The 123,038-nt window shown below is 41.9% G+C and overlaps 1 protein-coding gene across 1 annotated transcript; it reads left to right on the top strand.

Moving 5' to 3' along the window:
• Positions 1-62,232: 62,232 nt before the first annotated feature.
• On the top strand, positions 62,233-106,964 carry LOC136572953 (alcohol dehydrogenase 1-like; the record flags this gene model as incomplete). Its single annotated transcript, XM_066573998.1, has 9 exons — positions 62,233-62,241; positions 68,841-68,942; positions 85,801-85,942; positions 86,986-87,073; positions 89,535-89,754; positions 93,098-93,358; positions 104,216-104,351; positions 104,433-104,571; positions 106,876-106,964. Coding segments are annotated over 9 exons (1,122 nt in total), but the record flags the coding sequence as incomplete, so codon positions are not given.
• Between the last annotated feature and the right edge of the window lie 16,074 nt (positions 106,965-123,038).

Genomic DNA, 123,038 nt, shown 5'->3' with positions numbered 1-123,038 from the left:
TCACTTCCCAATGTCATAGAAACTTAAAATTTGGCACGAGCATTGATTATGTCATAAATAGGAAAAGTTAATGGGTCCCAACTCGATTATTCAATTCTAAACGCCAAAGAATTAGCGTCCAAATTTTACGTACGGAATCTAATTTTCTCACTTCCCAATGTCATAGAAACTTGAAATTTGGCACGAGCATTGATTATGTCATAAATAGCAAATGTTCAAGGGTCCCAACTCGAGTATTCAATTCTAAGCGACAAAGAATTAGCGTCCAAATTTTACGTACGGAATCTAATTTTCTCACTTCCCAAGGTCATAGAAACTTGAAATTTGGCACGAGCATTGATTATGTCATAAATAGGAAATCCTAATGGGTCCCAACTCGATTATTCAATTCTAAGCACCAAAGAATTAGCGTCCAAATTTTACGTACGGAATCTAATTTTCTCACTTCCCAAGGTCATAGAAACTTGAAATTTGGCACGAGCATTGATTATGTCATAAATAGGAAAAGCTAATGGGTCCCAACTCGATTATTCAATTCTAAGCGCCAAAGAATTAGCGTCCACATTTTACGTACGGAATCTAATTTTCTCACTTTCTGAAGTCATAGAAACTTGAAATTTGGAACGAGCATTGATTATGTCATAAATAGGAAAAGCTAATGCGTCCCAACTCGAGTATTCAATTCTAAGCGCCAAAGAATTAGCGTCCAAATTTTACATATGGAATCTAATTTTCTCACTTCGCAATGTAATTTGGCACGAGCATTGATTATATCATAAATAGGAAAAGCTAATGCGTCCCAACTCGATTATTCAATTCTAAGCACCAAAGAATTAGCGTCCAAATTTTACGTACGGAATCTAATTTTCTCACTTCCCAAGGTCATAGAAACTTGAAATTTGGCACGACCATTGATTATGTCATAAATAGGAAAAGCTAATGGGTCCCAACTCGATTATTCAATTCTAAGCGCCAAAGAATTAGTGTCCAAATTTTACGTACGGAATCTAATTTTCTCACATATTCACTGGGTATATCCCTTAAAATATAACTTTTATTAATCAATAAATATAAAATGATTGGGCCTCACAAAAAACAGACAAACTGGAACTAACAAACACAGAGCAAGAATTTTAAACCCTGGAAAAGGACCAGAGAAAATACATGCAATTGACACCTCTATTACAATGCAGAAGTATCCTGCAACGTGAGACACTCTAATGCACTCTTTTTCAGTCACCATTGGGGATGGATGTCACCCAATAAAGATTAGAGGACCATATGAGGATGCGTCTGTTTTTTGTGAGGCCCAATCATTTTATATTTATTGATTAATAAAAGTTATATTTTAAGGGATATACCCAGTGAATATTTTGAGAAAGCCTTTCTTCTATATCCCTCTGCCTCTTTGAATTATAATTTTCTCACATAGAAACTTGAAATTTGGCACGGGCATTCAATATGTCATAAATAGGAAAAGCTAATGGGTCCCAACTCGATTATTCAATTCTAAACGCCAAAGAATTAGCGTCCAAATTTTACGTACGGAATCTAATTTTCTCACTTCCCAATGTTATAGAAACTTGAAATTTGGCACGAGCATTGATTATGTCATAAATAGGAAATGTTAAAGGGTCCCAACTCGAGAATTCAATTCTAAGCGACAAAGAATTAGCGTCCAAATTTTACGTACGGAATCTAATTTTCTCACTTCCCAAGGTCATAGAAACTTGAAATTTGGCACGAGCATTGACTATGTCATAAATAGGAAAAGCTAATGGGTCCCAACTCAATTATTCAATTCTAAGCGCCAAAGAATTAGCGTCCAAATTTTACGTACGGAATCTGATTTTCTCGCTTCCCAATGTCATAGAAACTTGAAATTTGGCACGAGCATTGATTATGTCATAAATAGGAAAAGTTAATAGGTCCCAAATCAATTATTCAATTCTAAGTGCCAAAGAATTAGCGTCCAAATTTTACGCACGGAATCTAATTTTCTCACTTTCTGAAGTCATAGAAACTTGAAATTTGGAACGAGCATTGATTATGTCATAAATAGGAAAAGCTAATGGGTCCCAACTCGAGTATTCAATTCTAAGCGCCAAAGAATTAGCGTCCAAATTTTACGTACGGAATCTAATTTTCTCACTTCCCAATATAATTTGGCACGAGCATTGATTATATCATAAATAGAAAAAGGTAATGAGTCCCAACCAATTTATTCAATTCTAAACGCCAAAGAATTAGCGTCCAAATTTTACGTACGGAATCTAATTCTCTCACTTCCCAATGTCATAGAAACTTAAAATTTGGCACGAGCATTGATTATGTCACAAATAGGAAAAGTTAATGGGTCCCAACTCGATTATTCAATTCTAAACGCCAAAGAATTAGCGTCCAAATTTTACGTACGGAATCTAATTTTCTCACTTCCCAATGTCATAGAAACTTGAAATTTGGCACGAGCATTGATTATGTCATAAATAGGAAATGTTCAAGGGTCCCAACTCGAGTATTCAATTCTAAGCGACAAAGAATTAGCGTCCAAATTTTACGTACGGAATCTAATTTTCTCACTTCCCAAGGTCATAGAAACTTGAAATTTGGCACGAGCATTGATTATGTCATAAATAGGAAAAGCTAATGGGTCCCAACTCGATTATTCAATTCTAAGCACCAAAGAATTAGCGTCCAAATTTTACGTACGGAATCTAATTTTCTCACTTCCCAAGGTCATAGAAACTTGAAATTTGGCACGAGCATTGATTATGTCATAAATAGGAAAAGCTAATGGGTCCCAACTCGATTATTCAATTCTAAGCGCCAAAGAATTAGCGTCCAAATTTTACGTACGGAATCTAATTTTCTCACTTTCTGAAGTCATAGAAACTTGAAATTTGGAACGAGCATTGATTATGTCATAAATAGGAAAAGCTCATGCGTCCCAACTCGAGTATTCAATTCTAAGCACCAAAGAATTAGCGTCCAAATTTTACATATGCAATCTAATTTTCTCACTTCGCAATGTAATTTGGCACGAGCATTGATTATATCATAAATAGGAAAAGCTAATGCGTCCCAACTCGATTATTCAATTCTAAGCACCAAAGAATTAGCGTCCAAATTTTACGTACGGAATCTAATTTTCTCACTTCCCAAGGTCATAGAAACTTGAAATTTGGCACGAGCATTGATTATGTCATAAATAGGAAAAGCTAATGGGTCCCAACTCGATTATTCAATTCTAAGCGCCAAAGAATTAGCGTCCAAATTTTACGTACGGAATCTAATTTTCTCACTTCCCAAGGTCATAGAAACTTGAAATTTGGCACGAGCATTGATTATGTCATAAATCGGAAAAGTTAATGGGTCCCAACTCGAGTATTCAATTCTAAACGCCAAAGAATTAGCGTCCAAATTTTACGTACGGAATCTAATTCTCTCACTTCCCAATGTCATAGAAACTTAAAATTTGGCACGAGCATTGATTATGTCATAAATAGGAAAAGTTAATGGGTCCCAACTCGATTATTCAATTCTAAACGCCAAAGAATTAGCGTCCAAATTTTACGTACGGAATCTAATTTTCTCACTTCCCAATGTCATAGAAACTTGAAATTTGGCACGAGCATTGATTATGTCAGAATTGGCAAATGTTCAAGGGTCCCAACTCGAGTATTCAATTCTAAGCGACAAAGAATTAGCGTCCAAATTTTACATACGGAATCTAATTTTCTCACTTCCCAAGGTCATAGAAACTTGAAATTTGGCACGAGCATTGATTATGTCATAAATAGGAAAAGCTAATGGGTCCCAACTCGATTATTCAATTCTAAGCACCAAAGAATTAGCGTCCAAATTTTAGGTACGGAATCTAATTTTCTCACTTCCCAAGGTCATAGAAACTTGAAATTTGGCACGAGCATTGATTATGTCATAAATAGGAAAAGCTAATGGGTCCCAACTCGATTATTCAATTCTAAGCGCCAAAGAATTAGCGTCCAAATTTTACGTACGGAATCTAATTTTCTCACTTCCCAATGTAATTTGGCACGAGCATTGATTATATCATAAATAGGAAAAGGTAATGAGTCCTAACCAATTTATTCAATTCTAAACGCCAAAGAATTAGCGTCCAAATTTTACGTACGGAATCTAATTCTCTCACTTCCCAATGTCATAGAAACTTAAAATTTGGCACGAGCATTGATTATGTCACAAATAGGAAAAGTTAATGGGTCCCAACTCGATTATTCAATTCTAAACGCCAAAGAATTAGCGTCCAAATTTTACGTACGGAATCTAATTTTCTCACTTTCTGAAGTCATAGAAACTTGAAATTTGGAACGAGCATTGATTATGTCATAAATAGGAAAAGCTCATGCGTCCCAACTCGAGTATTCAATTCTAAGCACCAAAGAATTAGCGTCCAAATTTTACATATGCAATCTAATTTTCTCACTTCGCAATGTAATTTGGCACGAGCATTGATTATATCATAAATAGGAAAAGCTAATGCGTCCCAACTCGATTATTCAATTCTAAGCACCAAAGAATTAGCGTCCAAATTTTACGTACGGAATCTAATTCTCTCACTTCCCAATGTCATAGAAACTTAAAATTTGGCACGAGCATTGATTATGTCATAAATAGGAAAAGTTAATGGGTCCCAACTCAATTATTCAATTCTAAACGCCAAAGAATTAGCGTCCAAATTTTACGTACGGAATCTAATTTTCTCACTTCCCAATGTGATAGAAACTTGAAATTTAGCACGAGCATTGATTATGTCATAAATAGGAAATGTTCAAGGGTCCCAACTCGAGTATTCAATTCTAAGCGACAAAGAATTAGCGTCCAAATTTTACGTACAGAATCTAATTTTCTCACTTCCCAAGGTCATAGAAACTTGAAATTTGGCACGAGCATTGATTATGTCATAAATAGGAAAAGCTAATGGGTCCCAACTCGATTATTCAATTCTAAGCACCAAAGAATTAGCGTCCAAATTTTACGTACGGAATCTAATTTTCTCACTTCCCAAGGTCATAGAAACTTGAAATTTGGCACGAGGATTGATTATGTCATAAATAGGAAAAGCTAATGGGTCCCAACTCGATTATTCAATTCTAAGCGCCAAAGAATTAGCGTCCAAATTTTACGTACGGAATCTAATTTTCTCACATAGAAACTTGAAATTTGGCACGGGCATTCAATATGTCATAAATAGGAAAAGCTAATGGGTCCCAACTCGATTATTCAATTCTCTGCGCAAAAGAATTAGCGTCCAAATTTTACGTACGGAATCTAATTTTCTCACTTCCCAAGGTCATAGAAACTTGAAATTTGGAACGAGCATTGATTATGTCATAAATAGGAAAAGCTAATGGGTCCCAACTCGATTATTCAATTCTAAGCGCCAAAGAATTAGCGTCCAAATTTTACGTACGGAATCTAATTCTCTCACTTCCCAATGTCATAGAAACTTAAAATTTGGCACGAGCATTGATTATGTCACAAATAGGAAAAGTTAATGGGTCCCAACTCGATTATTCAATTCTAAACGCCAAAGAATTAGCGTCCAAATTTTACGTACGGAATCTAATTTTCTCACTTCCCAATGTCATAGAAACTTGAAATTTGGCACGAGCATTGATTATGTCATAAATAGGAAATGTTCAAGGGTCCCAACTCGAGTATTCAATTCTAAGCGACAAAGAATTAGCGTCCAAATTTTACGTACGGAATCTAATTTTCTCACTTCCCAAGGTCATAGAAACTTGAAATTTGGCACGAGCATTGATTATGTCATAAATAGGAAAAGCTAATGGGTCCCAACTCGATTATTCAATTCTAAGCACCAAAGAATTAGCGTCCAAATTTTACGTACGGAATCTAATTTTCTCACTTCCCAAGGTCATAGAAACTTGAAATTTGGCACGAGCATTGATTATGTCATAAATAGGAAAAGCTAATGGGTCCCAACTCGATTATTCAATTCTAAGCGCCAAAGAATTAGCGTCCAAATTTTACGTACGGAATCTAATTTTCTCACTTCCCAATGTAATTTGGCACGAGCATTGATTATATCATAAATAGAAAAAGGTAATGAGTCCCAACCAATTTATTCAATTCTAAACGCCAAAGAATTAGCGTCCAAATTTTACGTACGGAATCTAATTCTCTCACTTCCCAATGTCATAGAAACTTAAAATTTGGCACGAGCATTGATTATGTCATAAATAGGAAAAGTTAATGGGTCCCAACTCAATTATTCAATTCTAAACGCCAAAGAATTAGCGTCCAAATTTTACGTACGGAATCTAATTTTCTCACTTCCCAATGTGATAGAAACTTGAAATTTAGCACGAGCATTGATTATGTCATAAATAGGAAATGTTCAAGGGTCCCAACTCGAGTATTCAATTCTAAGCGACAAAGAATTAGCGTCCAAATTTTACGTACAGAATCTAATTTTCTCACTTCCCAAGGTCATAGAAACTTGAAATTTGGCACGAGCATTGATTATGTCATAAATAGGAAAAGCTAATGGGTCCCAACTCGATTATTCAATTCTAAGCACCAAAGAATTAGCGTCCAAATTTTACGTACGGAATCTAATTTTCTCACTTCCCAAGGTCATAGAAACTTGAAATTTGGCACGAGGATTGATTATGTCATAAATAGGAAAAGCTAATGGGTCCCAACTCGATTATTCAATTCTAAGCGCCAAAGAATTAGCGTCCAAATTTTACGTACGGAATCTAATTTTCTCACATAGAAACTTGAAATTTGGCACGGGCATTCAATATGTCATAAATAGGAAAAGCTAATGGGTCCCAACTCGATTATTCAATTCTCTGCGCAAAAGAATTAGCGTCCAAATTTTACGTACGGAATCTAATTTTCTCACTTCCCAAGGTCATAGAAACTTGAAATTTGGAACGAGCATTGATTATGTCATAAATAGGAAAAGCTAATGGGTCCCAACTCGATTATTCAATTCTAAGCGCCAAAGAATTAGCGTCCAAATTTTACGTACGGAATCTAATTCTCTCACTTCCCAATGTCATAGAAACTTAAAATTTGGCACGAGCATTGATTATGTCACAAATAGGAAAAGTTAATGGGTCCCAACTCGATTATTCAATTCTAAACGCCAAAGAATTAGCGTCCAAATTTTACGTACGGAATCTAATTTTCTCACTTCCCAATGTCATAGAAACTTGAAATTTGGCACGAGCATTGATTATGTCATAAATAGGAAATGTTCAAGGGTCCCAACTCGAGTATTCAATTCTAAGCGACAAAGAATTAGCGTCCAAATTTTACGTACGGAATCTAATTTTCTCACTTCCCAAGGTCATAGAAACTTGAAATTTGGCACGAGCATTGATTATGTCATAAATAGGAAAAGCTAATGGGTCCCAACTCGATTATTCAATTCTAAGCACCAAAGAATTAGCGTCCAAATTTTACGTACGGAATCTAATTTTCTCACTTCCCAAGGTCATAGAAACTTGAAATTTGGCACGAGCATTGATTATGTCATAAATAGGAAAAGCTAATGGGTCCCAACTCGATTATTCAATTCTAAGCGCCAAAGAATTAGCGTCCAAATTTTACGTACGGAATCTAATTTTCTCACTTTCTGAAGTCATAGAAACTTGAAATTTGGAACGAGCATTGATTATGTCATAAATAGGAAAAGCTCATGCGTCCCAACTCGAGTATTTAATTCTAAGCGCCAAAGAATTAGCGTCCAAATTTTACATACGGAATCTAATTTTCTCACTTCCCAATGTAATTTGGCACGAGCATTGATTATATCATAAATAGGAAAAGGTAATGGGTCCCAACCAATTTATTCAATTCTAAACGCCAAAGAATTAGCGTCCAAATTTTACATACGGAATCTAATTCTCTCACTTCCCAATGTCATAAAAACTTAAAATTTGGCACGAGCATTGATTATGTCATAAATAGGAAAAGTTAATGGGTCCCAACTCGATTATTCAATTCTAAATGCCAAAGAATTAGCGTCCAAGTTTTACGTACGAAATCTAATTTTCTCACTTCCCAATGTCATAGAAACTTGAAATTTGGCACGAGCATTGATTATGTCATAAATAGGAAATGTTCAAGGGTCCCAACTCGATTATTCAATTCTAAGCACCAAAGAATTAGCGTCCAAATTTTACGTACGAAATCTAATTTTCTCACTTCCCAAGGTCATAGAAACTTGAAATTTGGCACGAGCATTGATTATGTCATAAATAGGAAAAGCTAATGGGTCCCAACTCGATTATTCAATTCTAAGCGCCAAAGAATTAGCGTCCAAATTTTACGTACGGAATCTAATTTTCTCACATAGAAACTTGAAATTTGGCACGGGCATTCAATATGTCATAAATAGGAAAAGCTAATGGGTCCCAACTCGATTATTCAATTCTCTGCGCAAAAGAATTAGCGTCCAAATTTTACGTACGGAATGTAATTTTCTCGCTTCCTAATGTCATAGAAACTTGAAATTTCGCACGAGCATTGAGTATGTCAAAAATAGGAAAAGCTAATAGGTCCCAACTCGATTATTCAATTCTATGCACAAAATAATTAGCATCCAAATTTTACGTACGGAATGTAATTTTCTCACTTAAAAACTTGAAATTTGGCACGGGCATTGAATATGTCATAAATAGGAAACACTAATGGGTCCCAACTCGATTATTCAATTCTATGCGCCAAAGAATTAGCGTCCAAATTTTACGTACGGAATGTACTTTTCTCACATAGAAACTTGAAATTTGGCACGGGCATTCAATATGTCATAAATAGGAAAAGCTAATGGGTCCCAACTCGATTATTCAATTCTATGCGCAAAAGAATTAGCGTCCAAATTTTACGTACGGAATCTAATTTTCTCACTTCCCAATGTCATAGAAACTTAAAATTTGGCACGAGCATTGATTATGTCATAAATAGGAAAAGTTAATGGGTCCCAACTCGATTATTCAATTCTAAACGCCAAAGAATTAGCGTCCAAATTTTACGTACAGAATCTAATTTTCTCACTTCCCAAGGTCATAGAAACTTCAAATTTGGCACGAGCATTGATTATGTCATAAATAGGAAAAGCTAATGGGTCCCAACTCGATTATTCAATTCTAAGCGCCAAAGAATTAGCGTCCAAATTTTACGTACGGAATCTAATTTTCTCACTTTCTGAAGTCATAGAAACTTGAAATTTGGAACGAGCATTGATTATGTCATAAATAGGAAAAGCTAATGCGTCCCAACTCGAGTATTCAATTCTAAGCGCCAAAGAATTAGCGTCCAAATTTTACGTACGGAAACTAATTTTCTCACTTCCCAATGTAATTTGGCACGAGCATTGATTATATCATAAATTGGAAAAGGTAATGAGTCCCAACCAATTTATTCAATTCTAAACGCCAAAGAATTAGCGTCCAAATTTTACTTACGGAATCTAATTCTCTCACTTCCCAATGTCATAGAAACTTGAAATTTGGCACGAGCATTGATTATGTCATAAATAGGAAAAGTTAATGGGTCCCAACTCAATTATTCAATTCTAAGCGCCAAAGAATTAGCGTCCAAATTTTACGTACGGAATCTGATTTTCTCGCTTCCCAATGTCATAGAAACTTGAAATTTGGCACGAGCATTGATTATGTCATAAATAGGAAAAGTTAATAGGTCCCAAATCAATTATTCAATTCTAAGTGCCAAAGTATTAGCGTCCAAATTTTACGTACGGAATCTAATTTTCTCACTTCCCAAGGTCATAGAAACTTAAAATTTGGCACGAGCATTGATTATGTCATAAATAGGAAAAGTTAATGGGTCCCAACTCGATTATTCAATTCTAAACGCCAAAGAATTAGCGTCCAAATTTTACGTACGGAATCAAATTTTCTCACTTCCCAATGTCATAGAAACTTGAAATTTGGCACGAGCATTGATTATGTCATAAATAGGAAATGTTCAAGGGTCCCAACTCGAGTATTCAATTCTAAGCGACAAAGAATTAGCGTCCAAATTTTACGTACGGAATCTAATTTTCTCACTTCCCAAGGTCATAGAAACTTGAAATTTGGCACGAGCATTGATTATGTCATAAATAGGAAAAGCTAATGGGTCCCAACTCGATTATTCAATTCTAAGCACCAAAGAATTAGCGTCCAAATTTTACGTACGGAATCTAATTTTCTCACTTCCCAATGTAATTTGGCACGAGCATTGATTATATCATAAATAGGAAAAGGTAATAAGTCCCAACCAATTTATTCAATTCTAAACGCCAAAGAATTAGCGTCCAAATTTTACGTACGGAATCTAATTCTCTCACTTCCCAATGTCATAGAAACTTAAAATTTGGCACGAGCATTGATTATGTCATAAATAGGAAAAGCTAATGGGTCCCAACTCGATTATTCAATTCTAAGCACCAAAGAATTAGCGTCCAAATTTTACGTACGGAATCTAATTTTCTCACTTCCCAAGGTCATAGAAACTTCAAATTTGGCACGAGCATTGATTATGTCATAAATAGGAAAAGCTAATGGGTCCCCACTCGATTTTTCATTTCTAAGCGCCAAAGAATTAGCGTCCAAATTTTACGTACGGAATCTAATTTTCTCACTTTCTGAAGTCATAGAAACTTGAAATTTGGAACGAGCATTGATTATGTCATAAATAGGAAAAGCTAATGCATCCCAACTCGATTATTCAATTCTAAGCGCCAAAGAATTAGCGTCCAAATTTTACATACGGAATCTAATTTTCTCACTTCCCAATGTAATTTGGCACGAGCATTGATTATATCATAAATAGGAAAAGGTAATGGGTCCCAACTAGAGATGAGCGAACGCGTTCGTCCGAGCTTGATATTCGTGCGAATATTAGGGTGTTCGGGATGTTCGTTATTCGTGACGAACACCATGCGGTGTTCTGGTTACTTTCACTTCCTTCCCTGAGACGTTAGCGCGCTTTTCTGGCCAATTGAAAGACAGGGAAGGCATTACAACTTCCCCCTGCAACGTTTAAGCCCTATACCACCCCCCTGCTGTGAGTGGCTGGCGAGATCAGGTGTTCGCCTAATATAAAAGTCGGCCCCTCCCGCGGCTCGCCTCAGATGCGGTGTGAGTTAGATGAGGGACAGTGCTGTTTATACCGGAGCTGCTGTAGGGAAAGAATTGGTAGTTAGTGTAGGCTTCAAGACCCCCCAAAGGTCCTTATTAGGGCCACTGATAGCTGTGTGTTGGCTGCTGTTAGCAGTGGGATTTTTTTTTTTTTCTCAAAATCGCCTCTGCAGACCGTTGCACCTGGCATTAGGGACAGAAGTGCTGCATAGGCAGGGAGAGTGTTAGGAGTGAGTGTAGCCTTCAAGAACCTCAACGGTCCTTTCTAGGGCCATATTTATCCGTGTGCAGTACTGTCCAGGCTGCTGTTGGCTGTGCTGCATTTTTTTTGGGCTTCTCAAAATCGCCTCTGCAGAGCATTGCACCCTCCATTGATACTGCAGGGAAAGAATTGTATAGGCAGGGCCACAACACAGTTATTATTCATAGAATATACGCAGTGCTGCCTGTTGGTGGGAAAAAACTGAAAACAAATCTATTTGTCCAGCCTGTGTCCGTCCTTACGCCTGTGTAGACGTGTGAGCTGCGTGAAAAACATTGCTAAATCATACGCAGCCAGCTACGCTTTACTGCTGGGTTCGCCATTTGCTTTCCTTAATTGGGAAAAAAAAATACCTGCTCTCCAAGAGTTATAATAACTCTGCTACCCTCACGTTCTGTGACACATAAGCAGGGACACAGCGCAGTTATTAAACTTCGCAGGTTCATTGAATATACGCAGTGCTGCCTGTTGGTGGGAAAAAACTGAAAACAAATCTATTTGTCCAGCCTGTGTCCGTCCTTACGCCTGTGTAGACGTGTGAGCTGCGTGAAAAACATTGCTAAATCATACGCAGCCAGCTACGCTTTACTGCTGGGTTCGCCATTTGCTTTCCTTAATTGGGAAAAAAAAATACCTGCTCTCCAAGAGTTATAATAACTCTGCTACCCTCACGTTCTGTGACACATAAGCAGGGACACAGCGCAGTTATTAAACTTCGCAGGTTCATTGAATATACGCAGTGCTGCCTGTTGGTGGGAAAAAACTGAAAACAAATCTATTTGTCCAGCCTGTGTCCGTCCTTACGCCTGTGTAGACGTGTGAGCTGCGTGAAAAACATTGCTAAATCATACGCACCCAGCTACGCTTTACTGCTGGGTTCGCCATTTGCTTTCCTTAATTGGGAAAAAAAATACCTGCTCTCCAAGAGTTATAATAACTCTGCTACCCTCACGTTCTGTGACACATAAGCAGGGACACAGCGCAGTTATTAAACTTCGCAGGTTCATTGAATATACGCAGTGCTGCCTGTTGGTGGGAAAAAACTGAAAACAAATCTATTTGTCCAGCCTGTGTCCGTCCTTACGCCTGTGTAGACGTGTGAGCTGCGTGAAAAACATTGCTAAATCATACGCACCCAGCTACGCTTTACTGCTGGGTTCGCCATTTGCTTTCCTTAATTGGGAAAAAAAATACCTGCTCTCCAAGAGTTATAATAACTCTGCTACCCTCACGTTCTGTGACACATAAGCAGGGACACAGCGCAGTTATTAAACTTCGCAGGTTCATTGAATATACGCAGTGCTGCCTGTTGGTGGGAAAAAACTGAAAACAAATCTATTTGTCCAGCCTGTGTCCGTCCTTACGCCTGTGTAGACGTGTGAGCTGCGTGAAAAACATTGCTAAATCATACGCAGCCAGCTACGCTTTACTGCTGGGTTCGCCATTTGCTTTCCTTAATTGGGAAAAAAAAATACCTGCTCTCCAAGAGTTATAATAACTCTGCTACCCTCACGTTCTGTGACACATAAGCAGGGACACAGCGCAGTTATTAAACTTCGCAGGTTCATTGAATATACGCAGTGCTGCCTGTTGGTGGGAAAAAACTGAAAACAAATCTATTTGTCCAGCCTGTGTCCGTCCTTACGCCTGTGTAGACGTGTGAGCTGCGTGAAAAACATTGCTAAATCATACGCACCCAGCTACGCTTTACTGCTGGGTTCGCCATTTGCTTTCCTTAATTGGGAAAAAAAATACCTGCTCTCCAAGAGTTATAATAACTCTGCTACCCTCACGTTCTGTGACACATAAGCAGGGACACAGCACAGTTATTAAACTTAGATAATTCATTCACTAGAGGCAGTGGGGCCTTTCGTTTTCCAAAAAGGGCAAAAATTATATTTGGCCTGCAGTCTTGCGCCAATTTATTTCCTGCCTGGGAAATCTAATCACTGGTAATACAGCATGCTGAGGGGTAGGGGTAAGCCTAGAGGACGTGGACGTGGACGTGGCCGAGGACGCGGAGGGCCAAGTGAGGGTGTGGGCACAGGCCAAGCTCCTGATCCAGGTGTGTCGCAGCTGTCTGCTGCGCGATTAGGAGAGAGGCACGTTTCTGGCGTCCCCACATTCATCGCCCAATTAATGGGTCCACGCGGGAGACGGTTATTAGAAAATGAGCAGTGTGAGCAGGTCCTGTCCTGGATGGCAGAAAGTGCTTCGAGCAACCTATCGTCTACCCGCAGTTCTGCGCCGTCCACTGCTGCCAATCCGAATCCTCTGTCTGCTGCTCCTCCTTCCTCCCAGCCTCCTCAGTCCACTACAATGACACCTGCTCAGGAGCGGGAACACTCCCAGGAACTGTTCTCGGGCCCCTGCTTAGATTGGGCAGCAGCGGTTCCTCTCCCACCAGAGGAGTTTATCGTCACTGATGCCCAACCATTCGAAAGTTCCCGGGGTCCGGGGGAAGAGGCTGGGGACTTCCGCCAACTGTCTCAACAACTTTCTGTGGGTGAGGAGGACGATGACGATCAGACACAGTTGTCTTGCAGTGAGGTAGTAGTAAGGGCAGTAAGTCCCAGGGAGCAGCGCACAGAGGATTCGGAGGAAGAGCAGCAGGACGATGAGGTGACTGACCCCACCTGGTGTGCAACGCTTACTCAGGAGGACAGGTCTTCAGAGGGGGAGTCAAGGGCATCAGCAGGGCAGGTTGCAAGAGGCAGTGCGGTGGCCAGGGGTAGAGGCAGGGCCAGACCGAATAATCCACCAAGTGTTTCCCAAAGCGCCCCCTCGCGCCATGCCACCCTGCGTAGGCCGAGGTGCTCTAAGGTCTGGCAGTTTTTCACAGAGACGCCTGACGACCGACGAACAGTGGTGTGCAACCTTTGTCGCGCAAAGCTCAGCCGGGGAGCCAACACCAACAGCCTCACCACCACCACCATGCGCAGACATATGATGGCCAAGCACCCCGCAAGGTGGGACAAAGGCCGTTCACCGTCTCCGGTTTGCACCCCTGCCTCTCCCCCTGTGCCCCAACCTGCCACTGAGATGCAACCCCCCTCTCAGGACACAGGCACTACCGCCTCATGGCCTGCACCCACACCCTCATCTCCGCTGTCCTCGGCCCCATCCAGCAGTGTAGTTCAGCGCACCGTTCAGCCGTCGCTTGCGCAAGTGTTCGAGCGCAAGCGCAAGTACGCCGCCACGCACCCGCACGCTCAAACGTTAACCGTCCGCATCGCAAAATTCATCAGCCTTGAGATGCTGCCGTATAGGGTTGTGGAAACGGAGTCCTTCAAAAGTATCATGGAGGCGGCGGCCCCGCGCTACTCAGTTCCCAGTCGCCACTACTTTTCCCGATGTGCCGTCCCAGCCCTGCACGACCACGTCTCCCGCAACATTGTGCGCGCCCTCACCAACGCGGTTACTGCCACGGTCCACTTAACTACGGACACGTGGACAAGCACAGGCGGGCAGGGCCACTACATCTCCCTGACGGCACATTGGGTGAATTTAGTGGAGGCTGGGACAGAGTCAGAGCCTGGGACCGCTCACGTCCTACCCACCCCCAGAATTGCGGGCCCCAGCTCGGTGCTGGTATCTGCGGAGGTGTATGCTTCCTCCACTAAAGCACCCTCCTCCTCCTCCTCCTCCTCTGTCTCACAATCAAGATGTGTTAGCAGCAGCATGTCGCCAGCAGTCGGTGTCGCGCGGTGTGGCAGCACAGCGGTGGGCAAGCGTCAGCAGGCCGTGCTGAAACTACTCAGCTTAGGCGATAAGAGGCACACGGCCCACGAACTGCTGCAGGGTCTGACACAGCAGACCGACCGCTGGCTTGCGCCGCTGAGCCTCCAACCGGGCATGGTCGTGTGTGACAACGGCCGTAACCTGGTGGCGGCTCTGCAGCTTGGCAGCCTCACGCACGTGCCATGCCTGGCCCACGTCTTTAATTTGGTGGTTCAGCGGTTTCTGAAAAGCTACCCACGCTTGTCAGACCTGCTCGTAAAGGCGCGCCGGCTCTGCGCACATTTCCGCAAGTCCCACACGGACGCTGCCACCCTGCGCACCCTGCAACATCACTTTAAGCTGCCAGTGCACCGACTGCTGTGCGACGTGCCCACACGGTGGAACTCTACGCTCCACATGTTGGCCAGGCTCTATGAACAACGGAGAGCTATAGTCGAATACCAACTCCAACATGGGCGGCGCAGTGGGAGTCAGCCTCCTCAATTCCTTTCAGAAGAGTGGGCCTGGTTGGCAGACATCTGCCATGTCCTTGGTAATTTTGAGGAGTCTACCCAGGTGGTGAGCGGCGATGCTACAATCATTAGCGTCACCATTCCTCTGCTATGCATCTTGAGAAATTCCCTGCAAACCATAAAGGCAGCTGCTTTGCGCTCGGAAACGGGGGCGGGGGAAGACAGTATGCCGCTGGATAGTCAGGGCACCCTCCTGTCTATTTCTCAGCGCGTACAGGAGGAGGAGGAGGAGCATGAGGAGGATGAGGAGGAGGGGGAAGAGACAGCTTGGCCCGCTGCTGACGGTACACCGGCTGATTGCCTGTCATCCTTTCAGCGTGTATGGCCTGAGGAGGAGGAGGAGGAGGAGGAGGATCCTGAAAGTGATCTTCCTAGTGAAGACAGCCATGTGTTGCGTACAGGTACCCTGGCACACATGGCTGACTTCATGTTAGGATGCCTTTCTCGTGACCCTCGCGTTGCACGCATTCTGGCCACGACGGATTACTGGGTGTACACACTGCTCGATCCACGGTATAAGGAGAACCTGCCCACTCTGATTCCCGAAGAGGAAAGGGGTTCGAGAGTGTTGCTATACCACAGGACCCTTGCGGACAAGCTGATGGTAAAATTCCCAGCCGACAGCGCTAGTGGCAGAAGGCGCAGTTCCGAGGGCCATGTTGCAGGGGATGTGCGTAGATCGAGCAGCATGTACATCCCAGGCAGTGCAACAGTCTTTAAGGGCCTGGCCAGCTTTATGGCTCCCCACCAAGACTGTGTCACCGCTCCCCAGTCACGGCTGAGTCGGCGGGAGCACTGCAAAAGGATGGTGAGGGAGTACGTAGCGGATCGCACGACCATCCTTGGTGACGCCTCTGCCCCCTACAACTACTGGGTGTCGAAGCTGGACACGTGGCCTGAACTAGCCCTGTATGCCCTTGAGGTGCTTGCTTGTCCTGCGGCTAGCGTGTTGTCGGAGAGGGTGTTTAGTGCGGCTGGGGGAATCATCACAGATAAGCGTAGCCGCTTGTCAACCGACAGTGCCGACAGGCTAACACTCATCAAGATGAACAAAGGCTGGATTTCCCCAGACTTCTGTTCTCCACCAGCGGACAGCAGCGATACGTAAGCAATACGTAGGCTGCACCCGCGGATGGAAGCTACGTTCTCTCTCACCATCCAAAACGGGGACATTTCTGCTTCATCAATCTGTGTCTAATATTCCTCCTCCTCCTCCTCCTGCTCCACCTCCTGAAACCTCACGTAATCACGCTGAACGGGCAATTTTTCTTAGGGCCACAAGGCTCACTCAAATAATTTTTCAGAACAATTTTTATAAGTTTCAATGCGCTTAAAAGCATTGGAACTTTAACTTGAACCAATTTTTCGTTACACTGGGCTGCCTCCAGGCCTAGTTACCACTTAAGCCACATTAACCAAAGCGATTAATGGGTTTCACCTGCCCTCTTGGCTGGCCATGGCCAATTTTTGGGATGTACATTAGTACTGTTGATACAGCAATTTGTGTGGGCCCTCGCCTACAGTGTAATCAAATTAATTTTTAGCCCACCTGCATTACAGCTGACGTTACCTCAGCTGTGTTGGGCAATGCAATGGGATATTTTTGTGTACCGCCGGTGGGTTCCAGGGAGCCACCCATGCTGTAGGTGCACACTGAGTTTTTAATACATCTGTACACTTCTAAAGAACCCGTCTGACCGGGGCATGCAGTGTGGGCCGAAGCCCACCTGTATTACGCACGACATTACTACCTCAGCTGTGTTGGGCAATGCAATGGGATATTTCTATGTACCGCCGGTGGCTTCCTGGCACCCACCCAGGCAGTGGGTCCACAGGGAGTTAAACCTACATGTGTCCACTTGTAAAGAATCCCAGTCTGACTGGGGCATGCAGTGTGGGCCGAAGCACACCTGTATTACGCACGACATTACTACCTCAGCTGTGTTGGGCAATGCAATGGGATATTTCTATGTACCGCCGGTGGCTTCCTGGCACCCACCCAGGCAGTGGGTCCACAGGGAGTTAAACCTACATGTGTCCACTTGTAAAGAATCCCAGTCTGACTGGGGCATGCAGTGTGGGCCGAAGCCCACCTGTATTACGCACGACATTACTACCTCAGCTGTGTTGGGCAATGCAATGGGATATTTTTGTGTACCGCCGGTGGGTTCCAGGGAGCCACCCATGCTGTGGGTCGACAGGGACTTCACAATAGGGAGTTGTACCTGCCTGTGTCTATGAATTAAAAAGCCCGGTCTGACTGGGGCATGCAGACACCTTGACAGAATGAATAGTGTGTGGCACATAGGTTCCCCATTGCTATGCCCACGTGTGCAGCTCCAGATGGCGGTGGCACAGGATTCTATTTCTCATTGCTTCTGTACAGCATTGTGGGCTATCGCTCCGCCACTTTTAAAGAGGGTCGCTGCCTAGCCGTGCCAACCTCTGCAGTGTATGCCTGCGGTCCCTCGTCATGGCAGACGCAATTCTAAATAGACATGAGCGTGGTGTGGCATGAGGGCAGCTGAAGGCTGCGCAGGGACACTTTGGTGTGCGCTGTGGGGGGGAGGGGGTGCGGTTGGGCAGCATGTAACTCAGGAGAAGTGGCAGTGGAGTGTCATGCAGGCAGTGATTGTGCTTTGTTGGAGGTAGTGTGGTGCTTAGCAAAGGTATGCCATGCTAATGAGCGCTTTTCAGAAGTAAAAGTTGTTGGGAGGGGGGGGGGGCCCACTCTTGCCGCTATTGTGGCTTAATAGTGGGACCTGTGAACTTAGGATGCAGCCCAACATGTAGCCCCTCGCCTGCCCTATCCGTCACTGTGTCATTCCCATCACTTTCCTGAATTGCCCAGATTTTCACACATGAAAACCTTAGCGAGCATCGGCAAAATACAAAAATGTTCTGGTCGCCCATTGACTTCAATGGGGTTCGTTGTTCGAAACGAACCCTCGAGCATCACGGGAAGTTCGTTACGAATAACGAACACCCGAACATTTTGGTGTTCGCTCATCTCTAGTCCCAACCAATTTATTCAATTCTAAATGCCAAATAATTAGCGTCCAAATTTTACGTACGGAATCTAATTTTCTCACTTCCCAATGTCATAGAAACTTGAAATTTGGCACGAGCATTGATTATGTCATAAATAGGAAAAGCTAATGGGTCCCAACTCGATTATTCAATTCTAAGCACCAAAGAATTAGCGTCCAAATTTTACATACGGAATCTAATTTTCTCACTTACCAAGGTCATAGAAACTTGAAATTTGGCACGAGCATTGATTATGTCATAAATAGGAAAAGCTAATGGGTCCCAACTCGATTATTCAATTCTAAGCGCCAAAGAATTAGCGTCCAATTTTTACGTACGGAATCTAATTTTCTCACATAGAAACTTGAAATTTGGCACGGGCATTCAATATGTCATAAATAGGAAAAGCTAATAGGTCCCACTCGATTATTCAATTCTCTGCGCAAAAGAATTAGCGTCCAAATTTTACGTACGGAATGTAAATTTCTCGCTTCCTAATGTCCTAGAAACTTGAAATTTGGCACGAGCATTGTTTATGTCAAAAATAGGAAAAGCTAATGGGTCCCAACTCGATTATTCAATTCTAAGCGCCAAAGAATTAGCGTCCAAATTTTACGTACGGAATCTAATTTTCTCACTTTCTGAAGTCATAGAAACTTGAAATTTGGAACGAGCATTGATTATGTCATAAATAGGAAAAGCTAATGGGTCCCAACTCGATTTTTCATTTCTAAGCGCCAAAGAATTAGCGTCCAAATTTTACGTACGGAATCTAATTTTCTCACTTTCTGAAGTCATAGAAACTTGAAATTTGGAACGAGCATTGATTATGTCATAAATAGGAAAAGCTAATGCATCCCAACTCGAGTATTCAATTCTAAGCGCCAAAGAATTAGCGTCCAAATTTTACATACGGAATCTAATTTTCTCACTTCCCAATGTAATTTGGCACGAGCATTGATTATATCATAAATAGGAAAAGGTAATGGGTCCCAACCAATTTATTCAATTCTAAATGCCAAATAATTAGCGTCCAAATTTTACGTACGGAATCTAATTTTCTCACTTCCCAATGTCATAGAAACTTGAAATTTGGCACGAGCATTGATTATGTCATAAATAGCAAAAGCTAATGGGTCCCAACTCGATTATTCAATTCTAAGCACCAAAGAATTAGCGTCCAAATTTTACATACGGAATCTAATTTTCTCACTTACCAAGGTCATAGAAACTTGAAATTTGGCACGAGCATTGACTATGTCATAAATAGGAAAAGCTAATGGGTCCCAACTCGATTATTCAATTCTAAGCGCCAAAGAATTAGCGTCCAATTTTTACGTACGGAATCTAATTTTCTCACATAGAAACTTGAAATTTGGCACGGGCATTCAATATGTCATAAATAGGAAAAGCTAATAGGTCCCACTCGATTATTCAATTCTCTGCGCAAAAGAATTAGCGTCCAAATTTTACGTACGGAATGTAAATTTCTCGCTTCCTAATGTCATAGAAACTTGAAATTTGGCACGAGCATTGATTATGTCAAAAATAGGAAAAGCTAATGGGTCCCAACTCGATTATTCAATTCTAAGCGCCAAAGAATTAGCGTCCAAAGTTTACGTACGGAATGTACTTTTCTCACATAGAAACTTGAAATTTGGCACGGGCATTGAATATGTCATAAATAGGAAAAGCTAATGGGTCCCAACTCGATTATTCAATTCTATGCGCAAAAGAATTAGCGTCCAAATTTTACGTACGGAATGTAATTTTCTCACATAGAAACTTGAAATTTGGCATGGGCATTGATTATGCCATAAATAGGAAAAGTTAATGGGTCCCAAGTCGATTATTCAATTCTAAGCGCAAAACAATTAGCGTCCAAATTTTACGTACGTAATCTAATTCTCTCACTTCCTGATTTATATACATGAATGTATGTCTGTCTGTCTGTCCTTTATGCATTACTACACCATTCATTCAATTGCCATGAGACTTTGGAAAGTTGCTGAGTACACTCCAGGGAAGATTATAGGCATAGTACAACTATCCTACGATAGGTGGTGCGCGTGCGAGCATCGTCGACAGTTATGCCCCCCAGACAAAGATCGTTTGATTTCCATCTCAAGCACAAAAGCAAAAGGCATTACGAGCAACGGGAGGCGTGTTCAACCAGAAAATGATGCATCCGCCGAACGTTTTGCAAGACAATTGCTGGATATTGAGAATGCTGAGGTAAAATGAAAGCTGTGCTGTGATTGGTTGCTATTTCTTATACTGCTGAGGTAAAATGAAAGCTGTGCTGTGATTAGTTGCTATTTCTTATACTGCTGAGGTTGCATGAAAGCTGTGCTGCGATTCGTTGTTATATATTATACCACTGAGGTAACATGAAAGCTGCGCTGTGATTGGTTGCTATATATAATACCGCAGAGGTAACATGAAAGCTGCGCTGTGATTGGTTGCTATTTTTTATATTGCTGAGGCAGAATAAAAGTTGCGCTGTGATTGGTTGTTATTTCTCTTAGTGCTGAGGTAACATGAAAGCTGCGCTGTGATTGGTTGTTATATTTTATACTGCTAAGGTAACATGAAAGCTGCGCTGTGATAGGTTGTTATATATTATACCACTGAGGTAACATGAAAGCTGCGCTGTGATTGGTTGTTATCTAGATATATAAAAACGAATGAATGTATGTCTGTCTGTCTTCGCAGCAACGCGCGACGGGTAAGCTAGTCTATATATATAAAATTGAATGTATGCGTGTCTGTCTGTCTGTGTGTCTGTTTGTCCTTTATGCGCTACTACACCATTCATCCGATCGCCATGAAACTTTGGGAAGTTGCTGAGTACACTCCTGGGAAGATTATATGCATAGTAAAACTATTCTACGATAAATGGCGCGCGTGCGAGCGTCGTCGACAGTTACGCCCCCCCCCCCCACGTAGATCGTTTGATTTCCATCACTGCCACTAATTCTCTCACTTCGAAATGTCGAAGAAACATCAAGTTTGGCACGAGCATTGATTATGTCATAAATAGGAAAAGTTAATGGGTCCCAACTCAATTATTCAATTCTAAGCGCCAAAGAATTAGCGTCCAAATTTTACGTACGGAATCTGATTTTCTCGCTTCCCAATGTCATAGAAACTTGAAATTTGGCACGAGCATTGATTATGTCATAAATAGGAAAAGTTAACAGGTCCCAAATCAATTATTCAATTCTAAGTGCCAAAGAATTAGCGTCCAAATTTTACGTACGGAATCTAATTTTCTCACTTCCCAAGGTCATAGAAACTTGAAATTTGGCACGAGCATTGATTATGTCATAAATAGGAAAAGTTAATAGGTCCCAAATCAATTATTCAATTCTAAGTGCCAAAGAATTAGCGTCCAAATTTTACGTACGGAATCTAATTTTCTCACTTCCCAAGGTCATAGAAACTTGAAATTTGGCACGAGCATTGATTATGTCATAAATAGGAAAAGTTCAAGGGTCCCAACTCGATTATTCAATTCTAAGCGCCAAAGAATTAGCGTCCAAATTTTACGTACGGAATCTAATTTTCTCACTTCCCAATGTCATAGAAACTTAAAATTTGGCACGAGCATTGATTATGTCATAAATAGGAAAAGTTCAAGGGTCCCAACTCGATTATTCAATTCTAAGCGCCAAAGAATTAGCGTCCAAATTTTACGTACGGAATCTAATTTTCTCACTTCCCAATGTCATAGAAACCTGTAATTTGGCACGAGCATTGATTATGTCATAAATAGGAAATGTTCATGGGTCCCAACTCAAGTATTCAATTCTATGTGCCAAAGAATTATCGTCCAAATTTTATGTACGAAATCTAATTTTCTCACTTCCCAATGTCATAGAAATTTGAAATTTGGCACGAGTATTGATTATGTCATAAATAGGAAAAGTTAATGGGTCCCAACTCGATTATTCAATTCTAAGCGCCAAAGAATTAGCATTCAAATTTTACGTACGGAATCTAATTTTCGCACTTCCCAATGTTATAGAAACTTGAAATTTGCACGAGCATTGATTATGTCATAAATAGGAAAAGTTCAAGGGTCCCAACTCGATTATTCAATTCTAAGCGCCAAAGAATTAGCATCCAAATTTTACGTACGGAATCTAATTTTCTCACTTCCCAAGGTCATAGAAACTTGAAATTTGGTACGAGCATTGATTATGTCATAAATAGGAAAAGCTAATGGGTCCCAACTCGATTATTCAATTCTAAGCACCAAAAAATTAGCGTCCAAATTTAGCGTACGGAATCTAATTTTCTCACTTTCTGGAGTCATAGAAACTAGAAATTTGGCACGAGCATTGATTATGTCATAAATAGGAAAAGTTCAAGGGTCCCAACTCGATTATTCAATTCTAAGCGCCAAAGAATTAGCGTCCAAATTTTACGTACGGAATCTAATTTTCTCACTTCCCAATGTCATAGAAACTTAAAATTTGGCACGAGCATTGATTATGTCATAAATAGGAAAAGTTAATGGGTCCCAACTCGATTATTCAATTCTAAGCGCCAAAGAATTAGCGTCCAAATTTTACGTACGGAATCTAATTTTCTCACTTCCCAATGTAATTTGGCACGAGCATTGATTATATCATAAATAGGAAAAGGTAATGAGTCCCAACCAATTTATTCAATTCTAAACGCCAAAGAATTAGCGTCCAAATTTTAGGTACGGAATCTAATTCTCTCACTTCCCAATGTCATAGAAACATGAAATTTGGCACGAGCATTGATTATGTCATAAATAGGAAATGTTCAAGGGTCCAACTCGAGTATTCAATTCTAAGCGCCAAAGAATTAGCATCCAAATTTTACATACGGAATCTAATTTTCTCACTTCCCAATGTCATAGAAACTTGAAATTTGGCACGAGCATTGATTATGTCATAAATAGGAAATGTTCAAGGGTCCAACTCGAGTATACAATTCTAAGCGACAAAGAATTAGCGTCCAAATTTTACGTACGGAATCTAATTTTCTCACTTCCCAAGGTCATAGAAACTTGAAATTTGGCACGAGCATTGATTATGTCATAAATAGGAAAAGCTAATGGGTCCCAACTCGATTATTCAATTCTAAGCACCAAAGAATTAGCGTCCAAATTTTACGTACGGAATCTAATTTTCTCACTTCCCAAGGTCATAGAAATTTGAAATTTGGCACGAGCATTGATTATGTCATAAATAGGAAAAGCTAATGGGTCTTAACTCGATTATTCAATTCTAAGCGCCAAAGAATTAGCGTCCAAATTTTACATACGGAATCTAATTTTTACACTTCCCAATGTCATAGAAACATGAAATTTGGCATGAGCATTGATTATGTCATAAATAGGAAAAGCTAATGCGTCCCAACTCGATTATTCAATTCTAAGCGCCAAAGAATTAGCATTCAAATTTCACGTACGGAATCTAATTTTCTCACTTTCTGAAGTCATAGAAACTAGAAATTTGTCACGAGCATTGATTATGTCATAAATAGGAAAAGTTCAAGGATCCCAACTCGATTATTCAATTCTAAGCGCCAAAGAATTAGCGTCCAAATTTTACGTACGGAATCTAATTTTCTCACTTCCCAATGTCATAGAAACTTAAAATTTGGCACGAGCATTGATTATGTCATAAATAGGAAAAGTTAATGGGTCCCAACTCGATTATTCAATTCTAAGCGCCAAAGAATTACCGTCCAACTTTTACGTACGGAATCTAATTTTCTCACTTCCCAAGGTCATAGAAACTTGAAATTTGGCACGAGCATTGATTATGTCATAAATAGGAAAAGCTAATGGGTCCCAACGCGATTATTCAATTCTAATCGCCAAAGAATTACCGTCCAACTTTTACGTACGGAATCTAATTTTCTCACTTCCCAAGGTCATAGAAACTTGAAATTTGGCACGAGCATTAATTATGTCATAAATAGGAAAAGCTAATGGGTCCCAACTCAATTATTCAATTCTAAGCGCCAAAGAATTAGCGTCCAAATTTTACGTACGGAATCTAATTTTCTCACTTTCTGAAGTCATAGAAACTTGAAATTTGGAACGAGCATTGATTATGTCATCAATAGGAAAAGCTAATGCGTCCCAACTCGAGTATTCAATTCTAAGCGCCAAAGAATTAGTGTCCAAATTTTACATACGGAATCTAATTTTCTCACTTCCCAATGTAATTTGGCACGAGCATTGATTATATCATAAATAGGAAAAGGTAATGGGTCCCAACCAATTTATTCCATTCTAAACGCCAAAGAATTAGCGTCCATATTTTACGTACGGAATCTAATTCTCTCACTTCCCAATGTCCTAGAAACTTAAAATTTGGCATGAGCATTGATTATGTCATAAATAGGAAAAGTTAATGGGTCCCAACTCGATTATTCAATTCTAAATGCCAAATAATTAGCGTCCAAATATTACGTACGGAATGTAATTTTCTCACTTCCCAATGTCATAGAAACTTGAAATTTGGCACGAGCATTGATTATGTCATAAATAGGAAATGTTCAAGGGTCCCAACTCGAGTATTCAATTCTAAGCGACAAAGAATTAGCGTCCAAATTTTACGTACGGAATCTAATTTTCTCACTTCCCAAGGTCATAGAAACTTGAAATTTGGCACAAGCATTGATTATGTCATAAATAGGAAAAGCTAATGGGTCCCAACTAGAGATGAGCGAACGTACTCGTCCGAGCTTGATGCTCGGGCGAATATTAGGGTGTTCGGGATGTTCGTTATTCGTAACGAACACCACACGATGTTCGGGTTACTTTAACTTTCTTCCCTGAGAAATCATTTCTATATGCGCTCAATGGGGCCGGCGGCAGCAGCGCCAACCCCATTGAGAACATATAGAAGACAAATCCTTCTTCTCTGCCACAGCTGTAACAGCTGTGACAGAGAAGAACGATGTTTGCCCATTGAATTCAATGGAACCGGCAATACAGCCGACTCCACTGAATGCAATGGGCTGCCGGCGATCGCGGGATGAATTGTCGGAAAGGGGTTAAATATATAAGCCCTTTCCTGCAATTCATCCAGAAATGTGTAAAAATAAAAAATATATATATACTCACCTGGTGCCGACAGACGGAGTTCAGCGCGGCAGGCTGCAGTTCTCCTGAACTGCTCTGAACAGCTGTGAGTAGTATTCAGCAGCCGGGGATTTAAAATCCCCGCCTGCTGATTAAAGTAAATGAACCAGGTTAGCGCTCCTGAGTGATTAGGCTTTGTATTAACAATGTGTGAACAAAATATATAAATCAATCACACTCACCCGGTGTTTGGTACAGACCTTATCCAAGATCCATACCAACACCCCTTAATCCAGGAGAGCCTGTAGAATAAGTTTCCGGTGGGTCCCTTTGAATCCCCCGGGCTAGACAGGGGAGAGATCTGCAGGTCCTCCGTCTCTCTACCTCGAGAGCCGCTGAAGTTAAAAGCTGTATACTGTGAAAATTGGACACCGCGCTCCTAGGGATATCCACCCTCCGGACAACCGTCTCTTTCTTTTACTCCGTTTATTCAAACAACGCGTTTCGTCGATTACGACTTCATCAGGTACAAATTGTTACATAAAATCACCACTATATATACACATACAATCAATAAACAAGTTATTACCTTAGTCGATATGCTGCACGCTCAGATCCCGCTCCCCTCCGGCGTCCAGCGCTGTCCCGCCCTGCACCAAACGTCACAGATGACGTAGCACACGTGACACGGACGTAGCTGTAGTGGGCGCCGCCCCTCGTGCGGGGAGGAGCGAGCTCGGACCCTGCCGCTGAATCTGTTGATAAAGGTTACTATGGTTACATTATTGTACATCGGTGTGTCTAGCCTACACCGTGTTATATTTACCTTGCCCTTGTTACATGCCTTCTTGATACACAGCGCTTTATTAAAAGAACTATCTAAAATCCCTAAAATCCCTATAAATATATAAATACTTACATGCCTATCGCTTTAGTCCTTCATTAAAATACATATTGGTTTTTTGTATATATAAAATATATAAAAATATACATATATATAATTATCATTACATCTACATGAGTATTGCATATAGATTCACTTATACCTTTTTATATAAAATTAATTCCAATATCGCTGTTTACCCTAAAAAGGTGTGTTATGTACTTTATTACACTTAAACCTGCGACTTACAACCACCAACTTGGTTTGCATGATTATAAAAATAATTTTTGATGTTATTCTTAGTATATGTATAAAATTTATATTATTTGTCCACACAATTATTGTACTTATTATAATGAATTTATTTATAATTTCTCCAAAATTTCGTTAAGTCCTTTAGGGACCAACGTATTAATTCTATATATCCAGAACATCTCCTTCTCTCTAAGTTTCTGAGTGGAGATGTTCTGGATACATTCAATTGGTGTAGCACGCAAACCTGTTGGGTCGCAGGCATGAACTAGAGAGAAATGTCTGGACACACTATGTTTTTTATAGCCTTTATGGATATTACTCCGATGTTGATTTAAACGGGCCCTTAGTGTGTTTACTGTCCTCCCTATGTATCTAAGTCCGCACGGACATTCCAGCATGTATATAATACCTTTCGTATTGCAGGACATTTTTTGTTTAATTACAATTTTTTCCCCATTAATCAATTCAACATATTTTATCCCCTGGGTAATATTAGAGCAACATTTGCAACGCTTTTCTCTACATTTAAAAACTCCCCCCTCCCCTTCCTCTTGTATATTAATAGATTTAATGGTTTTACTGGTCTTATTTTCTTTTTTTGGACATGATGGTGCAATGAGATTTTTTAGGGTTTTATTTCTCCTGAAAATACAGGAGGGTTTTTTTGGTAGACTATTTTCCAAAAATGGATCTTCCCTCAAAATGGCCCAATTTTTCTTCAAAATATTATTAATTTTATTCGCCTGTGTGCTAAATTTGGTTACAAAAGATGTACGGAAAGTATCCATTTTTGTTTCTGTTTTTACTTGATCTATTTTGGGTTTCTCACCTTGTTTCAACGTTTTCTCATACGCTGCTTCTATTAAATTTTTGGGATAACCCTTTTCTAGAAATCGTTTGTGAAGAATTTTAGACTGTGATTTAAAGTCACTTATTCTAGTACAATTCCGTTTAATCCTCTGATACTGACCAAACGGTATATTATGTTTCCAGCTTTTTTGATGACAGCTATAATAGTTCAAGTAGCTGTTAGTATCCACCTTCTTGAAATGTGTCTTTGATATAATTTTATGGGTGTTATTGTCGCCTTCTAGCTCTAGGTCCAAGTACATGGCTTTTTTTGTACTGATGTTGTATGTAAATTTGAAGTGGAACTCATTAACAGCCAGTTCTTCTATATAGTTCTTCAGTTCTTCTTCTTTACCATTCCATATAACTATAAGATCATCAATGAACCTTTTATACAATATCACTCTATTATCATGAAATCTGTCCCTCTCAAATATCCCCATGACTATATTGGCGAAACTTGGCGCACATTTAGTTCCCATCGCCGTACCGGTCTTTTGGCGATAAAATTCACCATCATATGTGAAAATGTTTTTATCCAGTATAAACATGAGGCTTTCTTGCAAAAATAATCTTTGATGTATTGGCATTAGGGGGTCTTCACTCAGTATTCTTCCTACTGCCTCTACTCCCTTGTTATGGTCAATATTGGAATACAATGCCTCTACATCTATTGTACACCAGATGTATGATGGCTCCCATTTTATATTGTCCACCAGCTCCAACAGATGTCCCGAATCACGTAGGTGGGATGGGAGACTAACCACATATCTTTGGAGCTGGTGGTCAACATATTCCGACAGTCTGTGCGTAACGGCCTGCATGCCAGCTATTATGGGCCTTCCTGGGGGATTAAATACATCCTTGTGTACCTTGGGCACATGGTAGAAATAGGGTATCCCAATGGGTGTTTCTTTTAAATATTTATACTCCATTTTACCCATGCTGTTATTTTCATATGCTTTATCTATTAATAAATGGAATTCTCTTGTGATATTTTTAGTGGGATTTTCTCTTAATTTCTCATAATATTTATGGTCCCCCAGGATCCTCACTGATTCCATATGATATTGATCATACCCCATGATGGTAATTGCTCCCCCTTTATCTGCACTTTTGATTACGATGCTCTCCTCCTTCATCAAATCCCTGAGGGTCTTCCTTTGTTGTTTCGTTAAATTATGATTAATGTGTTTATTATCTTTACACATGGAGGAGAAATCTTTCATAGTTCTATTATAGAATAATTCCAGATATTCTCCCCTTGCTTCTATAGGATGGAATCTACTCCTGGGCCTCAAGTCAGTTATAATGGGGTCCTCGATATTAAATTCTCTTTCCTCTAGTTCATCTATTATTTTAGTACCTATATTTTTCTTTTCTTGTATGATGAAATATCTGTTTAACGTGAGTTTTCGTAAAAAGGAGTTTAGATCGACAAATAAATCAAAGAGGTTAGAGGTCCTAGTTGGGCAAAACGAAAGCCCTTTCGTCAAGACCTCAATTTCACCTCTTTTTAAATTATATTTTGAAATATTCAATATTCCTTTTTTACGTGCTTCTTCGAAACTGACTACCTCCTCATTAGCGGATTTTGCCCGGTTGCTCCCTTTTGATGACTGGTTCCCCCCCCTTTTGCCCCTCCTTCTTCTCTTGTGATGTTTTTCACAGTGGATGTTACTTTTATCGGTTGGTAGAACTGGTGTATTTTTGTTTTCGATCTTGCCCCTAAGCTTTTTGAATTTCTGTCGGATTGTACCCCTAATCGGTTGTTGTGTGCTCCTATTTTTACATTTGTTGATAATCGACTCACAGGGGATGATGTCAACCCTGGTTCTTTGTTCGTAAGTGATTCTCTTCCCCCTAAAAAAGGAACCAGTGTGGAATCACCATTCTCCAATGAGTATCTTTGTGGTCCACCTCTAATGCTTAAATCAATAACCTCATTGATATCTGGAGGGGAGTTTGCCATAGGGGAATTGAGTAAGATATCCTCAATTTCATTAGGTGTTAATGTTGGTGTATTGGTTAAAGATCTATGTTCTTTTCTCTGCTCCCTCTGCTGCAGGCCCCTTCCACTTATCCGTTTTTGAATTGGTGTATTATCCGGAATACTACATATTGTGGAATCTACCACAAATAGTGATTTACTATGTTCATCGAGAAACTGACCCATAGTTTTCCTGGGTCGTTGTGGTTTTGGTTGCATCATATCAGTTATTTGTTCCTTCGGTAATGTCATCCACTCCGTTTGTGTATTACCATCCGCAAATCGTCTGTTTATTTTGTTCCTTTTGTAGTGTGCATTATTATCATTCTCAATGTATCTTTGCTGAAAATATTCCTTTCTATTTATTTTGTTATTGTACTGGAACCTCTGAATTGGAGGTGTTGGTCTCCCTAAACCCCACCCTTCCTTATTATTGCTATGTCCCTGTTTGTGAATGATGTTATCATATCTATGATTCTGTTCATGCCTACCTCCTCCCCTTTGCATTCCCATCTCATAATAATTTCTCCATACATGGTTTCTATGATGCGATCTGAAGTCTCTATTCTGATTATAATATTCTTCTCTAAGTGGTGGTCTTATGGGTCCTACCCTATTTCCCCCTCTATAGGGTCTCTGTTGCTCATATCCACCTGCATAAGCAGATATATCTATCTCTGTCCTTTCTCTCTGAACACCTCTCTTCCTTTTATAATCTTTGGGAAAGAATACTTTGAGTTCATAATCCTGATAATCCCTTATAAGTTTCCTTATTTTACGTTGTATAATTTCTTTCTCATATTTCTCTACATATCTATAGATCTCATCATAATCTTTCTCCTCAATACACAATATGATATCCTTCATTTTAAGGGACAACAATGACAACCGTTTACTGATTAACTTAGATATCATCAAAGTCGCAAACGTATGCAGCATCAATACCCATTGACCCGAAAAATCACTATCTTGTGGGAACGCTGGGAGGATATTCACTCTAAGGCCCCTGGGGACCAATTTATTTAGATCATAAATCTTAAGAAATATAATGTCCAAAGATTGCTTCCAGATATCCTGCAGGGTCTTCTTCATATGAGATGTTTCTCTACCCACCTCTATTGGGTCTGATGACACATCCCATATAAGGTCCTCATCATTCAAATGTGGAACCGTGGAGAGATTCACTTTTTTTATATCGTCATGCACCTCCTCCAGGGCACAAATCAGTCTAACATCCATATTGGCCCAATAATCCTTAATTTTCTCCATTGATATGCCTTCTCGGTGCGCTCACTCCTGAAAACAACTCCGTAACTCCACAAGAAGTCCGTGTAAAACAAATCAAAGTAAATGAACCAGGTTAGCGCTCCTGAGTGATTAGGCTTTGTATTAACAATGTGTGAACAAAATATATAAATCAATCACACTCACCCGGTGTTTGGTACAGACCTTATCCAAGATCCATACCAACACCCCTTAATCCAGGAGAGCCTGTAGAATAAGTTTCCGGTGGGTCCCTTTGAATCCCCCGGGCTAGACAGGGGAGAGATCTGCAGGTCCTCCGTCTCTCTACCTCGAGAGCCGCTGAAGTTAAAAGCTGTATACTGTGAAAATTGGACACCGCGCTCCTAGGGATATCCACCCTCCGGACAACCGTCTCTTTCTTTTACTCCGTTTATTCAAACAACGCGTTTCGTCGATTACGACTTCATCAGGTACAAATTGTTACATAAAATCACCACTATATATACACATACAATCAATAAACAAGTTATTACCTTAGTCGATATGCTGCACGCTCAGATCCCGCTCCCCTCCGGCGTCCAGCGCTGTCCCGCCCTGCACCAAACGTCACAGATGACGTAGCACACGTGACACGGACGTAGCTGTAGTGGGCGCCGCCCCTCGTGCGGGGAGGAGCGAGCTCGGACCCTGCCGCTGAATCTGTTGATAAAGGTTACTATGGTTACATTATTGTACATCGGTGTGTCTAGCCTACACCGTGTTATATTTACCTTGCCCTTGTTACATGCCTTCTTGATACACAGCGCTTTATTAAAAGAACTATCTAAAATCCCTAAAATCCCTATAAATATATAAATACTTACATGCCTATCGCTTTAGTCCTTCATTAAAATACATATTGGTTTTTTGTATATATAAAATATATAAAAATATACATATATATAATTATCATTACATCTACATGAGTATTGCATATAGATTCACTTATACCTTTTTATATAAAATTAATTCCAATATCGCTGTTTACCCTAAAAAGGTGTGTTATGTACTTTATTACACTTAAACCTGCGACTTACAACCACCAACTTGGTTTGCATGATTATAAAAATAATTTTTGATGTTATTCTTAGTATATGTATAAAATTTATATTATTTGTCTTTTTGGAGAAATTATAAATAAATTCATTATAATAAGTACAATAATTGTGTGGACAAATAATATAAATTTTATACATATACTAAGAATAACATCAAAAATTATTTTTATAATCATGCAAACCAAGTTGGTGGTTGTAAGTCGCAGGTTTAAGTGTAATAAAGTACATAACACACCTTTTTAGGGTAAACAGCGATATTGGAATTAATTTTATATAAAAAGGTATAAGTGAATCTATATGCAATACTCATGTAGATGTAATGATAATTATATATATGTATATTTTTATATATTTTATATATACAAAAAACCAATATGTATTTTAATGAAGGACTAAAGCGATAGGCATGTAAGTATTTATATATTTATAGGGATTTTAGGGATTTTAGATAGTTCTTTTAATAAAGCGCTGTGTATCAAGAAGGCATGTAACAAGGGCAAGGTAAATATAACACGGTGTAGGCTAGACACACCGATGTACAATAATGTAACCATAGTAACCTTTATCAACAGATTCAGCGGCAGGGTCCGAGCTCGCTCCTCCCCGCACGAGGGGCGGCGCCCACTACAGCTACGTCCGTGTCACGTGTGCTACGTCATCTGTGACGTTTGGTGCAGGGCGGGACAGCGCTGGACGCCGGAGGGGAGCGGGATCTGAGCGTGCAGCATATCGACTAAGGTAATAACTTGTTTATTGATTGTATGTGTATATATAGTGGTGATTTTATGTAACAATTTGTACCTGATGAAGTCGTAATCGACGAAACGCGTTGTTTGAATAAACGGAGTAAAAGAAAGAGACGGTTGTCCGGAGGGTGGATATCCCTAGGAGCGCGGTGTCCAATTTTCACAGTATACAGCCTGCTGATTAAGATGCCTCTGAATGGTCACAGCCTGACCAATCAGAGGCCAGCCCTCACTCACACCCATTCATGAATTCATGAATGGGTGAGTGAGGGCTGCCTCTGATTGGCTCAGGGGCAGCTCTCCTGCCCCTGAGCCAATCAGAGGCAGCCCTCACTCACCCATTCATGAATTCATGAATGGGTGTGAGTGAGGGCTGGCCTCTGATTGGTCAGGCTGTGACCATTCAGAGGCATCTTATTCAGCAGGCGGGGATTTTAAATCCCCGGCTGCTGAATACTACTAACAGCTGTTCAGAGCAGTTCAGGAGAACTGCAGCCTGCCGCGCTGAACTCCGTCTGTCGGCACCAGGTGAGTATATATATATTTTTTATTTTTACACATTTCTGGATGAATTGCAGGAAAGGGCTTATATAGTTAACCCCTTTCCGACAATTCATCCCGCGATCGCCGGCAGCCCATTGCATTCAGTGGAGTCGGCTGTATTGACGGCTCCATTGAATTCAATGGGCTAACATCGTTCTTCTCTGCCACAGCTGTTACAGCTGTGGCAGAGGAGAACTTGCTGTGTCGTTCCCATCATTTTCTTGAATTGCCAAGATTTTCACACATGAAAACCTTAGCGAGCATCGGCGAAATACAAAAATGTTCCGGTCGCCCATTGACTTCAATGGGGTTCGTTATTCGAAACGAACACCCGAACATCGCGGGAAGTTCGTTTCGAATAACACGAACCCGAACATTTTGGTGTTCGCTCATCTTTAGTCCCAACTCGATTATTCAATTCTAAGCACCAAAAAATTAGCGTCCAAATTTTACATACGGAATCTAATTTTCTCACTTCCCAAGGTCATAGAAACTTGAAATTTGGCACGAGCATTGATTATGTCATAAATAGGAAAAGCTAATGGGTCCCAACTCGATTATTCAATTCTAAGCGCCAAAGAATTAGCGTCCAAATTTTACGTACGGAATCTAATTTTCTCACATAGAAACTTAAAATTTGGCACGGGCATTCAATATGTCATAAATAGGAAAAGCTAATAGGTCCCAACTCGATTATTCAATTCTCTGCGCAAAATAATTAGCGTCCAAATTTTACGTACGGAATCTAATTTTCTCACATAGAAACTTGAAATTTGGCACGGGCATTCAATATGTCATAAATAGGAAAAGCTAATGGGTCCCAACTCGATTATTCAATTCTAAGCGCCAAAGAATTAGCGTCCAAATTTTACGTACGGAATCTAATTTTCTCACTTTCTGAAGTCATAGAAACTTGAAATTTGCCACGAGCATTGATTATGTCATAAATAGGAAAAGTTCAAGGGTCCCAACTCGATTATTCAATTCTAAGCGCCAAAGAATTAGCGTCCAAATTTTACATACGGAATCTAATTTTTACACTTCCCAATGTCATAGAAACTTGAAATTTGGCATGAGCATTGATTATGTCATAAATAGGAAAAGCTAATGCGTCCCAACTCGATTATTCAATTCTAAGCGCCAAAGAATTAGCATTCAAATTTTACGTACGGAATCTAATTTTCTCACTTTCTGAAGTCATAGAAACTAGAAATTTGTCACGAGCATTGATTATGTCATAAATAGGAAAAGTTCAAGGGTCCCAACTCGATTATTCAATTCTAAGCGCCAAAGAATTAGCGTCCAAATTTTACGTACGGAATCTAATTTTCTCACTTCCCAATGTCATAGAAATTTGAAATTTGGCACGAGCATTGATTATGTCATAAATAGGAAAAGTTAATGGGTCCCAACTCGATTATTCAATTCTAAGCGCCAAAGAATTAGCGTCCAAATTTTACGTACGGAATCTAATTTTCTAACTTCCCAATGTAATTTGGCACGAGCATTGATTATATCATAAATAGGAAAAGGTAATGAGTCCCAACCAATTTATTCAATTCTAAACGCCAAAGAATGAGCGTCCAAATTTTAGGTACGGAATCTAATTCTCTCACTTCCCAATGTCATAGAAACATGAAATTTGGCACGAGCATTGATTATGTCATAAATAGGAAATGTTCAAGGGTCCAACTCGAGTATTCAATTCTAAGCGCCAAAGCATTAGCATCCAAATTTTACATACGGAATCTAATTTTCTCACTTCCCAATGTCATAGAAACTTGAAATTTGGCACGAGCATTGATTATGTCATAAATAGGAAATGTTCAAGGGTCCTAACTCGAGTATTCAATTCTAAGCGACAAAGAATTAGCGTCCAAATTTTACGTACGGAATCTAATTTTCTCACTTCCCAAGGTCATAGAAACTTGAAATTTGGCACGAGCATTGATTATGTCATAAATAGGAAAAGCTAATGGGTCCCAACTCGATTATTCAATTCTAAGCGCCAAAGAATTAGCGTCCAAATTTTACGTACGGAAACTAATTTTCTCACTTCCGAATGTAATTTGGCACGAGCATTGATTATATCATAAATAGGAAAAGGTAATGAGTCCCAACCAATTTATTCAATTCTAAACGCCAAAGAATTAGCGTCCAAATTTTAGGTACGGAATCTAATTCTCTCACTTCCCAATGTCATAGAAACTTAAAATTTGGCACGAGCATTGATTATGTCATAAATAGGAAAAGTTAATGGGTCCCAACTCGATTTTTCAATTCTAAACGCCAAAGAATTAGTGCCAAATTTTACGTACGGAATCTAATTTTCTCACTTCCCAATGTCATAGAAACATGAAATTTGGCACGAGCATTGATTATGTCATAAATAGGAAATGTTCAAGGGTCCCAACTCGAGTATTCAATTCTAAGCGCCAAAGAATTAGCATCCAAATTTTACATACGGAATCTAATTTTCTCACTTCCCAATGTCATAGAAACTTGAAATTTGGCACGAGCATTGATTATGTCATAAATAGGAAAAGCTAATGGGTCCCAACTCGATTATTCAATTCTAAGCACCAAAGAATTAGCGTCCAAATTTTACGTACGGAATCTAATTTTCTCACTTCCCAAGGTCCTAGAAACTTGAAATTTGGCACGAGCATTGATTATGTCATAAATAGGAAACGCTAATGGGTCCCAACTCGATTATTCAATTCTAAGCGCCAAAGAATTAGCGTCCAAATTTTACGTACGGAATCTAATTTTCTCACTTTCTGAAGTCATAGAAACTTAAAATTTGGCACGAGCATTGATTATGTCATAAATAGGAAAAGTTCAAGGGTCCCAACTCGATTATTCAATTCTAAGCGCCAAAGAATTAGCGTCCAAATTTTACATACGGAATCTAATTTTTACACTTCCCAATGTCATAGAAACTTGAAATTTGGCATGAGCATTGATTATGTCATAAATAGGAAAAGCTAATGGGTCCCAACTCGATTATTCAATTCTAAGCGCCAAAGAATTAGCGTCCAAATTTTACGTACGGAATCTAATTTTCTCACTTTCTGAAGTCATAGAAACTTGAAATTTGTCACGAGCATTGATTATGTCATAAATAGGAAAAGTTCAAGGGTCCCAACTCGATTATTCAATTCTAAGCGCCAAAGAATTAGCGTCCAAATTTTACGTACGGAATCTAATTTTCTCACTTCCCAATGTCATAGAAACTTAAAATTTGGCACGAGCATTGATTATGTCATAAATAGGAAAAGTTCAAGGGTCCCAACTCGATTATTCAATTCTAAGCGCCAAAGAATTAGCGTCCAAATTTTACGTACGGAATCTAATTTTCTCACTTCCCAATGTCATAGAAACCTGTAATTTGGCACGAGCATTGATTATGTCATAAATAGGAAATGTTCAAGGGTCCCAACTCGAGTATTCAATTCTAAGCGACAAAGAATTAGCGTCCAAATTTTACGTACGGAATCTAATTTTCTCACTTCCCAAGGTCATAGAAACTTGAAATTTGGCACAAGCATTGATTATGTCATAAATAGGAAAAGCTAATGGGTCCCAACTCGATTATTCAATTCTAAGCACCAAAAAATTAGCGTCCAAATTTTACATACGGAATCTAATTTTCTCACTTCCCAAGGTCATAGAAACTTGAAATTTGGCACGAGCATTGATTATGTCATAAATAGGAAAAGCTAATGGGTCCCAACTCGATTATTCAATTCTAAGCGCCAAAGAATTAGCGTCCAAATTTTACGTACGGAATGTAATTTTCTCACTTAGAAACTTGAAATTTGGCACGGGCCTTGAATACCTCAGAAATAGGAAAAGCTAATGGGTCCCAACTCGATTATTCAATTCTATGCACAAAATAATTAGCATCCAAATTTTACGTACGGAATCTAATTTTCTCACTTAGAAACTTGAAATTTGGCACGAGCATTGATTATGTCAAAAATAGGAAAAGCTAATGGGTCCCAACTCGATTATTCAATTCTATGCACAAAATAATTAGCATCCAAATTTTACGTACGGAATGTAATTTTCTCACTTAGAAACTTGAAATTTGGCACGGGCATTGAATATGTCATAAATAGGAAACGCTAATGGGTCCCAACTCGATTATTCAATTCTATGCACCAAAGAATTAGCGTCCAAATTTTACGTACGGAATGTACTTTTCTCACATAGAAACTTGAAATTTGGCACGGGCATTGAATATGTCATAAATAGGAAAAGCTAATGGGTCCCAACTCGATTATTCAATTCTATGCGCAAAAGAATTAGCGTCCAAATTTTCTGTACGGAATGTAATTTTCTCACATAGAAACTTGAAATTTGGCACGGGCATTGATTATGCCATAAATAGGAAAAGTTAATGGGTCCCAAGTCGATTATTCAATTCTAAGCGCAAAACAATTAGCGTCCAAATTTTACGTACGTAATCTAATTCTCTCACTTCCTGATATATATACATGAATGTATGTCTGTCTGTCTGTCCTTTATGCATTACTACACCATTCATTCAATTGCCATGAGACTTTGGAAAGTTGCTGAGTACACTCCAGGGAAGATTATAGGCATAGTACAACTATCCTACGATAGGTGGTGCGCGTGCGAGCATCGTCGACAGTTATGCCCCCCAGACAAAGATCGTTTGATTTCCATCTCAAGCACAAAAGCAAAAGGCATTTCGAGCAACGGGAGGCGTGTTCAACCAGAAAATGATGCATCCGCCGAACGTTTTGCAAGACAATTGCTGGATATTGAGAATGCTGAGGTAAAATGAAAGCTGTGCTGTGATTGGTTGCTATTTCTTATACTGCTGAGGTAAAATGAAAGCTGTGCTGTGATTAGTTGCTATTTCTTATACTGCTGAGGTTGCATGAAAGCTGTGCTGCGATTCGTTGTTATATATTATACCACTGAGGTAACATGAAAGCTGCGCTGTGATTGGTTGCTATATATAATACCGCAGAGGTAACATGAAAGCTGCGCTGTGATTGGTTGCTATTTTTTATATTGCTGAGGCAGAATAAAAGTTGCGCTGTGATTGGTTGTTATTTCTCTTAGTGCTGAGGTAACATGAAAGCTGCGCTGTGATTGGTTGTTATATTTTATACTGCTAAGGTAACATGAAAGCTGCGCTGTGATTGGTTGTTATCTAGATATATAAAAACGAATGAATGTATGTCTGTCTGTCTTCGCAGCAACGCGCGACGGGTAAGCTAGTCTATATATATAAAATTGAATGTATGCGTGTCTGTCTGTCTGTGTGTCTGTTTGTCCTTTATGCGCTACTACACCATTCATCCGATCGCCATGAAACTTTGGGAAGTTGTTGAGTACACTCCTGGGAAGATTATATGCATAGTAAAACTATCCTACGATAAATGGCGCGCGTGCGAGCGTCGTCGACAGTTACGCCCCCCCCCCCACGTAGATCGTTTGATTTCCATCACTGCCACTAATTCTCTCACTTCGCAATGTCGTAGAAACATCAAGTTTGGCACGAGCATTGATTATGTCATAAATAGGAAAAGTTAATGGGTCCCAACTCAATTATTCAATTCTAAGCGCCAAAGAATTAGCGTCCAAATTTTACGTACGGAATCTGATTTTCTCGCTTCCCAATGTCATAGAAACTTGAAATTTGGCACGAGCATTGATTATGTCATAAATAGGAAAAGTTAATAGTTCCCAACTCGATTATTCAATTCTAAGCGCCAAAGAATTAGCGTCCAAATTTTACGTACGGAATCTAATTTTCTCACTTCCCAATGTCATAGAAACTTGAAATTTGGCACGAGCATTGATTATGTCATAAATAGGAAAAGCTAATGCGTCCCAACTCGATTATTCAATTCTAAGCGCCAAAGAATTAGCGTCCAAATTTTACGTACGGAATCTAATTTTCTCACTTCCCAATGTATTTTGGCACGAGCATTGATTATATCATAAATAGGAAAAGGTAATGAGTCCCAACCAATTTATTCAATTCTAAACGCCAAAGAATTAGCGTCCAAATTTTATGTACGGAATCTAATTCTCTCACTTCCCAATGTCATAGAAACTTAAAATTTGGCACGAGCATTGATTATGTCATAAATAGGAAAAGTTAATGGGTCCCAACTCGATTTTTCAATTCTAAACGCCAAAGAATTAGCATCCAAATTTTACATACGGAATCTAATTTTCTCACTTCCCAATGTCATAGAAACTTGAAATTTGGCACGAGCATTGATTATGTCATAAATAGGAAATGTTCAAGGGTCCCAACTCGAGTATTCAATTCTAAGCGACAAAGAATTAACGTCCAAATTTTACGTACGGAATCTAATTTTCTCACTTCCCAAGGTCAGAGAAACTTGAAATTTGGCACGAGCATTGATTATGTCATAAATAGGAAAAGCTAATGGGTCCCAACTCGATTATTCAATTCTAAGCACCAAAGAATTAGCGTCCAAATTTTACGTACGTAATCTAATTTTCTCACTTTCTGAAGTCATTGAAACTAGAAATTTGTCACGAGCATTGATTATGTCATAAATAGGAAATGCTCAAGGGTCCCAACTCGATTATTCAATTCTATGCGCCAAAGAATTAGCGTCCAAATTTTACGTACGAAATCTAATTTTCTCACTTCCCAATGTCATAGAAACTTGAAATTTGGCACGAGTATTGATAATGTCATAAATAGGAAAAGTTAATGGGTCCCAACTCGATTATTCAATTCTAAGCGCCAAAGAATTAGCATTCAAATTTTACGTACGGAATCTAATTTTCGCACTTCCCAATGTTATAGAAACTTGAAATTTGCACGAGCATTGATTATGTCATATATAGGAAAAGTTCAAGGGTCCCAACTCGATTATTCAATTCTAAGCGCCAAAGAATTAGCATCCAAATTTTACGTACGGAATCTAATTTTCTCACTTCCCAAGGTCATAGAAACTTGAAATTTGGCACGAGCATTGATTATGTCATAAATAGGAAAAGCTAATGGGTCCCAACTCGATTATTCAATTCTAAGCGCCAAAGAATTAGCGTCCAAATTTTACGTACGGAATCTAATTTTCTCACATAGAAACTTGAAATTTGGCACGGGCATTCAATATGTCATAAATAGGAAAAGCTAATAGGTCCCAACTCGATTATTCAATTCTCTGCACAAAATAATTAGCGTCCAAATTTTACGTACGGAATGTAATTTTCTCACTTAGAAACTTGAAATTTGGCACGGGCCTTGAATACGTCACAAATAGGAAAAGCTAATGGGTCCCAACTCGATTATTCAATTCTATGCACAAAATAATTAGCATCCAAATTTTACGTACGGAATGTAATTTTCTCACTTAGAAACTTGAAATTTGGCACGAGCATTGATTATGTCAAAAATAGGAAAAGCTGGGGGGGCGTGGCTTAACCTCAAGAGCGGGAAGTCGCACATCAGGAGAGCTCGCTGGAGATAAGTGATTAATTCACCAATTATCACACCCTCCACTTACCCAAAGCCTCTCTGAACACCATAAGACTTCCCGGAGGCAGAGGGAAGTCCCGGAGACTCGGCAGCAGCAGACAGACGGCCTAGAAACACCGCCGCGGGTGAGGCCTGGCAGGCCCTTAGGAGCCGGGGGCTAAATTTACGGCCGGAAGAGGCCGCGGCTGACCGCATCGTACGGAAGGCACCCGGTGAGTCCGTAACTGCGGGGGAGACCTCTCACCACACCATCCATAGCAGCGGAGCACTGACAGGGCCAGAGGGAGGTCCGGAGAAGACAGAGAGAACAGTGGGGGTTGCGGAGGTCGCGTAACAGACCCGCTCACAAAAGAAAACAACTCACTCACCACAACCTGCGGGAGGCACCAGCTGGAGGCAGCAGAACACGCTAGTCGGAGGTAAGGGAGTAAACGTTATCTCCCCTCTTCCCCTGCTTCTCAGCTATTACATCCACGTGAGGGAACTGGTGCTTTCCCAGGTGGGACAGGCAGGCCCCCCAGACAACACAAGCACTCATCCTGCAAACAACTGTGAGAACTGCCTCATACTACGCGTGATACCCACAACTCGCTAGCTGCGACTCACACTGTCTCCCATAATATTCAGAGGTGAACCACGTCCCAAGACAACAGAAAACGAAAAGGCTCATCAACAAAATTTTACTAGCACCTGGAGTGCTGCGACACTATCACCATTTGAACTAACCTTTACTAATTCGGGCAGCGCAAATTGCGCAATAGATATGTTCTAAATTGTTCCTGGCATTTGTGCCCTGCGCAGAAGTAATATCCCTCAGCGAAAAACGAAATGGTTAAAACAACAAAGGATAAAGCCAGCTTAGGGGCAGGTCAGCAGACAACCTCTAAAAGCCAGCCAGATTTACAACGATACCTAAAAAAAAAAAGTGCTCAGTCCCCAGCAGGAGCAACCAAAAAAAATACTGCACCTACAACAGAAGAAGATAATTGCTCAGCATCAGATATGGATAGTGATGACGATGCAGAATTAAGCAATATGCACAGAGCAAGTATTTCAAAGAACTTTCTCAAGAAGGCGCTGTCACAAGCTATCCACCCGGTACTGAAAGAGCTATCAGAGATCAAAACAGAAATACAACAGATCGGAGGTAGAGTGGAGGATCTAGAGAATACATGCACGGACCTTATCACACAAACAAACGACCTCTCCGACAATCTGGAAATACAGAGAGACCAGATTGACAGAGCTTTAACACTAATCGAAGATCAAGAGAATAGAAGTCGTAGACGCAATATCAGAATCAAAGGTCTGCCGGAATCAGTTACCTCGGATTCCCTCCGAAGCATGGCAGCGACTTTATTCACGGATCTGTTGGGGGAAGAACGTGCAGAACAGATTGTAATAGAAAGAATCCATAGAGCCCTCAGACCCAAGCCAAGAGTGGGAGACCCCCCTAGAGATATAATCTGCGGCCTTCTTTCTTACAACGACACACAGGCAGTACTATCTGCATCCAGAGACAGAGGCCAGCTAAAACACCAAGAAACTAATATTCAACTCTATCAAGATTTGGCCCCCTCCACTCTAGCCAAGAGGAGACAACTGAAGCCACTTCTCGAGGCGATTAGAGCAAAAAATCTACAATATTCGTGGCTGTTCCCATTCGGTTTGGCAATCCTAAAGGATGGCAAAAGAATTGTTATACACACTCCGGCAGACCTGGATAAGGCCTGGAGCACGTTGGACATAACACCCATACAGATACCATCATGGATGCCACTTGGAGAGAAAGAGGCAAAAAAAAAAATTGAGAAACAGACACCCTGGAAAGACGCATCACGCTCCAGATCGCCAAGAGACAGAAGAACCAGGGCAAGACTGGACTTTCAGCAGCCACAGTCTACAGAAACTCCAAACTCTAAGGACATATGAGAAAGCGGGAGACACAGGAACTTAACATATCGATGGACTGATCCGGCGAATATCCAACTTGCAACTGGAAGGTCCCAGCTCCTGCAAACTGACATTTGGTCCTGACAGAACTTAACCATTTTCTCTCCCACTTCTCTATACCTTTCTATAGACCCTCCTTTCTCCACATAGCGCAGGACTTCATGAATACATCCACAACACGAATGGAGTCCTCACCCCAGAGTGATGAAGAATAGCCAGACAAGGACTTGATCTGCAACAGATGAGTACTACTTCGCACCACACTTACAAGTTCATTCATCAAGGGATGTGCTCGTCTCCGCTTCCTCCTTCCCGGCCGGGTGGCTTGGGCCCACACGGGGGTGGCCCTTAGGCCTCTCGCGGTGGGCCTGACCCCACTTCCGGCCGCGCTGGAGCTTAAGCGACAGAACTGGTGAACTGTTATGTTGATTTGTTATGCTGTTGAACAGATATGTGGAGGAGGGCCTGGGTCCTCCCGCCCCTCCCCCCCCGGACCTCGGTGGGGGGGTGGACGGACTCATGCAATTTAAGTTTTTTATAATTCTGTTGGGCCTGTGAGTTGGGTTCGCAATGGAAAGATTGAGTTGCGCACGTGATTACACAGGATACTATTCGTTGAGGATAATATTAAAAAGTTATATTATGCATATATATCTGCCCTCTGCACTAGGCGGGGCACCTCATGTTTGGAACAAACTACACTAGTACGGTTACAGACAAATTAACTGCTAACCTAATAGTGTCAATATCTACCTCCTGGACCCTGTTTCAGGAGAACTGTTATTAGATTTGTTTTCTTTTGTTTTCTTCCCCTTCTTTTCCTAATAACCCTTAAACCCGATACCACCTTACCCCCGGCATCTACAATGTCCGATAGATCCAAACCCACACGCAGCATTCTTAAAGAAGCCCCAACTGCAGACGAAATCACTATCACAACCTTAAACACCAAGGGGCTAAATTCGCCACAAAAGAGGAGTAGAGTTCTATGGCTACTGAAAAAACTAAAAACATCCATAGCTTTCCTACAAGAAACCCATTTTAAGGGCAAAAACCCACCAAAGCTTCTAAAAAAACCATTCGATAAATGGTACTTCAGCAATCACTCAACAAGCGCATCTAAAGGAGTTGCTATAGCAATTCACTCCATGATACCATTTATATTAGAGAACAAGTTAACGGACAGTGAAGGAAGAATACTCTTTTTAAAGGGCAAGATTCACTCAGAGACATACACTCTGGCAAACCTATATGCACCAAACACGCACCAAGTCACGTGGTTGCTAGAAGCATTAGGTAAACTTAAAACATTTGCGGAAGGGAAAATAATCATAGGTTCTGACTTAAACCTAACTCTAAACCCCGCCCTTGACTCATCCTCAGGGAAATCCCAAATATCTCAAAAAGCGAGAAAAAAACTGCTGAGTGCACTCCAAGACATTCAGATGATCGACGTATGGAGAACTCATAATCCATCAACCAAGGACTATTCCTTTTACTCGCAGGTGCATAAAACGCATCAAAGAATAGACTACATCCTCACCTCTTCAACCTTAATTCACCAAATAAGGAACCCAAATATAGGAAATATAACAGTCTCTGACCATGCGCCAATAACAGTCTCCCTAGCCCTAACGGGTTCAATACGTAAGAGTTGGAGTTGGAGGTTAAACGAGTCACTACTAGACAAACAAGAAGTAGTCCAAACTATATCTAATAATTTATCACTCTTCTTTAAAGAAAACACCATGTCCTCAGAAAAGCAGCCATTGGTTTGGGAGGCCCACAAGGCATACATCAGAGGCCTTTTCATAAATCTGGGTGCAGCTCAGAAAAAACGCAATCAAAAAGAAATCGATAACATACTCCAACAAATCTCAGCCCTAGAACAGATATCAAAACAAAAAAAGGCGCAAGAGGCCCAAACCAAATTGATTGAACTCAGAGAAAAACTGAAAGACATATTAAATAGCAAGTTTGCAAAATCCCTGCTCTACTTCAAACACCAACTCTACCTGCATGGCAACAAAGGTGGTAGACTAATGACGTCATATATCAAAAAAGCTAGAAGCAAAACACATATACACAACATTTTAGACCAAGCAGGAAACACGCAAAACAGCTCCAGCAAAATAGCGCAGGTCTTCCAGGAATTTTACACAGATCTTTACAACTTGAACAAATTCGACACCCACAATAGTGACGACAAAAAGAAAAAAATGGAAGACTTGCTCTCATCATTAGATCTCCCATACCTGAAGGAGGAAGAGGCTAGCGACCTAGTAAAACCTGTAACGCTAGAAGAACTAACATTAGTTTTAAATAGCTTCCCTCTACACAAGAGCCCGGGTCCTGACGGTTTCCCTCTAGCCTATTATAAAAAATTCCAAGAAATAATCCTTCCACAACTTGTTGCCTCATTTAACGCCCTACTGGGGGGGGGGGCACACTTGCCCAAACAGACCCAAGAAGCATTTATTACACTTATTCACAAAGAGGGAAAGGATCCACTCCAATGTGGTAGTTATAGGCCCATTTCTCTCCTAAACCTGGACGCCAAATTGTGGGCAAAATTACTCTCAAAAAGAATTAGCAAAGTCATCCCCGATCTAATTAGCGAAGAACAATCAGGATTTGTCGCAGGCCGGGAGGGGAAAGATAACTCAACCCGCCTCTTACATATCATAAGTTACGCCCAAAAAAAAAAAATACCACTTATATTTTTAGGTATCGATGCTGAAAAAGCATTCGATAGGGTGGATTGGTCCTTTATGCAGGCAGTACTCGAAAAGTTTAAATTTCCACCCACTTTAATACAGGCCATATTTACGTTATATTCTAACCCACACGCAAAAATAAAAATTAATGAAATATTTTCCTCGCCCTTTACAATAACAAATGGAACAAGACAGGGCTGCCCCCTTTCCCCCACTCTCTTCATCCTCTCCTTAGAAATACTACTACAAATGGTCAGACAGTCCAAGGAAATAAAGGGTATAAAGCTAAAATACAACTCAATTAAATCAGTAGCCTTTGCAGATGATATTCTCTTCATCTTAACGAACCCGGAGGAGAGCCTCGATAAAATCAACAAGATACTGAAATTATATAGCTCAATCTCTAACTTCAGAGTCAACACCTCCAAATCCACTGTACTAAATATAACCCTCCCACAGCCAGTTGCGGAAAAACTCAAATTACTTACCCCCTTTAGCTGGTCTGAAACTCAAATAGAATACCTGGGGATACTAATTACAAAGAAAATTGAGAACCTATACAACAAAAATTTCACCCCACTACTAGAAGAAATAACAACACTCCTACGATCATACGACCTGCCTTTTCTCACCTGGTTTGGCAGGAAAAACCTGATCCAAACATACATAGTCCCAAAGATTCTATATAAGATGCAAATGATACCGATATCCATCCCAAATGGCTTTTTTAAAAATATTAAAATAATTTTCTCTAAATTTCTCTGGAACAACAGAAGGCCCAGACTATCCCACAAGATGCTGGTCCAGAGAAGGGAGAGAGGAGGAATCAACCTACCGGATATGTCACAATACTATAAGGCAATGCAACTAAATAGATGGTTAGAATTAGTAAAACCATCAAAAAACTCAATAGTAAGTGCCCTAGCGCAGGCAACCCACGGACCAACCTTCCTAAGGGACCTATGGCATCCACAACGCAAAAATTATAAAAAGACTTCATTTGACCCCCTGCTTAAGGGTGCATGTGAAGCTTGGGACTCCTTGCGGGAAGATTTTGCGCCTCACCCATCCCCCATAGCACCTCTGTCGCTCATTCCAGAGTACTTAAATATCGAGCTGGATAAGCACACAGAACAGATGTGGTCTTTCTTTAATAAACTCACATTAGCCGACCTTTGGTCGCACCGCGCAAACAAAAGCGTACGGCTTACTGAAACGCTGATAACACAAGCACAAGACCCGTGTCTCAACCATCTACAAGTTCTACACCTAACCAAAATGATAGAAAAGTTCAATAAAACCTTTCCTTCCTCACGTCCGTTAACTGAACTAGAGCGAATAGCGTCTGCACAAAGTACTCGCAGCAGGAAACTTGCCCTTCTCAAGAAAAAATTCACAACACAAGACACAACAAAACCTTCCTTCATCAGGTCATGGGAAATGGAGCTTAAGATACAGCTGTCAGATAAAGAAGTGAAATCAATTCTGAGTAGCTCACACGGCTTCTCCAGATGCATTAAAATACAAGAAAATCATTACAAACTGCTCACACGCTGGTACAAAACACCAGAATGGCTTTATGCCTACAAACTTACAGACTCCAACAAATGCTGGCGATGCAACAAACATGTAGGCTCATTAGTACACATCTGGTGGACTTGCCCTTTGATAAGGCCCTTCTGGAATCAGATAGAAACTAAAATAAAAGAACTAACGGGCGGCCCCTTTGACTTGAAGGCAGAATACATATTCCTAGCTAAGGCATCAGAGGATTACAGACCGTCGAAATCAAATCTGGTCACACACCTTATTTCGGCAGCAAAAACCTTAATACCCATGGCATGGCTTGAACCACAGGCTCCAACCTTTGAACAATGGTTAGCTAAGGTAAATGAAATCCGTAGATTTGAAGAGCTGACAAGCTGGTCTAGCAGGACACACGAGCAATTTGAGAAAACATGGGAATGCTGGAAAAAAAATCTAACTTCACAATTGTCTTAAACATGCAACCATACCATCACATACAACAGTAGAACCAGAAACCACTTGCAGAAACTCGCCCCTCTAAAAGAAACAGAATGCGTGTAAGAAAAGAAAAAAAGCAAATGAGACGCAGGCAGTAGGGAACAGCCGGACAAAATCTTAAAAGATGCTCCCTTTACCCCCCCCCCCCTCCCCCATACCCCCCCCTCCCCCTCAACTGATTCCCCCTTCCTCCTTTCCCATCCCTGTCCCTTCACCTGAAAATTAAAAAAAAAAGTTTGTATGATATGTAATGTTCAGCTTTATTCTGTAACTATGATTCATTGTAACAAACAAATAGTTGACCATTCTTTTTGTGTAAACCTTCATTTGAATAAAATAAAGAATTTAAAAAAAAAAAAAAAAAAAATAGGAAAAGCTAATGGGTCCCAACTCGATTATTCAATTCTATGCACAAAATAATTAGCATCCAAATTTTACGTACGGAATGTAATTTTCTCACTTAGAAACTTGAAATTTGGCACGGGCATTGAATATGTCATAAATAGGAAACGCTAATGGGTCCCAACTCGATTATTCAATTCTATGCACCAAAGAATTAGCGTCCAAATTTTACGTACGGAATGTACTTTTCTCACATAGAAACTTGAAATTTGGCACGGGCATTGAATATGTCATAAATAGGAAAAGCTAATGGGTCCCAACTCGATTATTCAATTCTATGCGCAAAAGAATTAGCGTCCAAATTTTACGTACAGAATGTAATTTTCTCACATAGAAACTTGAAATTTGGCACGGGCATTGATTATGCCATAAATAGGAAAAGTTAATGGGTCCCAAGTCGATTATTCAATTCTAAGCGCAAAACAATTAGCGTCCAAATTTTACGTACGTAATCTAATTCTCTCACTTCCTGATATATATACATGAATGTATGTCTGTCTGTCTGTCCTTTATGCATTACTACACCATTCATTCAATTGCCATGAGACTTTGGAAAGTTGCTGAGTACACTCCAGGGAAGATTATAGGCATAGTACAACTATCCTACGATAGGTGGTGCGCGTGCGAGCATCGTCGACAGTTATGCCCCCCAGACAAAGATCGTTTGATTTCCATCTCAAGCACAAAAGCAAAAGGCATTACGAGCAACGGGAGGCGTGTTCAACCAGAAAATGATGCATCCGCCGAACGTTTTGCAAGACAATTGCTGGATATTGAGAATGCTGAGGTAAAATGAAAGCTGTGCTGTGATTGGTTGCTATTTCTTATACTGCTGAGGTAAAATGAAAGCTGTGCTGTGATTGGTTGCTATTTCTTATACTGCTGAGGTTGCATGAAAGCTGTGCTGCGATTCGTTGTTATATATTATACCACTGAGGTAACATGAAAGCTGCGCTGTGATTGGTTGCTATATATAATACCGCAGAGGTAACATGAAAGCTGCGCTGTGATTGGTTGCTATTTTTTATATTGCTGAGGCAGAATAAAAGCTGCGCTGTGATTGGTTGTTATTTCTCTTAGTGCTGAGGTAACATGAAAGCTGCGCTGTGATTGGTTGTCATATTTTATACTGCTAAGGTAACATGAAAGCTGCGCTGTGATTGGTTGTTATCTAGATATATAAAAACGAATGAATGTATGTCTGTCTTCGCAGCAACGCACGATGGGTAAGCTAGTCTATATATATAAAATTGAATGTATGCGTGTCTGTCTGTCTGTGTGTCTGTTTGTCCTTTATGCGCTACTACACCATTCATCCGATCGCCATGAAACTTTGGGAAGTTGTTGAGTACACTCCTGGGAAGATTATATGCATAGTAAAACTATCCTACGATAAATGGCACGCGTGCGAGCGTCGTCGACAGTTACGCCCCCCCCCCCACGTAGATCGTTTGATTTCCATCACTGCCACTAATTCTCTCACTTCGCAATGTCGTAGAAACATCAAGTTTGGCACGAGCATTGATTATGTCATAAATAGGAAAAGTTAATGGGTCCCAACTCAATTATTCAATTCTAAGCGCCAAAGAATTAGCGTCCAAATTTTACGTACGGAATCTGATTTTCTCGCTTCCCAATGTCATAGAAACTTGAAATTTGGCACGAGCATTGATTATGTCATAAATAGGAAAAGTTAATAGTTCCCAACTCGATTATTCAATTCTAAGCGCCAAAGAATTAGCGTCCAAATTTTACGTACGGAATCTAATTTTCTCACTTCCCAATGTCATAGAAACTTGAAATTTGGCACGAGCATTGATTATGTCATAAATAGGAAAAGCTAATGGGTCCCAACTCGATTATTCAATTCTAAGCGCCAAAGAATTAGCATCCAAATCTTACGTACGGAATCTAATTTTCTCACTTTCTGAAGTCATAGAAACTTGAAATTTGGAACGAGCATTGATTATGTCATAAATAGGAAAAGCTAATGCGTCCCAACTCGATTATTCAATTCTAAGCGCCAAAGAATTAGCGTCCAAATTTTATGTACGGAATCTAATTTTCTCACTTCCCAATGTAATTTGGCACGAGCATTGATTATATCATAAATAGCAAAAGGTAATGAGTCCCAACCAATTTATTCAATTCTAAACGCCAAAGAATTAGCGTCCAAATTTTATGTACGGAATTTAATTCTCTCACTTCCCAATGTCATAGAAACTTAAAATTTGGCACGAGCATTGATTATGTCATAAATAGGAAAAGTTAATGGGTCCCAACTCGATTTTTCAATTCTAAACGCCAAAGAATTAGTGCCAAATTTTACGTACGGAATCTAATTTTCTCACTTCCCAATGTCATAGAAACATGAAATTTGGCACGAGCATTGATTATGTCATAAATAGGAAATGTTCAAGGGTCCCAACTCGAGTATTCAATTCTAAGCGCCAAAGAATTAGCATCCAAATTTTACATACGGAATCTAATTTTCTCACTTCCCAAGGTCATAGAAACTTGAAATTTGGCACGAGCATTGATTATGTCATAAATAGGAAAAGCTAATGGGTCCCAACTCGATTATTCAATTCTAAGCACCAAAGAATTAGCGTCCAAATTTTACGTACGGAATCTAATTTTCTCACTTTCTGAAGTCATAGAAACTTAAAATTTGGCACGAGCATTGATTATGTCATAAATAGGAAAAGTTCAAGGGTCCCAACTCAATTATTCAATTCTAAGCGCCAAAGAATTAGCGTCCAAATTTTACATACGGAATCTAATTTTCTCACTTTCCAAGGTCATAGAAACTTAAAATTTGGCATGAGCATTGATTATGTCATAAATAGGAAAAGCTAATGGGTCCCAACTCGATTATTCAATTCTAAGCGCCAAAGAATTAGCGTCCAAATTTTACGTACGGAATCTAATTTTCTCACTTCCCAAGGTCATAGAAACTTAAAATTTGGCACGAGCATTGATTATGTCATATATAGGAAATGTTCAAGGGTCCCAACTCGATTATTCAATTCTAAGCGCCAAAGAATTAGCGTCCAAATTTTACATACGGAATCTAATTTTTACACTTCCCAATGTCATAGAAACTTGAAATTTGGCATGAGCATTGATTATGTCATAAATAGGAAAAGCTAATGCGTCCCAACTCGATTATTCAATTCTAAGCGCCAAAGAATTAGCATTCAAATTTTACGTACGGAATCTAATTTTCTCACTTTCTAAAGTCATAGAAACTAGAAATTTGTCACGAGCATTGATTATGTCATAAATAGGAAAAGTTCAAGGGTCCCAACTCGATTATTCAATTCTAAGCGCCAAAGAATTAGCGTCCAAATTTTACGTACGGAATCTAATTTTCTCACTTCCCAATGTCATAGAAACTTAAAATTTGGCACGAGCATTGATTATGTCATAAATAGGAAAAGTTAATAGGTCCCAACTCGATTATTCAATTCTAAGCGCCAAAGAATTAGCATTCAAATTTTACGTACGGAATCTAATTTTTGCACTTCCCAATGTTATAGAAACTTGAAATTTGCACGAGCATTGATTATGTCATATATAGGAAAAGTTCAAGGGTCCCAACTCGATTATTCAATTCTAAGCGCCAAAGAATTAGCATCGAAATTTTACGTACGGAATCTAATTTTCTCACTTCCCAAGGTCATAGAAACTTGAAATTTGGCACGAGCATTGATTATGTCATAAATAGGAAAAGCTAATGGGTCCCAACTCGATTATTCAATTCTAAGCACCAAAGAATTAGCGTCCAAATTTAGCGTACAGAATCTAATTTTCTCACTTTCTGAAGTCATAGAAACTAGAAATTTGGCACGAGCATTGATTATGTCATAAATAGGAAAAGTTCAAGGGTCCTAACTCGATTATTCAATTCTAAGCACCAAAGAATTAGCGTCCAAATTTTACGTACGGAATCTAATTTTCTCACTTCCCAATGTCATAGAAACTTAAAATTTGGCACGAGCATTGATTATGTCATAAATAGGAAAAGTTAATGGGTCCCAACTCGATTATTCAATTCTAAGCGCCAAAGAATTAGCATTCAAATTTTACGTATGGAATCTAATTTTCTCACTTCCCAAGGTCATAGAAACTTGAAATTTGGCACGAGCATTGATTATGTCATAATTAGGAAAATATAATGGGTCCCAACTCGATTATTCAATTCTATGCGCCAAAGAATTAGCGTCCAAATTTTACGTACGGAATGTAATTTTCTCACATAGAAACTTGAAATTTGCCACTGGCATTGAATATGTCATAAATAGGAAAAGCTAATGGGTCCCAACTCGATTATTCAATTCTATGCGCCAAAGAATTAGCGTCCAAATTTTACGTACGGAATGTCATTTTCTCACATAGAAAGTTGAAATTTGGCACGGACATTGAATATGTCATAAATAGGAAAAGTTAATGGGTCCCAAGTCGATTATTCAATTCTAAACGCAAAACAATTAGCGTCCAAATTTTACGTACGTAATCTAATTCTCTCACTTCCTGATATATATAAATGAATGTATGTCTGTCTGTCCTTTATGCATTACTACACTATTCATCCAATTGCCATGAGACTTTGGGAAGTTGTTGAGTACACTCCTGGGATGATTATAGGCATAGTACAACTATCCTACGATAGGTGGCGCGCGTGCGAGCATCGTCGACAGTTATGCCCCCCAGGCAAAGATCGTTTGATTTCCATCTCAAGCACAAATTCAAAAGGTATTACGAGCAACGGGATGAGTGTTCAACCAGAAAATGATGCATCCGCCGAACGTTTCGCAAGACAATTGCTGGATATTGAGAATGCTGAGGTAAAATGAAAGCTGTGCTGTGATTGGCTGCTATTTTTTATACTGCTGAGGTAACATGAAAGCTGTGCTGTGATTGGTTGTTATATATTATACCACTGAGGTAACATGAAAGCTGCGCTGTGATTGGTTGTTATCTAGATATATAAAAACGAATGAATGTATGTCTGTCTGTCTTTGCAGCAACGCGCGACGGGTAAGCTAGTACAACATAAAACATATGAAAGTTACTATATTAAAAGGCAACTTCAAATCTCAATGTCATAGAAGAACTTGGGAGTACAGTTTTATAACCATCTTTGATACTCTCAAGACAGGAATCAACATTGCAAGAGGCTTTATGCATCACTGGAGAATATGAGAAATCTATAGCAGAAATAACACACAGGCCTGGTGACCCTCTAACATCCTGTTCTGGAATTTTTCAAAGTGCAAACTAATCACATCCTGTCTGTGCCTTTTGATATCTATGTGCATATTTATGTATGCTTCTTCAGCTCTATTCTATTAAGCGCCTGAGGAAGAACTCTAACTAGGTTTGAAAGCTCGCTATAACATCATGTAGTTTTGTTAGCCATTAAAAGGTATCATATCCTTCACAGTTATAGACTAAAATAATAATTTTTATTAAGATCCTTTTAAAAAGACATGTATGGGCTATACGGACTCACATAACATAAACACAAAGGGATGTCACAATATCCCTTCCACACAACAACTTTTATTTTTTAGTCGGGAGGTCCCTGGTGATAGTAAATAACGGGAACACTCTGTAGTATGATCAAAATCAATCAATTTGATGAAAACTACGAAAGTACAAATAGACTCATAAGATTATACTCAGATTATTCAGTATAATCTGGGAGATATAGATGAGTCCATAGATACGAGCCCAAGTTCGGGCTCAGTTCAGGCTCAATGAGTCTATAGATACGAGCTCAAGTTCGGGCTCAGTTCGGGCTCGACGCGTTTCCCCACAAATATGTGGTTCATCAGGAGCAGAGCCTATATTGGGCTGACTATTTGTGTTATTATACACACTTCTGTGTTGCGTGATAGAGATCAATAATTTAACAACCACTGACATTAGATAGATTTCCCATATAATGTGGGATCCATTCAACGATATGTGTTATTTGTCAGACAGACCATTAGAAAAAAGAGAAAACATTTTCCTCCTTTTTGGAAGCCACGCCTACTTAATCCTTTGTAAAATGGTATGTTTTAAGATCTGTAAGCATAGGACTAATTGCTAAAAAAATGATAACAATCACCTATCTGAGATGGCAGAAGGTGCTAGGAATAGCAATTATGTATATAATGCTTATAACAGATGCAAAGGATAATTAGGATTGCGACTTATTAGTGTTAGTCACTAGGAGCAATACAGACGCCTAAAAAGGTAGGTTAACTTCCTATAAAGGAATCATCTGTAAAAAATGCCTAACAGCCATTGGCTTCTAAGATGTGAACTATGTTGCATGCAAAATCGGCAGCAGTATAGATAAAGATCAGCCTATTTGATGGAGCTGTCTTTTAGCCAATTCTAAAGTAGTTAGGTTGTTTTTTGCTCAAAGTACAAAGTGCACCATTTATTGGCTCCTAAGGTGTCAGCTATGTTGCATGCAAGGTCAGCAGCAGCATAGATAAAGATCAGTCTATTTGATAAAGCTGTCTTTTAGCCAATTCAAAAATAGTTAAGTTGGTTTTTGCTCAAAGTGCAAAGTGCACCATTTATTCTAATGTCTGTCTAATAGATCCAGGAATATATCAGGGTTGAAAAAATAAATCAAATAATAAAGCAAATGATAAAAAGATGCAGCGCCTGTGGCTCTGATGGTGAGCTAGAGGCATAAGTGGCAACCTCAGACTGAGTGCTTTATATAGCCCTTAAGGGTACACCCTTCAGGGAGGGGTCTCTGAATTAGGCCTATCCTGATTCAGTTCAGGTTGTCTGGGGGAATGGTCTTAGGGTTCCTCATATAGTTAATCCCGTAGTGTTCTAATGCATGCAATGGGAGGGATGAAAGTAGTAGGTACCGATAAGGCCCCTCTCTAGCTGTATATTAGCGCTCTGTGATCGCTATAAAAGTGTGCCGATTGTTTGTAGAGAAACATCGCCGACTGGAAAATAAAGTCGGGCCGCTTCCGGGTTCTAGGCGCATGCGCGAGTGACGTAATGACGTCACTATGCTCGTACAGGTAGTACTATGCCGCATAGATTCTTGAATAGGGAAATCCCAGCGTTCATCTGTTGCTGGGCAACGCAGGTATACGTCATTACGCACGTACCGCAATGTATGCGTTCCACAGTGCCGCAATGACGTCTAGAGTAGGTTGGTACCATCTGTTCTCTGTTGCTAGGTTGCGCAATTATGTTCCTTCCGTCGGCAGCGATAAAAATTAGCGATGATGGCTTATGAGACAGACTTACAGCATCGCAGCATAGACGATATATAAAGATATTTTAACATAATACACGTGTGGATAATCAATTCGCTTGATATATATCAACTATAATATATCTCCCATAGCAAATTATACCATTAGATGTTATATGGTAGGTATATAGTTAATAAATAACTAGTAGATAGATATCTGCAAAATAGCAGTTATTGTCATAGATTTTTTAGAACAGCAGGGGTACATATATGTATTGTCACCTAAGACATTTTGGATATCAAAGATAAGGATCACAGTAACTGGTAGTCAGAGGATTTAATACATAAAAGTTACATTGAGATATAAAAGTTATATTCCTCCTTTGAGGATTAGATGCGACTGGAGCGGTGTTTAACGAAGAGACTAGCAATTTGGAGTTAGTTAAATCAGGACTTTATAAGAAGCAGTTGAAACATAAGTTGGCATTAAGGCCAGATGGATTAAGCGAATCCATACGAAATATCCATGCTGATTCTTTCTGTAAGAGGCGTTTATTTAAATCACCTCTGCGACCGTATGATTTCAGTAACTCAATGCCTTGAAATTTTAAAGAAGATGGATCTCCATTGTGTTCTGTCCAAACATGGTCCGCCAATGGCGTAGATTCATGGCGTTCTATATTACCGATGTGACCCTGGACTCTGCGGCGAAACTGCTGTATGGTTTTGCCGATATAATTTTTTGGGCAGGGGCACGTTGCCTTGTACACGATGTATTTTGACCTGCAATTAATGAATTCTCGGCATTGGTATGTTTTATGTGTTGCGGCGCTAGTGAAAGTCTTGCTTTTTAGAATAAAGGGACACACTGAACAACCCTGACAGGGAAATGTCCCACATGGTTTATTTGATTCTAACCAAGTTTTTCTCCTCTCATCTGTATGAAGATGGCTCTTGACAAGATGATCTTTTCAGTTTCGTCCTCTTCGGAATGTGATGCGAGGTGATGGTGGTATGAATTCGCTGATATCTGGATCTTTTTTTAGTATGTCCCAGTAATGTGTTAGAATGTCCCGTACTTTGGCAGATGCCGTATCAAAAGTGCCAATTACTCTAATATGTTGGTCAGTATGGCATTCTCTAGGTGTTAAAAGAGTAGATCTAGGTTGTTGTGATGCAAAGTTAAAGGCTTCCTGTATAACGTTATCCGGATAATCTCTGTCCCTGAAACGTTTTATCAGTTTCATCCCTTCTTTCTTGAATGATGTATCGTCGGAGCAATTGCGTCTTATTCGCAAAAACTGGCCTTTTGGTATTCCTCTCTTAAGAGGGGTTGGATGGAAGCTCTGCCAGCCAAGGAGACTGTTTGTGGCAGTCTCTTTTCGATACAATGTAGTTGATATGAGGCCACTTTCATTTTTTTGGATAAGTACATCCAGGAAGGGAAGAGTGGTAGTACTTGTTTCAAAGGTGACATGAAGATTAAGGGTGTTGGTGTTTAATGTATCCACAAAGTTGGAAAAAGATTCACTAGAACCATTCCAAAATACCAAGATATCATCAATATACCTGAGCCACAGGATGATATTATCCGACCATGTGATGTTATTTAGGACAAACCTTTCCTCCCACCAGCTCAGGTACAGGTTAGCATAGGATGGGGCACATGGCGTCCCCATCGCTGTACCCCTGAGCTGGTGGAAGTACTTGGTGTCGAACATGAAAAAATTGTGGCTCAGTGTGAATTCTAGGAATCTCAAAACACATTGGTTGTGGTTTGAAAAGTGGGCCCCTCGTTGTTCCAGGAAGAATCTAGTTGCATTCAAACCCCCTTCATGTGGAATGGAGCTGTATAATGATTCAACATCAAGTGATGCTAGGATAGTGTTGGGTTCGACTGAAATACCGTCTAAGAGACGTAAGGCATCCATTGTGTCTCTCACATAGGAGCGTAAAGATGTAACATACGGTCGCAGAATTTTATCGATGTAAATACTCAAATTCTGCGTTAAGTTGTCGACACCCGACACTATCGGTCTCCCCTTGATAGGATTAGTGCCCTTATGCACCTTTGGCAGGGCATAGAACGTTGCTATTGTTGGGTTAGAGGGGTATATAAACTGATACTCTTTATCATTAATACAGCCCATTTCAAGTTCGTGTATCAGCATCCTTTTCAATTCTGATAGAAAGGGGATTGTAGGGTCTCCTGGTAGAACGCCATATGTTGATGTATCATTAAGGAGCCTCTGGCACATTTCAATATATTGGCATCTGTCCATCAGGACGACATTACCGCCTTTATCGGCAGGTTTAAGGATTAACTGAGAATTTGTCTCTAGGTCCTTTAAGGCACGAAGTTCGCCCCGAGTTAGATTTTGATGTCTTGGTTTCATCTGATGTATTGCTTTCAAGTCATTCCTTACTAGCTTCTCAAAGATGTCAATTTCTGCACTCTTTAGTGAAGGTGGGTTGGAAGTGTTGGGAGGTTTTAATGATGTAAAAGGGCCCAGACCTTGCGGACTGAGGTTCTCATCTTCCAGATCCTGGAGGGCTTGAAAACCAGGTAAGTCTGATAACTCAAGACCCAGTTCACTCATCCTTTCTCTGTTTTTGATGGCAAAATACTTTTTCCATCTTAGTTTTCTTGTGAAGAGGGAGATGTCCTTCGCCCACACGAACGGATCATAGCGTGTCGTGGGGACGAAGGACAGCCCCCTCTCCAACAAGTCCCGTTCCTGTTTGGTGAGGTTATGACAGGACAGATTCACAACTTGCAGTCTCTTTTCATTATGGTCAAAATTAGTGTTAAAGTGACCTTCCAGAGACGGTTCATCGTGATAGATTGGAAAGGAGAGTCAGATGAATTCGGGGGAATTTCGTTTCGTTGTATCATAGAGGTAACTGAGTCTCCCGTCTTCCTCTTAAAAAATATTGGGAAATTGGTGGCTCCGTAAAAACTCCCTCCTGGGGTCTCCTACCTCGTCCTCTATTACGGGAGGGGTAGCGACTCTTAAAGCGTCTAGATGTAAATCTGCTGGACGAGGAGGTGTCACTCTCCGAGAGGTCTGAAGAGCTAATATCTGTTTCAGTCCGATTTTTGCTTTCGGCGTAAGCTCTATTTTCCTTGAAATCTAGCAAGTCGCGGCCAAATTGAGAGTGTTTCCTCTCTTTTATCTGGATAGTATACTTTTCGATGTTAGAATGAAGAGTTTTTTCTCTTTCTAGAAATTCGGGATCTGCACTGAACGATTTGGCCCGTTCGATTTGCTCTTCTAATAGTTTTTGGTTAGTGATTAAGGTTGACTTCTCCTCGTCCAGCAGTAAATTAATTATTTTTTAGGACGACGCTGTTGATTCTTCTTCCCACTTTTTTAGGAAGTTTTGATTCTGTAACCTTTTAGGTGGTAATATAGGGTTCCGGAGCCCCCTTGGAACTATACAATGCTCTAAGTATTTCTGGAGTCCCTGTACCTCCCACCAATTCCGAATAAATTCTCTATATTGATGAGTCAAGTCTTTAAAGCACTTTTGAATAGAGGGGGTTTGAGATGAGGCTCTAAAGTCACCTTCAGAAAACACCGACCCAGCCTCTGACAACCATTGAGTAGAGTTGAGGTCTTTGGAGAGAAAGCCTGCCATAGAGTAATTAAACTAATTCACAGGAGCAGGTAAGTCTATAATATTCACAGTTATGCCCTTCACAGTTATAGACTAAAATAATAATTTTTATTAAGATCCTTTTAAAAAGACATATGTGGGCTATACGGACTCACATAACATAAACACAAAGGGATGTCACAATATCCCTTCCACATAACAACTTTTATTTTTTAGTCGGGAGGTCCCTGGTGATAGTAAATAATGGGAACACTCTGTAGTATGATCAAAATCGATCAATTTGATGAAAACTACGAAAGTACAAATAGACTCATAAGATTATACTCAGATTATTCAGTATAATCTGGGAGATATAGATGAGTCCATAGATACGAGCCCAAGTTCGGGCTCAGTTCAGGCTCAATGAGTCTATAGATACGAGCTCAAGTTCGGGCTCAGTTCGGGCTCGACGTGTTTCCCCACAAATATGTGGTTCATCAGGAGCAGAGCCTATATTGGGCTGACTATTTGTGTTATTATACACACTTCTGTGTTGCGTGATAGAGATCAATAATTTAACAACCACTGACATTAGATAGATTTCCCATATAATGTGGGATCCATTCAACGATATGTGTTATTTGTCAGACAGACCATTAGAAAAAAGAGAAAACATTTTCCTCCTTTTTGGAAGCCACGCCTACTTAATCCTTTGTAAAATGGTATGTTTTAAGATCTGTAAGCATAGGACTAATTGCTCAAAAAATGATAACAATCACCTATCTGAGATGGCAGAAGGTGCTAGGAATAGCAATTATGTATATAATGCTTATAACAGATCCAAAGGATAATTAGGATTGCGACTTATTAGTGTTAGTCACTAGGAGCAATACAGACGCCTAAAAAGGTAGGTTAACTTCCTATAAAGGAATCATCTGTAAAAAATGCCTAACAGCCATTGGCTTCTAAGATGTGAACTATGTTGCATGCAAAATCGGCAGCAGCATAGATAAAGATCAGCCTATTTGATGGAGCTGTCTTTTAGCCAATTCTAAAGTAGTTAGGTTGTTTTTTGCTCAAAGTACAAAGTACACCATTTATTGGCTCCTAAGGTGTCAGCTATAAACTGGAGTAGATTTCTAGTACAATTTATTTTGTGGAGTAAATTATACTCTGAGATAAATCTGTGAGGTTGGGGTGGTCACACTTCTGCCACTAAGTCATGCCCACTGGGATAAAATGTGAAGGTATTCCTTGTGAATAATTGTTTTCTTAGTTGTGACACATCATGAATAGAGATGAGCGAACGTACTCGTCCGAGCTTGATGCTCGCTTGAGTATTAGGGTACTCGAGATGCTCGTTACTCGAGACGAGCACCATGCGTTATTCGAGGCAATTCCCTTTCCGTCCCTGCATGCCATTTTGTGCCATTTTCTGGCCAATAGACATGCAGGGAAGGCATTACAACTTCCTCCTGTGACGTTCCAGCCCTATCCCACCCTCCTGCAGTGAGTGGCTAGCGAGATCAAGTGACCGCCGAGTATATAAAGCAGTCTCGCCCGCTGCTCTCCTCAGACACACGCTGGCAGAGATTCGGGAGAGTGCTGCTGCTGCTATAGGGAGAGTGTTAGCGTCTTCAAGAACCCCAACTGCCCTTCTTAGGGCCACATCTGACCGTGTGCATTACTGTTGTAGCTGCTGGGAGCAGTTTTGCACATTTTTTTTGTTTTCATCTTCGGCTATGCAGACTATTGCGTTGTCAGTCTGCAGCCAATTATACAGAGTATAGGGGCAGTACTGGTCAGGCAGGAACAGCGGTAGTGTAGAATCCTATCAACAAGTACCCCAAAAAAGCTCCTTCTTAGGGCTACCTCTGACCGTGTGCATTACTGTTGTGGCAGCTGGGAGCAGTTTTGCACTTTTTTCCCCCTTTTTTTTCCCAGTGTATAATTTTTTCAGCCTACAGTGCGCGTTACATAACCGCTGTGACCCTCCAAGTGCAGGCCAATAATTTCCAAATTTTTTACACCGCTCTGTGCGTCCCATCAACTTCACGCACAGCGTGTGGCAACAGCCGCTGATAGAGGGAGAGACATATACACGCTATCTAGGCTGCTGTCTTTTTTTTAAAAAAAAAATGAAAAAACACTCCTCCTTAGGGCTTCCTGTGAGTGTGTGCATTACTGTTGTAGTGGCTCACTATTAGCCAGCTAGGCCTTTCTGCAGCCCAACGTATAATTTTTTCAGCCTACAGTTCGCATTACATAACCGCTGTGACCCTCCAAGTGCAGGCCAAGAATTGCCTAATTTTTTACACCGCTCTGTGCGTCCCGTCAACTTCACGCACAGCGTATGCCCACAGCCGCTGATAGAGGGAAAGATATATGCACGCTATCTAGGCTGCTGGTTAAAAAAAAAAAAAAAAAAAAAACCTGAAAAAACATTCCTCCTTAGGGCTACCTGTGAGCGTGTGCATTACTGTTGTAGTGGCTCACTATTAGCCAGCTAGGCCTTTCTGCAGCCCAGTGTATAATTTTTTCATCCTACAGTGCGCGTTACATAACCGCTGTGACCCTCCAAGTGCAGGCCAATAATTGCCTAATTTTTTACACCGCTCTGTGCATCCCTTCAACTTCACGCACAGTGTGCGGCGACAGCCCCTGATGGAGGGAAAGACATATACACGCTATCTAGGCTGCTGGTTTAAAAAAAAAAAAAAATGAAAAAAACACTCCTCCTTAGGGCTACCTGTGCGCCTGTGCATTACTGTTGTAGTGACTCACTATTAGCCAGCTAGGCCTTTCTGCAACCCAGCATATAATTTTTTCGGCCTATAGTGCGCGGTACATTTTATGGGTCAACGTGGTAGACCTTTATTACAAACAGAGCAGTGTGAGCAGGTCCTGTCGTGGATGGCAGAAAATGCATCCAGCAATGTATCGACCACCCAGTCTTCTACGCCGTCCACAGCTGCAACTCTGAATCCTCTCGCTGCTGCTCCTCCTTCCTCCCAGCCTCCTCACTCCATGAAAATGACACATTTTGATGAGCAGGCAGACTCCCAGGAACTGTTCTTGGGCCCCTGCCTTGATTGGGCAACAATGGTTCCTCTCCCACCTGAGGAGTTTGTTGTGATCGATGCCCAACCTTTGGAACGTTCCCAGGGTCCGGGTGATGAGGCTGTTGACTTCCAGCAACTGTCTCAAGAGCTTTCAGTGGGTGAGGAGGTCGATGATGATGAGACACAGTTGTCTATCTGTGAGGTAGTAGTAAGGGCAGTAAGTCCGAGGGAGGAGCACACAGAGGATTCGGAGGAAGAGCCGCTGGACGATGAGATGACTGACCCTCCTGGTTCGCTAAGCCAACTGAGGAGAGGTCTTCAGAGGGGGAGGCAAGTGCAGCAGCAGGACAGGTTGAAAGAGGCAGTGGGGTTGCCAGGGGTAGAGGCAGGGCCATAGTGAAGACTCCCCCAACTGTTTCCCAAAGCACCCACTCGCGCCAAGCCACCCTGCAGAGGCCTAGGTCTTCAAAGGTGTGGATGTTTTTCAGTGAGAGCGTGGACGACCGACGAACAGTGGTGTGCAACCTGTGTCACGCCAAGATCAGCCGGGGAGCCACCAGTACCAGCCTCACCACCACCAGCAGGCATATGATGGCCAAGCACCCCATGAGGTGGGACGAAGGCCATTCACCGCCTCTCCCCCTGTGCCCCAACCTGCCACTCAGATCCAACTCCCCTCTCAGGACACAGGCACGAGCGCCTCCCGGCCTGCACCCACACCCTCACCTCCGCTGTCCTCGGCCCCATCTAGCAATGTCTCTCAGCACAGCATCCAGCTGTCAGTAGCGCAAGCTTGGAGCGCAAGCGCAAATACGCCGCCGCGCAACCGCACGCTCAAGCATTAAATGTGCACATTGCCAAATTGATCAGCCTGGAGATGCTGGCGTACAGTCTTGTGGAAACGGAGGCTTTCAAAAACATGATAGCGGCGGCGGTCCCACGCTTCTCGGTCCCCAGTCGCCACTATTTTTCCTGGTGTGCCATCCCAGCCCTACACCAGCACGTCTCCCGCAACATTATTTGTGCCCTCACTAACGCAGTTGCTGGGAAGGTCCACTTAACTACAGACACGTGGAAAAGTAATGGCGGACAGGGCCACTAAATCTCCCTGACAGCACATTGGGTGAATTTGGTGGAGGCTGGGACCAAGTCGGAGCCTGGGACCGCATGCGTCTTACCCACACCCAGAATTGCGGGTCCTTCCTCGGTTCTGGTATCTTCGGCAGTCTATGCCACCTCCTCTAAACCCTCCCCCTGCTCCTCCTGCTACGCAACTTCTACCTCGCACTTAAGAATTGTGAGCAGCACGTCGCCAGCAGTGGGTGTGGCGCGGCGCGGCAGCACAGCGTTGGGCAAGCGTCAGCAGGCCATGCTGAAACTACTCAGCCTAGGTGACAAGAGGCACACGGCCCCTGAGTTGTTGCAGGGTCTGACAGAGCAGACCAACCTCTGGCTTTCGTCGCTGAGCCTCCAACCGGACATGGGCGTGTGTGACAACGGCCGTAACCTGGTGGTGGCTCTGCAGCTCGGCAACCTCACACACGTGCCCATGCCTGGCCCACATCTTCAATCTGGTGGTTCAGTGGTTTCTGAAAAACTACCTGCACTTGTCAGACCTGCTCGACAAGGTGTGCCGCGTTTGCGCACATTTCCGCAAGTCCACCACGGATGCTGCCATCCTGCAGACCCTGCAACATCGGTTTAATCTGCCAGAGTACCGACTGCTGTGCGACGTGCCCATACAGTGGAATTCTACGCTCTACATGTTGGCCAGGCTGTATGAGCAGCGTAGAGCAATAGTGGAATACCAACTCCAACATGGGCGGTGTAGTGGGAGTGAGCCTTCCCAATTCTTTACAGAGGAGTGGGCCTGGATGGCAGACATCTGCCTGGTCCTCAGAAACTTTGAGGACTCTACCTAGATGGTGAGCGGCGATGCTGAAATCATTAGCGTCAACATTCCTCTGCTGCCTGCTGAGAAGTTCGCTGCAAAACATAAAGGCTGACGCTTGGCGGTCGGAACAGGAGATGGGGGAAGAGAGTATGTCCCTTGATAGTTAGAGCACCCTATGTCTATATCTCAGCGCGTTTTGGAGGAGGAGGAGGAGGAGGAGAGGGAGGAGCCTGAGGAGGAAGAGGAGGGGGGAGAGACAGCTGGGCCAACTGCATAGGGTACCCCTGCTGCTTGCCTCCCATCTGTTCAGCGTGTATGGCCTGTGGATGAGGAGAAGGAGGATCCTGAAAGTCATCTTCCTAGTGAGGACAGCCATGTCTTGCGTACTGGCACCCTGGCACACATGGCTGACTTCATGTTAGGCTGCCTTTCTCATGACCCTCGACTTAGACGCATTCTGGCCACTATGGATTACTAGGTGTACACCCTTCTTGACCCCTGGTATAAGGAGAACCTTTCCACTCTCATTTCTGAAGAAGAAAGGGGTTTGAGAGTGATGCAATACCACAGGGCCCTGGTGGACAAACTGATGGTAAACTTCCCATCTGACAACGCTAGCGGCAGAAGGCGCAGTTCCGAGGGCCAAGTAGCAGGGGAAGCGTGGAGATCAGGCAGCATGTTCAGAGCAGCAGGGGAACACTCTCCAAGGCCTTTGCCAGCTTTATGGCTCCCCAGCAAGACTGCGTCACTACTCGCCAGTCAAGGCTGAGTCGGAGGGAGCACTGTAAAAAGGATGGTGAGGGAGTACGTAGCCGATTGTACCACCGTCCTCCATGATCCCTCAGCTCCATACAGCTATTGGGTGTCGAAGCTGGACACGTGACACGAACTTGCGCTGTATGCCCTGGAGGTGCTTGCTTGCCCTGCCGCTAGCGTCTTCTCAGAGAGGGTGTTTAGTGCAGCTAGGGGAATCATCACAGACAAGCGTACCCTGTACCAACTGCCAGTGCCGACATGCTTACACTCATAAAGATGAACAAAGCCTGGTTTTCCCCAGACTTCTCTTCTCCACCAGCGGAGAGCAGCGAAACCTAAAGATTCTTTTTGCTGCAACCGCAGATAAAAGCACTCTTCTGTATCACCTGGAAAGCGGGGCATTTAGCTTTGTCAATCTGTCTCTGACATTAGTCCTCCTCCTGCTACTCCTACTCCAGAAACAACATGTCATCGCGCTGAACGGACAATTTTTCTGCGGCCCAAAAGGCTCATCTACATCTACCAATTTTTTTAACAATTTTTCTATGTTTCAAAAGTATTGAGACTGTTACATGAACCAATTTTTTTCAACAGGGCTGCCTCCAGGCTCTTTTACAAATTAAGCAACAGTGAGCTGTATCTTTAAAAAAATGTTTATGGGTTTCACCTGCCCTCTCGGTTGATACATTTTTCAGAGGTACACTTGTACTCTTGGTACACTAATTTTTGGGGCCCACGCCTACACTCTTATCCAACTAATTTTTCCGGCCTTCGCCTACGCTCATGGTATCCCAATGTTTCAGAAGTTGGCCTATACTATTACTACAGAAATTTTACTGGGGTCTGCCTGCCTATACTTCTGCTACGAGAAAGTTACAGGGGTCTGCCTATACTGCTGCCACTTGAATATTACAGGGGTATGCCTATACTTCTGCTAAAGAAATGTTAATTGGATCTGTCAATAGTCTTACTACTGAAATGATACAGGGGTCTGCGTATACCTCTGCTAAAAAATGTTACTGGGGTCTGACTATACTTCAACAACGGAAATGATGGTGGGTTCTGCCTATACTGCTGCTACAGAAATGATACTCGGGTCCGCCTATACTGCTGCTACATAACTGTTACTGGGGTCTGCCGATACTTCTGCCACGTAAATGTTACAGGGGTCTGCCTATACTGCTGCCACTGAAATGTTACAGGAGTCTGCCTATACTTCTGCTACAATAATGTTACTGGGGTCTGCCTATACTTCTGCCACGTAAATGTTACAGGGGGTCTGCGTATATTTCTGCTACATAAATGTTACTGGGGTTTGCCTATACTTCTACCACGTAAATGTTACAGGGGTCTGCCTAAGCTTCTGCTACATAAATGTTTCAGGAGTCTGCCTTATACTGCTGCTACAGAAATGTTACAGGGCTCTGCCTATACTGCTGCTACAGAAACGTTACTGGGGTCTGCCTATACTGTTACTACAGAAATGTTACTCAGCTCTGTCTATACTGTTACAACAGAAATGAAACTGGGGTCTGTCTATACTGTTACTACAGAAATGTTACTGAGGTCTGCCTATACTTCTGCTACAAAAATGTTACTGGGGTCTGCCTTACTGCTGCTACAGAAATGTTACTGTCGTCTGTCTATACTGTTACTACAAAAATGTTACTGGGGTCTGCCTATACTTCTGCTACAAAAATGTTACTGTGGTCTGCCTATACTGCTACTACAGAAATGTTACTGGGGTCTGTCTATACTGTTACTACAGAAATGTTACAAATACTGGGCTCTGCCTGTACTGCTGCTACTGAAATGTTACAGGGGTCTGCCAATACTGTTGCTACATAAATGTTACTGGGGTCTGCCAATACTTCTGCTACATAAATGTTACAGGGGTCTGCCTATACTGCTGCTACAGAAACGTTACTGGGCTCTGCCTATACTGTTACTACAGAAATGTTACTCGGCTCTGTCTATACTGTTACAACAGAAATGTTACTCGGCTCTGTCTATACTGTTACAACAGAAATGTTACTGGGGTCTCCCTATACTTCTGCTAATGAAATGTTACAGGGGTCTGTCTATACTGTTACTACTGAAATGTTTCAAATACTGGGCTCTGCCTGTACTGCTGCTACGGGAATGTTACAGGGGTCTGCATCTACTGCTGCTACATTACTGTTTCAGGGATCTGCTTATACTGCTCCTCCAGATATATTACAGGGGTCTGCCTATACTGCTGCTACAGAAACGTTACTGGGGTCTGCCTATACTGTTACTACAGAATTGTTACTCGGCTCTGTCTATACTGTTACAACAGAAATGTTACTGGGGTCTACCTATACTTCTGCTAATGAAATGTTACTGGGGTCTACCTATACTTCTGCTAATGAAATGTTACTGGGGTCTGTCTATACTGTTACTACTAAAATGTTACTGAGGTCTCCCTAGACTTCTGCAACATAACTGTTACTGGGGTCAGCTTATACCTTTGCTACAGGAATATTACAGGGGTCTGTGTATACTATGGGTGCACTAAGTCTTCCCATCATGGTGTTCTACCTATCTGGCCCCCCAAAAAACCCAGACTGACTAGGGCATGGCGTGTGTGCCACATGTATTCCCTCTCACGTAACCTCAGCTATCCGGGGCACTGCAATGGGATTTCTCTCTGTACCGTCTGTGTGTTCCTGCTAGCCACCCATGCTGCGGGTGCACACAGACTTGCCATAGCGGAGTTGTACCTGCCTGGCACTTTTAAAGAAACAACGAATGTCTAGGGCATGGCGTGTGGGCCGCAGCCAACATGTATTTCCTCTCACGTAACCTCAGCTATCCGGGGCACTGCAATAGGATTTCTTTCTGCACCGTCTGTGTGTTCCTGCTAGCCACCCATGCTGTGGGTGCACACAGACTTGCCATAGCGGAGTTGTACCTGCCTGGCACTTTAAAAAAAAACAGAATTTTAGGGCATGGCGTGTGGGCCGCAGCCAACATGGATTTCCTCTCACGTAACCTCAGCTAACCGGGGCAAAGCAATGGGATTTCTTTCTGTACCGTCTGTGTGTTCCTGCTAGCCACCCATGCTGTGGGTGCACACAGACTTGCCATAGCGGAGTTGTACCTGCCTGGCACTTTAAAAAAAAAAACAGAATTTTAGGGCATGGCGTGTGGGCCGCAGCCAACATGGATTTCCTCTCACGTAACCTCAGCTATCTGGAGCACTGCAATGGGATTTATTTCTGTAACGTCTGTGTGTTCCTGCTAGCCACCCATGCTGTGGGTGCACACAGACTTGCCATAGCGGAGTTGTACCTGTCTGTCCCCAAAACACTGACAGACTTGGGTAGGGTGTAGAGCGCAGATGGTTTACCCCTTGCATTGTCGTTGAGGTATCCGATACCCAAACAGACACATGGAGTCCCCATTGGACGCAGGGTCGTGTGGGGGGGGTTGGGCAGCATGTAACCCAGGAGAAGTGGCAGCGGTGTGTCCTGCAGGCAGCGCTTGTGCTGGGTTAAAGGTAGTGTGGTGCTTAGCTAAGGTGTGCCTTGCTACTGACGGTTTGTCCGTTTGTTGAGGGGGGGCACTCTTGCCGCTATTGTGGCTTAATAATGAGACCTGGGAACCTGAGATGCAGCCCTGCATGTTGCCCCTCGCCTGCCCTATCCGTATCTGTGTCGTTTCCATCACTTTCGTAGGTTTTGCAGATTTGCACAAATGAAAACCTTAGCGAGCATAGGTGATATACAAAAATGCTCGAGTTGCCCATTGACTTCAATGGGGTTCGTTACTCGAAACAAACTCTCGAGCATTGCGGAAAGCTCGACTCGAGCAACGAGCACCCGAGCATTTTGGTGCTCACTCATCTCTAATCATGAATTTTCTTCTTGGGAATAATCTTTCCCATTATAGAGACCACCAAATAGTGTTGGAGCCTTATAGTCCAGGCAATACTCCCTGGGACAAGGAATATCTAAATAATCTCTCCTCTGGGAGATAAAAAGTTGTCTCAATAGTGTCAACTTTGCCTCATGACAAATATTCTAAGCCAAACCATAATATTTTCTATTATATCTGAGGTCATGTTGCTAGGTCTGTTAAAGGGTCAAGCATTGACTGTAACTTTACTGCCAGTGTTACCCCATGAATTTTGTAACCCTTTCATCAATGAAATACTGCAGCCGTAGGGAATGGAACAGTAAAATATACTGTGCAATGTATAAATATTACTATACAGTAGACGTTGAGAAAATCTTTCATGTCTTTATGGCCAAATTGTTATGTTTACGTTTTTTAGGTTATTAAATGCAAAGCTGCTGTGCTGTGGGAGCCACATCAACCACTAAAGATTGAAGAGATTGAAGTTGCCCCACCAAAGGCCCATGAAGTCCGAATAAAGGTAAGAATTTTATTCTTAAATTTCTTTTTTCCAAGAAAATTTTGTTAAAAATCAACAAACGGAAATTCAATGCATTAGATAAATATGTTACCCCAATCTACAAGGGATTTATATACCAGTGGATTCAACAGGGAAGATCAGAGTCTGAAAGTGAGAATCAGTCTCAGATTCCATGATTAAAGCTTGAAACCTGTAGGAGTTTCACCATCAGTTAACTGCTGCAGTATGCTGCTGTACATAACCTAAGCCAAAGCAGAGTACAAAGCTCAGTTTTCCTTATCTTATTGGCTTAAGGGCTGGTTCAGTAGCGGTCCAGACAGAAACAACCCACTGTCACATGCTAGAGATGTCAGAGATCATATTTCCATTGCTGCATCTGAAAAAAAAATCTAAGTTATATGTGGACGATAACAGGGTTATGATAAATGTAATACCTTACTTATATTCATAACTCGCTGATTACCCAGCGTTACCGTTGTATTCTTTTTTTAAGACATGAAAAGAATGTAAATATGTGTGTGTGTACTGATTTAATATACTAGTATATAAGGAGGACGAGATTGTCTGTGTAATATATTAGTGTATGATGAGGAGGAGGTCGTCTGTGAAATATATTAATGTATGAGGAGGAAGTCATCTGTGTAATATGTTGGTAAATGAGGAGAAGGTCGTCTGTGTAATATATTGGTATATGAGGAGGAGGCTGTCTGTGTAATATATTGGTATATGAGAAGGAGATCGTCTGTGTAATACTAGTATTTGAGGAGGAAGAAGTTGTCTGTGTAAGATATTATCATCTGAGGAGCTAATCCCAGGTATTCACTCCTTTCCTCATTAGAACTCTGAGGAACAACACATTCTGGGAGCAGTTCTAGATAAACTCGAAGCAATGAATTGCAAATGTAAGAAATCTCTAGCACTGCTCCCATAATGTGTTGTTCCTCAGAGTTCTAATGAGGAAAGAAGCGAATATCTGTGATTAGCTCTTCAGATAATAATATCTTACACAGACAACTTCCTCCTCAAATACTAATATTACGCAGATAATCTCCTTCTCATATACCAATATATTACACAGACAATCTCCTCCTCAGATGGCAGTTAGTTAAAAACTGCAGAAACTATTTCAGGATGCATTTCCTCAGAACTAATGATGTAAACCAGAGAAGGAAGCTCTTGATTCTCAAACAGGCTCTTTAACTTGGCATACAAGAAATTATCTAATAGCTGTAGCAACATAGAACAGATAGGCAGGTGATTGGTCTATACATCCTTGGAATATATTAGAATGCCATGTACAAGTAGACTAAGACATACTGAAAATTACCATCCATAAAGATTTCTTTCAAGAACTTTGGGAAACATGAACCTTTTAGAGACCGATTGCCATCACCAGATAATCATAATGCAATCCTGGGTATTGAAGGCGGTTTTTCACTTGTTTCCTTTTTTAATGCACGTTAGCTTGAAGGCTCCCCATAATCTAATGGTGAAGCAGCAGTTTTCCTTAATACAATCAAACAGCTCTAAGATAAATGGAAGTGGGCACTTATTCACAGAGACAGATTGGTTCTCAGATCTAGAACTAAATCACTGTGGACAACCTTACAAAAATATTAAAAGATAACTTTTATTTATAGAATTAAAATGATTTACGGAACCGATTACCTAAACACAATTATGAGATAACAAAAAGAAAACCTGCTAATTTTGAAACAGGTCCATGTGAATATAGACTGAAGGTATAAGGTTTCCACCCTTTGGTGTTTATACTTTTAATACTTTGTGATATAAGACCACCGATGCCGGTGTGTCTAGCCACCACTGGGTTCTCAATCAATATTCCTTACTGACATGGATGTATGTGCAAGTTACCAACTCTGCATCCAGCAAAAGAGCCCCAGACGGCTTTTTACCCTAATTCAGGGGCTTAAGCGGGTGGAATCCCTGGAAAAACACGTGGTGACTCGTCGGAAAAAAGGAAGGAAAAAAGAGTGGAAAAGAGAAAAGAAAAGGGAGAAAAAAGGGAGAGGGGAAAAAAGAAAGGGAAATATTCAACTGCACCTCACTAGACAGAGAAAACTCTGGACTCATAAAACAATCCCCCAAGCAGAAGAATACAGTCACTGTTTTTTCTTTTCCTTTTCAACAAGGACCGCTCAGCTGTGGCTTTCTCCATAAAACAATCGCTAGATAAGATTCCACCAATGTGAACAAAAATTTCCGTCCTCCCATCGTAGTGATATTAGAAAGCAGATACAATGAGAAAGAATAACAAAAGCGCCAGTTCGGACGCAAGCAAAAATTCTAAAACACCTAGCAGATCAACTGAAAGTGAAAAAATTATTAAAAGACTCTCGCCTGATTGCACAAAACAAACCAAAACAAAGACTATCATAGAAGAGGATAAAATTATACCGATGTAAGTCCTACCCTCAGATCTGGATAGTGAATCGGAGGAAGAGGCGTATGCACGAGACAATTCGGATCTGAGAAATTATATTAAAGCACTACCCACCAAAGAGTGCATAAAAGATATTTTTAAGGAATTCACTCAGTTCTCCTGAACTTGCCTACTTTCCAATTCTGTGAGAGCTGGTAATCAGTGACATCGCGTAAAGCCAAGAAATCTCGCACTCAAGAGATGAGCTTAGCCAAATCTCCTGGAAGAGGACTTCCTAATGACAACACCTGAGCACCACACCAGATGCACGACTAGATGGCGTTTTCTCATCTTCCTTATGCTCTCACTGTTTGCCTCTTTTTTTGGCTTGAGTTTATCTGCTTCTGCTCTCCTTTAACCTCTTTATTTTCAGTATTTACAGACTATGTTGGGAGTCGCAAACCCCCTATGCCTCTTCACGCCCCAGCAACTCCTTTAATTCCTGCTCGATAATCTGGTTATAATGTTGTTACTGGTCTACCAAGGACCAGCTGTTATAGCTATGTTTTTCTTGTTTGTTTCTGTGTTTTGAATCTACCTGACAGCTCTGCAGATACTATTTGCTCAAAAAAATATTCCTGTCATTCCATTCATGGCTGATATGCACCTAGCCTCTTTTAATGTAAAACGGATTAACATCCCACAAAAGAGGTCCCAAATACTCCACTATCCAGAGAAACAGGGTGTGGATATTATCTTCCTTCAAGAAACCCACTTTAAAAAAAAACTACACCCCTATCACCAAAAACAAATCTTTTACTAAATGGTTCAACACCACCACACCTTTGAAAAGACATAGAGGGGTAGCTATTCTACATAAGAGAGTTCCCTTCCAAGCATTAAATGACTTAGCTAACCCGGAGGGTAGATTTATCTTTGTTAAGGGCTTAATCGGGAACAGAGTATTTACCTTAGCTAATCTGTATGCTCCTAACTCCCATCAAGACGCCTTTTTCACTATAGCCACCAAACATTTGCAAGAATTCTCTGAGGGGGATCTTATTATGGGCGGGGACTTCAACGTGCCTCTCAGTCCCACTCTAGACACATCTAATGACACCTCAGCGGTCCCATTCTCTAAGATTAAAAAAATGTAAAAACTACTAGCTGATCTCCATGTAGTAGACCCCTGGAGAGTTCTTAATCCAGACTTAAAGGATTTTTTCATTATTTTTTTTTATAATCAATGTTTATTGAAATTTTGAAAATTTAACATACATAGTCTCAATGAGTATGATGATTGCTTACAATAGTAGATTATATCAAAAGGATTACACTATGTAACATGAAATTACCATATATATCAACGACAAAGATGTAACCAAAACCATAGGGGGCCAAGCGGGCCCGTCCCAGGGGGAACGGCAAGGGGGGGGGGGGATCTCGCACCTTCTCTATCCTGCCAGGGGTGGGTGGCCTAGTTCTTTTGCAGTCCAGGTCTATCCGCTCCGGTATGCGCAAAAGAGGGGTGGGTGTAGGATTCTACTCTGGTAACAGCCCCTCCCACGGGGCGGAAGAGGAAGGGGGGGAGTGAGCTCAGCCCTATTCGTACCCAGGCTGCTGCTGAGAGGGTTCCTTAATCAAGCAACGACGCCCTAATGGAGCCCCACAGGTTCCATAACTCCAGAAAAGCTTCATGAGTGCCCTTAGACCAGCTAGACAGCTCCTCGAGACTCGAGAGGAGATCCACCCTGTCCTTCCACATTGTCAGGGAAGGGGGGTCTTTTTGATGCCATAGCAGGGGGATGAGGGATTTAGCAGCATAATAATAAGAAATATTTGAGAATAGATTACTTCTTTTTAAGCGTTCCCTACTAGACTCAATCACCAATACTTTTTATGACCCTATCCTGTATTCTGATGACGCCCCAATTTTCATGAAGATGACCATATCCACCAAAAGGAGATCCGTATCCAATTGGCTACTAAATGACAACCTGTTAAAGAGTAAAGAGGACATTGAATATATGCAAAAAGGCCTACAGCACTACTTCGGGGAGAACGCACGGGAAACTTGCAACCCTACTACCCTTTGGGAGGCTCATAAGGCAGTAATAAGAGGCCTTTTTATTGAATTAGGAGCAAGGAGAAAGAAGGAAAAAGAGAGAGAGATCGCTTCTCTCATTGAGCAGATAAAAATATAGAAACTTGTAATAAGAAAAACCTCCTACTTGAATATGAAAACCAACTATTCAGCCTGCATATCAAGTTAAAAGAGCTCCTTAATCAAAAATCCCCAAAACATCTTTTTTTCGCAAGATATAAGCATTATGCCTTCTCAGATAAGTGTGGGAAAAAGCTTGCAGCCCTAATTAAAACACAGAACGCAAAGGCATTAATTCCTAAAATAAAAGACAAAAATGATGTGATACATCACAAAACATCAGAGATCTCCAATATTTTTCATGCATATTACTTTGATTAATACAACATTCAAAATTCCATAGAGTCTTCATCAATTAAACAGCAAAAAATACGCAACTTCTTAGATGCGGTCAAGGTCCCTAATTTATCTAAAAACCAAACACAACCCCTCCTCGAACCGATCTCCCCTCGGGGAGTGGAGGAATATATTCAGTCAGCTCCGAATGGGAAAAGTCCTGGTCCTGACGGCTTTGGATCCCTATATTTCAAAACCTTCAAAGAGACCCTTACCCCATATTTAGTTAACTACTTCAACTCCATTACTGCTGGAAATCCTTTTCAGAAGGAGGCATTGACGGCACATATTACACTAATCTCCAAAGAAGGAAAGGACTCCTCGCTATGTAGTAGTTATAGACCCATATCACTAATTAATAGAGATGAGCGAACGTGCTCGGCCCCGCCCCTTTTTCGCCCGAATACCGCGATTTTCGAGTACTTCCGTACTCGGGCGAAAAAATTCGGGGGGCGCCGTGGCGGCGCGGGGGGTTTCGGCGGGGAGTGGGGGGGAGAGGGAGAGAGAGAGGGCTCCCCCCTGTTCCCCGCTGCTACCCCCCACACCGCCGCGCCTCTCCCCGCCCCCCGGCGCCCCCCGAATCTTTACGCGCGAGTACTGAAGTACTCGAAAATGGCGGTACTCGGGTGCGTAAGTACTCATTACGAGTACGTTCGCTCATCTCTACTAATTAATGATATCAAAATATATGCTAAAATGAGGGGGCGTGGCCTAGATGCAGGCAGAGCCAGTTGTGCAAACCTGAGCTCCGTCTAGCTTTAGCCTTTAAAGCTACAAGAATAAGCTTTTTTCCAGCACCTCAGCTTATCAAAGCCTGTTGAAAGGTCCCTGGCAGCGTATGCCGAAGAGACGCACCTCCAAAGCCCCTCTGCAAAAAGTCTCTTTTTCTCCTCCCGCGGCCCGGGACAGAGAGGAGCAACAGGAGAAGATGGCTCCCCCCGCTCCACGAGCTCCGGAGCGAGCAGCAATAAATCTCCAGCTCCTGCAGCTGCCTGTCACAGCGGGGATGCTCCTGCCGATGAGACGGAGGAACTTCAAGATGAGCTGTCAGCCGCTCTGCTCCAGCGTCGGGTGAGTGCAATGAAACCCGATCTGAATTCCATAGCTAGCTCTAAAATGGCACCGGAGCGCTCTCACTCCATATCTGCCCCTCCCACTCCCTCTGCAAGTCCAGAGAAGCAGAGACCACATCTCTCCCCTCCTGTTAACTCATACCAGGAATCATATCAAACAGGAGAAGATCCTATTAATGACCTTCCCTCCTCAAATCTCCCTGCTTCAGAGGATTTTATCAAGCACATGATTCTAGCCCTGCGTGGCTCCCTGCAAAAGGATATTTAAGCTCTTTCACACTCATTTAATGCCTCCATGCAGGACCTAGAAATACGCACTGACCACATTGAAAGTAAAATGGGAGAAATAACAACTTCTCACAACAAGTTAATTGATGCGCATTATGCGCTGGAGGAGGAGGAGGAAAATATCAAGAACAAACTGACTGATCTGGAAGACAGAAGCAGAAGAAATAATGTCAAATTCAGAGGCATTCCAGGAAGTGTAACCCAATCCGACCTGAAAGATTTTCTCACCAAACTAATAGAACAACTTCTTCCAAGTTCCTCAGAACAAGATTGTATCCTGGATAGAGCTCACAGATTAGCAAAACCGAACTTTCTTCCGGATTCAATCCCACGCGATGTGATCGCAATAATTCATTTCTTTCACATAAAAGAAGCCCTAATGATGGCATCAAGAACCTCTAACCCTCTTCCACCTCCGTTTACCAACGTCAAGCTTTTCACGGATCTCTCCCAATCCACAATCCAAGCTAGAAAAGCCTTTTCTCAAATCACCTCAGCTCTGAGATCCACCAAAATCCCCTACAAATGGGGTTTCCCAGTAAAACTAATAATTCTCAAAAATAATGCAATCCAAATAATTTCTTCACCAAAAGAGGGCGCCAAAACCCTAAAAAAATGGGATGTTCCCTTACCAGAAATAATGCCTCCAGCCAAGCCTCAAAGGCCAGTAAAGGCTTCCAATCGCCGCTCGCTTCCTTCTACTCCTCCTTGAAGGAATTGGGTTAATACTAAAGATTTTCCTCTTTCATCAAGTTTGTTTCACATGCTGGACTTTAAATCTTCTCAATACAAGATAAAGGCTATTGTCTATGTGCCGAACTCCCCCCCCCCCAAATGTATCAGGTTTTAAGACCTGTAATTTTTCTCTATTTCATCTGTTCCTTTCCACAGGTCGCCAACTGTTTCTCCAGAGCTTACTTCCGCCACAACTCTGAAAGAAACATACCTCCGTTTCTTCCTACAAGACGACCTGTCTCTGTTTTTGTGAGTTTCACAGTTCATGTATTGTTTGTTATGTATGCTGCCACACTAATTCCATTTCAAATGCACTCACTCAAATGCAAGTATATACAATGCCGATCAATATTTGCTCGCTAAACGTTAAAGGACTCAACTCCCCCTTTAAAAGGGCGATGGTTTGGAGGGACGCAAAGCTAGCAAATATTGATGTGTTATGCCTACAGGAGACACATTTCAAGCAACATTCATATCCCAAATTCTCAAACAAATCCTATCCCAACATCGTCCTTGCAAACGCCCCAAAAAAGCATGCAGGTGTGCTGATTGCCTTTAAAGATAATATAAATTTCTCCCTGAAAGACCAAATCATCAATACGAAAGGTAGATACCTTATCTTGCTTGGCACAATTAATGAGACCCCAATAACATTAGTAAATGTCTATGCGCCCAATAAATCACAGATTTCCTTCCTAAATAAATTAATCAAAAAAGTTAAGAAAATCCACATGGGCAAGTTAATCCTCTGTGGAGACTTTAATGTCATCCCAGACAAAAAACTTGATACCACAGCACAAACAAGAATGACCCCTACGCTTCAACCTTGGATTCACAAGGAAGGACTCTACGACCCCTTTAGATGTCTAAATTCTTCCTCAAGAGAATTCACCTACTACTCCCCAAGACACCAGACCTTTTCACGAATCGATCTCTTCTTAACTGACAGATGGTCTCTAACTTCAGTTACAAGCTCCTCAATAGGTACCACCACATGGTCTGATCACGCCCCCATCTATCTAAAGTTCAACATCAACGCCCCCTTCAACCCAATCAGAATTTGGAGAAACGATATAAATCTGCTCAACTCTCCCACCAACCAAAAACTAATAAAAAATGCTCTAGATGAATACTTCTCCATAAACGCCACTCCAGATATAAAGAATTTTACGCTGTGGTGTGCCCATAAAGCTGTAATAAGAGGAGTATTAATAAAGCTTAAAATTCAAGAAAGAAAAAATAAACAAGCAAAAATAAATAGCTTACTAGACAACATCAAGATACTGGAGAGGGCACAACAGGAATCTCACAAAAACAATCTTCATCTAGAGCTAACTTCTCTGAGAGGAGAATTGAGGAAACTCCTACTAGACAATTACAACAGAAATCGTACCTTCCTCAAAGCCAACTATTATTCATATATTGACAAGCCTTCAAAATTAATGGCTAACTTAGTAAAAAAAAAAAACAGAATAGAGCTAAAATCCCCTACATAAATCACACCAATGATCCTACCGTAAAAATTTCCCACCCCAAACAAATATCAGAGCAATTCAAGAATTTCTACTCCAATCTCTATAACTTAGATAAAGATATAAACACCCCCCAACCCACTACAGCCATTATAAAAAAATTCTTGGATAGTGTGTCCCTCCCTTCCTTAGCATCTCAAAATGAGTCTCTAAACAACTCAATATCTATCTGAGAAATAACTAGAGCCATAAAAAGCCTAAAAAATCACAAATCTCCTGGCCCTGATGGCCTATCTAACGAATATTACAAAATCTTCGCTACCTCTCTCTCCCCTCACCTAGCATCCATATTTAATGATGCAATTAATCAAGGAGAAATGCCAGAAGAGATGTTACAAGCCACAATAATCACCATCCCCAAACCTGGGAAAACAACTACCTCTCCTGCGAACTTCAGGCCCATTTCGCTTTTAAATACCGACACAAAATTATACTCAAAAATATTAGCAAATAGGCTCTTAGAGCTTCTACCCTCGATCATCCATAATGATCAAGTGGGCTTCACGAGGGGCAGAAACGCAACAGATGGTGCGCGGAGAACCCAGAACCTGATAGAATTGACAGACTCGAGTCGGACGCCTTCTCTCTTCCTTTCCCTGGATGCAAAGAAGGCGTTCGATAGAGTTCACTGGGGGTTCGCTTTTGCTGTTCTCCACAAATTTGGAGTGGGAGACAATTTTCTACGTGCGGTTCAGGCCCTTTACGCGAAACCTTCAGCAAGGGTTCTGGTTGACGGTGATTTGTCCTCACCATTTCCTATCACAAATGGAACACGTCAGGGATGCCCTCTTTCCCCCTTACTGTTTGTAATGCTGATAGAACCACTTGTAGAAATGATCAGAATGTCCCCAACAATTAAAGGCATCCCAGTTGGCCTGAGGCAATACAAAATCGGCCTCTTCGCTGATGACGTCCTGGTTTGCCTGACAGATCCTCTAAACTCATTAAGGGGTGTATATAATTGCATCTCTCAATTTAGCCTAGCATCCTTTTACAAACTGAATCTAGACAAATCTCAGATCATGGGATTCAACATAGATAAATCACTGAAAAACGACATCCAAAAAGAATTTCCCTTCCAATGGAAATCAGAAATTTCCTATCTTGGAATCAAACTTTGCAACTCCTCATCAAAAATTGTCTCCTCAAACCTAGATCCGCTTCTTTCTTCTATCAAAATTGAACTTGGGGAGCTGGGGAAGATGGAACCCTCTTGGCTTGGCAGGATGACCCTTTATAAGATGTTAATTCTGCCAAAGGTGCTATACCTTTTTCGCACACGGTCTTTTCCGATTCCTCAAATTATTATTACCAACTTTCAAAAACAACTATTAAATTTCATATGGAATAATAAAAAACCTAGATGTGCGGCCTCTATCCTATACCTACACAGAAAACAGGGTGGATTGGGGGTTCCCAATCTTCAAACCTATTACAACGCGACTATTTTGAGCCAATCTAGCACATGGTTAAAGGGGTTGTCCCGAGGCAGCAAGTGGGTCTATACACTTCTGTATGGCCATAATAATGCACTTTGTAATATACATTGTGCATTAATTATGAGCCATACAGAAGTTATAAAAAGTTTTTTACTTACCTGCTCCGTTGCTGGCGTCCTCGTCTCCATGGTGCCGACTAATTTTTGGCCTCCGATGGCCAAATTAGCCGCGCTTGCGCAGTCCGGGTCTTCAGCAGTCTTCTATGGAGCCGCTCGTGCCAGAGAGCGGCTCCGTGTAGCTCCGCCCCGTCACGTGCCGATTCCAGCCAATCAGGAGGCTGGAATCGGCAGTGGACCGCACAGAAGAGCTGCGGTCCACGAAGACAGAGGATCCCGGCGGCCATCTTCAGCGGTAAGTATTGAAGTCACCGGAGCGCGGGGATAAAGGTAAGCGCTCCGGTAAACTTTCTTTACTTCCCTGCATCGGGGTTGTCTCGCGCCGAACGGGGGGGGGGTTGAAAAAAAAAAAAACCCGTTTCGGCGCGGGACAACCCCTTTAAAACACGCCCAACTACCCTCCTGGTGTCACATAGAAAGACACAGAAACCAAAACAGAACCCTAGGTTCTCTCATGAAAGCCTCAATTCTAAGTGTCCTCCAAACAGATAACCCGTCCCTCCCCCATACTCAAACCCTTTCTCCATTAATGCTAACTACTCTTCATTGCTGGAATCTCCTAGCATACAAATTCAAATCGACTATCAAGGGTGACCTATTCACACCTTCCTTTGGAGATTCTTTCCTACTTCATCCAAGATTTACACCTCAAAGAATGGTCTCGGAGCGGAGTTAGACTCATTTCCGATCTCCTGGACGGGGAGAAACTTCTCGCCTATCGAGCTATTAAATCCAAATTCAACCTTCCTGATAAAGAGGCCTTCTCATACTTAAAAATATCCTCCTTCCTCCATAGCTCTCAAATAGGAAATTGTGCTTTTCCAAAGGAACTAGAATCCTTGCTTTACAAATGCACAAATTCCAAAAACTCCTTAACAAGACTGTTTTACGACTCTATCTCAGGTAACATGAGTAACACAAAAAAAATACACTTGTTAAACTGGGAACACGACTTGCAGAATAAATTCCATGTTGACCAGTGGGTTAAATCTTTTGAATTAGCAAACTAAGCCACCCTATCGGCAGGCCTTCTCCAAACCCATTATAAAGTTTTGACTAGGTGGTATTACACTCCCACAAAACTAGCCAAATGTTTCCCAGGTACTAGCAAAGAGTGCTGGAGGAACTGCGGATACGAGGGCTCACTTTTTCACATATTCTGGGAGTGTCCTAAGATACAGACCTTTTGGAAGGAAGTGTATGGAACTATTCAAACTATCACAGGAGTTCGCCCTACATACTCTCCTCATCTAGCCCTTCTCCTCTTAAATTGTGACTCCCTTCCTTCAAAAAAAAGAAAATGGACATGCCACTTCCTTCTTGCTGCGAAGAACATTATTGCAAGAAATTGGAAGGCAGTCTCTTCTCCTGCGCTAAAGGAGTTGCTGGACCTAACATCGGACCATCACTGTTATGAAGGACTCTATGCAAAAAAGCAACAACTCTCTTCTTAAATTCACAAGCATATGGAAACCTTGGCAGCATTTTGAATTAAACTGTTTGTTCTAAATTTTATGGTAGTTACACCATTTAAATGTTTATTTGAATATATCAGAAAATGATATCACCTATTTCTTTACGAAAGCGTATCAACGTCACCTCAACAGTCTATGTACATTATATGTATCTCTTATGTAATAATCTATGTCTCTTTTATGTTAGACTTCGCTCAATTTTGAGCACCAAATTCTAAAACATGTAAACTTGCTTTTATGTACGTGTTGAAAAAACCAAATAAAAAACATTGTTTAAAAAAAAAATATATGCTAAAATCTTGGCTAACAGAATAAAAGGGATTTTGCCCGAATGGATTAACTCTGAGCGAGTGGGCTTCGTGCCGAATAGAGAAGCTAAAGATAACACCTTAAAAGTACTTAACCTGATACATTTAGCTCATCATAACAAATCTCCACTAGCCCTTCTCACAACAGATGTCGAAAAGGCTTTCGATAGAGTCGACTGGTTATTCTTGCGAATGTCCCTCTCAAAATTTGGCTTCCCAGAAATTTTCATTGACAAGATCATGGCCTTGTACTCTCTCCCTTCGGCTAGAATCAAAATTAATTCTGATCTTTCCCCTACTGTCTGAATTTGTAATGGAACCAGACACAGCTGCCCTCTATCCCCTATATTATTCATTTTAACTATGGAAATCTTCCTGGAAAAAAATTGACAAAACAATAAAATCATGGGTATGAAATGCGGCCCTAGGGAACACAAATTGGCCTCATATGCAGACGACATGCTGTTTTTCCTCACCGATCCCAAAACTGCAATTCCTCATATTCTGCAGGAGTTCAAGAATTGTGGTCAGCTTTCTAACTTCAAATTAAACCCTTCAAAGTCAGAATTACTAAATATAAACATCAAACATGATTCCTGGGCAGAAATATCCAAAATTTCACCATTTAAAAATTCAAGCAAACAAATCACATATCTAGGGGCAAGATTATCCCGGAACACTGCAGATTTGTACAATTTAAATTTTGTGCCACTACTTGAGAGGATGGAGAAGAATCTTATCTCCTGGAACTCCCTGTCAATCTCTTGGTTTGGTAGAAAGAACCTAATCAAAATGATATACCTGCCAAAAATACTATACGTCCTCCAAACGCTTCCAATAGAAATCCCACAGATATTCTTTGCCAAACTTAAAAACCTTCAAGCAAACAAATCACATATCTAGGGGCAAGATTATCCCGGAACACTGCGGATTTGTACAATTTAAATTTTGTGCCACTACTTGAGAGGATGGAGAAGGATCTTATCTCCTGGAGCTCCCTGTCAATCTCTTGGTTTGGTAGAAAGAACCTAATCAAAATGATATACCTGCCAAAAATACTATATGTCCTCCAAACGCTTCCAATAGAAATCCCACAGATATTCTTTGCCAAACTTAAAAACCTTATCGCAAAGTTCATATGGCAGGGTAAGGCACATAGGGTTAATCATGCAACCCTTGTCAAAACAAAAAGATGTGGTGGAATAGGGCTGCCGGAATTCGAACTATATTGGACCACTTCACACCTGAACCGCATGGTAGACCTGACCCGTCAAACAAGTCTTAAACTTTGGGCGGAATTGGAACTTCTCTCACTAAACAAAGATAATAATAATAATAATAATAATAATCTTTATTTGTATAGCGCCAACTTATTCCGCAGCGCTTTCAGGCATGGGTAAATGCAAAACAATACAACAATTACAATATAAGGTACATTGGGTTAGACACAAATGGGTTGAGGGTGGTACAGGAGGTGCAGGGGGTGGGGAACACAGGCAATAGGAAATTTTATGTACAGATCATTTATCAGAAGGCAAACAGGGTGGAGCACCATAGGGAGGGGCGAGGGACTAGGTCAGGAGATTTGGTATGCTTCCCTGAAGAGGTGCGTTTTTAAGGCACGTCTGAAATTTCGTGCATCGGGAATTGTCCGGATGCCTTGGGGGAGAGCGTTCCAGAGGATGGGTGCTGCTCTGGTGAAGTCCTGTAGGCGAGCATGAGAGGTTCGTATTACAGGGGTGTTTAGTCTGAGTGTGTTAGCCGATCGGAGTGAGCGGGCTGGGTGGTGTACTGACAGGAGGGAGGCGATGTATGGTGGGGCAGCGCCATGCAGAGCTTTGTGAGTGAGGTAGAGGAGTTTAAATTTAGTTCTGCAGTGGATGGGCAGCCAATGCAGCGACTGGCATAATGCAGAGGCGTCTGAATAACGACTGGATAGAAAAATGAGTCTAGCTGCTGCATTTAGTATGGATTGGAGCGGAGCGAGTCTAGTGCGGGGGAGGCCAATGAGTAGCGAGTTGCAGTAGTCGAGCCGGGAGTGGATGAGCGCAACCACGAGCGTCTTTAGCGTGTCCGTGGTTAGGAACGGACGTATTTTAGCAATATTTCTGAGGTGCATGTGGCATGTTTGGGCCAGACATTGGATATGGGGGGTAAAGGAGAGGTCAGAGTCCAGTGTGATCAGAAACTATTACTGTGGTCAACCCCGTATAGTAAAGTTAAATTAAATGAGATCCAAAATCCTCTCGCCCAATTAATCCTAAGGTTATGGCATAAGGCAAACAAGAAGCATAACCTAGTACCCCAGATTAGTAGCTACACGCCAGTTTTCGCACTAATCCCTAATAAATTCAAAGCGCTCCAACAGAAAATTATGAGGGACACCCATTTGAAGACATTGCAGTGTGGGAATCTCATTAAGGACAAATCTGTACCACATGATTTACAGTTTCTAAACCACCTAGGGGACACTCTACTCAATAACGAAGACCTAGATGTCATTAGGGACTCAAACGTGCTGCATTCCCCAGATATTGCAGGCACAGACCAAAACCTATAATTTCACAAATTATTCTGGAGCCCCCAACCCATCAGGAGTGCTATCTCTAAAATCTATAGGGCACTGACACAAAATGAACAATATCCCTCATTCATCTCCCGCTGGGAATCTCAGTTAAATACCACCTTCACCACAGATGACATAAGGGATATTATATCTGGGTCTCATTCGTCCTCTTCCTCTACTAGGTTCCAAGAACTAAATTATAAAATTGTCCCCAGATGGTATAAGACCCCAGTCCTACTTAACAAAATAGACCCTGGTTACTCCCCACAATATTGGAGATGCTCAGTTGATATCGGATCAGACCTTCACATTTGGTTTACGTGCCTGCTTCTACAACCTTTCTGGGTAGAGGTCCAGAAGTTACTAGGCCTAATCCTCAAATGCAATACCATCCTTACGCCTGAGGTAGTCCTGTTAAATTTGAATGCCCCAGGCCTTCAAATTGAGCACAAACCCATCTTCTCGTTTCCCATAAACGCGGCTAAGATACTAATTTCTAGATACTCAAGAGACAATACAGTCCCCTCCATCTCGGAATGGTATAAGGAGATAAGCGTTGTCTGCTCTTTTGAGAGAGTCAGAGCCAGACGGATGAGAGACCTAGAAAAGTTTGCAGATATCTGGAGCGCCTGGCTTTCTTTCACACGTGGAGACTATGTCTCGCTTCCACATCCTGGTGTTGTCCTCTAATTACCGAGCCTTTTCTGGTTTTCTTAGCTGGTGCCTCTATACTAATGACCTATCCCTCACAGGGTTTTTTTTCTTTTTTCTGCTGTTTTTCATCACACGTTTTACAGAGCTATCATTGTTCTCTGTTTTGTATTGATTCATTGCTTTATTTTGTGATTCTCCACTGATTTCACCCATTGTTTTCTAATCGAAAAATAAAGAATATATACAAAAAAAAATAGAGACCCAGACAATCATGATTCCTTCTCCATGTTTGACGGTTGGTGTCAAACAGTCAGGAGTTATCCTTTCTCCTACTTGACGATGAACAAAAAACCTCTGTTATGTACCAAAGATGTCAAATTTTGATTCATCAGTCCATAAGACTTTCCTCCATTCTTTAGTAGTCCACTAGAGGTGCTGCTTGGCTCAGGCAAGTCTTTTTTTATTTTGTATTCTTAGCATTGATTAATAATGCTAATCTTTATTACTGATACTCTACCTCTCAAACCTGCATAGGAAAAATCTTATCTTCACCATTGAAATGAAAATTTGTTTACTTTTTGGCCAGCTGTGCTTGAAGATTTTGTGTTGCTAGGCACTGATCATGCAAACTGTTGACTCTCAAAATCTTGTCATTTGATTTTGTAGCAGCCTTTGGTCTACCGGACCTCTTCCTGTCCGAATTTCCTACTGTTTTCTATTGGTGGTATAAGAAACTGTATTGAATGCCACCTTGGCTTTCTTGGCAATTTCTCAGTAGGACAACCTGTATTTTGAAGGGTTATAATTGTCTGTCTTCCTTGGTTAATTGCCTCTTATTTGCCATTATGATAGCAATGTGCTCTGTCCTAAAGAGAAAAGCTGTCTAAATCCTGTCCTACAGGGTGTAATGCAGCCTGTTCCAACACTGGTTATACACAATCAGAGGGTTTGAAAGTAATTTACAAAGGTGCTATGTAATCAGAGAAGAAAGCATTTGGTGGGCAAATCAGATTTTAATTAATAGTCATAGAGTAATACAAAATCTTACCATGTACAGTGGTGCCTTGACATACGAGTTTAATCCGTTCCGAGACAGAGCTCTCAAGCCGAAAAACTCATATGTGAGAGCACTTTTCCCCATTGAAATGAATTGAAATGCCATTAATGCGTTCCAATTCATTTCAATGGGAAAACTAACTACAATTAAAAAAAAATATCAATACTCACCTACTGCCGGCGTTCCACTATGGTAGGCAGCGCTGCTGCATTGCTTTCTGGATGTGGGGCTTGAATGTCCCACTCCAGCAAGCTAGTGCTCTGATTGGTGAACTCAGCGCCGCATAAGCCAATGAAAGCCGGCGCTGGATAACCAATCTCAGCCATTTAATGACAGTAGCGCCGCAGACCATTGCGAGGATGAAACACTGGTGACAGGTGAGTATAGAACCCCATGGGCCGCAGCTCGCGAGTTTTTTGACTTGCAAGCAGGCTCGTAACCCAAGTTTTTGCTTGTAAATCAGAACACAAATTTGGGAGAGAGCCTGCTTGCAAATCAAAAACTCGCAGGATGAGAAGCTCGCATCCCGAGGTACCACTATATTACTATTGCCTTTAAAAAATGAAACATGTATTCTACGGTTAGGTACAGTTAGGTACCATAACCACATATACTATGTTTAAAATGACTCGCTGACAGTGTTATGCTTGGCTACATTCTTTTTCTGAGTAGATAATTGCTACCGGAATATGTCGAACAGATGACCACATAATAGAAGGGTTAATGCACGACAGCAAGTATCCACTGATTTTAGGTCACGAAGGTGCCGGCATAGTGGAAAGTGTTGGGGATGGAGTAACTACTGTCAAGCCTGGTAAGTCTCACAAAATGAAGCATAGGAGAGGCCAACAATATTTAAGTCCAGAAAACACATTTCAGCATTAAATATTTGTTGTTCATTATAGTTTTTTTAACCCCTTAAGGGCCAGGCTGTTTTTTACCTTGAGGACCAGACACTTTTTAGGGATTTTCCCCATGTGGTGGTTTTAAGACCCTATTTTTCTTTCTTCAGCTATCACAATTATTTTGCTGCATTTTTTGTGACATAGAGGGCTATTTTTAATACCTTTTTTCACTGATTTTTTTTACTTTTTTTTAATTTCAGGTAAAAAGATTTTTTAAAATATTATAGTTGTTTATTTTAAAAATTAGTATACGCTAAAACAAGGCACGACAATGGGTTCCACATTTCATTTCAGACGTTTTGATATATAATTTGTATAGTCTTAAATTACAGGGCAGATATGTCAACGGTTTTGGTTGGTGGGTAATTTTCTTCACACACACACACACACACATATGTTTTTTTTTTTAACATCTATGTCCCCCCTGACCTCTAGGGGAAATTCACGCTGTCGAAAAAATATCCCCCTTTAGTGACAATAGTCACCAATAGAGCTGATCTTGGTCTGCTAAGAACCCGGCATCTCTGCTGTGCACCTGGAAATCACCAGGTTGAATAGTGGAAGCGGCACTTCTGCTATCTCTATTCACTACATTGCTCTCATTGAGCGTGATGTAGTCCAAAAAATAGAAGGCAAAAGTAGTTAGAAAATCCTTCTCCCTTCTCTTCCAAGTCCACTTTTGTCCCTGACTGCCTAATACCCAACCTGTTCCTGCTTAATTGTGGTAGCTTTAATCCTGCACCGTACTTTTACTATTGCACGTGATTAAAGACCATTGGGTTAAAGTCGGCAAGACTGATACATTAACGCTTCTGTAAAAACAAAAGTCATGATGGCAGTGTGAGCAGAGCCTACGCGGTTTTCTTCCATTTTTCAATCTCATCATATAGCATTCGCATAAGGACTGTATGCCTGATGATAAAAGTTCTAAACCCTTTTTTTCTTATTCTAGGAGACAAAGTAATACCATTGGCTGTTGCTCAGTGTGGAGAATGCAGAGGCTGTGTTGAACCTAAAAGTAACATGTGCTGCAAATTTCAGTATGTTTTTGTGTATCATTATTATATGTAGTAGTAGTATTGTACTAGTAGCAGTCATAATATACCATAAGCAATCCAACTGGCTTGGCTAAATTTTTTTTTACCGTAATTCCCCGAAAATAAGCCTTACCCTGATTTTTCGGGATTTTTGGGGAGGCTTGAAATATAAGTCCTACCATGTAAATACTCTCTAGTTACACTACATTAAAAAAAGAATATGTTAAAAAGTCAGGCTCGGTTTCAGTCCCTCTTGATGCTCTCCAGAGCCAGTGCGATTCCTGCAGTCCTCTGAGCTCGTACAATATCACTTTCTGGTTATGGAATTCATAAATTCTGCCCTCCAAAAAATGATGGTTGTGATTGATTCATCGACCGCTGCTCAGCAATCACAGCCATCACATTGGTTCATCAAAGAACCAGTCAGAAGCCATCACTCAATCAACAGCCATGGCTCAGCCAATTCATGAATCCTGCTTCCATAGCGACCACTTCTCCACTCCGATCACTGCTCCACTTCCACAACCACCCTTGCTCAGCAGCTGATTGGTTCTTCGACCGCTGCTCAGCCAATAAACAGCCATCGCGTTGTGCAGGCGGGATTAATGAATTGGCTGAGTCGGGCTCAGCTAATTCATAAATCTCACTTCCAAAACAAGATGGCTGTTGATTGGTTCTTCAACCAATTACAGCCATCACTTCCTGAAGGTGGGATTTATGAATCCTGTAAACAGGAAGTGATGTTGCACTAACAGCTAAGACTGGGGGAACCGCATGGACCTCTGGAGACCAGCGGGTGAGACCTGGACCAAATGATAAAGTTCATGTTGTCTCACCTTAGCTGGTCTGCAACTCCCTGTTGCTTTTCGCAGGCGTGTGTTACAAGACTTAATTAGCCATCCAGTCAAACTGGCTTCTTTGTGCAAGTAGAATTCATAGTCGGGATAATGCTTGTATCTCACAAATTCCAGCTTTATTAATACACGTGCAATTCACAGAAATAATGGAAACCTGGAACAGCCTGCTAGGTGAGTACAATAAGACATTACCCGAAAATAAGACCTAGCTCCTCTTTTGAGTTGAAAATTAATACGAGACAGGTTTTATTTTCGGGAAAACACGGTATTAAGGTAAATGTTGAGGCATTTTAGACCTAATTTTGATTCGTCCAAATCATCCACTATGAACATTTCTTAATTGTAAGAATGTAAATAGCAGCTTTTTTAGGAAATTTACACAATCTGTGTCCCTCCTGACATTCCTTATCGCTTATTATAGCGATCTTGGGCAATGGCAATATAGGACGCCGTATCGGGCGTCCTGTTGCCATAGCAACCAGCCAGACTCTCGCGATGTTATTGTGAGAGCCGGCTGAAGTCACAGAGGAAGCGTGCTCCCTCTGTGAACCCTTTCCCTGCCGCGATCTACTTAGATTGCGGCAGGGAAGGGGTTAACAGCGGGTGGGCACATCTCCGATGCCCCCCGCTGTCGCAGCAGGAAGCCGGCTACCAGTGACAGCCGGCTCCCGCTGTGGGATAGCGCTAGATCTGCTATGATCTCGCTCTATCCGTATGACGTAAGGGTACATCATTTTGCGGGAATTTCCCTGCTCCTATAAAGTACCCTTATGCCATGGGGAGGGAAGGGGTTAAAGGGCTTTTTTAAAATTGAAAAAAAAAATCTTTATCAAATTTATTTATTTCAAAATTGGCAAGCCTACCGGGCTGATGTCAGATAACACCAGCAGATTTGCCTGTAAAGGAAAATTGATTCATAATTTTGTCAGCACCAGCACATTTACTGAGTACAGTGTAGTAGATGACATAATTGTGGTGAAGATACATGACGATACACCTCTGGATGAAGCGTGCTTGATGGGTTGTGGCTAGAGATGAGCGAGCACCAAAATGCTCGGGTGCTCGTTGCTCAAGTCGAACTTTCCGCGATGCTCGAGAGTTCATTTCGAGTAATGAACCCCATTGAAGTCAATAGGCGACTTGAGCATTTTTGTATATGACCCATGCTTCACTAAGGTTTCCATTTGTGAAAATCTGGAAAACCAAAGAAAGTGATGGAATCGACACAGATGCGGCTAGGGCAGGCGAGGGGCAACATGCTGGGCTACATCTCAGGTTCCCAGGTCCCACTATTAAGCCACAATAGCGGCAAGAGTGTGCCCCTTGTACCCCTGCTAGGTAAGTAAAAAGAGACATTACCCGAAAAAAGGAGCTAGTTCCTCTTTTCGGGTGAAAATTAATACGAGAGACAGGGTCTTATTTTCGGCAAAACACGGTATCAAGGTAAATGTTCAGGCTTTTAGGACCTAGTTTTAATTTGTTCAAATCATCCACTATGAATATTTCTTAATTGTAAGAATGGAAATAGTAGCTTTTTCAGGAAATGTATTTAAAAAATGGCTTTTTTAAAATGAAAAAAAAATCTTTATCAAATTTATTTATTTCAGAATTGGCAAGCCTACCGGGCTGATGTCAGATAACACCAGCAGATTTGCCTGTAAAGGAAAATTGATTCATAATTTTGTCAGCACCAGCACATTTACTGAGTACACAGTAGTAGATGAAATAAATGTGGTGAAGATACATGACGATGCACCTCTGGATGAAGTGTGCTTGATGGGTTGTGGCTTTTCCACGGGATATGGATCTGCTGTTAATGCAGCTAAGGTAAGTGACCAATTCAAAGAGAATAAAAAAACAAAAAAAACAAATGAGTACGGCCAACATTTTAATAACTACTCCTTTGACATTGACAATGCTTTAACTCCTTAAAGGCCAGGGTATTAAGTGTTTAGTGATTTTAACCATGTGGTGGTTTTATGGTCCTAATTTTTTTCCTGGCCTGCCAAAATAATTTTTGCTGCATTTATTTGCCTGTCACACACAGGGCTATATTTTAATAACTTTTTTCACAGATTTTGTATTTCATTTTATGAGGAGTAATAAAAAAGAAGAAAAAAAAGAATTTTTTAAATATATAGTTCTTTATTTTTTAAATATTATATTTCCCTTAAAATAAAGTACAGTAATGGGTTTCTCATTTTCTTTCGGATGTTTTGATATATAATTTGTATAATATCAGATTACAGAGCGGATATGACGAAGGTTTATGTTGGACGGCGGTGGGTCGTTTTCTATTTTTCATAGATATTTTATTCTGTAATTTTTCTACTTATTTTTATAACTTTTCTATTTCCTATAAGGCCTCTGGGGACGTTCACAGTGTATTTTTTTTAAATTTCACACTTTTTCAGGAGCTCCAGTTACTGAGGAAAACATCCCTCTAGTGTGATAGTAGTCACTGTCAGATCTGTTCAGGCGTCTGCTAAGACCCTGCAGCTCTGACATTCCAGGGTCGCTAGTGATCATGTGATCGCTAGGTCCTGTGCAGGAAACGGCAGTGCAACTTCCTGCATTTTCTACATAACACTCACTGAGCGCTATGTAGCTGCTAAAGGAAAAGGCAGAAGTGGTTTAAAAATACTTTTGTCTTTTTCTCCGGGTTCTCGGCTATGTCTGACATCTGAGGAGCGGACCTGCTCCTGCTACATTGCAGGAGATTTAGGCCTCTTTCACAAGGGCAATAGCGATATTGCCGTGAGAAAATCACAGAAATATTGCACCTGTGTTCTGTGCAATATCGCTGCATTTTCCCGCGCTATATCACGCTTTTGTGTTGCTACAAAGTCGTGCATGGCACTACAAAGTCATGCAACTTTGTAGAGATCTTTCCGCATGTACACAGTAGCACAGCAGCATTCCCTTGTCAAACAGCGGTTTTAAACTAAAGGGATGTCACGCCTCACCTTAGGTTGGATCCAAACCTGCTCCAGAATGTCCAATCAATAATGAAATTAGAGGCAGCATTGATGTTACAATCCAATAATGGATCTTTATCAAGCCTGTATTGCACACTCACAGACATATCTTATATACACATAGCTCTTAATACAATTAAAATCAATTATTACCAGCTATGGGAGCGTCATCAGTCAGCGTCCGGAGAAGCATGTCATCATCCTGCACCAAGGGAGCAGACGTTTTCTTGCGGCGATATCACTCTTTTGTGCTGCTACAAAGTCGTGCATGGCACTACAAAGTCATACAACTTTGTAGCGATTAGAGATGAGCGAGCACCAAAATGCTCGGGTGCTCGTTACTCGGGACGAAATTTTCGCAATGCTCGAGGGTTCGTTTCGAGTAACGAACCCCATTGAAGTCAATGGGCGACCCGAGCATTTTTGTATATCGCCGATGCTCGCTAAGGTTTTCGTTTGTGAAAATCTGGGCAATTCTACAAAGTGATGGGAACGACACAGCAACGGATAGGGCAGGCGAGGGGCTACATGGTGGGCTGCATCTCAAGTTCCCAGGTCCCACTATTAAGCCACAATAGCGGCAAGAGTGCCCCCCCCCCCGCACTGTCAGCGTAAAGATCGTTCTCCTCTGCCATAGCTGTAACAGCTGTGGCAGAGAAGAATGATGTTTGCCCATTGAATTCAATGGAGCCAGCAATACAGCAGGTTCCACTGAAAGCAATGGGCTGCCGGCGATCGCAGGATAAATTGTCGGGAAGGGGTTAAATATATAACCCCTTCCCTGCAATTCATCCAGAAATGTGTTACAATAAAAATATATACCGGCGTATAAGGCGACGGGGCGTATAAGACGACCCCCCAACTGTCACCTTATACGCCGGCAATACAGTGGAGCAAAGAATAAAAATCATTACTTACTTCTTCTGACGTTCTGCGGCGCTCCTGCAGGCTGTTGTTCCTTCCTGGTCCACGGCAGAGTATTGCTTTCTGGACGCAGGGCTTGAAATCCCCGCCTCCAGAAACATAGCCAATCACAGCCATCCAATGACATCATTGTCATTGGCTGTGATTGGCTGAAGGCACGTGTGTTTCTGGAGGCGGGGATTTAAAGCCCTTCGTAGAGAAATCAATGCTCTGCCGGGAACCAGGAGGGAGCAACAGCCTGCAGGAGCACCGCAGAACACCAGGAGGGAGTGACAGCCTGCAGGAGCACCGCAGAACGTCAGAAGAAGTGAGTAATGCTTTTTATTCTTTGCTCCACTGTATTGCCGGCGTATAAGGTGACAGTTGGGGGGTCGTCTTATACGCCCCGTCGCCTTATACGCCGGTATATATTTTTATTGTAACACATTTCTGGATGAATTGCAGGGAAGGGGTTATATATTTAACCCCTTCCCGACAATTCATCCTGCAATCGCCGGCAGCCCATTGCTTTCAGTGGAACCTGCTGTATTGCTGGCTCCATTGAATTCAATGGGCAAACATCGTTCTTCTCTGCCACAGCTGTTACAGCTGTAGCAGAGAAGAAGGATTTGTCTTCTATATGATCTCAATGGGGTCGGTGCTGCTGCCGTCGGCCCCATTGAGCGCATATAGAGAAGATTTATGGCCTTAAGAAGGACCGTTGGGGTTCTTGAAACCTAAAATACCCCTAACACTCTCCCTATAGCAGCTCCAACACGATAGCACATTCCCTGAACTAATGTCAGAATGCATCTGAGGCGAGCCGCGGGAAGGGCAGATTTCAATACTCGGGTGACACCTAATCTCGCCAGCCACTCACTGCAGGGGGGTGGTATAGGGCTTGAACGTTGCAGGGGGAAGTTGTAATGCCTTCCCTGTCTTTCTATTGGCCAGAAAAGCGCGCAAATTTCTCAGGGAAGAAAGTGAAAGTAACTCGAACATCACGTGGTACTCGTTACGAGTAACGAGCATCTCGAACACCCTAATACTCGAACGAGTATCAAGCTCGGACGAGTATGCTCGCTCATCTCTAGTAGCGATCTTTTGCCAGAGTTTTCACAGGGGATTGAACTATAAGCCCTACCCCAAAAATAAGCCCTGGCTGCAGTAAGAAAAAAACTAAACAAAACTTTATGGCGACAACAAAAAGGAGAATTTTGGAAGCGTCATTTTTTTTTAAGAATCACATAAAATTCTTACATACCCTTTAATTATATTTTCTGTTCCAGGTGGAGCCAGGCTCTACATGTGCAGTATTTGGTTTGGGAGGTATCGGTCTCTCTGTGATTATAGGATGTAAAGTAGCAGGAGCGTCCAGAATCATTGCTGTGGATGTAAACAGCAAAAAATTTGCAAAAGCTAAAGAACTTGGGGCCACGGAATGCGTGAACCCAAAGGAGCATGAAAATCCCATTCATGAGGTGATACAGAAGATGACTAATGGCGGAGTCCATTATGCTTTTGAGTGCATTGGAAACACTGATATCATGGTAAGTAGATTTTACTGATTTTACACTATGTATTTGGGATTTCCTAAGTAAATATTCATGTAGTGGACATCGCTTAAACAGCTCCGCTCTATCTTTTTGGAATGGCACATGCGGATAAAAATAGTTAGCAAGTGACACCAATGTCTGGAATCTGGGTCATCTATTTAATATTTTGCAGACAGGCAGTGATTACACATCTTTGTATGCTATTAAAATTGTATGTCATTAATATCTGTATAGATAAAGCACTTCTCAGAATGGACAAATAACATATTAATTGATGTGTTAATATCACTTAGCTTGAAGGAGGTGGTGGTGTTATATTATGGCACGGCAGTGACTGATTAACTTTTACATCATCATAGAATGGTAGAGTTCAAAGGGACCTCCAGGGTCATCAGGTCCAACCCCCTGCTTAGTGCAGGATTCACTAAATCATCTCAGATAGATGTCTGGGAATCCTGCACTGAGCAGGGGGTTGGACCCAATGACCCTGGAGGTTCCTTCCAACTCTACCATTCTATGATGAATCATCCCAGACAGATGTCTTAACAAACTGGTTTACTAGTTATGCTCAATAGGAGGGCGGCGTACTTTAAATTTGCATACTAACTCAGCATTAATTCTCTTAAGTGACAATAACCCTACTGCGATCTAAAATACACCTTTCATCCCTAAGTGTCTCTCGCCACCATATACATTACATATTACCATATAAGGGGATGATTTCAATGGGACAAGACACTTCAAACTTCTTTCATTACACATCCCCATAGTACTCCCCATAGTCCTTGGGAACTCAACGCACCTTTGGTGAAAATATACTCCTGAACGGTCTCGTCTCACGTAATCTTAGAATGACGTATAACGCCACTACACAAACTAGCACCAAGCGCCACTGATTTAAATGCCTTGTTCCCTGTGTGAGACGGTACTTCAGGGTGTGGGGCGGCACAGACACTCTGTACTAGAAATCGGGTAAGCTTATTTCAGCTTTGTTCAGGTAAACAACAGAAAAAGTCAATTTCAACCCAATATGCACAAGGTACACCACGGAGGGTGCTCAGGTCCATGCTGCAAGATGTTTCTCTCTCCTCAGCTTGTCAGACACTGACTCCCTGGAGCTGCAGTCTTTTATGCTCCAGTAACAGGGTTAGTGCCCACAGCTGAGTTGAGAGCTAGGGTGAAGCTATGGACTGGATCTCCACCCTATCCAGACTAAGAGCCTGGGAGGGAGATATACTCCATCCACAACTTCACCCTTTAACTACCTACATATCCCCCCTGCTCTTCTCCAGACCGGAGGGCTGGGCCTTTTTGGTGTCCCGAAAATGCACCCTAGACAAGGCATCAGCATTACCTTGTGACTTGCCTGGCCTATATTCAAGGGTGAACTTGAAGTTTTGAAGTGAAAGACATCATCTCGTCACCCTCGCATTCTTTTCCTTATGTTGCTTCATCTAGGTCAAGGAGACATGGTCTAACATCAATTTGAACTCTCTCCCCAAGAGATAGTATCTTAACGTTTCCAGTGCCTATTTTACTGCTAAACACTCACGTTCAACAACAGCATAATTCTTCTCCGCAGGAGATAGTTTACGGCTTAAATACAGTACTGGATGTTCTTCCCCGTTTATGGACTGGGACAACACTGCTCCCAACCCTACATTAGAAGCATCCGTCTGCACAATAAACTCTTTCAAGAAGTCGGCCGTTATCAATACTGGCTGTTGGCAAAGGGCTGACTTTGAATTTTGAAAGGCCTGCTTGGCCTCGGCTGTCCATGCCACCATTACCGACTTGCCCCCTTCGTCAAGTCTGTAAGTGGTGCTGCAATGGAGGCAAAACTAGGCATGAACCTACGGTAGTACCCGGTCATTCCTAAAAAGGCTCTGACCTGTTTTTTTGTTAAAGGTCTAGGCCATGCCTGTATGGCCTCTACCTTGTTGACCCGGGGTTTAATGACGCCATGGCCAATAACACAGCCAAGGTACTTGGCTTCCTCCAGGGCTAGTGCACATTTTTCAGGGTTTAAGGTTAAACCTGCCTGTTTTATGGCATCCATTACCGCCTGTACCTTCCCAATGTGACTCTCCCAATCGGTACTATAGTCTACGATATCGTCTAGGTACATGGCAGAATAGTTACGGTGAGACCTCAAAATCCAATCCATTAACTTTTGAAAGGTAGCAGGTGCGCCATGTCTTTGTACTGAAACAGGCCCTCTGGGGTAGAGAAGGCCGTTTTTTCGGCAGAAACTGCTTCCTTAAGTGCTTCTGGAATCCTATACGGTTTTAAGTTTACCTTCATCCAGAGTTCAGTTATGATATCATGCGTTATGATGTGTGTACAACCGGGCCTGTCAGAGAATTTGTCTCTGTTTCTTTGTAGGAACTCTTTTGCCTCCTGCCATTGGCACACCCAGAGGGCCTCACCAACTCTAACATCGGGCAGGGAGGGCTGCGGCCCACCCCTACTGATACTTGAGGTAGCCAAAGCTTCTCTATCCTTCCAGAGCTTTATTAAATTAACATGGTATACCTGATACAGCTTCCTTTTCCCCAGCTGATGCACTCTATAGTTTACATTGCCTACCTTCTCAACGATTTCATAGGGACCCTGCCATCCAGTGAGGAATTTACTCTCTACGGTAGGCACCAAGATGAGAACTCAGTCACCAGGCTAAACATTCTCACCCTAACAGAACGATTGTACACCCTGCTTTGGGCCTCCTGTGCCCTCTGCAAGTGTTCCTTGACAATGGGCATTACAGTATTAATGCGGTCCTACATCTCAGCCATGTGCTCTATAACACTTCTATAGAGAGTAGACTCGGTCTTCCAGGTTTCTCTAGCTATATCCAACAACCCTCTGGGGTGCCGACTGTATAGCAACTCAAATTGCGAGAAGCCTATGGAAGCCTGTTGTACTTCCCCTATGGGGAACATGAGATAAGGTGACAGACGGTTCCAGTCCCGACTATCTTTCTCTACTACCTACTTTAGCATTTGCTTCAGGGTTTTATTGAACCTCTCCACCAACCCGTCCATCTGAGGGTGATATACCGAGGTTCGTATGTGATCAATTTTAAAGAGTTGGCACAATTCTTTCGTTACTTTGGACATGAACGAGGTCCCTTGGTCCGTGAGGATTTCCTTAGGAAGACCTATTCTGGAAAACATAAGGGATAATTCTTGTGCAATATTTTTGGCAGTAGGGCTTTTTAAAGGGATCGCCTCAGGGTATCGAGTGTCATAATCTAATACGACCAAAATGTATTGACGTCCTCTAGCTGACTTGACTATGGGACCCACTAAATCCATTCCAATTCTTTCAAAGGGAACCTCTATAATCGGAAGAGGCACTAAGGGACTGCGGAAGTGTGACACAGGAGTGGGGATCTGACAGATGGGGCACGACTCACAGTACTCCTTTATGTCCTTGTTAACCCCTGGCCAGAATAACCTTTGAAGAATTCTATCCTGCATTTTATCAGTTCCTAAATGTCCTCCTAACACATGAGTATGTGCTAAGTCTAGCACCTTGGCCCTGTACGGCTTTGGCACGACCAACTCTTCCACCACTTTCGCGCTTATTTCTGTTACTCTATACAACAAGTTATCATTCATGGCAAAATGAGGAAACTGTTGGTCAGAACCTGGTTCCTGTAGCACACCATTTATTACTACGATATTTTCTTTGGCATTGATAAGAGTGGGGTCCTTAACTGGGCTGTCCCAAAGTTCTCAGGCGCATCCTCCAGATCAAACACTTCCTGAACCGAGGGGTAGGCTTCCTCCTCAGCGTCATCTCCAGCCAAGACCTGTAAAGGAAAAGTTACATTCTCTGGTTCAATGTCCACATAGACCCCGCTATCCTGCGGAGGTGTAAAGTCAGCTGGGTTTGTATCAGTCTCTTTAGAAGGGATTATCATTTTTCCCCATAAGTCCCAGAATACAGGAAAATCACGCACCAATATCACACTGTGAATCAATCCTTTGACAACACCTACATCGTAGGTCACAGTTCCGACATGAGTTTCAAAGTTACACTGTGCCATAGGATGCACCCTTGTGTCACTGTGTATACATATCACACTTATGTGCTTACCCAGTATGAAGCCTCCTTCTATCAGGCTAGCATGCACTAAGGTGACCAGGCTACCTGAGTCCAGCAGAGCCTCCACAGAATGGTGGTTTACACTTACACGACACAGTTGTGGCTCAGTCTCTAGTCTCTGTGAGGCATTGCAAATAGGCCAAGCACCGTCACACTCCATGGGCTCATTGGTCATAGGGCACTGAGCCAACACTTGCCCGAGCTCCTGGCATCTCCAGCACCTCAAACTCCCTGGTTTCTTTGGCTTAGGAAACTGGTTGGGGCTATCAGAGCCTTTTAACTCCAATGGTGCCCTTTCTGGTGTCCCGACCTCCTTTCCGCCATGCCACAGATTTCCTCCGGCACCTAGTGGTCTCTTACCCAGTGCAGGTCTGGAACTCGTGGCGGGGGTCTGGACAGAACAGACATCCCGGAGGTAGTTCTCAGTCGCCATGTAGCAGTTGACCAGATCTACCAGCTGGTTAGCATCCTTGGATCCTCCATGGCCGACCCAGCGTTGCAGATCTGTCAGCAGGGCATGGATATTACGATCCACCACAACCTTATCGACCATCTGGGCGGGTGTGCACACGTCCGGCTCCAGCCATTTTTTTACGAGATCCTACAGGTTAAACATCTGCGACTTGGCTGATTGGTCGGACCTATACCTCCAATTGTGCACTCTCAGAGCCCGGATCGCTGCCGTAACACCCAGACGAGCCAGGATCTCTGCTTTTAACCTGGCGTAGTCATTAACCTTGTGACTACTGAGGTCCTGGTATACCTTCTGTGGTTCTGCCGTGAGGAACGGTGCTAGAACCTCGACCCACTCAGCCTTGGGGAGTTTCTCTCGTTAGGCGGTTCTCTCAAACACAGTCAGATAGGCCTCAATATTTTTGCAGAAATTCATGCACAGTCTCTCTGGGCCTGGCTGTAGTCGGAGCTCCGTCCTTCCTCAAGGCTGGATGTTTGAGGAGGACATCCGTTAGCCAGTCCATCCGCGCCAACAACTCCTCCATGATGGGGGTTGGGGCTTGCATTGCGCTTGCAGGTAAGCTTACTTCAGCTTTATTCAGGTAAACAACAGAAAAAGTCCATTTCAACGCAATATGCGCAAGATACACCACGCAAGGTGCTCAGGTCCACGCTGCAAGATGTTGCTCTCTTCTCAGCTTGTCAGACACTGGCTCCCTGGAGCTGCAGTCTTTTATGCTCCAGTAACGACGTCAGTGCCCACAGCTGAGTTGAAAACTAGGGTGAAGCTATGGACCCGGATCTCCACCCTGTCCAGACTAAGAGCCTGGGAGGGAAATATACCCCATCCACAACTTCACCCTTTAACTGGCTACACATGTTACAATACACTTTACATTATGAATAGTCTCATTGCTCACTAAGTGCACTACACCCAACGTCCCTCACTGACTGACAGGTAACTCGTAACCATTAACACCATTTTGCAACCCATGCATCCCAGTCTGTTCAGGGAGGTACTTCCCCAGTCCAAACACGTCCATCAATCTCATTGTCCATAGTGTGCACACTATCTTGTCTTGTTGGCAGGTCTCATATATCCTGCAGTGCTGCTCTGAGCTTCTCGGTCTACAGCGCCATCATCTGCTTCAGGAGCAAGTCACTGATGGAAGGAATTCTCCATTTCCTTCCACACCACCTGTGATTCTTGGCCCTTGGATCATCAGGCTCTCTTGCTGGCATCGCTACACGGGAATGGGGACCTTCCAACATAGTGCTTGAAGCCCCCTCACATTGGCACTGACAAGAGCCTTCTTCTTGGGTCACTGCTCTCTCTCAGATAGGTAGGGGTCAGGGCTCAGTGCTGTGGCCATCAGCCATTTGTCACAATGGCAGAGGCACTGCGATGTCTAAAGGGGAGCATGGGAATTCTACCTCCTTACAAACTATCAGTGGCTCTTAGTAATTACATGTGTTCACTCTGCTCAAATAATCCAGTATTTCCAAGTTTAAAAACTTTTTCTGATTTCATTACTAGGCCCTGTTAAAACTTGTGCAGCGTCTATGGACCAGGCCCATAGCTGAGGAGATAGCGGGGTAGAAAAGGCCTTGACACGGGGCTCTACCATCTCCTCCCCTGGGGGTAACATGGGACCCATCCAAGTAACTGCTAGGGGAGTTTCACAGGGCAACCCAGTATGTGGTTTACCTTAAGTCCTTTGTCACTCGTGACCCCACTGTTCCGTCCTCTGCGGTGAAAACAAGATGGCAATAAAGAGTCCACACACAGGGATAACATTTCAGAGCAAAACCGGAAATGATCAGTAGAGCTTGTTTACTTGTAGAACAGGTATAGTCCAACACTTTACATATGCCCCCAGGATAATGGTGTAAACAAAATGGTGGTGTCACAGGGAGGATTCATAGGATCATAGATGAGTCCACAGTCCCAGCTATCTGTGGGGTTCTGCTCCCAGCCACTCTCTTTTTCTCTCCAACTCTCTACTGGTCAACATTCACACTTGGCGGTAGCACCCAGCATTACATGGCAGCTCCTCTCACTCTCTCTCTCTCTGCATTAGTAGCAAGAAGGCCTGGGTGAATGTTGCTCAGCCTCATCCATTATGGGCACACACAGGCTGATCTGTGTCTGTGTGGATCACTTGCAAACTCCCAACAAACTCCCAACTCTGCACCCTGCACTGACTTTTGCATAAAGACTAACTAACTCGCACTCACCTTGCAAACACATATATGAAACATAATCACGTGACATACAATAAGATACATTTTCAGACATCACCCAGACATTAACCCATTCAGTGCTGCAGAGGTGCAATACACATTAAATTCACTCACATAAAAGATACTGACAATACAAATGCACAAGAAAAACCCATTCATACTTATGGAGGGGCCTCATTAATTCTGGACCACTACAGTCCCCTTTACTTAAAACAAACCAACCCCGGCGCCTTAGAGTATAGGTCTGGAGTTGGTCAGGTCTTAGTGCTGTACCCATAAATCATTTGAAGAACCATCTGCACAGTCATAGGGGATGCAAGGCAAAACCTTAACACTTACTCCCCCTCTGGTTACTACTCAGAGCTTACCCATCCCAGTGTACTCAGGCTACTCAGGACGTCACTTTCTTTGAAAAGCAGCGTGTATGGGAAGTGTTATGGTCATAACCACCAGAGAATACTGTTACGCTGGACGAAATCCAGGATTCACTAACATTGCTATGGAGCACCTACATAACTCTTCTCCCCAAAGACCAATGAAAACAAAAAAGAGAATACATCACTGCAGCTAGACAAAAGAATTGAAGAGGGTGACTGGCAGGTTTAAACAAACAAGAGGTAAGTGGAATGACCATCACTTCCCCTGAAAAAATTACGTGAAGGGTGATAGCTAGAAGTCAATACTCCCAACCGAGTTGACTAGAAAAAATGATAATGAGGCTGTATACTCTGAGACAGACTAGATAACAGTCAGACACTGGCACACATTAAGTGGATTAAGTGGGGACATGCAGATAAACCTCCTAACTCATTTATACATCTCATTCAAACTTATGCACATTCAGTAGCAATGCAAACCTTTACATAAACTCCTGTCACGCTCCTGCACGTTAACTTCAACATTTTATAACGTTACACTAAACATGGCAAAAAAAACACATTATGAAATAAATGTCAGAAAAATAACACGCATTTTTAAATGATGCACTGGGGTATAATAGCTTTTTAGTCCTTTTGGGTAAATCAAGAGAAAACAAAGTTTCTGGAAACAGAGTTCAAGAAAGACAATATGGGAGTCTCTTAACACCATGTTACCTTAGGGTAGGGAACGGTGGGCTCCTCCATTTCTGACTCAGCACTAAATCCTGTGGGAGTCGGATTGGTGCTGCAGTACTCTATGGTAGTGGACGAACACAGGGAAGGACTCTTATACAAGTAAGCCTTTACCTCTGAATACTCACTGTCCTTCAGGTCTGCTGCTGGCTCAGAACAGCCATGGTCAGACTATCATATGGACAATTACCATATCGCTGTCTGGTTCCCTCTGTTGCTTGAGGGTGATTTAAAGTCGAACCCCGGGGTACCTCAGCTAGGACAAAGTAAGGTGGACCTACGGAACAGTCTTTCTGGTTGTCCAGAAATAAGAAATTGAAATTTGAATCTCCATATTCCCAGAGGAAAGGTAAGAGGTGCGCAGACAGGAGACTTTTGACTTCCTCATTGTCCTGGAGGACCAGGATCTATGGGGGGTACCAACTCTCCACAAATCTGTCTCCAGCATGGTATCGCTGTGGCCTCCACAGGCACTCCCTCGCAGGAGGGGTAGAAGAAGAAAGGGCAGCTTGAGGCAGGTAAGGGTCCTGTCTGGAAGGCTCCCTCAGGAGGTCCTCTAGAGGTGGTGATGCTAGTAAATGTGGCAATCCCTACAGTTCGAGCTCATCACCTCAGTAAAAGCAGGGTCTGAGCAGATGCTATCTGGGAGGATCTCCCAGTACCACTTTAGCTGCCATCTCACCTAGGGGGTTGCTCATGCTGGTCTGTAGGAAGAGATCAAGTGGCTCACTCACCAGCAATGGCAACTCACCCCCTGGGCAGTCCTCTGTACTTGGTTGCTGTTCTGTGGTGAGGGCATCCCCCCCCCCCTTTCATTTCTTCTGGCCAGGGTTGAAAAATCCCCACCTTTTGGAAGTGCTGCCTCTGATTGGCTGAGCGCTGTGACCAATCATGACCATTCAATGCTGTCACAGTGTTCAGAGATGAGGAGACTCCCTGTGGGGATGAAGGAATCCCCTTTCACAGCAGTGGCAGAGAAGCGCAATCTTCTCACTATGTTTTCAATGGCGCCCACGCTGCTTCCACCAGCCCTATTGACTATAAAGTGAACCCCCTGGATGTGATAGGGTCCGCACTAATTATGTGCAAATTTTAGCTTTGGCCACATGTTTTTTTTCATGTGTCCGGCATGCCTATACATACATGATGAAGTCGCTCGTCTGACTGAGCCCTAAGGTTACACTTACAATAAAGTCTTAACAAATGCAATTTAAGTTTTTTCTATCTGTTATTTTGATTTAAAAACAACACATTTTTGTAACTGAGAAATAATGTTTAATTAAACTAAAGCTTGCTTTGCATCCGAGGCCTAATCTAGGTCAAATAAAAACATGTAGCTTGAGAGAATAATAAAAGATTGGCATTCGTAAAAATGATTTATTCCCAGCTGTCTCTATTTTACATGCAAAACGTGGAAAAGTAAACTCCTCCAGAACAATGATGGCCAGGATGTTGTTACTAGAAACTGTAAATGCCAGGTCACTTAGGGATGTTGCCATTTGGTGACTTTTGAAAAACTTTAGTTCCATTTAAAAATATAAGATCAGGAGAACTTACAGTGTTACGTTTTCTATATAATTACTCTTTCTGTCCTGAGATATTGCAGACAGATTATATAGGGTTCATGCTATTTGTTGTTCAGAATTCCAACCTGGATAGAGTCTTTCTCTGAGTCCAAGGTATTATGTTCCAAATGATGTAGTCTCTGGTATTGAATTTAATAATGTCCAACCTAGAGACATCAATGAGACTCCATTTTCATAACTAGCTTTACTTTGATATGGAATGTGTCAAAGTTTAAAATGACTTGTATTTTTTGGAGAACCCACGAACAACAAACTGATCACAGGGTGTTCTAATGTGGAGACCAGCAGTGGTATGTTGTAATCAGTTAGGGGAACCCAGCAGCAACAACTGTTTAATTCTGCTGCAATACCTCCACAGAGGCACTTGCGCGGCATATTAAAAGACCAGCAGTTATTAGGAAATTATAGTACCAGTGTTTCTGGTGGCACAATGCACACAGCTGTGCTCCATGGTACATCCATTATGATCCCCACACACACAGCTCTACTACATGCTACATCCATTATAAGCCCCACACATCACACACACAGCTCTACTACATGCATCCTGATTCACACACATCACACACATAGCTGTGGTACATCCATGCTGATTTCAAGACATCATCAGCTCAGCAGACTCATGGATACAGTGATCAGCCTCTTATCATGTGATGCCTGACTCCACCGACACAGGTGATCACATGACGGTTACGTCATCACAGGTCCTGGTGGCTGTTGTTGGCTTATCCAGTATACAGTACTTTCTACCAAATTGCACAATGGCTCCTCCCACAGCAGTGACATCACTGAAGGTCCTTCAGCCCAGTGGATCTCTTTGACAAAACTGCACAATGGCTCCTCCAACAGTAGTGACATCACTGCAGGTCCTTCAGCCCACCGGATCTCTGTGGTGGCAGTAGGTCGGTGTCTTCTGTCAGGATGCTAAGTTGTGTCTGTAATAATAACAGCTTAGTTGTATTCTTGTTTTGTTTTTTTGTCATCCGCTTCCAAGAACCCTAACTTTGTTGTTCTTCTGTCGGTCAGGCTCTGTGTTTTATATATATTGTAGGACCTGCGATGACGTCACCAAGGGTGGAGCGATTATGTCACCAGGGACGAAACATAAGAATCATCCACACACAAGCATACATACTCATGGTCAAATGGTTGTTAGTAGTTTGAAGACCAAAAAATGGATCGGAAATAAGATAATCAATAGGAAACCATTTCTTCGCAGCAGCACCGGACCTGTTGAAAGCAATGGGCGAAACTCCGCAATCTGCAAGGAATGTATCACATGTGATTTATGTGAATATCCTTTTAGATGTCTTGTTCAATGCTCTCCATATGTTTCTACATAGGTTTCTGCACTACTGTCCAGCCACTTCAGTTGTGGCACTGCTGTGGTAGTTGGAGTGGCTCCTTCAGAATCAACACTCTCATTTTCACCACACTTGCTTCTTACTGGACGAACTATGAAAGGAGCAATTTTTGGAGGTAACAAACGCATATAGTTAGGATACAAAAATGCTATTTTATTATATTGTAGAAAGCTACCAATCATCTTTTTCTGTTCAGGCTTTAAAAGCAAGGACTGCGTTCCTAAACTAGTATCAGATCTGATTGCTAAGAAGTTCAAAGTGGATGGGTTGGTGACTCACAAATTGCCGTTTCATGAAATTAATAAAGGTTTTGATCTGTTGCGTAAAGGTGAAAGGTATGTTTCAATTGCTCCTCAGATAAATATAGATTAATATACCTACCATGTTTTTAAATAGTCACTGACATTTGAAACAGCTTGTACTTATGTGATAGTCAATATGATAACAATATGATAGCAAATGTGAAAATCACTTTATTTACTTAGAATCACGTTTCTGTACTGAAACATCATTTTAAAGTACTGGCCACCAGGGGTTGCACTTCCCTCTAATTTGCTGTCCACTGCCTCTTGTCCAATGAGCCTGTCTCTAGTAACAGAGATAAGACTGAGAACAGGAAGTAGTGGGGGGTGATTACTCATACTGCCCATAAAAGTCTATAGGGAACTCAAACTCTTACACCCCATATATGCCATGTCCTTACACCCAGGACATACTACGTCATGCATACCACTACAACGTGAGGTCTTCCATGCATTACTACTTTTTCTAACTGTCCAGAAAACTTGCAGTCACGTTACACTCTACATACATCATTAAGCAACAATTTCAATACTCTATACATTATGCCACTGGCAGCAAAGGGTTAAACATCATCACTTTACAACATTCATTGTTAACTAAATAATCCTCCAGGATTCAGAATCAGTTTGCAAACACTTTATAAGCATTGTACATAAACGTTGAGGCTTGATTCCAATTAGTGTCCCAAAATGCTACCAGCAGTTTGAGCGCTGCATCACTAAGGGAGCAGAGTCTACCATGAAAATAATGCTTGTAGAGCTGTATCACTGGCGCTTCTGTCTTCCTTGCTCCCTACTTCTGCTCTGTGGCAGAGCTCCTAACTGACAATCTGATTGCCTTCACTGTTTCCCCTTCTGCCCATCTGAGTCTTGGACCGGAGGGGGCAGAGCCTAGCATGGCTACCAAGCCAATCCTGCAAGTGGCTGTAAGAGAAGAATGAGCAGCACTTCCACCATAAATTGACAGCTATGGAGGAGAGTCTGTAGTTTTCTCTGTACATGGTACAGAGAAAACAGCTTAGCAATAGATTTATTAAACTAAAGTGTTACCACATAACCGAGGGCCTGGAAATCTGGGGGACCAAGGATGAAGTTAAGGGCGAAACATGCGTGTCAGGCACAGGGATACCTAGATCCTCGGTTATGTGGTAACACTTTACTATATGCATGACAATGAGATTTGTTGCGCCTATTGTAGGTTTATATAAGCATGATTTTCTTTCGGAACCTCTTATGTGTGACCTGAGGTGTTTTATTTCCCTTGTATTGATGCTGCATTTTTGGGTGTACACAACCTTTTGATCAGATTTTATTCATTTTTGGGCTATGAGCTGCTCAAAAAATGCATTATTTTTATGATGGGCATTGTGCAGGATAATGTGATATTTTAATAGTTGGGACTATTACACATATACCAATTATGTTTTTTTGTTTTTTTTTTACTGTTTCAAAGGAAGGTTTGAACTAAAATTATATTTTTAACACTTAGAAAAGTTTATTATTTTACTTTTGTTTAGTCCCACTGGTGTACTTGAGCTTCTGATCGGCTGATTGCTTCTACAATATATGGCAATACTTCTGTATTGCAGTGTATTGTACTCTTACTGGCAGTCTATTTAGCTCTGCCACAGTCACAGCTACTTTGTGAACCATGCAGGGGTTAGTAAGTTATAAAGTTTCATACAGTTTGTCTACACGTGCTACTAATTTATGACAAAAAATAATAGATATACCTTAAAATTCAGTTTACCAAATCATCATTAATAAATCACTAAGGCTTATTCACACAGGTAATTTTAAGGCCTCCTGCACATGGGCGGATTTGCATTGCGTAATCTGGAGCGGGAATCCACAGCTAATCCAACCCATAGCATGCAATGACAATCAACGATTCAATCAATTGCGATTTTCCGCTCGCGGGTGAGAAATTGCAGCATCCTGTGATTTTGTGTGGGCTACGCACAGACGGCTTCCATTGAAGTGAGCACTGCAGAGGTATCTCGTTCAAACAAGAGAGTCGTTCAGTCGTTCACTGCGACGATCATTTTTATGCCTGCATAAAATGAACGATGAATAAAAAGCGAACAATTTATCCTTCGTCATTTGATCACTGGCTGCTTTTACACGTTTATCGTTTATTTTCACTCATTTGAATGATTTTTGAACAATACTCATCCCGTGTAAAAGGGCCTGTAGAATCTGAGATAAGTTTGCTGCATTTGTAACTTACTGATAACTAATATTACATGAATAGTAATAATCACTATGTATATTTCTGAATGTTTTTACTTTCACCGTTAGCAGTAATGGTGTTTTTCTCACTCTCTTCATCTACAGCATTCGTACAATACTGGAGTTCTGAGATTTCCAGTGTTCAGCAGAAAGACACATTGTTGATTCAAGAAGAAGACATTGTTTATTGGATCATTTGAAATATGTAACTCATCCCTTCCCAGTCTCATAAGTAAAATGGTGCAACTGCATAATGCTGTGTGAAAACATACAATTCTTTTAATTAGTTATAAATAAATAAATCTTGGTATTTGTATAGCACCAACTTATTACGCAGCGCTTTCAGGTATTTATTACCCCCCACCAAGCTGGGTTCTCATTTTACCGACCTCAGAAGGATGGAAGGCTGAGTCAACCTTGAGCCGGCTACCTGAATCATCCAGGGATTGAACTTGCAACCTTCAGGTTGTAGGCGAGAGCTTACACTCTGCACCACACGAGGCTCATAGCTGCTAAAATTATTAGTATGGAAGCAGTACTCAAGACCCATACAGTTTATAAGGGTAGCTTCACACGAGGGTTTTTTGTGCATACATAGGTGCATACGTAGGTGTGCACCCATGTACGTACAAAAACTCACGTGAATGCAGGTCCGTGCATTGTTTTCAATGGAGCCGCGGCTGCTGCCGGTGGCTCCTTTGAAAACAATGGTCTGCCGGCACCCCTGCATTCTTTTTCGGGGGAGGGCTTTAAATATTTTTTTATGCTTTTTTATGCTTTTTTAAAGCACTTTTACTGGATTTTCAGAGAAGGGCTTATATTTAAAGCCCTTCCCTGAAATCAATTGTTGGCAGCAGAATCCTCTACCGCAGCTGACGTGTGACAGCTGCTGTAGAGAATTGAAGAATTCCTCTGCTGCATCTGTCACAGATGTGGCAGATGTAGCAGCAGGGAATTCCTTTAACTAGCGAGGATGAAGGAAACATGTGTTCTTCATCCCCGCAGGGGTCACGGCAGCAGCGGACAGGTAAGTATATTTTTTATTTTATTTTTTTTACACTAAAATTTTTCTTTTTCAGGGAAAGGCTTATATATAAAGCCCTTCCCTGAAAAAGAATGCAGGCGTGCCGGCAGACCATTGTTTTCAATAGAGCCACCGGCAGCAGCTGCAGCTCCATTGAAAACAATGCGTGCATTCCCAATGGTGCACGCATGTCCTATCTTTGCAGGCACACGCCTGTAAAGCATGGACATGTGCACACACCATAGGGAATGCATTGTTGCAAATAGAAGCGTGTTTTTGTGCACGCGTATGCACGCAGAAAAACACGTTTGCGTGAAGCCACCCTAAATGTGCATTTGCTCCACTCTTTAGAAATTTAAAAATGTAATAAAAATCAGTGAAACAAAAAAGACACATACAGTACATAAAACTTTTGCCAAAAATCTGGATTTCTAAAAGATGCACCCATGTGTCACATTTATAAATGTTTGACAAATACCATGTATTTAAGGCACAGCCTATGGCAGGTGGGTACATCATATATTCAGTAAATTTGGAGCAAATTCTGAGGCAATTTTACTGATAAACGCTGTTAGCAGAAGGAGATTTTTTTCTCCATTATGTATTAATACTCAACAAATCTAAAGGGTTAAACAATTAAAAACATCTATTTTCCATTTAGTTCTTGAAATACAGAAGAGAATGACCAAGTCAAATTTTTACGATTATGATGGCAATTTCTAAATATCTCTGTGGAAGAAACTTGTACAAAAGGCTAGCCTCTGGGCATCAGATAATTGGCAAAAGTGCTGCATTTGGTCGTTGAATTATACATACTCTATGTTGTAGTGCTATTTGACATTATGGAAATTTGTTTTTTTATTCTACCTTTCTTATATAAATGCACAATATTTGGACATGTTGTTTTCTATTCATTAGTACCACTGTGTTAAAACACGCACACCAGTTTCTGGCCTTAGGGAACACACGATAAAGCCGTGAGCTTTGTGAATTAACAGGTTCAGTTACATATAGTTACATATAGATATCGGTATGTTAGTCATTATGTTGGTGGGTGGTCTACTAAGGAGTTGTACAAAAAGGATAGTTTGAATCCATCACATATAGGTAGAGAAGTACTTGTTAAGGAATTCAGAATATATTTTGATGGACATTTAGGCTACATAAAAGGGACAAATTAAATTTATGCGGACAATTTCTGTCCTCAGCTACAGTAGTTATGATCTAGTAGTGTGTTGGTAACTCCATAAATGTAGTACTTGGTATGGTAGATGCAGTTGATGATGTTGCTAGGAATAAATAAAAAAATAATGTTCTCTTTACAATGTATACGAAGCTTAGATGACAAGCAAACTAATGACGATCATATCTAGGGATAAACTGGAAAATGGAGACCTGATTTAAGGATTGTAATCACTGGGAAATACTCATACCTGGATACACGTTGTACAGGAAAGAGAGTAAGAAAAGATAGAGTTAGCATTTATGTCATTAGTCTGTAGGTATTTAGAATTACTGTGGATTTCAAAGAGCTAGAAACTCTCAGCCTGGGTTCACACAGGGCGGATTTGCCGCGGTTTTGCCGCAGCAGATCCGCCCGCGGCAAAACCGCCCGCGGCCGCTAATCTCGGGGTTAGCCAGCCATGTGGATGAGATTTCTCAGAAATCTCGTCCACACGGGACGGCTAATCCGCTGCGGTAAATCCGGTTGAAACCGCGGCTTCCAAAGATTGAGCAGGTCTGTTTACCTTTCCTTTTTTGTTTATTTACATCGCGGCCCCGCTCTCCTCTATGGGAACGCCGGCCGCAACGGAAAAGCATGCTGCCGAGCCGCTTCAAAGCCGCCACGGCTTAAACCGCGGCGGTTCTCCCGGCGGAAATCTTGCGGTTTTTGCTGCGGCCAAACCGCGAGATTTCCGACGGGAATCCGCCCTGTGTGAACCCAGCCTCAGGGTTGGAATGCGAACTAAACCATGAACTGTGATTGGAATTGGTATCAAGGAAAAAATTGAGGATTATGAAAACCTGTTGGTAGGCGAAATTACTTGGCATTATAGAGGGCTATTGCAATAATTGGTGACTTAAACATAAGAGGCAACATTGAAAGAAAAAAGGGGGGACAATTTAGAATTTATTTTGGAACAAAGTTCGGAACAATGTCTGAAAATATTGTTTTAACTATAGAATAGTAGATGCTGGAAAAAAACTTCCAGCAGATGTGGTTAGAAAATCTACAGGAAGTGAATTTAATATGCCTTGGATAAGCATATATTTATCCTAAGAGAAATAAAAATGAAATAATGTAAGGACAGAATAAATGTAGTCTGTTTCTGTTGGCAATCTTCTATGTTTCTACATTTGTTTGTACAAGCTTATCCATAGAAATATATTTACTTTTCTCAAAGCATTAATTTTACGTTACAACATGCACTCTGTTATTTAAAGCACATATATATAAAATTAGAGCTATAAAAGACATATGCATATTGGAAAACTCTAATAGGAAATTACATACAGAGTTTAAAGGGGTATTCTGGGACTTTATAATTTTATTTCTATTGATGACTGACAAGCCATCAATGGCTGATCGTCAGTGGCCCACTGCTCAGATCCCTGCCGATCAGCTAATTCCCATAGTTGCTGTTACTGCAGTTAGTACAGGAAGCAGAAAACCTCCCCGGAAGCTGCGCCTGCCATACCAACCAAGGCTGCTGCACTATAAGGCCTTAGTCAGACGGGCGTTTTTTCGAGCGATTTGCGGATCGCATGATGGATGCGCATGCGCAAATTGCGTGACCGGGGGCGAAAAATCGTGGGAAAAATCTGCACCTAGCCGCGTTATTCGTCGCAGCAAAACGCCCGTCTGACCGGAGTAAAATCGCCGTGCGCATCAAAATGCGCATGAAACTTAGACTGGCCAGCGAAAAAAAAACGCAGCTAGCTGCAGTAAATGATTTTGGTGCGCACATAAAACGCCGAACGCAGATAGGCGCGATCTGCGAATCGTCGTGTCCTATAATTTATCGCATATCCGCATAAAAAGTGGACATGTGACCGAAACCATAGCGAACCATTAGTTCTATATATGCGCGAATCGCATGCGCAAATCGTGCGAAAAACGCCCGTCTGACTAAGGCCTAATCAGCACTTTCTGCTTCCTGCACTTACCACAGTGAGAATGGCTCTGGGAATCAGTTAATCAGTGGGTCTCCAACTGATTAACCTGTCAGTCATTAATAGAAAAAAATCAAACATTCCCAGAAAACACCCCTTTAAATATATTTTTTGCATAATTGAAATGCAATATATATTAATTTTTTGCAATGATGTATCAGCACCGTCGGCAGTATCATTTCCTTTTATTAAAATAAACAACTTTTTAGAGCCATAACCAGAAATAACCTGACAATCTGCTTACTGCTATAATTGTGCATAGAAACTTTTTATGGACAAAATGTTTAAACTCATTACTCAACCGGTTTGTGTAACACTTCCACCCATCATGATTACATCTATTTGTTGAAAGAAATTAAAAAGAATAAATTAGCAAGTGGTATCATTGTAAATTCAGCAATATTTATGTCTGTAATGTGATAGCTGTTAAATTAGTTGTTTAAACAGCTTTAATATTCAAACTACGAGTTTTATTACTTGACTTGTATTGCATTCTAGTCTAACAGTAATCCTACTTTCAGTAATATTTTAACAATCTCAAAGGAAATTAGCTCCAGGATTACCAGCTCCCTGGCTAAGACAGACTCACACACCAATACATTCATTCCAAAGAAGAAGATTCTTGTTCAAACTGGCTCCAACCTGCTTCATTGTTGCTAAGCAGACAAAAACATTTCATTTCAACATTTCAAATCAATCCTAGGCGGTCAGGCCATTATGTATACATCATAGCCTCCCTATCTGAAAGTCTTACTACACGTCAACACAATACCCTTGTCCATCATAGTCTCATGACTCTTGCAAGCAAGCGTCACTTGTTCTCCCTCAGTCTTGAAGCCCTGTGAGAGTAAATGCCAACTTCTTAAAGAGCCCTCACAACTGACAGCTAATATGACTCATTAGACAGCCCAAACCTTGGACTGTCCTTTGGATGGAGTGGAACTTTCTCTACCCCTTCGACTTTAACAACCCACCCCTTTTCCAGGTTTTCCACACAATAAATGAAGAGAGAGGGCATTTCTGTAGAAAAAATATCCCCAAACACATTTTGTGACAAAATCCTGCTTCTTAATAGCTGTACTACTCCAATATGTAAAGAAAATGTAGTATCTAGATGGCTAATTATTTGCTAAAATTATCTATAACTTTTTTATGTTAATTCAAAATTAACTTCAGTCTTTATAGTCTGCATATTCCTATATGTGCAATAATAGTGCACAGCTCACAATGCATGTATATGCTACTTGTACCTGTTCTGTATTGCCGTATGCCCTAAGAATAATTTCTTCGGATGGGCCCAGCTGAACTAGATGGACATAGTCTCCTTTCAGACTAACATACTATGTAGACAAATGCTTTAAATGTAGGCATACTGGAGGGCTAGGTTGGACTGGCTTACCTGAGTATCAGAGCATTTTCCAGTGGGCTTAGGTTCTGATAAAATAATTGGCCCCAGAGATAAAAAGGAAGACAACTCTTTTGGAGCTGACTTTGGACTCAATACTTGCACTAGACTTTTATTTCTTATGAGTTGACTCACAAATTACCTCCTTTACATTATTCAAGATATGTCCTGAATGTGTAAGGATAGCTATAAATTTTAATACATAGTAGCATAGTATGTTAAGCAAAAAAAAAAAGACCTATTGCCTTCCCAAATGCCGATCCAGACGAAGGCAAAAAAAACAAAAACACCAATGAGCTGGAAGCCAATTTCTCTTATTTAACCCCTTAGTGACAAAGCCTGTTTGTGCCTTAATGATCAGGCCAAATTTTGGAAATCTGACGTGTCAATTTAACATAGAATAGCTTCATAAATGTTTTGCATATCCAAGTGATTCTGACATTATTTTTTTCTCCACATGTTGTATTTCATTTAGGTGGTGAAAATAGTCCAATAGAATTTGTGTATATTTATTAAAAGTGCCAATATTGGGAACATTTTGAAAAAATTTCATTTTTTCACATTTTCAATTGTAATATATCAAATATGTGCAAACATACTGCACAAAATTTTGCTAAGATATATATTTCCATCTGTTTACTTTATTCTGAATGCACATTTGAAAAACTTTTGTGTTTTTTAACCATTTAGGAGACATACAAATTTAACATTACTTTTCAGCATTTTGAGGAACACTTTGTTTTCCTACACCAAGCCAAGATTGCAAGGCTCATAGATATAGAATGATAGATACCCACACAATTGACCCTATTTTAAAAACTACACCCCTTAATGTATTCACTGAGGTGTGTCATGAGTATTTTGTCCTCACAGTTTTTATTCAGAAATTAATTCAATTTAGAGGAGAAAAAGTAACATTTCACATTTTTGTAAATATGTCATTTTAAAGACATATGTTTTTCCTATAATGCACATGAAAATGAGGATTGACACCCCAAAATGGATACCCCTGTTTGTCCTGTGTTTAGAAACATACCCATTGTGGCCGTAATCTTATGTCTGGATGCCCAACGGGGCCCAAACTGAAAGGAATAGTCAATGTCTTTCAGAACAGAAATTTTGCTTGAAGGCATCTTAGGCCACATAGCACACCTGTAGAGAGTGGCCAAAACCAAAGAAAACCCCCACAATTGACCCCATTTTGAAAACTAGACTCCTTAACTAATTTATTTTGGGGTGTACTGCGTATTTTGATCCCACAATTTTGAATGAATTCAAGCAAAGCAAAAGGAAAAAATTCAGATTTTCATTTTTTGGTAATTCTGTCATTTTAAAAACAGCTTTTTGTGTACAGCACACATATGAAAGAAGACTTGCACCCCAAAATGGATACCTCGGTTTGTCCTGTTTTCAGAAATATACCCATTGTGGCCTTAATCTTATGTCTGGTTGCACAACGGGGCCCAAAATGAACGGCGTAGTAGGTTGCTTTCAGAACATAGATTTTACTTGAAGACCTTCTAGGCCCTATAGCACACTTGTAGAATTCTTGAGCCACCAAAACCATAGAGAACCCCCACAAATGACCCCATTTTGAAAACTAGACTCCTTAACAAATGTATCTAAAGGTCTGCAGACCATTTTGACGCCACAGTTTTTGAATGAATTTAAGCAAAGCAAAAGGAAAAAATTGTGATTTTCATTTTTTTGGCAATTCTGTCATTTTAAAAACAGCTTTTTTGTACAGTGCACATATAAATGAAGACTTGCACCCTAAAATGGATACCCCTGTTTGTCCTATTTTCATAAATATACCTATTATGGCCCTAATCTTATGTCTGGATGCACAACGGGGCCCAAAATGAAAGGAGTAGTCGGTGGCTTTCAGAACATAAATTTTGCTTGAAGGCCTTTTATGCCCCATAGCACACTTGTAGAGTTCTTGAGTGCCCCAAACCATAGAAAACAACTACAAATGACCCTATTTTGAAAACTAGACCCCATAACAAATTCATCTAGGGGTGTACTGTGTATTTTAACCCTACAATTTATTAAAATCTAAGCAAATCAGTAGGAAAAAAATTACAATTTTTATTTTATGGGCAATTGTGTAAATTTAAAAACTGGGTTTTTTGTACAGCACACATATAAATGAAGACTTTCACCCTAAAATGAATACCACTGTTTGTCCCATGTTTAGAAACATACCCATTGTTACCCTAATCTACTTACAGGACACATCGCAAGGCCTATAATGGAAGAAGCACCCGTTGGATTTCAGGGTACAACTGAATAAATTCTAGGCCCCATTTCTCACTTGTACAGAATAAAAATTGGGGGGTATTTTTTGACCTCAATGGCAGGGATGGGGTGTAAAAAGTGGCGCTCTGTGAGGCTTGGTAAGCTTGTGGAAGTGTGGCGGTCTCACACAGAAAGTGCTCAACAAGCTGCTGCTGGAACTGCAGGAAGGCGAGCATTCCCGGGGCTTCTTGGAAATTATGTATTACAGGTAGCAATCTGAATGACTCCGGGCTCACACAGCCGCATGTGGAATCCACTTAAGGAGGCCTGATGCGGATCCCAGCTGTGAGACGGCCGTTTCGCTGCATACGGCTGCGTAATGTACTGAGCATAAATGCGTACTCACGCAGGTGGTCATAAGCAGTACCCCTTTTTTTGTTTGTATTTCCCGCACCGTTGCTTAGCGATGGCACAGGTACCTGCAGCCCGTACACAATGTAGTTGCGTATGGGCTGCAGGTATATCCGCAACCATGGAGCACAATGGGCTCTATGTTGCGGATATCCGTCGTAAAATAGAACCTGCTGCGTTCTCTTTTCTGCGAGTGGATTAGATAATTCCGACACGCTAATGTCAGTGGAATTGTGTAATCCAATGCATTTGAATGATTCACGTATTACCGGGGATAAGACGCATGCGGAATCCGTAATTCCAATTCTGTCATGTGAGACCAGCCTAAGGTAGATCACTACCTTTTTATCATGTGACTGGAGACCACTCAACGAGGTCACTACTCCAGGCTCTCGGCAACTGTTGGTTGCCGGGAGCAAGGAGATATTAAATTTCCTGGGCTCTCCGGCTCATACGCATGTGTCCGTCATTTGCCGGTGGCCGCATGTGCAGAATCCGGGAAGGTTCACGGAGGCGGATCACATCGGGGTTCAAATACGGATGCCTCCGGTAAAAAGTTTAATCTCCTCTCACCGATCGCATCGGTAAGGGGAGATGAAACTTCAATTTTTTTTTTTACTTTTACGTGATCGCCATTATCCATTGGATAACGGCGAACACATGATCAGGAACTGCTCACCACAGGCCCCCTCTCCAGGCTCTTGGCTAAGTTTTGTAGCCAGGAGCAGGGAGAATTTAAATTACCCTGGCAATCCACAGCTTTTGCGCATGTGTCTGCCATTTTGGTGATAGGAGCATGCGCAGAAGCTGGGGTAAGGTCTGCAGATAAATCCGGGGGCCTTAGGTACATAATTTCATCCTCTCTCACGAATATGATTCGTGAGGGGAGATGAAGTGTTAACTTTTTAAACTTTTTTTTTTACTTTTTTTAACTTTTTTTTTACACATTTTTTTTTTAACCTTAAATGATCACTGCTATTCATTGGATAACAGTGATCACGTCCCCAGTGACATCTCTCTGCTTCTGGCTACACATGGTAGCCAGGAGAAGAGGGATTTTGAACATCCCAGGGCGCGAGCCCCTCTCTGCACACCCCTGATGAATGACATCAGGCGCGCATGCGCAGAAGGGGAAGGACATTGCGGAGGACCCATGGTGAGCATTTTCACCTCCCCTATGGATCCTATCCATGAGGGGAGGTGAAACTTGAACTTATTTTTTACTTGTTAAAATTTCTCGTGATTGCCGCTATCCATCGTGGTCCCCAGTCACCACACTTTTTCCCGGTGCGCCGTCCCCATCCTACACCAGCACGTCTCCCGCAACATAAACCGTGTCCTCACCAACGCAGTTACTGGGAAGGTCTACTCAACAACGAACACGTGGACAAGTACAGCCACTATGTCTCCCTGACGGCACATTGGGTGAACTTAGTGGAGGTTGGGACCGAATCAGAGCCTGGGACCGCTCACGTGCTACCCACACCCAGAATAGCGGGTCCTACCTTGGTTATGGTTTCTGCGGCGTATTATGCCATCTCCTCCAAACCTGGCCCCTCCTCCTCCACCACCTCTACCTCTCAATTAAGATGTGTGAGCACGTCGCCAGCAGTCAGTAGAGTGCGGCAAGGCAGCACAGCGGTAGGCAAGTGTCAGCAAGCCGTGCTGAAACTAATCAGCTTAGGTGACAAGAGGCACACGGCCCCCGAGCTGCAGCAGGGTCTGACGGAGCAGACTGGCCTCTGGCTTTCGCCGCTGAGCCTCCAACCAGCCATGGTCATGTGTGACAATGGCCGTTACCTGGTGGCAGCTCTGCAGCTTGGCAGCCTCACACATGTGCCATGCCTGGCCCACATCTTCATTCTTGTGGTTCAGCGGTTTCTGAAAAACTACCCTCACATGTCTGACCTTCTCGGCAAGGTGCACCGCATCTGCGCGCATTTCTGCAAGTCCACCATGGATGCTGCCACCCTCAGGACACTGCAACATCGGTTCCAGTTGCCAGAGCACCGACAACTGTGCAACGTGCCCTCGCACTGGAATTTTACATTGCACATGTTGGCCAGGCCTCATGAGCAGCGTAGAGCAATTGTAGAATACCAGCAGCAACATGGCCGGCGGAGTGGTAGTCAGCCTCCGCAGTTCTTCACAGAGGAGTGGGCATGGATGGCAGACATCTGTTAGGTCCTCAGAAACTTTGAGGAGTCTACCCAAATAGTGAACGGCGATGCGGCAATTATTAGCATTACCATCCCGCTGCTTTGCCTGCTGAGAAGTTCGCTGCTAAGCATAAAGGCCGACGCTTTAAAGTTAGAACAGAAGATGGGAGATGACAGTATGTCCCTCATGTCTGCATCTCAGCGCGTATTGGAGGAGGAGGAGGAGGGGGAAGAGACTGCTGGCCACACTGCAGAGGGTACCCATGCTGCTTCCCTCTCATCTGTTCAGCGTCTATGGGTTGAAGAGGAGGAGGATCCTGAAAATCATCCTCCTAGTGAGGACAGCGATGTGTTGCGTACTGGGATTCTGGCACACATGGCTAACCATGTTAGACTGCCTTTCCCATGACCCTCGTGTTAGATGCATTCTTCCCAACACGGATTACTGGGTGTACACCCTTCTCGACCCATGGGGGGTTCATCACGGATAAGTGTACCCAACTGTCAACTGCCAGCGCCGACATGCCTACACTCATTAAGATGAATAAATACTGGATTTCCCCAGACTTCTCTTCTCCACCAGAGGAAAGCAGCGGATCATAAAGACTCTTTTCGCTGCAACAGGAGAAATATGCATCCTCTATCACCCCACAAAAGGGGAGAAGTAGCTTAGTCTATCCCTTTTGGATCTTACCCCTCCTCCTCCTAAAACAGCATGTCATCACGCTGAACTGCCACTTTTTTTGCAGGCCAAAAGGCTCCATTAAAACCAATGTTTTCGGAGGGTTGCCTCCAGGCTCTGCTGGAAATTAAGCAACAACGAGCTGTATCTTTACAAAATGTTTATGGGTTTCAACTACCTTTGGGGTTAAGCAATTTTTCAGGAGTGCACTTGTACTCCTGGTACACCAATTTTTAGGCCCTTGCCTATACAGTTAGCAAACTAATTTTTCTGGGCTTTGTCTATACTGTTGGTAAACAAAATTTTTCAGGTCTTCGCCTATACTCTTGGTACACCAATTTTTCAGGCCTTCGCCTATACACTTAGCCAACTAATTTTTCCAGGCTTCGCCTATACTCTTGGTAAACACATTTTTTCAGGTGTTCGCCTACACTGTTTGTACACCAATGTTTCAGGGTTTCGCCTACGGTCTTACTACAGAAATATTTCAGGGATCCGCCTATACATTTGCTACTGAAAGGTTTCAGGGGTCCACCTACACACTTGCTACAGAAATGTTGCAGGGGTCCGCCTACACATTTGCTACTGGAAGGTTTCAGGGGTCCACCTATACACTTGCTACAGAAAGGTTTCAGGGGTTCACCTATACTATTGCTACAGAAAGGTTTTAGGGGTCCGCCTATACACTTGCAACTGAAAAGTTTCAGGGGTCCGCATTAACACTTGCTACTAAAGGGTTTGAGGGGTACGCCTATACTCTTGCTACATAAATGTTTCAGGGGTTCGCCTATACACTTGCTACTGAAAGGTTTTAGGGATCAGCCTATACACTTGCTACAGAAATGTTTGAGGTGTTCGCCTATACTCTTGTTACAGAAATGTTTCAGAGGTCCGCCATACACTTGCAACTGAAAAGTTTCAGGAGTCCGCCTTAACACTTGTGTACTGAAAGTTTTGAGGGGTTTGCCTACACTTTTGCTACAGAAATGTTTCAGGGGTCTGCCTATACACTTGCAACTGAAAGGTTTCAGGGTTCCGCCTATACACTTGCTACAGAATGGTTTCAGGGGTCCGCCTATACACTTGCTACAGAAAGGTTTGAGGGGTTCGCCTACACTCTTGCTACAAAAATGTTTCAGGGGTCCACCTATACACTTGCTACTGAAAGGTTTGAGGGGTTCACCTACACTCTTGCTACAAAAAGGTTTTTTATGGGTCCGCCTATACACTTGCTACAGAAAGGTCTGAGGGGTTTGCCTACCCTCTTGCTAAAGAAATGTTTCAGGGGTCCACCTATACACTTGCTACTGAAAGGTTTGAGGGGTTCACCTACACTCTTGCTAAAGAAATGTTTCAGGGGTCCGCCTATACACTGGCTACTGAAAGGTTTGAGTCGTCCACCTATACACTTGCTATTTTTCCCAGTGCGCCGTCCCCGTCCTACACCAGCATGTTTCCCGCAACATAAACCGTGCCCTCACCAACGCAGTTACTGGGAAGGTCAACTTAACGACAAACACATGGACAAGTACTGGTGGGCAGGGACACTATATCTCCCTGATGGCACATTGGGTGAACTTCGTGGAGGCTGGGACCGAGTCAAAGCCTGGGACCGCTCACGTGCTGCCCACACCGAGAATAGCGGGTGCTATGTTGGTGGTGGTTTCTGCGGCGTATTATGCCACCTCCTCCAAACCTGCCCCCTCCTCCTTCGCCTATCCTATTGCTACAGAAATGTTTCAGGGGTACGCCTGTACACTTGCTACAGAAATGTTTGAGGGGTTTGCTTATACACTTGCTACAGAAATGTTTCATGGGCCCCCCTATACTCCTGCTACAGAAAGGTTTGAGGGGTTCGCCTATACTCTTGCTACAGAAAGGTTTGAGGGGTTCGCCTATACTCTTGCTACAAAAATGTTTTAGGGGTCTGTTTATACACTTCCTACTGAAAGGTTTGAGGGGTTCCCCTACACTCTTGCTACAGAAATGTTTCAGGGGTCTGCCTATACACTTGCTACTGAAACGTTTAATGGGTACGCCTATACACTTGCTACTGAAAGGTTTCAGGCGTCCGCCTATACACTTGCTACAGAAAGGTTTCAGGAGTTCGCCTATACTATTGCTACTGAAAGGTTTCAGGGTCCCCCCTATATACTTGCTACTGAAAGGTTTCAGGGGTTCGCCTACACTCTTGCAACAGAAATGGTTCAGGGGTCCACCTATACACTTACTACTGAAAGGTTTGAGGGGTTCACCTACACTCTTGCTAAAGAAATGCTGCAGAGGTCCGCCTATACACTTGCTACTGAAAGGTTTCAGGAGTTCGCCTATACTATTGCTACAGAAATATTTCAGGGGTCTGCCTATATACTTGCTACTGAAAGGTTTCAGGGGTTCGCCTATACTATTGTTACTGAAAGGTTTCAGGGGTCCGCCAATACACTTGCTACTGAAAGGTTTGAGGGGTTCACCTACACTCTTGCTAGAAAAATGTTTTTTATGGGTCCGCCTATACACTTGCTACTGAAAGGTTTGAGGGGTTTGCCTACACTCTTGCTAAAGAAATGTTTCAGGGGTCCGCCTATACACTGGCTACTGAAAGGTTTGAGTGGTCCGCCTATACACTTGCTATTTTTCCCGGTGCGCCGTCCCCGTCCTACAACAGCATGTTTCCCGCAACATAAACCGTGCCCTCACCAACGCAGTTACTGGGAAGGTCAACTTAACGACAAACACATGGACAAGTACTGGTGGGCAGGGACACTATATCTCCCTGATGGCACATTGGGTGAACTTCGTGGAGGCTGGGACCGAGTCAGAGCCTGGGACCGCTCACGTGCTGCCCACACCGAGAATAGGGGGGCCTATGTTGGTGATGGTTTCTGCGGCGTATTATGCCACCTCCTCCAAACCTGCCCCCTCCTCCTTCGCCTATCCTATTGCTACAGAAATGTTTCAGGGGTCCGCCTATACACTTGCTACAGAAATGTTTCATGGGTCCACCTATACTCCTGCTACAGAAAGTTTTGAGGGGTTCGCCTATACTCTTGCTACAGAAATGCTTCAGGGGTCTGCCTATACACTTCCTACTGAAAGGTTTAAGGGGTACACCTATACACTTGCTACTGAAAGGTTTCAGGCGTCCGCCTATACACTTCCTACAGAAAGGTTTCAGGAGTTCGCCTATACTATTGCTACTGAAAGGTTTCAGGGGGCCCCCTATATACTTGCTACTGAAAGGTTTCAGGGGTTCGCTTACACTCTTGCAACAGAAATGATTCAGGGGTCCACCTATACACTTACTACTGAAAGGTTTGAGGGGTTTACTACACTCTTGCTAAAGAAATGCTGCAGAGGTCCGCCTATACACTTGCTACTGAAAGGTTTCAGGAGTTCGCCTATACTATTGCTTCAGAAATGTTTCAGGGGTACGCCTATACTCCTGCTACAGAAAGGTTTGAGGGGTTCGCCTATACTCTTGCTACAGAAAGGTTTGAGGGGTTCGCCTATACTCTTGCTACAAAAATGTTTTAGGGGTCTGTTTATACACTTCCTACTGAAAGGTTTGAGGGGTTCCCCTACACTCTTGCTACAGAAATGTTTCAGGGGTCTGCCTATACACTTGCTACTGAAACGTTTAATGGGTACGCCTATACACTTGCTACTGAAAGGTTTCAGGCGTCCGCCTATACACTTGCTACAGAAAGGTTTCAGGAGTTCGCCTATACTATTGCTACTGAAAGGTTTCAGGGCCCCCCCTATACACTTGCTACTGAAAGGTTTCAGGAGTTCGCCTATACTCCTGCTACAGAAAGGTTTGAGGGGTTCGCCTATACTCTTGCTACAGAAATGTTTCAGGGGTCTGCTTGTACACTTCCTACTGAAAGGTTTGAGGGGTTCCCCTACGCTCTTGCTACAGAAATGTTTCAGGGGTCTGCCTATACACTTCCTACTGAAAGGTTTAAGGGGTACACCTATACACTTGCTACTGAAAGGTTGCAGGCGTCCGCCTATACACTTGCTACAGAAAGGTTTCAGGAGTTCGCCTATACTATTACTACTGAAAGGTTTCAGGGGCCCCCTATATACTAGCTACTGAAAGGTTTCAGGGGTTCGTCTACACTCTTGCAACAGAAATGTTTCAGGGGTCCGCCTATACACTTGCTACAGAAAGGTTTGAGGGGTTCGCCTATACTCTTGCTACAGAAAGGTTTGAGGGGTTCGCCTATACTCTTGCTACAGAAATGTTTCAGCGGTCTGCTTATACACTTCCTACTGAAAGGTTTGAGGGGTTCGCCTACACTCTTTATTCAAAAATGTTTCAAGGTTCTGCCTATACACTTGCTGCTGAAAGGTTTCAGGGGTCCGCCTGTAATCCTGCTACAGAAAGGTTTGAGGGGTTTGCCTATACTCTTGCTACAGAAAGGTTTCAGGTTCGCCTATACTCTTGCTATAGAAATGTTTCAGGGGTCTGCCTATACACTTGCAACTGAAAGGTTTAAGGGTTATGCCTATACACTTGCTACAGAAAGGTTTCAGGAGTTCGCCTATACTATTGCTACAGAAATGTTTCAGGGGGCCCCTTATATACTTGCTACTGAAAGGTTTCAGGGATTCGCCTATACTATTGCTACAGAAAGGTTTGAGGGGTTCGCCTATACTCTTGCTAAAAAAATGCTTCAGAGGTCCACCTATACACTTGCTACTGAAAGGTTTAAGGAGTTCGCCTATACTATTGCTACAGAAATGTTTCAGGGGTCTGCCTATATACTTGCTACTGAAAGGTTTCAGGGGTTCGCCTATACACCTGAAACTGAAATGTTTCAGGGGTCCGCCTATACACTTGCTACTGAAAGGTTTGAGGAATTCGCCTACACTCTTGCTTAAAAAATGTTTCAAGGGTCTGCCTATACACCTGCTACTGAAAGGTTTCAGGGGTCCGCCTATACACTTGCTACTAAAAGGTTTCAGCCGTCCACCCATACACTTGCTACTGAAAGGTTTCAGGAGTTCGCCTATACTATTGCTACAGAAATATTTCAGGGGTCCGCCTATATACTTGCTACTCAAAGGTTTTAGGGCTTCGCCTATACTATTGCTAGAGAAAGGTTTCAGGGGTCCGCCTATACACTTGCAACTGAAAAGTTTCAGGGGTCCGCCTTAACACTTGCT

This window comes from Eleutherodactylus coqui, chromosome 7 (assembly GCF_035609145.1).
Source record: "Eleutherodactylus coqui strain aEleCoq1 chromosome 7, aEleCoq1.hap1, whole genome shotgun sequence".
NCBI classification, from domain to species: domain Eukaryota; kingdom Metazoa; phylum Chordata; class Amphibia; order Anura; family Eleutherodactylidae; genus Eleutherodactylus; species Eleutherodactylus coqui.
Note: the sequence above shows the minus strand (reverse complement) of the source record. Positions and strands in the feature narration are given on the sequence as shown.